At 36.3% G+C, this 133,742-nt stretch overlaps 2 protein-coding genes and 1 long non-coding RNA gene across 4 annotated transcripts; all 3 read left to right on the forward strand.

Moving 5' to 3' along the window:
- The first annotated feature begins 369 nt into the window (after nt 1-369).
- On the forward strand, nt 370-44,829 carry LOC129004175 (dorsal-ventral patterning protein Sog-like). The gene is made up of 15 exons (XM_054432632.1): nt 370-514; nt 22,612-22,715; nt 29,499-29,631; nt 32,471-32,533; nt 33,649-33,848; nt 34,378-34,538; nt 35,031-35,247; nt 36,378-36,696; nt 37,258-37,369; nt 38,566-38,758; nt 39,418-39,663; nt 39,975-40,248; nt 40,625-40,755; nt 41,241-41,540; nt 42,788-44,829. The coding sequence occupies exons 1-15, from the start codon at nt 397-399 to the stop codon at nt 42,824-42,826; spliced, it is 2,610 nt and encodes an 869-aa protein (XP_054288607.1). The 5' UTR covers nt 370-396; the 3' UTR covers nt 42,827-44,829.
- A 6,656-nt stretch (nt 44,830-51,485) lies between these two features.
- Nucleotides 51,486-65,842, forward strand: LOC129003995 (2-oxoglutarate and iron-dependent oxygenase domain-containing protein 3-like). Of its 2 annotated transcripts, none has more exons than XM_054432363.1 (6): nt 51,486-51,793; nt 53,323-53,540; nt 58,766-59,000; nt 59,495-59,648; nt 60,278-60,404; nt 62,468-65,842. In XM_054432363.1, exons 1-6 carry the CDS (start codon nt 51,690-51,692, stop codon nt 62,611-62,613), a joined length of 984 nt encoding a protein of 327 aa, XP_054288338.1. In that variant the 5' UTR covers nt 51,486-51,689; the 3' UTR covers nt 62,614-65,842. The 2 variants fall into 2 exon arrangements, with proteins under 2 accessions (XP_054288338.1, XP_054288337.1); XM_054432362.1 differs by having other exon boundaries at nt 51,488-51,793; nt 53,320-53,540.
- Nucleotides 65,843-69,284: 3,442 nt separating this feature from the next.
- LOC129002140 (uncharacterized) lies at nt 69,285-98,009 on the forward strand. The gene is made up of 3 exons (XR_008491544.1): nt 69,285-69,366; nt 72,192-72,347; nt 97,927-98,009. It is a non-coding gene; the product is annotated as an uncharacterized LOC129002140 (long non-coding RNA).
- The last annotated feature ends 35,733 nt before the right edge of the window (nt 98,010-133,742 follow it).

Genomic DNA, 133,742 nt, shown 5'->3' on the forward strand with positions numbered 1-133,742 from the left:
CATCGAAGGTTCACTTAGTAAACAGGTTTGCTGCAGCGATAAGATGCTTTTTGTTGTGATAAGAGTTAATTACTGTTTACTGGCGTTGAGGACTATTGTTATATTTTGTGAATGGTTCTGACATTGATTACTTTTTGCAGGTGTGCTGCAACGGGGATATCATTGAGTTTAAATGACAATCAAGATGTCCTACATAATTTGTATTGATTACAGCCAATCACTGGATCCGAAAAGAGAATTTCATACAGGAACAACTGTTGCGCCCCGGTCCACCCCCTAGTTTAACCCCCCCCCCTCCCACATGGCGTGTAGCGTGTAGTGGTAGTGGAGTGAAGTAGTGTAGTCAGTGTCAGTCGCGCGATAGACGCGTTAGTGTTATGTGAGTGGAGTGCCACAATGTCAGTGAACAGAATCGTGATTGTAACCCTCGTAGTGGCTTGTATAGCCGGAGTGTCGTGCAGGAAACATTCACCCCTTCTAGGAGACGAGGCGGGTAGGAGGACACAGGCTGCAGGTAAATTAACACTATTTTACTATTTATTTTATTTTAGGTTAATTTTAAAAATTGTTTAGCTAAGTGGTTAATTTGATACAACGTTTTATTTAGGTGGCATTAATTAATTGAAGGTACAAGATTACTAGCTAATTTTTTGTGAGAATGACACAAACAAGTCAAAATAATTTATTACAACAATGTGTTTCGAGTTTAGATTATTAAAAATCTGTAAGAAAAGTGCTGAGGCCGAGTTTTAGTCCGGGTTTGTTCTTTCCTACTTACCATGTTTTTAGTAATTTATTTATGTGCAGAATTATTAGTTACTGTACTAGTTTATATTATATAGAGCTTATTTAAAAATCACGCAGGCTTCAGAAAAGTTACATTTTGTGTGAGAATGACAACCACTGCAAGTCAAAATAATGTATTGCACCAATCCGTGTTTGGATTATTAACAATCTAAGAAAAGTGCTTTGGTCGATTCTTATTCCGAATTTGTTATTTCTGACTTTTTATTATGTTTAACAATTAATCGATTTATGTGCAACATTATTTGTAACTGTACTTAATCATATAGCAAAATTACGCAGGATTCAAAAAATTATTTTGGATTAAAAATAAATGTTCATTGTAAGTAAATGTTAAAAATCGGAGAAGTACTTTCTGCACTAAAATTTATTGTTCCCATTAAAACTACTCAAGCTATTTATACAGGGTGTTCATTTGAAAACTTTCCATATCTGTTGTGTGCAAAGGTAAGGCTTTTAACACTTGTTTGTTCTCATTTCCCCCTAATTTGGACATGCCAAATCCAATAAAATTATTTTCAATTTCGAAAAATGCCCCAAAAGGGCCCAATTTGGGGGGTAGGGGTGCTTTTTGAGAAATTTTCAAATGTAAACATGGGTTGTGTGATACATCAATTTAAAGGTCTAATCACCCCGACTATTTTGGTGCAATAAAAATGTAATTATCTTTAACCGTATTTACAGGGTGGGTCAAAACGTTTTTAAAAAGGACTTTGAAGTTAAGTGCCGTATTACCCAAACTACTGAACGGAACAGCGCCAAATTTCTTTCCAAGCTTATTCTTGATCTACTCTTTAAGATAACTTGTAATAAGGGCATTTTCCATGTTATCTTCTAATTTTTAAAAAATCTCAAATTTTAAGAATAAAAGAAAGGTGAAAACTCAAAATTCTTAAATAGCAAGGTATAACAAATTTCATACCTTGTGAAAGGTCCTTTTTTAACAAAAATTTTACGTATTTAAGTTTTTTTTCTATCTCTTACCGTTTAAAAATTGCAGTAGAAAAACTGAATTTTCTATGGTAAAATTATAACTAGTTTTCTAACAAAACACATTGCACTTTGCTCAACGATGTATTATGATTAATTACAAATTGATCAACTACTTTTACTTGTGTCAGTTCATCTTGGACCCTTCATCCTGTTTTTTTCTCATTGGGAACTGAGCCAGTTTCAGAAATTTCTTAACCAAATCATTTACAGCTTTATGACTTAAGGTCTTACCTGGATATTTATTGTTAAACACTTTGCAATTATCCTGAAACACTTTTGTTCTGACCAATAAGTAAAAATAAAGTCTATTTTTTTAAGTGTACACCATATTCGATTAGATGCTACAGAAAATAGTACTTTTTGAAATTAGTACTACCGTTGACTAGTCAATGGTACTACAGAAAGCCGCCCACATGTAGGTTGTCCTCATCAGCTATAAGACTTGTTTTTCACAAATTAAAACGTAACGACTTGTTTGTCAATCAGGGTATCAATAATTATGAATTGTTTCCTTCAGTTAATGCACCATTAAATGTGTCTAGAGACGAATTTTGGCTGTTTTATTAGAAAACTAGTTACAATATTACTATGAAAAATTCAGTTTTTCTACTGCAATTTTTAAACGGTTAGAGATAGAAAGAAAACTTAAATACGTAAAATGTTTGTTAAAAAAGGACCTTTCACGTGGTATGAAATTTGTCATACCTTGCTATTTAAGAAGTTTGAGTTTTCACCTTTCTTTTATTCTTAAAATTTGAGATTTTTTAAAAATTAGAAGATAACATGGAAAATGCCCTTATTACAAGTTATCTTAAAGAGTAGATCAAGAATAAGCTTGGAAAGAAATTTGGCGCTGTTCCGTTCAGTAGTTTGGGTAATACGGCACTTAACTTCAAAGTCCTTTTTAAAAACGTTTTGACCCACCCTGTAAATACGGTTAAAGATAATTACATTTTTATTGCACCAAAATAGTCGGGGTGATTAGACCTTTAAATTGATGTATCACACAACCCATGTTTACATTTGAAAATTTCTCAAAAAGCACCCCTACCCCCCAAATTGGGCCCTTTTGGGGCATTTTTCGAAATTGAAAATAATTTTATTGGATTTGGCATGTCCAAATTAGGGGGAAATGAGAACAAACAAGTGTTAAAAGCCTTACCTTTGCACACAACAGATATGGAAAGTTTTCAAATGAACACCCTGTATATTACCCGTATTGAAAACTTTTTTAAATGGACAATGTTTACCGATAATTTAGTAGTATGCTTCATGAAATTAATTAATATTCTGTGTTTCAATAGTGGTTTTTTACTAAATTTGGAGGATTGTCACGCACAATTATAATTTGCTGTACTATTTTCACATGTATTGTAAAAACATTACTTTGGGTTTTTTAATATTGACAATAATTGTTAGGTGAGGCAAGTTACTTTACAAATCTGTTAGGTGAGGCTTGGTGAATACAAATCTACTTAAATACCCACTACATAAAATGTTGTAAATTTGTATTACTGTCATGTCGAAATGATTGGTCTTCTGCCCAGATAATTATTTTATTGGTCCATAGTTTTTCATTCTAGGAAATTTATGATTTGACTGAAGTCCTTCAATCAATACATAGGCTATCGCAATGTGTTAGTAAACAGCAAGCCCTGGTACGGAGTTACAACCAATTAAATTAATGACAAAATTTTAGTCACAGGAGGTTATAAAATAAACTTTTTTTAACTTTGTCATGTTTATTTGAGTTTAAATAAAAGTTAAAAATTATCAAAAATGCAAATATAATATATTAAATATAGTTGATATAAATATTGCTCTGTTACGCAAATAATCACAAACCTGATTTTCTAAGTACGGTCTGAATTAAAGGTTGGGATAATTTTGTTTACAAAAATTACTTCAATCAGTGAGAGACTGACAGCGTTTGTAATTAAATGCCAATTGGTTGTCTTATTAGCCTAACTGATTGTTTTGGCATGTGTAGGATTATATGTTGATTTTCTCTTCAATATTTAATGTCCATGGATTCTGATAGTCACACAATATTTTGCCTAAATTCCCGACGCTGGTCCCTGATGAATACTTAGGTATCCAAAATTCAAAATCGTTATGAGTTTAAACACATGATACTGCGACCATTCCTAAAAAAATATGTAAAATGTCACTGGCATTGAATCATAGAATAACAAAGTAAAATTATAAAAAATATATCCCCACAAACAATTATTTTCAACTCCCTAATTAAAAAGTAGGAATTACAAAATAACCCGTTACAAAAGATTTATTCAACAATGTTTGCTTTGAATAAACCCTTGACACTGGTCCATTTAGGTGGGATTTCTTGTAGCACCCAATGTCGTTTAACACGCACAACATGTTATTCAACAACACCTACGATAAATCTTGATTCCATAAATAGTTATAACGTTGTTTTGATTGACAAGTAGGCAGTTAAGAGGCGAGAAACCAAAGCCGAGAAGGCTGTGAATTGTTGCACATTTCTCACTCACGTTATCTGATGGGTCAACTTGTTTGTTAACACTTTGGTTTTCATTAACGTGCCAATGATAACAAGAGTTATCTATAGTAGGCACTTTTGATGTTCAGTTGAATCTGAATTGATTTTTGCATATGCAAAACCCCTTTAAGGGTTACAGTAGTTATTATTTAAGAGTTTTAATAGTTTAGTTGGTATTAGCTTTGTGTGTTTATAGGAGGGGGGGTACACCCGGCATCTAATATTAGTAAATAATATGTAGGTATAGTTCTGTAAATAGGATAATAAAAAATAGGGTAAATTAGGCTTAGTTATACAGAGTTTTAATACAAAAAAATACTGTCTTCGTTTTAATATTGTGTATCTTGTATCATTTTTGCCACTCAATTATTTAGTTTGATACTGGAATTTTTTACTTATTGCATTTGGCCAATAAGTACTTCGCGTACTATGTATTTCCTCTAATACTAGCATTCACATGTTTATTTGCGGATCATTTTGATACCATTTATAAGCACAACATCGTTTTGATATTATATAACGCTTATTTTTCAATGGGTGTGTATTATTATAAATCATCGTTAAAACTTAGTTACTTCATACTAAGCTAGATGTTTCAATAGAAAAAACCCCTATTTTCTTCCCTGAAGCAAACTTAAGTAGGTACTCATTAAAATTAATGATATTTAAAGACGAAATAAATATGTCAGTTTTAAGGGAATAATTTGGTGGAATTCTAACCAGGTATATTAAAATTTGCTTAGTCTGTAGGTTTGCTGCGGCGGAGGTATTTTTTCTTATTATGTATTAAGTCTAGTATTAAATATATATGAAAAAAAATCATTTTTTCTGTCCAGCACGTTTTCTCCGGCGAATTGTCATGAGAATAGGGTAGTCGGCACGCGGTAATCAATTTATTACCAGATCGTTGATATGCCACTGCCAGCTTGATGCACCAGTTGTGTATATTAATGTAGGTCCGATCTGACGTAGCCTACAGTTCCATTGATACCGCAGATATGGCTAGCGCCTTGTATGTAGATAGATAGGCCCTGACCCGTTCATTATCAACACCTTATCAACGCTAACTGCATTTCAACGGGAATAAACAAGTTTTTATTCAATTTTTATTAAAACTACCCACTATCTTTCTAAAAATAAACAGTACTTTCACTAGGAACTGTTGAAAAATCCCCAAGAATTGGTAATTGTTTATTCTTATATTTGGTTCATGGGTACATGGTGGTTATCTACACCAATCCATATATAAATCCCAAAGTAACCATGATTTTTTGAGAAAACTAAAAGTCACACCCCCATAAACCATATAGGCCTACAGTAGCCTACTTAAAATGTTCGTCATGACGAGAAACCTTGCGCAAAACTATCCATTATTTTATAAATTGCCTTGTAAGGTCGCAATTCCTTTCTAAAGATAACTTTCCATATATCTAATGTTAAAAATACGTCAGCTATACTTATTATTTGTATGCTATTCTTTTATTTTATTAAAATCATGTGTGATTATTTGTTTGTATTACTAAATTCTGTTTTGTTTATTTCAGCTTACTTAACCTTATCAATGTAATTTGTAACACGTGAAACTACATAGTTTTAATATGTCCAAATATAATATGTAAAAATTAGAAAAATGGAACGCTTTAAAACTAAAGTGAGTAAAATTAAATCCATTATAAATTCAGGCAGTTACTTGCGTAATTAAATCAACAATTATTTGTGTTTGATGGTAGTCTGTATATTTTTATCTGTATATTTTTATACGCTGAAGGAAATTTTAATGTATTTTTTTGTCTGGAATACAATAAGTGAATTTTTACAACGTAGCCGTTGTGGAACGCAAGGGCGTTACTGATTTCAGTATAGCTGACTTAACTATTGTTAATTAATTTGTCAATAAGCATTAGGCTTACTGGCTTTGGATAGTGCATGTAAATCGGCCATCTCAATAGATATTATACAATTATTGTCTAAAGCCTTTGGTTATGTGTGTTTCATGTTGGTGACATTTGAGTGTCAGAGTCGACTAAATATTTTTATCTCCTATAATATTTATTATACTTAGAGAGCTGAAGGTTTATTTGCGTATGAGTTAAGTTAAGTGTGTTAAGTTGTTTGCCAATAGTTTAACACTATTTAAACATTGCAAATATATATTTTTTTTATAAAATGATATTTTTAATACGATTGCTTACCCTATGTCATCAAAGTTTAAATATAATAGCTACACGTCGTAAAATCTATCCTAAAATAAACTAGAACTATTTATCCAACATCAGCTGACTCAACCTTAAACGTACGACAAACACGTCCAACTGACTTAAATTTGGCAGTATAGATGAGAAGGCAATGGAACACGTTAATACTTTAACTCGGGTACCGCCAGACCTAACCATTTCTGAAATGATTTGCTTAATAACATCAAATTTATTTGGTATATACAATTCCCCTTATCAGAAGGCATGCACTTGTGCCGTGTTGTTCTAAGTGTTATATAAAACTTCACTTGTCTCCTGAAGTTATCAATGCAGCTAGTTTGCGTCAAGAGCTTATAACTGGCGCCTTGTACGCTACAATCGACACTGTTCGAGATATCAGTTGGCTACTGTTTTTGTAGATGTAGTAACTTTCTTTGTAGATGTATGTTATTTTAGCTCATTTCCCTAGCTATTACCGTATGTGGCGCAGTTTTACTTTTTCATTTCGGAATGACGAAAAATCAACACTATTAGTTAATGTTTGTATACATGTATGTGTCCGTGAACTCGGTAATTCGAATAATTTTGGTCTGATTTTGATAACATTTGGCGTTAAGGTGTAGTTTGATGATCAGACACCAACTAGTTGAAGGTGTAGAACTTATAAACTGAATGAGTTCGCGAACCAGCAAGGTTATGGAAACTGAGTTTTAAATCCAACAAATTGGGGGTTTCAACTATTTACCCTTAAATCATAAAAGATTGTATTATGTTTTCATTATGACCATCATGTTTGTACTTTATCTCTGTCCCCCCTTTTTAGGGTCCTAAAAATCAAATAATTTTCCATTTTTTTATGGAGAAAAAGAAGAAGATTCTTTGAAGGTATAGTTTTGAAAGTGGAACTTCTGCCCTGAAGGTTCGGGTTCAGCTCTTAACAATCTCCTATAATTTATTCAATGCCTATAAATTTCAGCTTTGTGGAGTTGTGAACCAATGATCTCCCACTTTATGTGAATATCTGATAATACTCTCAGCTTGAAAAACTTTTTATATCGGTAATGTCTGCTACAATGTAAAGCCAAACTAGGTTATATCCATAGTGGCACGTCTCTACGATTTAACATGTTTACAAACTGGTTTATTCTAAATATTTCAACTAGGGCCATCATAGAAATATTGTCGGTACACGTGAAACTTAAAGAAACAAGTTAAGCAAGTACTATAAATACTAGTTTTCTATACCTAAACTGTATAACTTTATTTGCGGAAATATATTGATTGTAGTGTATTCAATCGACAACGGGTGTTCAAGGTGCGACCACGACAATCAAATCCATTACGTAAACCTTGGAAATTTCTCAAATACCGAACATTCGAGCGCCATATTTCACACGGTATCTGTCAGATAACCTTTACACAGCCGATATCTACATGTATATCAAAGTTCGCGCTGACAATACAGGAACAAGATAACTTTCCGAGGGTTTTCTCAATTATCTCTCTAGGTGGTACAAACGACTCGATGGCAAAAAACTGGGAAGGAATTTTTGTTGAAATGTGTTCAAGAGTTGAAAGGCGCGCGGCCTGAATGCAGGGAATCTTTCTCGGAAGGCAAAACACTGTAGAGATTATTAGTACATGCGCTCTTTTCTGTCATTAAGTAGCCAATTTAAAATATTCGTCTTTTACAAGGCTAGTTTACAAGGCTGTAAGAGAGGATTAGTTAAAAAAAGAATCTGTAAGCATCAGTAAAATCTAACTTATTACTCTACTCATTAACATGAAGAGATCATTCAACGACTTGGATTAAAAATACTATGTAATTTTCAACACCATAATTTTCCAGTTCTTTTGTATTGTTTTTCTTTTCTTCTGAGTCACTGCGAAAAACACGTAAGAAAACACTCGGTTAAGGTTGAAATATTAAGTATAACTATCAATTAAAACAAATTCCCCCACTGCAGCAAACCTGCAGACTAAGCGAATGTTTATTTGCCTGATTGGATTTTCACTAAAATAACTATTTTTTACATACTGTACCACAATTGATTTTTTAATATTGAATTCTGCCAATAGTGAAACATATTACCCTCTTCACGTGGTTGAAATGTGCAGAAGGTGCTAGGAGATTATTTAGCTGTTTTCCGTACTTCATAACATTTGAATAATTTTCTGGACCCGGCTCTACTTTTTCGTACTGAGGTAACCTTTGGCTCTATGATGCCAAGAAACCTGTAACCGAATGAACACCAGACCATTGGCATTGCATCGCGATGTTCGCTGCAATGTTCAGGCACTCCACGCCTCCGCACATCTTGGGTGTGAAGTCGATTCAATGGTAATCGCAGACCGAGGGGCGACGCTTTCTAAACCGTTCTCTGCGAGTGCGATGGTGCGAACCCACCAGACCCCCTCCTCTCATTGTTTTTCTCCTTAGATGAAAAATAAAATTTTGCAGTTGCTAACAGGTGTTTGAATCTTATACACTTATTATAGACGCGATGAGTATTATACACTCCGTTAAAACTCACTGAGATAAAATACAGTACAGAACGTGCAACGATTTAACAAATATCCTGTATAAGGTCCACATTTCTGCCCATTACCCACAATTTCTGAATTGGAATAACGTAACTAGATTACTCATTCTATTATAAAAATTCAAACCTGTCTTAAAACGTCATGCGAGGTCATATGTGACTGCGCAAAATAATGACGTATTTATTTTCGTAGGTTCGTGTTGTACAGTTTACCCTTACATTTTTTGTTTTATAATCGTGGCAAAGCAATAGTCTTCTTCTAAAGTAGTTTTGTTAAAAGTTTTCAAACAGTATTACATAGCCACTGACAAAACGTAAAGATCTAGTGTCAGTCAACATTCACTGGCAATGAAATTGTCTTCAGCCGATCGATAAGAATGGCAAACCTATGAGGGAGTATGTAGATTTGCCGCGACCTGATGTAAATTAGACTTATCTACACGAGATTCATCACGTACACAACACAGTTACGTAAATACCTCCGACACAGGGTATGAATATACACGTTACGTATCACATATACATGTACAGGGTGTTGTGATAGGCGCTGCCGGTGGCGAACAAACAGTGTAATTGGTCTATTAATTACAACGCACGATGGAACAAATAGGTCCAAACTGCGTCAATTACCTTCCCTTCGACGATTAATTGCCGTTTTCCTCTTCCCGCGGAATAAATTTCACTAACAAGCTTCTACGCGGCAATTCGGCTCCGTACTCCAGTCGTCCGGTCGTGTGGCCTTCATGATCACCGGGCGAGACGGCTACATGACCGCCGCGCCGGTACTTGTAAAAGGTTTCATGAATCAAACCAGAGCATTAGCGGGAGTTTCTATCATAACACTTCTGAAAGCTTTATAAGCTGCAACAATTCAATATGTGTTAGTCATGGAGCTGTAACTTAAGCATTTTACCAGACCGGGCACGAACTGGAAAACATTCAGAATAGGGTCAGAAAAAAGGTGTACTCCCACAACCAACATTTTCAAAGGGTTCCAAATTATTGTATCCGATCCACTACAAATATAACGAAAGTAACTTCTTGAAGTATTGACCGCCACCGATAGTCGCTCTAGGGACTGGGCGGCTGCGGATGGCGGATATGGTTGCGTATATGGCGTATGGTTGGCGTATGGCGCGACGGCACCATGTCAAGGGTTATCAGTGAGGCGCCGGCGCCCCGCCCCACCGACGCTGCCAACTGGGAAAGTATAAATTAGAATTAATCTTCTGTTTAATTGTCACGAGTTGTTCGATCGGATTGCCACACTGTAATTAATTATCCTTGTTTATTTTCGTAATCGAGGCGAAGTTCTACTAGACATTGTAGTGTGTTGTGTAACAGTTTGGAATTAATACGCTATGGTAGAACAGTAAAATAGTCCGAATGAAATAAATGCTGCGCAGTTTCTTGCCTTCTCTGCATGCTGAAGATGTCAGGAAGAGTTTTGTTGTTTATACTAAAACACATCATATGACATTAAAATAGGCTAATTGTTATGTAGCACGAATTAGAGTACCGGTGGTAGAATAAAAAAAATACGATTAATTATAAATGTATTGTGTGTACAAAATTACTAAATAGCATATAAAAAGTTAACTGCGTTATTTTTAAACCTTATGGTTATGGCTGAAAATCAGACAACGTCATGCAATATTACTTTTTTTTAGAAGGACAACAACCAGAAATAGTTATAATAGAATATTTCAAGTATAAAGGTTACTGCGTAGGAGATGGTAAATTGTGTGAATAAAGTGTCAATATCCTACGCATAATCACCAAGTTGATAAATCGACTTGTTAATCAAAAACGTTTGCTGAAATACATCTCGAAGCATGACGAAAACTTACAGTGATAGCCTATAATTTAATATTCACGACTGTACAAAGACGTAATTGTACAAAAGATCGTACAACTAGTATATATATATATGCAAACATTCTATCCTGAAATGCAACAAATCTGGCCTGCTGAACAGCTATTAGTAAAATTAAAAGTAAAAAATGAAATAACACCCCTACAAATAAATAATTTGCTAACGGTCATTCTAGTATTAGTGTGTCAATTTGTAAAGCTGCGTAGGTCTACTTCTCAAACTGTATTGTATAAAAATAGTTGTTTACAAGCTCACCACCCAAACAATATTTCACGAATGACACCCGACCGATTGTTTATTGTCAGGCCAATTTCCGCCCCTGCCCATGGAACTGTTTATTTTCAATTTCCTGCACCGCACATTGTGGCATTGTGCCGCTCAAAGCAGGACAGGTGTCGAGGTGTCGGATTTGGCGGGTGAATGCGGCGCCGCGGCGAGATTAGAGAAAGTTCGCTGTAATCCTCAGTCCAAGGGCCATCTGGAGGCTGAGGCCGGCTCCTAGGGGCTTCTTAGGCTCCAGGGTGGACGTGTAATACCTAGGGGGCGGTACCGAGGGGGAGACTTGCCACCCGAGGTCGTCAAGTGAGGAGGTACCGAGGAGGACCGACCATGTTGTAGGGTCATATGTTATAAGGTTGTCGAGGTCACTCACCATACTTAGACAATCTGTCTCGGTGTAGCGTTGTGCTGAACGAGACCTTATGTGCGCTGAGGTTCAACAGTCTGTTTTAAGTAACACATTAGATACTGGAGTGGAAGTCCCGTCTATCAACCAGCTGTGAAATATCTTTCATGAAAAGAGCGTAAATTAGCCACTCACAGGCTGCTGCGCTATCGAAATTATATTTTCTTCCTTAGCTTTTGTTCCTATTATATTGATATGGCATAAAACTTTATGTAGATATAATAAGTTTTCCTTTCAGTTAGGTTTTGTAAAGCAGTTTTTAACCCCGTTCACAAAATTTAGGAGGTTGTGTGTGAAGCAATCCCATCATTTCTACCTTACTCTACCTTAAAATAAAACAGCTAGACAGCTGTTAATAAGCTCAACCTGTCAATCAGCTGTGTAACGTACATTAAGAAAAAAAGTGGCGAGGAAACCTAGAAAAAAACGTCCTAAAAACCACCTAAATTTTGTGAACGGACCGAACGGACTATAGTCAATAGAAACCAGTCTTGTATCGCAGTACACTCTGTCGGTGTGTAACGGAATGTGATATCGAAATTAATAAGGTCTTCAAAGTCGAGGGATGAAAAATCAGTAACGTCTTTGCAACAGTACTCTAATGTCTCCAAAATTCGTATCAGGAGTCAGTGGCGTACTATATGGATTTCCCATGGTTGTAATGCTGTACATTTCGCAGGATTGATTATACTCATACATCTTCTAAACAAGATGGATGCACGCTTCAGACGGCGTCTAGTGATGCACATTGTCGGGGTCGACATCTGTCAGTCATCAGTTGATTGGTTGGTTGACCTCTGGTGCGAGTTGACTGTTGACAGCCAGTACAATAAATACTATAATGAATTAACATTTTCCTCTTGTACAAGCAACGTGGTTATATTGAGCTATAAACTTACAGGGAACAAGTGGAAGACTTTCATGAATGGTGTTTTTACTGTTTCCCCCTATACATCATGTATGCAGAAAGTATTTTTTCGTCAAAATTTTTGAGTTTTGTGTGTAGAAACCCGTTTTTTACCCCTCTGAACCCAAAAAAGTTTTTTTCGAAGTGATGTATTTGTGTGTGTATATGTTACACTCAATCTCCGAATTCGGACAATGTCCGAAATTTCTACCCACTCCGCGATGTGGACAGTGTGAAATACCCACGTCGCGGAGTGAGCATTTTATTCGGACATTGGCCGAAGTAAAATGCCCAGACCGCGTTGTGGGTAAATTGATTTACTCAAATGCCGAAGTCATTACGTTCTTCGGCGATTGAGCAAATCTTAAATACCCACAACGCGATGTGTGCAAGAGGGATTGCCCACGTCGGGTTGTGGGTATTTCTAGTTTGTGCAAACGCCGAATTTACGTTTAGACATGGCACCCCCATCATTTGCACTATCTGCGATTAGGATGGACGGATCTGCACCTGCATTGTGTTTTCGTTACCGTTTATGTTTTTTGTTTAGGTTGTCCTGTAGTGATACGCACGTGATCAAGTTAATATACGTTCAGTGATTACCTCTTTAGATATTGTTTTGGCCTGTCGAACGAGCCAATAAAGACGACAGAGGCCAATGTGGACGGGCAAAAAAGAGGTTAAAAGAGGTCGACAACCTCTTTAAAAAAACAAGGTTTTATTAGATGTGTTTGTAAGAAGAACTTTTTGAGTAAATCATATCAATGTATTACCGTAAGTAAAACGTAAAATGCAATTCTAAATTCCATGGCAGCACCATCTTGTGCCAATAACTAAAAGAAAGATTTAACAAGAACTGTGTGATAATCGGCGTTTTAAGGCTACTCCAAATTTTGTAAAGTGGAAAAACATAATTTCAATGTATGTGTAATGGACCTTTTTATATTTGTTCCTATTCGGTATTTTGCTGTTTTCTGGTATTTTATAAAATGCTATTTATACATTAAATAATTATAAACACAAACATAAATTGTATTTATTTTACCTAGTGATTGTGGATTTCATGTAGATTTATGGGTATACGGTGGTTGATAGAATACTAGTCAGCGTTTGCACAAACTAGAAATATCCACTACCCGACGTGGGCAATCACTTTTGCTCACATTGCGTTGTGGGTATTTTGAATTTGCTCAATCGCCGAAGAAGGTTTTGACTTCGGCGTTTGAGTAAATGAGTTTACCCACAACGCGGTCTTGGCATTTTGTTTCGGCCAATGTCCGAAATAAAATGCTCACTCCGCGACGTGGGTATTTCACACTATCCACATCGCGGAGTGGGTAGAAATTTCGGACATTGTCCGAATTCGGAGATTGAGTGTAACATATATACTGAGCTACAACCACTCCTGTGGTTAGGTTAGATTGAAATGTTGTATGTGGTACTAATCCATGGTATCTCCAGGTGTTCTATTTTTTTAATTTAGATTTTTATGGTTATTTCCCTATAAAAACCTATTAAATAACGGAAACATTTGATTTTTTAAACACGGCTCGATCGATTATGATTAACATCTGTCATACATAGCGCTTTTAAGTTACATCGAAATGATTAACCCATGAATCATTTTTCCATAAAAATCATAGTTCTCTCACTGCTTACCTATGATAAGGTTTGTTAACAAATCAATGGAAGAAAGTATGTGTCAGATTGCTGATACTGTATTTTCTTCTATGAGTAAAACATCAATCCCTCAAAATAATACGAATGTTGTTAAGATTTAAGGATTAAACGTGAGAAAGTACGTTCGATGGCATTAGCAATGAATTACTTATCAATTTTTTGTTGTAATGCTTTTGAAAAGTGGTTAATTCATAGTTAAGACACAAATTTTACAATATGTAGAAAATTAGATGTGATGAGATCAAAGGGTCGTCTTACTGAGTTGACTGAATTTAGGTGACTTTAAATTACTTTAACATCTATCTAGGTGTCTAAGGTAGGCATACTAAATGTAAAATGGCCATACATTCAAAACCCTCCGTTCAATCGGATCCAATAAAATCGACATCACGCCAACAAAATTAAAACTTTCTAGTAATGCTCAGGGTCGAGTTAACTCGTGAAAATCAGTACCTACACATGTTTGTTGTCTAATTATTTTGGGATTGTACCTGTAATTGGTGAAACAATAGACGACTCGAGCCCCGAATCTGGGCCCCAAGTCGTGCACGGTAGGGCTCGCCTTGTAGCCTACAATTATTGTGATCGTATCTTGAGATCACGGCGAGGCCCTGCTTCGTGTGTTGCTACTAACCCGACTGTGAACACGAATGTAACACTCCATGTGTTAGAATTTAATCGTCTTCAAAATGCATAAGTCTTCCAAGAAAGTCCATCAAAATTTGAATTACAAACTCAATGGGTTTTCTTCTCACTGCGATTCATCATAGTCGAAATTCGTCGTTTCCAATTGCAAGAATTCGATATTTATATGTAACATTTATATTTATTCTTTAAAATTAATTTTAGAATAGTTAAACAGAGTGGAACATATTGTGTTAATTTAATCTGTAAACCAAATAAAATGTCGAAAACGTGGTTGTTGGTACTGTATTCATTCACTTTGTCGGTAAACTGGCTTGTCGACATAGTGTCTTGTCGGCCAAGTTACTACGTATATTACCAGCAATGCCGAAATGATCCAAGCAAATCTCCATACTGCATCAATAATCCATCCCAACACTATAGTGATGACGTAGCTGATTATGAAAACATGCGAATTTGACACCGCGTGAACGTGTGAGAGTGTGACCTTATTTGAGTGTAGACACCACGTGTGACAATGCTTGTACGTACACAGTGACATTGTGTGTCATGTACCAATGTTATTATATTAGCTAGTGTATGACAGTGTGAGTTGGACACAGTGATGGGATGAGAGTAGTGGTAGTACTGATTACAGGTACATCTGTGCATTTGTAATACATTTTTAGAGTTTAACAGTGACAATGCTGCTACAGTGTGACAAGTTGTGTGCGTGTGATTGGAGTGGGACCGTGATGTTGCTAGTAAGAAAAAATTACAGTGAGACAATACTTATGTTAAACACATTTTCAGTGCTAGAGTGAGTACACGATTTTTTTGGCTTAGAGGGTCGTGGCATCATCACTTAGATATATCTATTGGTGGTTGGCGAGATTTGAACTCCATCCCTATACCACTAGACCAGCTCGCTCTCCAGAGTGTGACACAGTGGCAGTGTTGACACAGTGTCACAGCTAGAGTGTGATGACACTGCAGTGCGACACTGACCAGGGTCGGGCGGAAATGTCGGGTGTCACACCTTACAAGGCCCCGGGCCCAGAATAGCGCGACGCTGCGTAAATTGTGCGTAGCGGCCTTGCGTGTAGCGTCGCGACGACGGTGACGCGTCTCTCACACACTAACACACTCACGCACACACGCACCTGCCGCGCTTTATAATTGGTCTGGTAGAAAGACGACCCAGCTCCGACAAAACAACAACCTAAGTTTGCGGTTCCATCTTCAAAGTAATAGGTTGTGTTTGGAAAACTACTTTATTAAAAACATATCCATAATGGAGATTGCCTTTGTACCATCACATGTGGATTTATCTTTAAAAATCTGTCGATTTATCATTTATATTAATTTTGCAGTAGTTAAGCGATTGTAAAGGATAAGTTCCGGTGTTTATCTTTTGATACAAAATTAAATATCAATCACATAATTGAACATGAAATGGTCATGACATAGTGATCGTTATTGATTAAATTTAAAATCCTTTTGAAATGTCAAGGTAAAGTGTACCTACAATTTACTACACAAAAATAATGAATTTATAATATTAGTCACCAACTCACCAAATCATCGGTCGATGCATTTTCCTTTAATTGGGCGTTTCAGCTGCGCCTTCAATGTTTCAGCGGCAATTCAGGTACACGATCTTCGCCCACCACTGTGCACTGGGGTATAGCCTACGTACACCGGTAGGCCTATATGGGAGCCTGTACGTTCTCTATGGCATAAAAAATAATATCAAAGGTAATATGACCACTATGTAATCTATATCTATAAAAGAGGAACTATGTATGTATGTATGTGTGTGTGTATATACTTTATGGACTCCGAAACCGCTCGACAGATTGTAATGAAACTCTTAGGCATTATTAAGCATCTTTCGAGGATGGTTTGTGTGAAGTTTGGTGCAGATCCGTCAAAAGGGCTCTGTCCCAGAGGGTTTTAAGTGGGCCAAGTTTACTTTCACCAACTGTTTTGTAGGTTTGAATAATCACAACATTCTGTATTAGCATTAGTCATGATTTGAAATAGTGCCACAGTGTTTCTACAGAGTGCAGCACAGAAAACTATTTTACTTTTGAGTAAGTCCAAATGTATTTAGCCTCAATCGCAGCACACCTGTGCACTCAACAACGTTTAAATTCTCCAATGTTAAATATTAAAAACATAAAACCCTTTATCAAAGTATTATAAACAATAAAAGGGATGACAATTCCTTAATATTTTTCTCTTTCGTTCTATACCCACACAATCTAACATAAATTATTAAGTGAATAATAATCGTGCGTGCTATCTCGGGTATTCAAATGCCTCTCAATTTGTCATCAACCCACCACATTACTGTCATTAAAAGAAGGAAATCCAATAATGCTATTGCGAAACTTAAAGCCACCGAAGCTGTGCAACGTTACCAGTCTAACGATTAGAAAAATGACGTCAAAATTGATTTAAGCAAAAATTATTAGTGGTAGGTTTAAGGGAGAAATAGTCTTAATCCCAAGAATACTTACTGAATTACCCTCTGAATTTAAGCTACTACCATTTTCTTAGTGTCTTGCTTTCGCAATCACCATTATAAGGCACTAGGGCAATCCCTGACTATCCTCGGTTTAAATGTAGAAATGACATGCTTTTCACACAGACAGATATATTTTGTTAGCGCAGCAACGCGCGCCGGGTAACTACTAGTAAGCTTACTAAAAAGTAACAGTCGTAGGTGTCTGCAATAGCCAATGGCTGTTGTAATCCCTTCTAATAAATTGTTATCTTCTTGAAAATGATATCTACTATTCGGGGACTTGTGACACACTTCGTGATTGAAATAGTGGAGTTTCTGGTGGTTTGATTTGGTAACATTAGATTAGCTAAGTTCTTGACATGTGGGGAAATGATAGTGTTTTCTGTTATGTTTTATTGTATTTACTGTATGTACAATCCCGCACAGTTGGCCTCACTAGCCGGTGGTCTGTCTAGGCGGCGTGGTCGGCTCTCGGCTCGCTTCAGTTCTCTTACTAATGCCTCTCATTACTCTAGCTATTCTCGCATTCCTTTTTTCATCACCTTTGTATCATTAGGGGTCTTTAATTTATTGAACTATTCGCGCTGTTCCAACGAGACGGTGGAATTTTTATTGGGGAATTAAAATGTTTCAGATTAGCGTCGCCTTGCTGATTAACTGAAAGAATTTCGCTGAATAAAAGGGGATGTCCAACACGACATATTCCTGAAACCATGCAGGGTACAGTATGCGGTATTCTAGTGTTCGGTGGGGAGCTGGTCTAATGGTAGAGTGTGAGGCTTTGGTCACCAATGTCCTGGGTTCAAATCCCACCAATCACAAATGGATTTTAGCTATGTAATAATGTGACACCTATTATGTCTAGTTCGGAGTAATTTCTAAAACGGTTCCTAGATAGATCCTGGTGTCCTAGGGACTTAAGGGACATTTAGAGAAAAGAAAATATTTAAGTTATTATTTGGGAGTAACAACCACAATGGTTACAACGGTGTATGAAGTGTTTCGGCTTTAAAGGTCAAAAAATCTTAAACGATATTAAACCCGAATAGAGAGTTTGAAGGTAACATCACACGATTCGAGAACAACTAGCCTCACGACAGGCGCCACTATAGGAACTGAGATATGTTAATATCTTGATCCTTCCTTACTGGGAGCATCCTATATGGAAACACGCTCACAGCAACAAATGCTACACGAATACCTACTTTCGTTCCGTCCCTGACCGGCTCAACGTGACTGTGGCAACCAACCACAGTAAAATGTAACTGTAGAAGGTAAAAAGACGGGTAATCTGATTGGGAAAGGTCAGAGGGGCAAATAAAAGTCAATAAACTAGTAGAGATGTTTTTCAAAGGGGCTATTTTTAATGTATATATAATTTAAAAATTAATTTATTATGCTTGTCTGTAATAATGGATGGCAAAATAACTTACTACAATTTCTTTGTCTTCGTATAAAAGTGAGCGAATAAGTAATAATTCACAAAATTGTAATCAGTTTCTATGAAGTACGTTACATCAGATGAAAATCCCTCCAACACCTTGACATTCCCCAGTGCGTCACCATAGAAAAATACACCTTTTCCACTTAAAAACCTTACACGTGATTTAAAATCGCTAGAAAAACTCGAAACTCGACGCGCATACAGAATAAATAGTTAATCTGCAAATCTACTGACCGTTGTAGAAGATCGGCTAATGCTTTTTACGACAACCGCATTCCCTGACACAGTGAACTCTCTGCATGAATAAAACAAACATCGTTGCGGATAATTGCCGGTCTGACGTAAGGTGGCGCCTGGGTGAACGTCGCGCCGGCGTCCCGACCGCGCTGTGATAACCGCCGCCGTATCACGAGGACCCTCCTCCCCGCTCCAACGTTCGCTTCAACAGTCGCGACTCGCGAAACTTTTCACACGAGTTTGGACGTAAAAGATATGGGATGAGGAGGAAAACTTGCCTCATTGAAGATTCGTATTGGCCAATTTCAGAACACTGTGAGTTTTTGTTTGGTAAAAACTCAAAATTGAATCAAATTAAAATGTTGTACCACTTTGAATCTCCAACATGGACCGCCCAATAGTATTTACCTCTCCCAAATCCCCATAATGTACCGCACACTCGCACAGTATGTTTGACCCCTCCAAAACCCCCAATATGTACAGCACAGTATATTTTACCCCTCCAAAACCCCTAACATGTACCGCACAATATGTTTGACCCCTCCCAAACCCCCAACATGTATCGCACATTATGTTTGACCTCTCCAAAACCCCCAACTTGTACCGCACAGTATGATTGACCTCTCCCAAACCCCCCACATGTACCGCACAGTATGTTTTACCCCTCCCAAACCCCAAACATGTACCGCACAGAATGTTTGACCTCTCCCAAATCCCTCGCCTCCACGCCATGTAGGATCAGATCCCATTGACAGCGGGAGTGTAGTCTTTGTCTCTAAATCACATTGTGTGGAAATGTGCAGCGGCGCCTCCCTACATTCAATCGCGACTTGTAATTTCAATAAACACACTCGCTTTGCACGCTACACGCTTCAGACTAAACGTCGCGAGGTTGTCGAGTATGTGTTCCAATAAAAACACGAGCGCGGTACACGATGTGCTGCTTTTGAACGTGTCGCGGTAGAATAAATAGTTTTATGGACTAGTGGTTGTTTATATTGTCTCTATACCGTATGTATACTGTATACTGTATGTCGAACAATGAGATACATAATAATCTTGATTATTTAATTTATTGAAAAATCCAGCGTCTAAACGTTTTCAAAATAAAACGACTAGAAGATTTATCAAACTTTGTTCATAACGGATATCAACCTGTAGTGTTGTCATAAATTTTGGGGTTTCTTAATTGGAAAGTGTCCATTCAACTAACTCTCTCAGTGTGCTCTTCAGCTAACTGTTCTATAATATGGTATTTGGACTGGAGATAGAATTATTTTCAATCTGTAACAACATAAACCACAGATATTAACCTGGGATGGTGTTAAATGCATGTGAAGAGATATTCTCAGTTGTATATTTGCTTTAGCTTTTCCCTGTGTGATATAAAGACTCGTCTAGCTTGTTTATCAATCCTTTGCAATGTATAGACTAATTAATACGTCCAGATCGTTCATCACGATCCCCTCAACAATTAGCAGTTCTGACCTTCATACAAATGTCAATGGAAGGACAATGAGTTAGATGACTCGGTTGGCGTTCACATTGTCCTCCGTGACTCTATAGTCAATGTATATCTGAAAACACTATAAAATATTACAAACTTGCGAGTCAAGTATTGACCATACAACACAGATACGTCATCCTTATTGATCGGTAATTTTCGTATATATTTCCGTCCAATTTGATGAGTGCATTTTGATCATAACGTGTATAATTAATACAATGTAATAAACTATTTGTGAAAACCCGTAACTTGTTTGTTGTGTACCCAACTCTTTAAAACAACAATTTCCCTTTGTTTTTCCTACGCATTTAAAGCTCATTCTAAAATACTGTAATATCCTTGGATGCTTGGATCTGATTAAACTTTATAATGATAGTTGATTACATCAAAACGGTATAATCCATAAAACAGCTTTGTCAGGTACTAATGCATAGTTTATAATCTCTCAATGGCCCACTATTAATTGTCAAACAATATATTACGTATTATTTTGTAACTTGAAACTGATTATACATCAATGTTTACACGCGCCATTGCTCGCAGGATTAACTTAGGTATAGATGTTCTATTTAAGCTAAAATCTGTTATGGATGGGATATCTACCTTGGTGTCTAAAATTCAATGCTAACATTCTGGTATAATTGTAACGAAGATGTTACTCAATATTTAGCACGAATCAAAATAAACCATATCAACGTTTACAGTGGTGCAACCAAGGTCTCGGAATACATTGCTACCTGACCTGACAAGAGTTATTTCTTCCTGGTTGACTATAAGCAGAACCACGGCGGTTTTGCACTCACAAAGTTCCTAGGAAGGAAGCGGAAGGGGTTTGTGACGTCATATCAGCTGATTCTCCGACAATTAAACAGCTGATGCTGTAATTCATTAGTAAGCGGCAATTCGTTTCTGGGGCACGCCGCGCCGTGAAGTCATTCGGCCTTCAGAATTCCTAAGACGAACATAATAAATTCCGCAGACGCTCTGAGGAAAACGTATCATCTAGGCTGAAAGTGAAAATAGCAAGGAGGCTTTTTGAGGTACAGCCATCGAAGTATATAACATAACTTATTAGTTGTGTTTTATACTTCGATGGATACAGATTTCTGAAATCTTTATTTTGTTGTTTGATACTCATCATTGGATTCTATAATTTGAGGTTGAACTCGTAATCACCGCGAGTTTCACAAACTGGTAGCTGGGTTTGCTTGGCAACAGTCAGAATAACTTTGTGCTTTGACGCTACTTTAGAAAACGTGTGATCACCTTATTGCCTTTTACTGCGATTAAGTGGATGATGGTAATGTACGAAAGATAAGACATAGATTTTATTTCATTTATATGCTATGCATTTTATTACATCTGTTTTAGGACAATCGTCTACATTCCATTGGGTGATCGTTGTGCCATACAAGTAAAAAAGGGTGATAGCAAATTTTCAAATAAAAATTCAGAAATTTGGTGATACCAAGATTCTGAATAAAGAGAGTCTCTTCAAGTCTGAGATTAGGTATAATCTACTTGATTAGAATTTCTTTTGCTGTTATGCTAGAGTTGTCAAGAGGAATGTTATGTGCTTCTTTACTGATAACCAATGTAAATAAGTGCTTACGTCACGGTTTTGTATAAGGAGGTGCTGGTTTTGCACTGATAAGCCTCAGTTATGTCAGTCAACAGAATATTATGTTAACAGAAAAAATAATAAGAAATAAAGACATCTACTTAAAGTTGAATGAATAATGGAACTTGGGGAAATAATTGTGATTTGGTGACTAACATTGACATCTGAAGTTCTTGTTTGAATCCCTTTATCAAAATCCAACAAATTGCCGACGTAAGAAGGCCAGGGTTGGACCTTGGACCGTTCCTTTAAAAATACTTGAAAAAGTTCCAGTGGGGTAAAAACCCAAAAAACACAGAAATTTAATTGAATCCTCTTATATTTTATACACTCATGTTTCAATCGTATATTTTCCATTGGCCATAGTTCAACAGTGTCAACCCTCCAATCTTGTTTATCAAACTTCAAGACTTGCTAAGAATGCTAAATTTGTTTCAGAATGTCAGTTTGGAAAGACTCTGAAGGAACTTGGTTCAACATGGTTTGCAGATTTGGGACCTCCATTCGGCGTCATGTACTGCATCCGATGCGAGTGTGTTCCGGTAAGTTTTTGGCCTAGGTTTCAAACAAAAATCTTGTTTTAATTCATGTCATCAGATAAACCTTATCGAGGAGATTAAGATAGTCTTATTATAGTAAAGTGAGGAGTGTTGTAAAGTTGACTTTCCATTCAAGTCTTGTAATTTATGCAAATTAACTTTGACAAATCATTCGCCCAACCCCACTAGATTTTACAGAAATTGTTGTTGTATAATGTCGTATCCATGAGCAAGAATGACAATCCGTTCCATATAAGCTGTTAACCACTTCCAACCTCTGAGCCTAATCCCTCAGTAAACCAGGATACTTCAGATTTCTTTTCGACGGTATTATTATACAGTATGCAAAGGTTGATCACGAAAGCACGACAGCTTTAGTTACAAGACCAATCTCTAGTGCAGCAAATAGGGCTCACCTAGTAATCAGAAGTTTGCCTGTTCAATCACGAGGAGTAGTTTCTTGACGGTTCAAAACTGGACCCAGCTGTCTTGATCATTGCAGGTCTTCTAGTAAATGGTCCTGGCTAAAAGAAACAGATGATCTATAGCTGTCACTTCATTCTTTCAACGCTCGTCCTCCTCTCATCTTAAAGTACGCACCCTTTTCGGATTCACACAAATCTGACAACTTAGAATTTTCCTATAATCTGACTGACTATTAAAGCACATTATGTAGTAACCACAGGCGGTTTTCATCTCCTGGCAATTTGTGAGAATAGCACGACTCCCACTTGAAATATGCTTGATAATGATATCTCGCTACTGGTCGGCCAGTTGACAATGGACGCAGCTCGATGTTGTATAACAGTAGAGATTATTGCGACATCAGAGACTGGGCGATAGTGCCAGACTGTTTGGCTCCCGGTGGCGTGACTTCTAAATCCGGCCAGAGTCAAAACTTGCGAGGTGGTGTCTCGCGTGACGGCCCCGGGGCCCGACGGCCCGATCTTTCCATCGGAGGAAGTGTAAATCCGCCCAATCTGCCGCGCTAAAGCACTTTCCATGCCTGAGTGGTTAACGTTTCCTTAAATTCTCATGAGCAAATGGTTGAGGGATTATCAGACTGTAACCACTAAAAATGTTTATACCCTGTGACCAGAATCTCTTGAACTGTCAAGCCGAATGTTGTAAAATGATCACTTGATACAACTATACAGTGTTTATTGAGCAAGAATGGGAAACAGTGATACTGGAACAGTAAGATGCGTTATTTTGTAGAAGGACAACAACATTTTGAATAGAGCTCATGAAGAAAAATTAAAACTGCTCCGAAAATGTTTTGATATGACCGATTATCCTGGAATCGGGAGTTACGTTGGTTCTGTCAGGGTTTGGAGCTGTGATTGTTTGGGTTTATGTTGCACTTAAAGGAATACATATCACTAGGTATTCTTCGTTGTTATTATTTAAAGTGTGGGTAATAAATAGCGTTGCTTTGTGTGATGATCCAGCTTAAATCAAGAATCAGTCGTATGGAATCAAAATCTTAAGTCTTATGGAGTGTCCTTGAATGTGTACTTTCGGCTCTGGATTTGCAGCAAATTAATATGTAAACTGGTCCAAGTTTTAAAATCTATAAGACTGCATCTTCTCTCGAAAGTCGGTCGGGCGGATCGCCAGCCACGCCTGACATCACTCCTCCCTCAATTTATGTGTTTGTCTGGCGAATGAATGTGTTTATCCCATCGGGACATTTCTATTTCTATTCTGAGCGAAAGGACGTATCGTGAGTGGTCGCAATTGGGTTACGAACAGATAAAGATTAGACGCTGTGGTTCAACTGAATTGTCCCTCAACTTCATGTTAAGATTGAAAAGATTCATATAGATACTTTATTGGTTGTGTTTTAAATTATTTTGACATCCGCCGAAATTATGAGTGGATGTTGGATAGCCCTTGCCAGAGAAAAGGTCAATTTCCAAACTAATTTCAAGCTTGATCCCTGATATTTTGCTTGTTTGGCATAGGGCTCATTTTCTGAAATGAAAATCAGTTTTCCAGCAATATTATCTCTGAACTTTATTGTTCAGAAATGATCGATGGTATAATTATTATCTGATGGGTTTATTTTCAAATGAAAAACCACCAGCACATTGGCATTTACACCAAAAATGTGCAAGTTAATAATCGAAAAGTCATCTACAAAACATGACAAATTATATTGATTCATTAATATTTAATTATTATTATTATTATTAAGTATTATTTTACTTTGTTCCACTTCGTGGTCTAGAAGGCGAGACCTAGTTTCAGTATCGTTGTTCAAGAAAATCTGATTATTTTTATATAGGATAGTATAAAATCCGTTCGTTGCTCTAAATCATGTCCCGCTGAGGATTGTGGTCATTAAATACAAGTCGAAGCAACGCTGCGCCACATTCAAGCGAATTCGAGCTGAACAATGAGGTTCACAAATATGAGAGGGCCATCCGTTGTCAAAATGTTGGCTCGAGTTTAAAAGGGGCTTGTCCAAAATCCCGTGTATCATGTTTCTAGTTGGTTAACTAAGTGACGAGTGATGCTGGGAAAACTGACGATCTTATGTGGTTCAAAGTTATCCTGCTATGTAAGTATTTTTTTGTTTGTTTATATTTTACAAAATCTTATATAACTTACGGATTTAAAATGAGAATGATGTGTCAGTGATTCGCTTAAGATTTCGTTCAAACGTAGCTGACACCTCAGAATAACAGCTTTTTTTATTTCGATCTTATCTCTCTGCTAACTTCAATATCTGAAAAGCTTGGGAATTGTCATAAGGCAGTTTGTCACCCCCTTCTTTCTTCATCATATTGCATATTTTGCGAAGGACGAGTAGGCTCACAGCAAATTACTTCACTGATCAATAAATTCCAAAGCTCCACCACACAAGACAATTAATTTCCAAGAGTACATTTCTATCGAAACACGTGGCAGAGGCGGATCTCCAAAGACCTATGCCTCTTGCGCCCGAGACTGTCGGAAATAAAACGTGTCGTCAGAGCTAAAACTGTGTAGACAAGCATTTTGGCGCCCGGACTATTCCCAACGATGAGCGCATTTCGGAAAAGCGTCCAACAACCATTATCTTGCACTAGGGGGTTGTTTTCTTACCGACCCGCCAAATCAGCGCTCTTCTCTGCCAACTGTCCCATGTTAATGTTGTGCACAAACCATTTAAATGAGGCCTTTAAATAAATAGTGAGTCTGGTTGCTTAAGAGGTAAGAAGTGTTGGACGATCATTTAAAATAATCTGGCCTGGGATTTAAAAATTTCCGTGTCACTTGGACATACCATTTCATCATAAATTACACAAAATTCTTTATATACTGCCAACGGTGATAAACCCCATGTTACCATCAGAAGTTTAATCGCTCATTATGTCCATTGTACGGTACCATAATCTTCTCTGGCTTCTAGAACTAAACCCATTTAATTCCTAAAACGTTACATGCATTGTTCTGGTTATGCTATTTTCATGTTTATCTGCCATATTTTGGCACATAGCTGTTGTGTTGATTGTGAAACTCGTCCAGTTGCTTTTACAAAGGATGTTTGTTTTTACAAGGGACCGTTGCATTTACCAATCTTTTTCAACGGATCTTGCATCACAAAATTTTCCTCCGGACTATCACTATCCAAATGATACTTTAAATTAAAAGTTTTAGAATCCTGTGGACTATCATTACCCGAATGACTCTTTAAAACTAAAGGGTTCAAACCCCCTATATTGAATACACCCACATACCCAAGACTTGAGCCTGGGCTGTGTATCAGGATACGCCAGGATATACTGCCAGCTGCCGCCAAAACACTTGGTTATCGCGGATTGGTGTAACTAGCAGACCAAGGCCGGCAGACAGTTAAATATAGCAATCACGGTGGCTCATTTGATTAATCAGCTTCGTTACCATAGTAACGGCCTCAGATAAATATCTCGGCGATTGTGGTTCATTGTTATCCGCGTGGCGGCGTCTCGCCGACGGCGCATAGGCGCTAACATATCCGCTGTGAGTTGTAGGACACCTTGGTACTAGCATATCTGCTGTGAGTTGTTGGGTATCTTGGTACGGGCATATCCGCTGTGAGTTGTTGGATACCTTGGTACGGGCATATCCGCTGTGAGTTGTTGGGTACCTTGGTACGTGCATATCTGCTATGAGTTGTTGGGTACCTTGTACGGGCATGCATATCCGCTGTGAGTTGTAGGACACATTGGTACTAGGATATCTGCTGTGAGTTGTTGGGTACCTTGGTACGGGCATATCCGCTGTGAGTTGTTTGGTACCTTGGTACGGGAATATCCGCTGTGAGTTGTTTGGTACCTTGGTACGGATATATCCGCTGTAAGTTGTTTCGTACCTTGGTACGGGCATATCCGCTGTGAGTTGTTGGGTACCTTGGTACGGGCATATCCGCTGTGAGTTGTTTGGTACCTTGGTACGTGCATATCTGCTATGAGTTGTTGGGGACCTTGTACGGGCATGCATATCCGCTGTGAGTTGTAGGACACATTGGTACTAGGATATCTGCTGTGAGTTGTTGGGTACCTTGGTACGGGCATATCCGCTGTGAGTTGTTTGGTACCTTGGTACGGGAATATCCGCTTTGAGTTGTTGGGTACCTGTACCTTGGTACGGGCATATCCGCTGTGAGTTGTAGGATATCTTGAAGTTGGAGCTAGCATATCTGGTGTAAGTTGTTGGATACATTGGAGCTATCCCGTGTCAGTTTTTGGATACCTTGGAGCTATCCGCTGTGTGTTTTAGGACATATATCATACCTAGCACATCCGCAATAAGTTTTAGGAAACTTTGAAGCTAGCATACTGGCTGTGAGCTGATTTGGTGACTTATACTAAATGTTATCATTAGGTCCAAGATTGATGTATTTATTTTTTTCTTGTTTCCTTGATAGTTGAAAATCCTCCATGGATGTCGAACTAACAGATACAACACATAGTCTTCACACACATGTGTTTGAGTGACACAATCATCGTAAGTTTGAAAACACGCACATAAGTCAGACGTGTGAATCTGTAAATTTATAAATGGGGTCCCTAACAATCCGAGAGGAACGTAAAATGTCACCCCTTACGCGAATTAAATCTACCCTAATTGATACGCGGAACAAAACGGCAAAGTCAACATCTTTGCAATAAATATGTAATGTTTGTCCCGATTAAAAAGTGGCGACAGTTCGCTTAAAGAAACTCAGTGCCAACCGTTTAATGAAAGCCGCCACGCCACACCAATCTTGGTGAGCAATGCTCAATTGTTGTTGGTGTCTCACTCTGGAAATTAAATACCTTCTCGCCACCCGAGTAGTTGAGTGTTCGAACATAAGCGTAATGTCGAATGTCATCCGTTTACACTACAATTTTGTTGACCAATTTGGGATTGATTGCAAGTACAGTATGGCAATCTTTAGAATTTATTCTCAATTCAGTTATCCTTCCCGCGAAGTTTCGGCGAGAAGCTTGTCATTCAACATGATTTTTCTATATTTTTATTAAAAGACGTTTTAACTTTTTATATAAAATCTAGGGATAGTGTCTACGCTGGAAGCTACGACTTTTACATTATTTTGAGGGGACGGTCCAAAACCTGAGTTATCAACACTATCTATTTACCTCAACACTATAGATTCATCAGTTATTGCTATACCTATGGCGAGATCGTGTGAAATGAACATTTTTTTCAACCCTTATCAACAATGTTTAAACGCAATCAAAATTGTACGTGTTGTATGTTCACGTGTTGGCATTACTTCGAAAATATTTCGAACTATGTAAATTAAACCGTTTATGATTATTTGAGATTACTGTTGAGATCTATACTTAGCAAGTCAACAGAGATTGTATAAAATGAGGTCTAGATACCCACTACTGTATAGGCGCTCCCGCACAGAGCGTGGAAGCATTGATGGAAAAGACAGTTTATCGCTAACCATTAATTTGTCTCAGACGGAGGTTTCGAGACCGGAACCCCAAATATCAAGTTATGATCGAGAGATGGAAATGTCATTCAGTGAGCCCGATATAAGGTGTGTGAAAATAGATGGCGGGCGGGTAGATCTATATAAAGTAGCGGCTAGGAGGGGATCTGGCATCACCTCTGTCTGTACTCCCTCGCCCCCCTTGTGGTCCCCTGCAGAACATCCACTGAGTGATAGCTCTCATCGCTCGGTCTTTGACCTTATTGTGTTTCAAATGTGTCACTTTGTATGCGCACTTAAGTTCGTCAAGTCATGCATAGAGGATATTTTTGAACATTGTGTATTTACGAGTGCCATGCGTAATTGTTGGCAGATTTATCTTTTTAAAGCAACACAAAAGAATATACTATATAAGAAGTAGAATATATTATTAACAACATCCAAATACAAGTTTTAATGCCGTTGTTTTTAAGTCTTAAAGTCTTCACGACGTGATGGTCACGTTTCATTGAGTGAAGATCCCAATGGGGTTGTGCGATGACTTTGTTCTCTTCAGCTTAGTTTTGATTTTGCACTGGTAATAGATAATATTGTATTTCATACTCCATGGGCGTAGTTTATCCATTTAATTGAATTTCAAGCCTGGACGATACCTTTTCACACAGACCAGATATAATATATACGATACCAAACCAGAAGAACGAATGACAAGTCCTGGTCTTCGGAGATAGCAGCGTCCTTGGTCGGCGTAAACTTTTGCAGTTTGCTTTGCCGGTGAAATACTTCCTATACTTCTGAAGCAGCACTGAAACCCTTGACTAACCTTGTTTCTTGTCCAGTTGGACTACATGACGGTTATTTTGTTGCAGTATCATCGCAAGCGGCGGGTCGTGGGCAAGGTCCACTGCCGTAACATCAAGCACGAGTGTCCCAAGCCCTCGTGTGACGAGCCAGTCCTGCTGCCAGGGCGTTGCTGTAAAGTTTGCCCAGGAGACAATGACAGTGAGTACATGGCCTTCTAGATTGTAATATAGTTGCAAGTTCTCTTCAGCAGAATCTAGCATGAAAGTCTAAATAATTTGTACAAAATTAACTAGTCGAGTAGGATCTATACTTAAACCTTTTGGAGACAACGATCTGTTCAAAATTTCGTGAAATACCCTGTAAAAATTTCGTGAAAGAAACTGGGGGTTTCCTTGCGAAGCTTGTGTTTATCACTCTTGGCATAGATTTTTTGGTTTTTGGTTTCTGGGTAAATCATATAACTTTGGTTTAGTCTCCACCTTGTATGTATGCAGCCGTTTCGATTCTGGGCTTTTTGTTAGTAGCCGACTTAGTCGTTTGACGGTTCGTATGGTTGGACCTACTGTACCTTTTCTTTGATCATTAGACTTTTTTAAATAACCTCGGAAAAACTGGCCCAAAATCAACAACAAAGCTACAAACGGCTTCTTACTCCATTCAACAATTATCTTTTACTTGTGTTTTAGTAATACCTTTGTAATACGCAGCACTGTATCCTTGACTCGATGTGATTATAGGATATGTTCAGTGTCTGAAAAACTCATTAATTTATTTTGCTTTTCACGCATCTAGCAATTCCTTTAATTTTTCCTTCCCATGATTCCTTCAAACACTGATTTGCCGCCAAAAGACCAGACGGGCGGTGGCGCGCGACGGCGGGAGAGGAGCCGCGTAAACGTGCCCGGAACCCGGAGTCGCGGATGGTTGCACCCGCGCTTTCCCCGCGTCGTGCCAGTCTGTCCGACCGTCTGCCGCCACCGTCGCTCTCCTTGCATCAGCCTCCCTGACCGTGGTAGTCTACATCGAGAGTTTCCATTGACAACTGACACTTTCACATCGTTCAACACATTCGATGAAATGGATAAATGCTGCAATATAGGGGGTTTTCCAATTCAGTTTGTGTATTTTTCTTCTGAATTTAATTTTAGTTGGTCAATCGTATTCACTTATAACAAAAGTAAATCGTTAAAATCAAATTTCTACTAAGGAGCGGCCAATCTAAAGTAATAGCTTAATCGGGTGTCTTGCTAGTCTAATCATCGTCTCAAATTTCGGTGTGATAGGGACGGATTCGGATTCAATCCTAAGCACATCCAACAAAATCAAGAGTTTGGACAGATTTCCGTTGAAAGCGTTTGTAATTTCCTTCATTCCAAATAGTTCTAGTTTAGGCACCAGCAAATAAAAAAGATTTCAGGACATCTGTCCTGAGGGGTCCAAGTTCAAATCCCACAAATTACTTTTAGCTACGTGATAATGCCGTAACAGGTGGTTCGGATCCCAACTGTGAGCTGATCAAGAAACCAAAAAGGATGAGTCTCTCAAAGGAGGAGAGCTTTGTCTGTTTGTTTTGAAATGTCAAGTGCAAGTTGTTAATTCGGCACTCTTTCGCACCTTTAGGCTACACTATCTGCAATGATGCAGCATACTCTATTCATAGTAAAATCCAAAAAATCAATAAATTCATTTCGAATAATGTTGTAAAATTAATTATTATTTAATATCCTACAGAAATTACGCAGCATCTTTTGTTTTCTAAAACGTATCTTGGATAACGGCTTACGCTCCATGGTTGTTAAACCCTATGTATTCTATTAAATTATATACACCTCTTTTTTCAATTTACCAACTAAGCCCAATGCACTGAGCACGAAGTGATTTTGCATTTTAATACATATCAGAAGTGGCAGCAGGATAATTTATCGCTTCGATGAGGCGTTGGTTGGCAGCATTGCTAATTTTTAAGAGTCACTCGCCAGCTGATAACCACATTGTTGGTGACACGATTGGCAAGTATCCAACGCCCCTCCCCCCACGACGACGCGTCCTGTAGAATAGGAATAGCCTACACCGGAAACATGGAAGAAGTAAACACTGTTAAGACGAAGAAAAACAAACATCGCGCGGGAAAATAATCGCGGCATCCTGCTTATGGTGGATTATCCTGATTAATGTCTTGGCTTGAACAGATAGATAAAAATCTTCTAGAATAAGGTTAAGATTGAATCACCCATCACGAGGATGAGTTTTTGGTTGTATTTTCCAAATGACTTGTGGTATATTGTATATAATTTTGATTGGCCTCAGTAAACGATATTAAAAATGCATACCGTATACAATCTTATTTAAATTATTTTTACCAAACGATATTGTATTTTTTTTTTCTTTGACATATTGTTCATTACATATGCACTATAGTTACTTGTGGCTTGTGGCACTTGAAGTGGCAATTAAAATGGCACTTTGTTGCAAGTTAGAGAAATGTTTACGCATGAGCCACAAATATGAGTGTGGAAAGTTATGTGAGTGCAGCAAAGGAACTTTGCACCCGCGTTACACATTATATTTTTCCTACAGTTAGTATAAAAGCATATAAATAATTAGTCTTTCAAACACTATATTGTACAACACATTTTTAGGTGATGTTGAATCCAAGCATTGAAAAGAATTTAAAAAAGGCTGTACCAGCTGATTGTAGTCATAAAATCTTAAGGATGTTGGTAAAATTATGGGTGTTGTCAACTTATTTTCAAGCGAACATACCTGCCTAACAAAAGTACACTGTTTTGTGTTGTTTGGTTGGAGTAATTGGAGTGCGACAAAAGTAAAATGAGTGAGGCAAAAGTAAGTAAATGCGTCAATTAGTCACTTGGCATACTGTAAACAGTGCAAGGAAGCCCACTTTGTCAGGTAACTGTTGGAAAAGACTTACAATGTAAAATTAAAATATATTGCTTGTTGTTGTATTGTAAAAAAATATTAGATCAACAATTCGTTCGGTTTTATCAAAATACATTAATGAGAATTATTTTTTCAGGTCCAGATATTGTAGAGGAACAACCCCCTACAGCAGGCGTTGAAGAAGAGAAAAGTTTAAAACGTAAGTATATTTTGACATTATTTGAAAGCTTTATCATTTGAAATTAAAATACTATTATCAATAAACATTTGCTCTATACAAATTACAAAATATTATAAGACTCATTAACCCCCCCTTTTTGTTGAATTTCTCAATTTACATTTCTAAGTATCCCTAGTGTCTATCCTTTGCGTTTGTTTTGATAAAATTTAGTAGCTTAGTAATTAAATACAAAATTTTGTCTTGTATTTGTTTCATAGTGACTTAACCTCACCATTTGGCTATTAAGAACTAACATAATACAGGATACGAACAGCTCCTGATATTCTTATTGCATTTATGAAACAATCCATCATTATTACTTAATCCGTCATGTGATCAAAGTCACTTTTGGGTGGCAACCTGGTTCAACCCGACAAAGGCATAGTCGTATATCTTCAGGCGTAGCCTAGAAGGGACATGGAATCACTCTGAAGAGGTCGTCGAAAGTCTTGAAACAAAGAATAATTAACACATAGACACATTTTTATGACACATACACACTTGTGACCACAAATTGATTGTGCGGCGGATGGTATGCATACTTTGAATTATAAATCCAGACCTATATAATTATGGTCTCATTATTATAGATGGACTTATTATTATTGTCTGGACTTATAATTCAAAGTACGTGTACTGTCCCCCGTGCAATCGATTTGTGGCCACAAGTGTTATGTGTTGCTAAATCACATACACATTTGTTGTCTATGTGTTAATTATTCTTCGTTACCTGTTTTAAGACTTTCAAAGACCTCTTCGGAGTGATTCCATGTTCCTTCTAGCTTACGCCTGAAGATAACTCCTTTGTCGGTTTGAAACCGGTCGCCGCCCAACGGTGACTTTGATCACATGACGGATTACGGTATTTTAACCTCTAGTAATAATTTAAATTGTGATCAGGAGGCAAAACAACAAAGATAAGCCATCATAGTGCACAAGTTAAGAACTTAAAACTGTCATTATCATAGATAAAAAACATGTTCTTATCCTTATATTATAATCACATCCTATCGCACTCAATACTTTAACAACCTTAAAAAATATAAGTGAAACTTCACATAGTAATGTGGTAACATACTGTTTTGTTTTGTCAGACTTTGCCGCAGTGCTGACGTCCAAGATGACACCGACACTGGAAGGAGCTCCAACGATTGCTGCAGACAGAACTGTCGACTACAAAGCCACTGGAAGATTCACCTTCCACAAACGCAACTTGTACTACTCCTTCTACACTTCCGTGAGACCTCGAGGAGTGCAGTTTGTGGATATGAGAGGGAACATCCTTGAGGAACAGGTACACCATGATATTAAAAAACGATGGGAGACAGTTTAGTAACTTTTGAGAAAGAAACTCAATAATAGGCTTCTTGTAGAATTAGAGTAACCAATCTTGATCTTTGGGCTCAATAATAGTATTGTTGAACTAATGTAAATACTGGTATAGACAAATAATTAAATAAATATATAGACTGTCAATGAAGGTTCAGCGATGTGCTTCTAGGTGTGTAACTACATAGCACTCCTAGAGATGGACGCCGGAACATATGCTAACCGCAGCACTGCTGTCAGTCTATATTTATTCTATTTAGGTTGAATTGTTCCAGGTTGATGGTTTGATGTGACTTATCGTAACATAATGTTAGCCAGTATTTTTGTCAGATCAGCAATGTGGCTAGTAGGTGAGAAATAGTTTTGCGAAAACTTGGCTATTGGTTAGTTAAGGCCCTACCTAATAAATAATAAGGATTTTATCAAATACGCAACTATCTAGACCCTATTCTGCTTCGCTTTGCTAGAACTATATCCGGCTCTTGTGTCTGTAGGTTCTCACGCCTCACAGTGCCTACCAGAATGACACAGACAAGGTATGTGGCGTTTGGCGGAGGATACCTCGAGAATACCGACGTCTCGTCCGGGAAGAGAGGCTGCAAGTCACATTGCTGTGGGAGAGAGCTGAACTAGCCATCACTGGACAGCTGTATAGGTAAATCTCTGAACATGCACTCGTCCTATAGCATTGCTCCTGTTCCTGTCAAGTGAAACACCAATTGGAAGAAATAGGGCGTAATAATGAAGCGGTAATGGCATTAACTTAACAGTAATGACGGATATGATATTTTGTTACCTGAGGCACTTAGTTTTTACCTTTCTGAACAGTTTTAGGGCACTATAACGTTGCTTCTATCTTTAATAAATTAAAAATGTAAATTTTTCCTTTTTAAAACACAATTGAGTAAAAAAGGCTTGGGTATATAATACAGGTATTGATGGTCTTCAATATTTCTACATCTTAAGACTATAGTCACAAATAGCTTGGTACATAAACCAGCCCACTAGTTCTAATTTTCTATATCATCTGTGGGCTAACTAATCCACAGGAGTTGTAAAATCGATTGAGTAAGAAAGGCATCACGATCAACATCACATTTTAAAAGGAGTAATTTTGAAACAATAATACTATATTTTGTCCTAAAAGGTATCGTACCCTGGCCACTGAGCTGTACAGTGCTCTACTGGAAGGTTCAAGCCCCAATGCAGCAGGAACAGCCATTGTCTCCGTGTCTACACAAGCTCCGTCCATCCACCTGACTCTTGTGTTCACGGGCGTGTTCGGGGCTGACGACACAGCAAACTCTCCCGTGACTGTGCGGCTGTACACCAACGGTGGCAAGGAGCGAGTGGTTCTTGAAGAGGTAACATAGCTTATTTGAATTTGAATATATCTGTGATAGTTATCTAATTAAATTAGTCAGTGTGTTTGTTTTCCAAAACACAATGTAAACATGGTAATTATTTCAACTTAAACAATAAACATATGTCTTTTATAATTGATTGCACAGTGATATTGTATATCTTTGTGGAACATGGAAAGAAAAAAAAATAAGTTGGACCAAATTTAAAATTTCATAATGGCAGTAATTTCAAAGTTTCAAATTGGACCAACTTTTTTTCTAACTTAGATCTTTCTTCCTTAAAATACATACGGTATCTAGTTTCATAAAAATCAGTAAACAAATTTAAAGATGTTTATGTAAAAATCTAAATGGTAGATTTCTGGTTAACAAAGTTTTTTAGTGAAACATTTCTATTTCAATAATGATTTTCCATTTTTTTTTCACATTAAACCATTTCCTGGAGTTTGATGTTTACTTACAGGACTTTACTTAACTTTTAATACTTTTCAATGAAATGGTGCCCATAAAAAGTAGGTATTTTAAGCTTAGTATGAATGGAGATGAGTGGCGCGATCTTGTAGTCTTGTTAGTGACTAAGGCCGACATATTCCTTAAACACAGCTGTTAATTAATAGCCCATACAGCTAATGGCAACTAAGGGAACTACAGTTTATAGTGGAATCCAAACCACATTTTTGCCTTTGGTATATGCAAATTGGTCTAATTATCAGGATAGTACTGCGGATAGTCATAGTACTCACTATTGTCGGGACCACGTTTGCAGTTGGTGGCAGCCGATTGGCAAGACAAGACAAGGCTAGTGCAACATTGCCACATCGCTCGTTGACAACACTAATTAAAATATACTATGCAATATTTCAAATCAGCTGGTATTATTAGATTTGGCAACACCGCACGGTTCTCATTGGTTTTTTCAAAATCATATGGTAAATAGGCTCCTCCCTCAACTGCAAACTTACGTCGGCCCGACAATAGTGCGGATGTTAATCCACACCAGGGAGTATCGTATCCACAGTGCATGCCTATAAATATCCACAATTCGTGACCTCCTCTAGTAGCTGGATTACAGGACAACAATGATGTATGGTATTCAATTATAAATCAAATCTGGTATTCCTTTGTCACAGGTGGTTAGAGTTGAAAAACCATCGCCTGACATCAACGTCGTGGAAGTACGTTCTGCTGTAAGTAACCTCGATCTGAACCAGATGTCCAGACAACGGTTGAGTGTAACCATCTCTTCACGCTCAGGAGAATCAATATCTGGTGTCGTCCGAACTCGGGCCACTTGCGAACTGTTCCACGCACCACTGGCAGCGCCTCCTGAGAACGAAGACAAGTCCACCCAGACGACAGGCATGGCTTGGATGTACATCGACAAACTAGGAGCCTTGAGATACCACGTACGTCTGGACGGAGTGACACAGCCCGATGTCCTTGGATTAGGTATGTTTTATGCAGAATAGTTTACAATTACTTTGATAAATACTTCAAACTTAACTCAGTTCTCTTTTGAAAATTTGGTCAGTTGCGTACCCTACACAGGATGAATTTTCAGCAGGGAAAAGGAGTTAAGGTCACAGTACTTAATTCTTTTTTAATTTAGCTAAAACTGTCTTAACTAATAAACGGGCTTTCTGGTAACCATTTCTGCTTATCTTCTCTGTTGATGGTATTCGATACAGAGTGTTAAAGAGGTTAAAAATGTTTTTTAAGTAGGGTTAGGTGATTCTGCATATCACGCTAGGCGATCACTGGTTAACGTTTGGTTTTTCTACTAAAGGTCCATTCTTAAGCCTGTTTTTAGTTGTATTTTTTAAACCCTCTTATAAGTAGTTATGACTCGTCCTCAACTGGTAACCCTATGCATTCGCTATCAATATACTTGGCTTGCAAATTTATTTATCATAATACCTATATCCTCTTGCAAGATATGTTTTCCCTTGGATATAGCTTCCAGAAATGTTGTCTTATTTATTTGAACTAAATTCAGTTTTTGTACAACAGTGGTTGATCGCCGACTGGTTGAACTCGAAGATCTGACGCCTTCATTCCACAACGGATGGGCAAATGGAACGATCGACCAAATCAATACTCGCCATTTGGAACAGTTGTATAAGTATGTGTTTTTTGTAAAAGTATGTTGTATAACTAAAGCTAGTTTAAGATTAGTTAGCTTTAGTACTTTATGGCCTTTACCAGATATAGTAACTCAATGGTGATAAAGCTTTGGCTTTACGAGATATAGGTAAAATAAACTTTGCCTCTATACTTGTCATAAATGCTATTAACCCATTAGGGAAGGAATTAATGAGCTACATGCAGCACCCTCTGGCGGCAATTAATTTTACCGAATTTGTAGACTTTTACTCTAACTGCTATAGAAAGAAAACCTTAGGTAATAAATTAATAATTCTTTCACCATTTTGTTCACAGTAAAATTATCTACAGAAAAGTGGTAATTGGATAGTCAAAGTTCTAAACTAAATATATATATATATATAAAGATTATAAAAATAAAAATTTTAAAAACAATATTTTGAAAGTAAACTTGATATACAAATTCCAAGATTAATCCAGACACCAAATAACACTACTATTATAAAGGTCAATCGATTCCCTACGTAGAAAAATCAAAAGTTGTGTACTTTTATAAGTAATAACATTAAAAAAAAATTGTTTGTTTACCTTACCGCAGCTGATTTTTTGTGATATGTGGTTTCCATGGCAACACAAAATTGTTTGTTATTCGCTAAAATAAATGAGTAAATACACAAATCAAGAAGCAAGATATTTTATAAACATTATAATAGTAAGAAGAAACAAAAAGGGCGAAAAATAATAATAACTAAATAAAAAATGGCGCTGCCTAGCGGTGACACGAGCGGCTCTCGTAAGTCGGCCGCCGGGCCTGCAGCGGCCGTACGAGTAACGCTTGTAAGTCGGCGCCAATGGGTTAATACACATTACATGTTAAACTTACATGCTGTATTGCCTAAGGGTTTTATTTATAATTCATCTTTCAATGGCTGACATTTTGTTGCACTGCTTAATTCGAAGTTCTGAAAGATACCGGTTGAAAAACATTGTCTTTTTATAGCATAAGTGTTGCACAAAGATTTTTGAGATAAATAAGTACAATACCTAGTTGTTTAACCCTTGCCTTGAATTGTTGAATAACCATTCACCCAATTCATCGGACACAGCTGTGGCACAGTATTTAATCAACCTCTTATGATATTCCAACTTCACTTAATATAACCTTACAATAAATACCATAAGGACCATTATTAAATTAGTGGGTTTGTCCCTCAGTGGTGAGCTGGCCATCAATGTTGCTACAACGACAACCCGAAGTCTGGCCAGAGGGCGACTCGCTCCTCGCCCCGTGGCCGATGCCCGAGACGCCCCTTCCCCCTCCCTGCTGGTGGCCACTGACAGTCTCCCCACGCCATCTAGTGGTCTTATCTGGGCTGCGGTGGACAATGAGTGTAACTTACACTATGAGGTAACTACGAAGTGAAACATATACCTATATGAAAAAACAAACAAATTATACTTATAGTAACACTAGTAATAATATATTTACACTTACCTATACTGTTGAATCACAAGATGGTAAATACATATGAAAGATGGTAAGTGGTGATCGATTTCTCCAATCATCATCAGACCCAATAGGCAATTGAAAAGTATTATAGGTGTTATTTCAAAACGAATAACAGTCACTTGTGTGTATCACGTGTTTACTATGGAGCAGCTGTTTTTAGTATGCAATTAATACAAATTATTTGTTTGTTTAAGTAAACAAAATTGTTTTTTCATAAGAAATACATTGTGATTTTCATGACCTGTGGGGCAAAGCTCAAAGACTTTTATTACAGGAATTGGTGAAAAGGGGCCTCTACACAACAAATACTTAATTTTGACACATCGAATGTAAAAATCTGTCCATTATTATTATTAACGGAGGAGTAGTGTTTTGTAGAAATCGCCTCCACGTATTATATATAAGGATTGGATTTTACAGTGTAATGTGTCCTAAGCCAATCTTATACATTTCTTTTCATACTGCCTGTAGAAATCTGTGTTTGGTAGCAATCCTACTTATTTTACCATAATTTCTTCCTTAGACAATCAGTAGATTCATAACTGTTTTTCTCTTAGGTTGTACTGTCCGGTACTTGGTCAGAGGATCGCACCATGGGCCTCTACCTAGAAGACATCCCGTTAGTTGCTCCCGGAGCTCCTGTCACCCGGAGACTTCTGGAGGAGTTTGCAGGAAACACAGTGGAGGGGTTTGTCCTGGGACTGACACCCACTGAGCTGACTCGTCTCGATACCGGAGTCGTCCACTTTGACATCAAGGACCTTCACACCACCAAGTCCCTACTGAAGGCACACTGGAGACAGGTTGGTGGTTTAATGAAGAATTTTTGCTGTTTATTAAAAGCTGTAAATTTTAGGAATAAGATGCCCAACATGAATGGTAGACTGCTTGGGGGAAAATTGATGCGATATTTTAATATGTAAGTGATATTGATCTATTTTTAAAGCTCCTGTAATGTATTTTGGCATATCTCTTGTGATATTTATTTATTTTCAAAAATATTGACAATGCCAATTATTTTCCTAGCTATGCTAAAACATTATTGTGACAGTAATGTACTATTTTACTACGTCGTGAGTGTTCAGAGAATCTATAATGTACAAATTGCCATTAGGTCTCCATTCCTCCGGCTTGTCTACCACATTACTCTGACAACAATGTTCCGCCCGTCAGCAACATAAACAGTGATGCCAACCTACCAGAGCAAACTAGCTGCTTTCACAGCGACAGTTTCCACGACGAGGGCGCCCAGTGGGTCAGCCGCTCCGAGCCTTGTACCATGTGTAACTGCCACCACGGTAGAGTGAAATGTGACCCTGTGGTCTGCCCGACGCTGCCGTGTACCAACCCCACACTACGGAATGGCCAGTGTTGTCCTACATGTGACAGTGAGTAGACATTCCCCAGATGTAATTGTTTTGTGACATTTTTTTAGCTGAGGTAAATTATTTTGCTCTAGTCATTCCATCTTTAATTACCCTCTTCCCTCTGGCCGACAATGACTTGTTGAATGAATTGACCACCTCATTACTTAAATTTACAAAAAATGTACATTGATAAATAGATTGTTAAGTTTTCTCAAAGCAAAGAGTTATAGATGGTCTTGGCAAAAGAATAGTGAAACTTAATCAGTAAGAAAAAGATCATCAACTTCATTCTACAGCTTAAAATATGCTGCTAAGTGGCTTTGCTGTCTCAATTAATAATAATGATAGCAAATGAAATGGTAATACAGATAACTGACACGGCTATGTTTGTTTCTAGACTCAACGTTTGACTCAAGTAACATCTCGCAAGGGTGTTATCTTGCAGGACAGCTGCACGCCCCAGGTAGTTCCTGGCATCCCTACCTTCCACCCGCGGGCTTCGACACCTGCGCAGTGTGCCATTGCAATGTGAGTAGCACCTTAACAATGTTAGTGAGAAATGGCTCAAAACATCAACATGAATTTAAATTAAAATCTTAATATCAATCACAAAGGCTGTGCCTAGGAAGTTCTCAATTCATCTGAATGATCTGCATTGTATAATAGAGATATATATGGATTGCTTAGTGGATATAGTGCTCATCTTTAGGAAGAAAGTTGACTGTATGATCCTAAAGATTTGTTTCAGTATTAATGTAACTTGTGCAACTCATTTATAAGCCGACAGAAAAACATTTGTTAAAAATCAGTAGTTTTCATTCATTTAGGTTTTCAAAAAATCTGTGTTATAAATCCATTAGTAATAAAATTATTTAGTTTGCTAACATAATATTCTACATCCCAAACAAATTAAGGTTAAAATTAAAAGCTTGTTTTATTGGCAACCAACAAAAAAGGCCCTTCCTGAGCAAACTCCAGAGGATTTTCCATTCATACTAACTTTTTGTCCCCAGAGCTCATCACTGACAGTCAGATGCATGAGAACAGTCTGTCCACCCCTAGACTGCGACGAGACAGTCGCGCTACGTCGCGTCGGCTGCTGTAAAACATGTCCTACGCCCTCCCCTGTCACAGTCCCACGTGACCCTGCGTACCTGGGAGACCAGCAGAGCTCCATCACCAGGTCCAAGGCAGATGTACTAGCAGCGGGTGGCTGCACCTACCCCGTGGGCCGACTGTTTGAGAACGGAGAAGAATGGCATCCAAGAGTTTTCTCCCACGGGGAAGTCAAATCTGTCAAGTGCCGTTGTAAAGTAAGTTTCAAAGTGATTGTATTCCTGCATATCTGACAGCTATCTTCTTTCTGCCTTTGCACATTTGGCTCGTGGGCAGTCCCTATTCTTGTTTGTTGTTACTAATGTGTTTTTACTAGCAACTAGAATCACGCACAGGTAAAAGCCTACGTAATAATTTTTATTTTTATATTCTAATTCGGCTACGGTACTGTATCACTATGCAATAAAGATTGTTTTGATTTGATTTGAAGATATATTGTGAGAATACTATAACATCATTATTTATAAATTAAAATTAATACTATTCTTTGAAGGTTTTGTGGTTAAACCACTGACTTTTGATACTAAAGTAGACGTTCCATACTTTGTGATCAATATAGACCATCTGTATCTAATTGCTGCTCAGATAGAACATGTTAGCATTTGTAGATTGTGCTACTGTCTTGAATCTATTTGCTACATTAGTTTTTTTTTTTTTTTTTTTTAAATTGACTTTGACAGTTATACAATACAAAACCTACTCCAAGACAACACACCAAAAGTTCATGACACAATTACTATAATATACTTACACCCTTTTTTCAGAGACTCAATCTTACCCAGACAACACTCGGCAAAAGTATCTCTTTAACCAGACAATTTCCACATCAGTTTAACCGGACTGGATCGGTAGGAAGTAGGCAGTAATGAAACTAACTTCTTTCGTAGAAAAGATTTGGGAGCAGTGATCACGTATCTAAATACAACAATCTCCTAATTTTAAGTAAATATTTCCAAGGGTTGGTTATCGAGTGATTCAGGAGACGTTGATTTAGCCAGAAAACCTGGTAACCGGACTGGCCTCCAGAGCAGAATAAGTCCGGAAAGAGGGAGTCCATTGTAGAAGAATATGAATATAGGTAGAATTGTTAGGAGATATAATGCTATGGCAGTATTTGTACCACGGCACTTCATAAGAAGTGATAAAAGCATTTATACATCATTCTGAAGAATCCCTCTCGAAGGAGCAAAACATAAATCATTGTGTTTTGAACTTTATGTGTGCTATCAATGGCCTGGAACTATTTTCTTGGGTAATTTAGTTTTGTAAAAGTACCTTATTCCTTAATTTATTTTATTCCTAAGACATTAATTATTGTCATTCTTTATGACAATAACATTCATTACGTTCAACATTGGTTGAACATATTTTCGTACATTTCTCAAGTGCACAATTTCTGTTTCCATACATATCCAGTGGTATTTAATAATTTTTGTACTCGCAGGACGGTGTGGTAAAATGTGAGCGACGGAGACATCATTGAACCTACGATCTGATCGTCACTGTTTCTCGCTTGCCATCGCTCCGTGTGATGTTACCTACGCTCGGCTCCGACCCGACGGTCCCTTTGAACTTATGTATTCGAACAATGGCTGCTACAGCTTATCTATAGATATGTAATAACACCTAGCAATAAATTATTGTAATTATAGAAATAGGACGTATAAGACTGATGTTATTAACTATGTAAGTTATTCGTACTCTATGTCTACTTAGTGCTAATTGTGTCAATTTGCCATGGTCTGTCATTATTTTTGTCTAAATGTTCTAATAGATTAAGATTATCGATAAGAAAACAATAATTAAAATTTCTTTAGTATTTGTGTACAGTAAATCCGCCCTTGAAATTTTAAATTAATTTTTTAGCTAGTTTTAACTACCATTATTCAGAATTGGAATAATTATGAATTTTTACAAACTAGCTTTTTGCTTAGCCTACTGCTTTTACAAATAATTTACCGATTATTATGTTTTCAGAAATAAAGCTATTTATTTTACTTCCGCCCCAGGTATGTACACAGATACAGCAAAGAAAAGTTCCTAGCGCACATGAATTTTATGAAAGTGGAGTCCAAAATTTACCGTAATCATTCCCCTCCACTGCGACTTTTATGAGTATTTTTTCACCTTAAGCAACCAATAAATTTATTTTTCTGAACCCTTACTGTACATAAACGGTATACTTTCGCATTAACAAGTCCTGTATTTATTAAGATTGTATGTATGTCTTGTGCTATAATGTAAATAATTATGTTGAGTATTCGTCGTCTTGTGAGTAGAGCTAACTCGAGGAATATATTATGTTTAGTTACCAGATTTTGTTAAGGAAAAGGACTTATCAAATAAATTATGAAGTGCCTTTCAATGGAGATTGCCAAATTAATAAAGTTTCATATCATAGACATATCAAAGTACTTTCTATAATAGTAGTTTGCATCACTAGAACCGAAAGTGGCTCTTTTTAGTACGCAATCGTGTTTTACAAGTGAGGCGCAGCCAAGCTTGGAAATACGATTAAGCACGAAAAAGACACTTTCGCTCTGTATGATGAACAACTATTTTCATCATACTCTGGAAATAACCTTCTAATCGTTAAAATGGTCTAATCGTCTAAACCACATAATTTGAGGATAGACAAAGCCGTCATCAATGTTTACATTTCTGTTGTTTGTAAACATAACTTAAAGTATCTTTTGATTAGCAGCGTTTCCAAAATGTACTAATACAATTTTAAGGTTAGAAAACCGAACAATTTACCATAGATATTTTTGATTTGTTTCCTAATTTAAGTTACCTGTAAACGATGATTTTGCGGACAATTTAGAGAACTAAAAACAGCTGTTTTCCTTTGAATATATGACAAGTAAATTATTATTATCTGGTAGTATGTAACGTCATAGATAAAACATACCTACTCCCGTTTACGTTGTTAAATTATTACAATGTTCCAGTGAAATCAACTTTGAAAATTTAACAAGACAAAATTTTGAAAATAACTTATGTCATATTTTGACTTTTCTGTTAAAATGATGCCATGTGTATGATTATAGTTGTAAAGAATTAAAAAAAAAAAACTCCAATCACAATTAACAGTAAGTTTCTTTTCGTGGTTTTTCTTGATATGCTGAGTTTTGAGCATTTTAAAACACCCAAATTATCCTCATTTACCCTCATTGTTGTTGAGTTAATCCTCATTATACTCTAACTGAATACTTTTTTTTTAATTTATTGCACAAACTTTTAAGCAAAAGAAGAAAATCGTTTGGTAAACTATCAATATTTTAGACAATACCGGTAGTAGATTTTTTTATGAATACCTACCTAGGTATTTCAGCACTCTACTGAACAAATGGCATGATTCAATTAGGTTTTAAAGGTTTTGAGATTTTAATGAAAGGTGTGTATTCATACAAATACAAATTGTAAACCATGTGTGAATACTACTTGATGGGTAATTCCTTGTCCAGTATTAATGACTGTAAGATTTGTGAGATGTGTTCTTTTTGTAATGAACTTTGTTAAAAATAAACAGTAACAAAAATAATTTGGTAATTTGTTTTATACTCTTTTGTAGTTTTTAGCGAATTTCCCTATAGGGAAGTAGCTATTACCGTAGGTCTCATGGTAACACTTAGGCCCGGGACCGATTTACTTTTTCATTTTGATGTCCCCAGAGGCCAAAAACACCATTCGTTCAAATTTTTATATATGTATATATATATATATATATATATATATATATATGTGTCCGTGAACACGATAACTTGAGTAATTTTTATCCGATTTTGATGAAATTTGGTTTAAAGGTGTAAGGCAGGATAAACTTGAATGAGTTCGCGATCCAGCATGATCGGACCATGGGAACAGGGTTTTATGGGGGGTTTTATGGGGTAAAAATTGGTTTTTCTCACTTTTGACCCTCAAAACACAAAATTTCCCAATTTTCCTCTAAACCTTCTTAAAGAGCTTAAAAAAACAAACAATTCAGTATATCAAAAAGTTTTTTTACGGTTATTGGTTACGGAGAAAACTAAAAAATTGGTCAATTTAAAATTCCCATGTTATTCTTATGGAGAATATTATAAAATGTTGTAGTTTGCTTGTTTATGGATATCTTTTGATCAAACTTGGCAAATATATTCATTTTATACTAAGCAATAATTATTTTACTTAAAACACACACTTTATTAGTTTCCTTGTAGCAGCAAACCTAGGTACTCGTTAAACCTAATGTTATTTAAATAGATCAATTGAAAATTAATTCAGCCAAATGGAAATTCGCTAAGACAGCAGGTTTGCTGCGGCGGGGGTATTCCATTTTAGCAAACCATGATGGTCCTCTTCTATGTTTTTATTTGTCTAAAACATAAAAGTTTAATGGCAGTTTTTATAACTTTTACCATTAAACATTTAAGATAACTTTTTAGCGAATTTCCCTATAGCTAATTTCAAATGTAGCTATTACTGTAGGTAACACGGTAAGACCTTAGCCCCGGGACCGATTTACTTTTTCATTTTGATGTCCCCAGAGGCCAAAAACACCATTCGTTCAAATGTTTATATATATATATACGTCCGTGAACGCGATAACTTGAGTAATTTTGGTCCGATTTTCTCTTTAGACCTTTTTAAAGAGCTTAAAAAAACAAATAATTTAGTATATAAAAGTATTTTAGTTTGTTTATTAGTAACAGAGAAAATTTAAAAAAAATTAAATTTAAAATTCCCATGTTATTCTTATTGAGAATATTGTCAAATGTTGTAGTTTGCTTGTTTATGGATATATTTTGATCAAACTTGGCAAATTTATTTATTTTGTACTAAGCTATCAATATTTTACTCAAAAACACACTTTATTAGTTTCCTTGTAGCATCAAACCTAGGTACTCGTTAAACCTAATGTTATTAAAATATAGTTAACTGAAAATCAATTCAGACAAATGGAAATTCGCTTAGTCGGCAGGTTTGCTGCGGCGGGGTTATTTTTAAATTTAATTAGACTAACTAAACTACTGTATTTTGTACTTGTATAGAAAAGATTGTTATTTCCTTAAGGACATTTCCCCCCTGCATTTTAATTATTTCTATGGATCCCTTTTAAAGATCCAGTGTTGCCAAAAAAACTTTCTTAATAAAGGTTTAAATATGAATTGTAATCTAATAGCAGATCCTTCAGTTGAATGTTTAACCACAGTCATAGGCTGTAAACAAGAGACTGACAAAACAGTTTATGAAAATGGATTTAAATAGTCTACTTTTATGATGATTGCACCCTGATTGAGGTAGGTAAATCACTCTTCAGTTTTTATGGTATAGATCAAGATATGAAAAGTAATAAAGGATAGTGGATTATTATTTTTGACTTGGAATTTAGTTTTGAACACTATTAAAATGTGTAAACCAAATAGGTCCCCTTATTTCAATTTATTCCTTTTAACTACAATGTTTTTATTAGATTCCCACCAGTGGAGTATACAGGGAGTATACCCCCTCCTCCCCCCCCCCCCCCCAAATCATTTTTATATCAGGGATGTGTTGTTTATTGAGACCAATTCTCCAAACCAACGATACTTGGACATTGGTAAATTATCGGTGTTGAGAATCGGTTGTCAAAAGTAGATTTCGATACCGATACCAAATACTTTTGCGACAATCGTAAAATTACTGCGCGCAAGATTACGATGTTGTCTGCACTGCCGCAGGAGATGATCAGAATACTGCCGCGAGCGAGGAAGACTATGATGATGTTTCCGTTCCGGGGGGGATATTATTTTGCCATTACCGTGGAAGACAATGACAATGTCTTCATGGACGCGGGAAAATGCCTATCAACATTTTTTCGTGATGGGGGAGACGATTATGATGTCTACATGATCGCGAGAAATTATCAGAATTTTGCTGCAATCGTGAAAGACTAGGATAATTTCCACATGACCGTGGGGGGCTGTAGATATTCTTCATTTTTCCATGTTCGCGGGAGGCTTCGATAACATTTTCGAGACCTCCGGAGATGATGATGGTTAATGTCTGCACGGCTGCAGTAAATGATAGGAATTTTGCGGTGATCACGAAAGACGTAACGATAATGTCCACGTGACCGCGGGAGTTGATCAGAATTTTGCCGTGATCGCGGAAGACTATGATGATGTTTCCGTTCTGAGAGGGATATTCATTCATTATTATGCCCTGACCGTGGGAGACATTGACGATGTCTTCATGGACGTGTAAAATGATCAAATGTTTTTGTGATTGGGGGAGATGATTATGATGTCCACACTACCGCCAAGACGACCAGTGATAGTGATGTCCACATGGCTGTAGGAGATGAACAGACAAATTTTGCCACAATTGCGGATGATTACGATAATTTCCACATGACCATAGGGGTTAGAGATTTCGTGATTTTCCACGATCTTGGGAGACATCGATAACGTTTTCGTGACCCACTGGAAATGATGATGGTAATTCCATTACTGAGGAAGATATTCAGGATTTTGCAGTGATCCCAGAATACGACAAAGCACCACTGCGGAAGATGATATTGCTCATATTATTTCTGAACAGTTAAAGGTAACTTAGTACATTTATTCTCTGCATTAGAGCCTTTAGAGGTGTTTTAAACCTCATTTTAGAACCTTTGCCAAAATTTCCTGGAGTTTTGACCCCTCCCCCTCCCCGAAACGATATCCTGGCTATGCCACTGATTTCCACAAAAACTAGAAGAGCTAAACCTATTCCACCTCCGACTGGATTAAATTATGATATAAAAATTAGCCTAATACCTGAACAGAATAAGGCTTCACTAAAGAATTACCAACATGTTAAGACAAGAGTTAAGCATTTACAAACCGTCAATAAATAAACAAAATAAATAACATGTGATTAAAAATGTATAACGAAGATTGATAAAAAATTATGATTAAACCACGATCACGGGAGATATCGACAAAGTCTATCTACGACCTTAAAGATGTTCACGATTTCTCCCAACAACGTAGTAAGGTAACAGTAACGTTCACGATTTCGCCGCAGAAGACGATCCGTGATGATCTCCGAATTAATGCCAGATGTTCACTTTTCGCCGCGAACTGAACTACAGTATACAATACAAAAACTTAGGCCTACTACCGTACTTCGCTGTGAACAATCGCGAAAGATTACCTCGATTTCGTTGCTACCGCGCGAACCGCGGCAGACGAAGCAGACGATGACAGTTAATCCAAACGCAAGACGTACCGGTATACACAATATTTCGTCGTGATTGCAGGAGAGTAGTTGTCCGCGATCGCGAGCCGCGAGTGTCGATGATTATTTCAACGCAATCCCAAAAGACGCTCACGATTTCATCGCGACCGGAGGACATTTCGTTCATTTTCAATTTCTTTTCTTATTCAAGAGTTTCTAGATTATTGGACCGTCGTAAACAAAGGATCAAGTTAGTTTGATTTGGAACAAAACCACGCACACGTAGTATTAAATCCCCTAAAGGGCTCTAGCCGTATCAAACAGAAGTGGACTTCTTACCCCATTGTAAATTTTGAAGCTCGTTTTTCGTGTCTAGTCCATGTACGTCGACGCACTGATTGCTAGTGTGAACGAAATTTTGTTTATATTATTTTAGCGTTATTTACATGATTTGTGCTTTACTGTTTGGTTATATGGCTCGGAGACTAGTTATTTATAGTGGAATAGATAATCAGTGGCAACGTCGCATCCTCTACCTCTTCAAAGGCCAGTCCTATTCTGTAATCTATTATAGATTACAGAATAGGACTGGCCTTTGAAGAGGTAGAGGATGCGACGTTGCCACTTCGTTCTTGGTCTGTGAGCTGACTTTCACCAATCTTTCACCTAGAGCCCGGCACCCCCCTCTATCGTTCCAGTTGTAGGGTAGTTCAGTTTAACACTACAAATTAATAATGTATTTGTTCTTGGTGGTATTGGTTAGTATTTTTATATTTTTATCATAAGGAACACAAAATTCATCCCATACATTATATATTATGGTTTGATTATTTGCTACACGATTGTCTTTAAAATGGCTCAAACAGCCACCAGATGCAGTTGTTGAAAAATAAACATAAGATTAATAAATTTAACAGTAAATTTATATGACCAAACAATTTGTATAGCAGTTCTAAAAATCTTTTAAAATACTGCTCAGCTTATTGTTTGATACATGAAACAAAATTAACATGAAAATGAAGAGGATCCAATCTACCATATTAATTATTCATTTGATATGGGAACGCCACCTATGAGAGTATTTTAACCTAAATATGAGTGTAGAATGGATTGAGATGCCTTTTGTAGCTTTGTTTCTGGCCTGTTTCGAATTATAAACACACTTTAAAGGGGTCTGACTTAGGGGAGGTACGAATGAGGCATTAGTTCAAAATTCCTCCGTGAACAGCGCTGTAGTAGAGAGTACTTTGGCAAAGAAGGTTTACTAATCGCAAAAATAGTTCTGTTCATAAAATAAAATTATAAATGCCTCAAATTCAATTTTATTATTTTTTAATTATAAAATTTAACTATCATAACCTAACCGAACTAACCAAACTTGCTGATAATGAAATAATATAACAAAAGTTTATTAATAGAAAAAATAATTCTGTTTATTAAATAAAACTAGAAATTGCTCTACTAAAATTTTATAATGACTTAATAATAAAATTAAACCGTCATAACCGAACCAAACCAACCAAACTTGCTGATAATAAAAAATCTTGGACAAAAAGTTAATGCCACGAGCGGGATTTGAACCCAGGACCTTCAGCATATCAGCACGGCAAGCTACCCATTAGACCACCAAGGCCGATGACTACTGACCGTTTTGTTACGGTGATGGCGTTCCCTCAGCTAATAAGAAGCCCACAGCTGTCATCGTAGCCTCTTCTATACCTCCCCTGAGTAAATACCCACTTTAAGGCAATTTCTTGACCAAACAAGAGGATATGCTCGACACGCACAGGTCGGCTGTCGGGCAAAGACTGAGTGCGTGGCACAACTTGGCAACAGTGGACAGTTTTCTGAAACCTTATTGGATACCGCTTGCCCTCACCCCACCCGACTCAAACTGGTTCCGGTACTATTCTGTAATCTATTCCACTATAATTGTTTTTGAGTAGATAGTTTTATCATAGATAAAACCATAGATAAAACATACTAAAACATACTCCCTTAGTAGATTTCTCATCCTTATGGAACAGCTGAAGACAATTTTATTGTTAGTTCTGTACGGTTTATGTAGAGGTCGTGTTTTGTTTACAATTTGTTTCCCTTTATTACAGCCATTTAAAACCTCGTTTAACCAAATAATACGATCTAATCATAAACAATAACTTGTCCCCTAGTTATATAACCAAACAGTAAAGCACAAATCAAGAAATTAACACTAAAATAATAGAAACAAAGTTTCGTCGACACTAACGCCTTTGTGTCACGTACATGAACTAGGCACGAAAAACGTGCTTCAAAATTTACAATGGGATGAGAAGTCTACTTGTGTTGGTTAGTCTATGGTTTTGTTTGGTTAAACGAGGTTTTAAATTACTCAAATAACGAGAAACAAATTGTAAACAAAACACAATAACCTCTACAGTGCAACGTACAGAACTAACAATAAAATTGGCATCAGCTGTTCCAAAAGTAGGTATTTTAAGCCGAGTATGAATTGAATGGAGATGAGTGTAGGATGAGTGGCACGATCTTTTAGTCTTGTTAGTGACTAAGGCCAACTTATTCCTTAGACACAGCTGTTAATTAATAACCCATACATCGTAATCAGAATTCAGAATTGGTACGTTAATGTAAACAAACATAAACTAATTTTAATAATTAATTAATTGCCGACTTTAATGTTAGCTGAAACAGTTTCAATTACATCGAGCTGTAGTTTTGTATTAATGACTTATATGTGCTGAAGACTCACTTTTAAAATATAAAAATAAAATAGACGAATTACATAAGTCACCATATGTCCAATCAATATAATTAATTGGTTACATGATCATAGTATGTGATCATTATTATGATAGATTTTGTTTAACTTTTTTGTTTTCCAGCCTGGAAATTGTTCTTGTCAAATTTTGTTGTTGTTCAGCTGACTGTTAGTTAGTTGATGTTTCATTTTCGTTGTTTACGTTTCGTCAGATTATTGGTTAGTTTGATCGTCTGCAGTGCTGTCAATATTGTGTGTGTAAACAATTGCTGAACTGGAGCAAAAAAAGCTTAACTAATCTTCCTATTTGACAGAAGCACTTATAAAATTAGTACCGGTTCTCGTGAATACTCAGTGAGCTATTAAATAACTATATTTTAACATAAAAACCCATACGACTATAATGGGGAAATCTGAACTAAAAGAAAAACCTGTCAGACGAAGAGGAAACCTAAACCAAAAAGCTCAACAAATTGAGAAAAAAGAGGAAAAGAATGAAGAGGATACGTAAGTTAAGACATTTTTTTACTGGCCTAGGTTTAAGTTACTAAGTGATAATTGTATATTAAGTTAAGCCTAGATTTATTAACATTGATGAACACTGACATATTCTTGTACGTTTGAACATTTGATTTCACCTAATAATTTTAATTTTCGTAAAAAATAATGGTAGCCTATAAGTTAACTTTAATTGGAAATCTGCCTTCTACAGGAACAGTGAACAGGTTGGATTACCCGAGGAGCTTATTAAATTCCCAAATTAAATGCCTAATTGACATTTATTCATAACACGTGGTCGCAGAAGATGTGGACAACGTCCCCGCTGCAGAAGACGTTTCATATTTTGCCATGATTGTGGGGAATGGTGATTATGTTTCCGTTATGGCAGGAGACGCTCAATATTTTCCCAAAATCACAGAAGATGACTATGATGTTTCCTTTAGGTACCGCAGAAGATATCCAGGAGTTTGCCATGTTTGCAGATGCAAATGTAGTCTCTGTGAACGGGACACAATGATGATCTTTCCTGCAGGATATATTTTACTTCATATATATCTTACTGCAGGATATATTTTAAAGTGTTTGCCACAATCGCATATAGACCCCTAACTATGAGAAAGTTTCCGTAAGTTAGTTGCTGGAGACAATGGTGATGTCCCTGCCGGTTCGAGAGATGTTTGATATTTGCCACCATCCCCGAAGACGATGATGATGTCCATAGTGAGGATGTTATTTATGGTTTTTGCCACGATCAGATCAAAGAAGAAGATGATGATTTTTTCTGTGACTGGGGGATACGTCTAGGATTTTCCCACAATAGCGGAAGACTATGGTAATGTTCATATCACCATGGGTAATATTTAATATTTGGCCTCAATCGTGGAGGACGACGATAAATGATTCTGTGATTTTAGAAAACGATGATGATATTTTATAGATTGTGATAGATAAACATAATTTTTGCCGCGATTGCAAAAGGCGGTGATGATCTCCACGAGACCATCGAAAATAGTCACAATATTACCGCAATTAGCATTGTCACAGATAGGCGATGGCACAGTCGTATTAAGCGAGGAGTCATACCTACCTATTTCTAATTAGGCCATAGAAGATAAAGCTAAAACTTGCACAAGTGTGTACAAATAATTCTGGCAATAAATAGATGGCTCTATAGAACAATAGGCCTATACCTATGCCTACACTGAATCTTTCTAGCAAAATTGTGTTTTTCTACTGTGGGTATTGTCAAATGAAATGTAGTTAGCTGTAGCTATTTGGCAAATGTCAATTGTTTATGTTAAACTCATAGTTTGAAGTGAATGTGTGTGGATGCGTATGTTTAGGGATGAAGATTATCACTTTAGTTTTTAGTTATTATTTTGTTAATAATTTTATAAAGTGTTATAAAACCGTATTGTTTAGTTTAAATTTAGTATAAGAGGTTGACTGAAAAAAAGGACCATGTGGACCTAATATTTGCCTCAATAAAAAAGTATTTTCATTTCATTTCATAGTGTTGTTATATGTTTCAGAAGTAAGCCCCCTGGGCTAAAGTTTGGACCTATGCCAACTTTTCAAAACCAAAGAGTGTTCACTAGAGGAGTAATGATATTGGCAACGCTGGCAATTGTATATTTCACTTCTAAAAGTCATAAAGAAACAATTTTAGCATCACAGAAAGAATTAATTCAGGGCAGAGGTCAAAATTTCCCCTGTTCTGCTGATTACTCCGAAGAGTTGACCGAATTTCCAGGTGAGAGTCTGTATATGTATATAAACAAAAAGATGTTCATTGGCTTGCTAAAAAATTATGACTAAGCTTAGCTGTAGGAAAAAACACAATGTTTTACCTTGAACAGGGCCGGATTTAGCATTTTTGCGCCCCTAGGCCCAAATAATTTTCCGCCCCCTAGTCTGGTCACAGTTACTTTCCTTCAAACCTTTATTAAAAACTATATCATGCCCATAGGCCGAAGTTAATTGCTTGAATACCACTCCTCGTTGGAATCATTGCAAGTTTTTTTTTTTTAGAATTGACTTGTTTAGCCTTAACAAAATACCGTCTTAAACACTTTTAGCAATTTTATGCTTTTTTAAATAATTGCTCATGTTTGTGGCCGTGGGGGTGGGACTGAAACAAAACAACTGAACCCAACCGAGCATTCCTGCAAAAAAACATGGCCATTGGTTCCAATTATTCCAGGCCCAAAAACATGAACTCTATAAAGTACGTGACACCATAGATTAAACATGCGTACTCCTTTAGTAGATTTGTCATCATTTTGGATTAGCTGAAAACAATTCTTGTTATTTAAGAAGTATGTTTATCTATGTTTAAATCAAGTTTATCCTAAATAAAACAATCTAATCATCAACAATAGGTCGTCTCCTGTTTACCCTACAAGAAATTAAAACACACATCATAGAACTAACCCTAAAATAATAGAAACAAAATTTACGTTAAACTAACATTCAGTGTCACCAACATGAACTACACATGGAAAAATTTTGAATTAACAATGTTATGAGAAGTCGACTTGAGTTATATTTAATCCATGGTCGTACTGCATCTAGGTTATATTTCCAAAGCAAAACAGAGCAATATTCCGGCCAACCGTACCGATCCTTAGGCCTGAGGAGAAAATGACAGCATTAATGGTGCTTTGGTGGGTATTGAATTTTTCTAAAATTGAATGCAAACTGAGATTAATATTTTTTCGTTAATTTTAAAGGTAAATAATTCATTGTTGTTTTAATATTCAACAAAACTTATGATATAGGCCTATTTTAACTCGATCCTGCAGATAGTTGTAAACTAATCAAAAGATTAGTTAATAAATAACTTTTGTTTTGTGATTTGAGGTTTGTAACAATGTCATGTCTTGCACGCATGCACCCCTTATCACTCTGATCAGTAGTGCCGAGCCCGACCCAGCATAGTGGCAGTGCAGTGGCAATACGATGCGTACCCCTTGGGCGCTCGTCAACGTCAACATCCCTACAGCCTACTCCCGTATAACCAATGTTCGTTACCAATTTTGTAACGAAATTGATGCGTAATTCTGAAAATATAGTTTAAATTTCATAACAATTATTTCTTCTTATGAACTTCAGAATCACAATGCTTTAGAGGTTTTTTTATCAACTATGACTATTTATTTTTATTTTTAGATAGCCTAGGTATAAAAAAATTACTCTTGGCCGTGCACCCTCTGGGACCTTGCGCCCATAGGCCCGGGCCTATTGGGAAATCCGGCCCTGACCTTGAAAACGATTTAACATCTACAATATAATTCTTAGGTTAAAGCTATTCAAACTGAGGCAAAAATTTTTAATTGTCTCTGACAAGTCAGAATTGAATCAATCTTGTAAAAAGCAGTAAAAGAACTTCTAGGCTGTAAGATATTTTCCTTGTTAGCCTATTATAGTTATTTCTTAAATTTGAAAATATTTTTGTAAGACTTATTATGTTACTAGCAGAGTGTCCTTCGTACGGGGTTGGAATATAAATATAAAAATGCTTATTGCAGTTATACTCAAGCTTTGCGTTTGCAATAAGGGAGGACACAGTTTGATAAAATTTGCTTTTTTAAATTTACAGTATTCTATAGTATTACACATCTACCATAGCCATAATGTTCTACCACTTCACCTAAACAATAGAGAAAAATAAATTATCAACAATTCGCAAAATATCACAAATTATTCATGAAATGAAAAACTTAAACATAACTGTAAACAATTCTACTTTGACAGTTCTCATTGTGAATAACAGTTTTTTGTTGCTGCTTAGTTCAAATTAGCTGTTTTCATAAACGCAAAAAAATATAGTGCTGCACCCTGTTGGTAAATCTTATTGAGCGGAGCGAGCAAAGCTCTTATACGTCGACTTTTATGCATTTCGTAATACGCAAACTCCTCCTAAACGGCTGAATCAATCGTTTTCAAATTTAGCATGGTGATAAAGACCATATCGGTGAGTGCCAACATCTATATGGCGTTAAAAAAGTCTCTTAGGAATCCGCCCCACTGGGTCTCAAAGTTTCAATGTAATTCTTATGGAAGCAGTATTTGACACATAAACAAAGACATATGATCAGCTGTTGACTTTTGAATGCAGTAGATAAATAAATAGCTGATAGCATTCTTCCACTGATATTAGAACATAAACGGTGATATGGATCATAAATATAATCAAATGACGACACTAGCTTGAGGTCCGTGACGTAGGAAGTGGTGAAGGAAGTAATAAAGGTGAATAGTCTGGAGTGTGGAAACTGTTTAAGACGATTAGATTTAGGTAGGTATCTGAATTCCTAAAATTCTATGGGAAGGGAGGAAAACGGGTCCGTGACGTAGGAAGTGGTGAAGGAAGTAGTCAAGGCCGAGCTGCCCGGAGTGTGGGAGCTGTTTATGACGATTAGATTAAGGTATCTGCATTCCTAAAATTCTATGGGAAGGGAGGAAAACGGGTCCGCGACGTAGGAAGTGGTGAAGGAAGTAGTCAAGGCGAGCTGTCCGGAGTGTGGGAACTGTTTATGACAATTAGATTAAGGTATCTGCAATCCTAAAATGCTATTGGAAGGGAAGGAAACAGGTCCGTGACGTAGGAAGTGGTGAAGGAAGTAGTAAAGGCGAGCTGTTCGGGGTATGGGATCTGTTTATGACCATTAGATTAAGGTATTTGCAATCCTAAAATGCTATGGGAAGGGAGGAAAACAGGCCCGCAACGTAGGAAGTGGTGAAGGAAATAGTCAAGGCGAGCTGTCCGGAGTGTGGAAACTGTTTATGACTATTAGATTAAGGTATCTACAATCCTAAAATGCTATAGGACGGGAGGAAAACAGGTCCGCGATGTACGAAGTGGTGAAGGAAGTAGTCAAGGCGAGCTGTCCGGAGTGTGGGATCTGTTTATGACCAATAGATTAAGGTATTTGCATTCCAATAATGCTAAGAGAAGGGAGGTAAACAGGTCCGTGACGTGGGAAGTGATGAAGGAATCAGTAAAGAAGAGTTTTTGGGTGTGTGGGAACTGTTTAAGACGATTCGATTAAGGTATCTGCAATCCAATAATGCTAAGGTAAGGGAGGTAAACAGGTCCGTGACGTAGGAAGAGATGAAGGAAGTAGTAAAGGCGAGTTTTTCGGAGTGTGGGAACTGTTTATGACAATTAGATTAAGGTATCTTGGTATCTACAATCTTAAAATTCTATGGGAAGAGAGGGAAACAGGTCTGCGACGTAAGAAGAGGTGAAGGAAGTAGTAAGGTGATCAGTGTGGAGTTTGGGAACTGGAAACCGTTTGTAGCAGTTAGAATAATGTATCTGCAATGCTGAAATGCTATGAGAAGGGATGGAAGCATGCCCACGACATAGAAAATGGTGAAAGGAGTAGTAAAGGCTAGCAGTGCGGAGTGTGGGCAATGTTTGTGGCAATTAGATTAACGTATCTAAAATACTAAAATGCTATGGAAAGTGATGAAAACAGGTCCACGATGTAGGAAGTGGCTTAGGAAGTAGTAAAGTATGAACATATTGTGAGAACCGTCTGTGGCAGTTAGATTAATGTATCTTCAATCCTAAAATGCTATGAGAAGGGAAGGAAACAGGCCCCACGACGTAGGAAGTGGTGAAGGAAGTAGTAAAGGCTGGCAGTGCAGAGTGAGGGAACCGTTTGGGCAGTTAGATACATGTATCTAATACTTCAATGCTATGTGAAGGGAAGGAAAAAAGTCTATGACGTAGGAAATGGTGAAGGAAGTAGTAAGGCTTGCAGTGCAGAGTGTGGGAACTGTCTTTGGCAATTACATTAATGTATCTGCAATCCTAAAATGCTATGGGAAGAGAGGGAAACAGGTCCACGACGTAGGGGGTGGTGAAGGAAGTAGTAAAGGTGGGCAGTGTTGAGTGTGGGAATGGATAATGTATCTGCAATTCTAAAATGCTATGGGAAGAGACTGTAGACTGCAGGTTAAAATGATTATGAAGCACGAATCGTGACATATTTCGATACGTATTCAATAGTGTACAATAGAAATTTACATCTGAGTTGACAACAGCTAAGTTTTACTCCATAGAGGCTAAAAACGAATTTATTCCCTAAAGAGTAAAAAGGCTTCTTTAGACCCGCAACGCATGCATCAATGACGACTGTTTTTACTGCAGTATGACAAAAACAATATAATATGAACCCTTGATGACTCCGCTAAATTTTGTGGATGCATCTGCGAACGCCACCTAGTAACTTTTTAATGCTTTTCCATATCATAGAACCAACTTTTTTAGTTGAAACAGCTGACTAAATTCTTTAATTCCCTTTAAATATGAATACTCATAAGGTTAACATGGGGAATTACAGAGCCACTGGGGCGGAGCCCGAAAGGATTTTTGAGATAAGAATATGCCTATATGTTAATCGGGAATGTAAGCTATCATCGTGCCAAATTTCAGCCCAATCCGTCCAGTGGTTTATGCGTGATTGAACTTCAAACACACAAACAAACAAACAAACAAACAAACACACAAACTTTCACATTTATAATATTAGTAAGATAAGATAAGATAACTGACTCATATTTCTAGACGTAGGCCTACCCTCAAAAAGTTTTGGGCGATGATTATTTTGAAGTGAGGCTTTAATCCGGTTTTTTTGTGTATGTCCTATGTTGTTTAGAAGTCTAGAAGGTCAGTTGCGGAAATATCATCGTTGTCTCCCCTGAAACTTATCGTTGTCTAAGTGAATGTGTGAAGTTTTCAATTACACAATCTTCGCAGACGAGTCCTGTAATTTAGATTAAATCATGATAGTAAAAGCATGGCTCGATTTTAAATTTCTGACTGCATTCGAGCTTGTAGAGAGGCGGGGTTTGTAAATTTAGCCGCTCACACACCTCTATGTTTAGCTTTAAGCTATCACAAGAAGTCTGTTATGTCGATGCCAGATATAAGGGGTTCTACTGTAGACTAACTCTATGTCCTAGGTTGTGTACCTGAGAGATGTGGAAGGCATGTGTCCGATCGTCTGGTGACAGCCGCAGAAGCTGAACAGCTGTTAGATATTGGACGTCGGGGCCTAGCGCGAGGTAGTCCAGCAGGCGGCGCAACAATACTGGACTTGCACTCTGGTGCATTGTCATACGGAAGAAACTTCATCAATGTGTACACTCTTAACGACACTGAGCAACTTTTTTCAGTCAAGGACTTTGCTATTTATAGGTACAGTTTCATTCCGGATCAAGTTTATTATTATCCCTTATTTAACTAATCAGGAAGATAAAAATGGAACTACAGAACTATATGCACAAATGGCTTTTACTTAAACAACTCCAACCTTGTATTTATTAATCAAAATATTTACAGTATATATGCCGTTAGTTTGTTTTGAAATTGAATATCCTAATCCCCCTGATGGCACTACCAATGTAAGCTTGTTTGTTGGACTCAAACTCCATTCTGCAACTTCTTCCAAATTTAACTACTGTATAGCCTATTGAAACCAAAGAAAGAGTTTATTAGTTCTTCCACGATAATGAAGCTCCTTTCCCGAGGGAAAATATAGGCTATGGTTTAAATGTGTTGTGTTATCTTTAGCATTTGACCTGAACTGTTTTCTAATGTATACACAGTTTGTGAGAGATTATAGTACACAAATCTAGAAGTAGTAATGTAATTTGTTTGGTAGTAGTAATGAAGAAGTGGGTGTTTGACAGGGTGGTGAGGACTAAGATTCAACATGCTGTGGCTCATCAGTTTGGGATATCAGCTGATTCATTGTATCTGACTCATCCAACCTTCTTCTCACAGCTGACTGACTTGCCTCCTGTCACCATCCATGACGAGTACTGGCATCCCCACGTTGACAAGGTGATGTAAAATTTGTGTGCTCTGTTTTTTTTTTCATAACAAAGTTAGTGAAATTGATTCACAAGTTGATAGAGTTAACTTAAATCATATAAGAATTACAGTTCGGCCAAAACTTCTGTGCGCGTGGACGGTTCGCTACTAGCCAAATTAAAACATACAGGCACTGGCTATTGGCAGTGCTGGGGGTAGGGGCGAGTGAGTAGCAAACACAAATGTTTTCACAAAAGTATCCCGCCAACCCCCTCACCAAGACCTAACCAGATCTGGTCGCGCACACAGAAACTTTGGCCGAACTGTACTAGTTGATCTGCCCATGTTTTCCTAAAGTGTGAGAATACAGAAGAGAATGATGCGGCTTTTTAAAACCACATAAGAAACACTTGCACACACTTACAGGGATCATAGAGGCAAAGCTCGATCAAAATATAATTCATGATTAACACAGTCAAATGCTTTTGACAAGTCACAGAAAATACCTTTTGTTACTGTGTGACTTATCCCTTGTCACTAAATATGTCCAGTTTTACATTGGGAAGAAGGAGCAGTATGCCATACAAAAACATGAATTAACATATTCTTTTCTTAAAGTGACTATTGTAATATTAATAGAAAACCATTTGGTTTTGCAGGACACTTATGATGCTTTCCATTACACGTCTCTTCTGTACCTCAACAACTACCAACAGGACTTCAAAGGTGGTCGGTTCATATTCTTAGAAGCTGACAATTCCACTGTGGTTGTAGAACCAAGGAAAGGTAAGGTCAAACAAAATGTGATCAGGGTTTGGATCGTTATCTTACATAGTATACAAGAGGTTAAGTTACCTTGATTCTGTCCAAGTAATCCTTAAGTCGTCATTAGTGCGACCGGTTTCGATGCCTATGGCATCATTGTCAAGCTGAACTTAAAAATCGCTCCTAGGAGGTTGTCAGAAAAACACGTAACACTTAACACGTACACAAACAAAAACCGATAAAATTCATGGCCACACAACTAATTTACAACACCATTGGTGTGGCCATGCATTTTATCGTTTTTTGTTTGTGTACGTGTTATGCGTTACGTGTTTTTCAAGACTCATGACAACCTCCTAGGAGCGATTTTTACGTTCAGCTTGACAATGATGCCATAGACATCGAAACCGGTCGCACTAATGACGACTTAAGGATTACTTGGACAGAATCAAGGTAACTTAACCTCTTGTATACACTCATGAAGTAATCCGGAAGGCAATACACAAGATGAAGGATCTTACATAGATGCAAAATATGCCACAGAATCCCAAAAGAAAGCAATTAAATTAATTAGCCTATTAAATTATTTGAGACAGTGACACACTCTTAGGACTAGAGGCTAGAGTGTATCGAAGAGCGTAGCTAAGCGGCCTTTAGATCATACATGTACGTAAGTGCATCAAAAAATAGTAGAGCGTAGCGGGTACCCGAACAAAAACCTTAGCCGCTCAGCTCCGATATTCTACCCCGATTTCTTTACCTTGAGGGTTTGGTTGAGGGTTGAGCAGCTGTGGCCAAACTGACTTTAAAATGAAGTTTTATTTTCTCAGTTTGTGAACGCTGCCCTGTTTGGGACAAGGAATAATTTTACTACAATATTTGAAATTATATTGTGTAATTCTTGTTTTTTTTTTTGAGTGACATATTTAATATACAATTTATCCTGTAGGTTATAGAGTGTTTTTTTTTACTTTTTTGTACAATTATTAGAAGTTCATATAAATATATCATGCAATTTTTATTATTTGAAATATGTAGGTAGTTTTTCAATGAATGGACACTTTGCTGTGTACAGTTAAAAGTAGTGTGTGGTTAAAAGTAGAAACTATGTTCAGAACTCAGTGAAAATATTGCCAACTCACTAATAACATGCTATTAATCAGTCAAACCAGGTGTACAAACAGTTTTTCCTATCTAATGGCATGGTGTTTGGGAATAAGTTCAAAAGTTTTAAAACACCATTAGATATATTCGTGTTTTTATAAAAATGTATAACAAGCAGTTATCTTATGAATTTTTGAGTATTTATTTAAACTACACCTTCTATTACCTTGAGACTTTTATTTTATTTTTAAGCATTTATTTACATGCAATTGGCATAGTCAAGAACAATAAATAGCCTACATGTGATTGAAAACTTAAACATAACAAGTAAAAACATTAGTAAAAAGCTAGGGTCTTCAGGACCAGACCCTTTTACAGGTTGGATGGGAAATGTTGACCTTGGGTTGCTTTAGAACATAATGATTTAAAAAAATACCAATTGTCATATTACAACGAGTTCATAAAATATCTTCCGCGATCGTGGTAAAACCACGAAGGTCTCCTACGATCGCGGCAAAGTCAATAACATCTCCTGCGGTCTGGGCAAGATCTAGACCATTTACTGAGGTCTCGATAGAATTCAAAAAATTATTTCTATCCTCGACCAATCCATGGGGCCCTTAAAAGCAAAAACATGTGGCTAAATATGTGCATGCAGAACAAAGATCAGAAAGCAATCAATCCTCGAAACAGACTAAGAAGAAATGTTGGAAAAAACAAATATTTCACAGAGCAGAGTTAAAAAACATAAAAATAAGTTCCTTTTTGGAATTTTATAAACATCATCCATTAAAAACTTGGCTGAATGTGGTTAATGCGCCTTCTGCTAACCTGCCCATTGTCCATCCCGATTTGATAATGCAAGCCTTATTTCCTTCTTACATTTCCAAATGTCCACTTAACAACTCCATATTAATTTACTACTATCCTCGGTTTCCAATAGGTTGACTCACAATTAATTCTCCTATTCTGATTGACAGGCCGAGTGTCCATGTTCACCTCCGGGAAGGAGAACCTTCACCACATTGAGCCGGTGACCTCGGGTGAACGGTTCGCCCTCACTGTCTCATTCACCTGTGATAAGGATTTCGCCATCAGTGATCCCTCTCTCCCCACCACCAGTTGATAACTGTGATAACCTGTGCACTTTCAACTGTTAGTGTAGTATTTAGTGTTTACTTTGTTGTTAATCATAAGACTGAAGTTTGATGAGTCGAGATAATCTCCTAAAACACCCTCACCACTTTTATTCAGCACAGTATTATTAGTTTAATTGGTCAGGAATATGTTGGATGTAGAACATAAGGCAAATCTATGTGACTGATTTAGGAGCCAAAATTAAAATATGCAGTATAACAAATTTGCAGTGTTAAATGGTTCAGAAACATAATCTTTCGACTTTTAAATTAATTGAAACATAATGTTATGCTGCCCTAATTATATAATAATACCATTGACTTTATATCTACACAGAGATGTAGATATATAGGTGTAGATATAAAGTTAATGATAATACCTATAATACTTGTTCAAACCAATAATATTAAAAATAATTTGTTTACCAAAAATATATTTACTATGTTTAATTTTTTTTTTAGAGGTTGGCTGTGTCTTTTAACCTTACAATTGCCTGTCCAAATGGACCTCAAAGGTCTGTAGAGTTTGTGTGTTTCTTCGTGAAGCCTGGGTGTGAGGGGCTGTAGTGGCAAGTGGGGAGCCGAGCGCGAGAGGGGAAGTTGACGTCTTCGTCCTATTCGGCTACTAGTCTGACAAAAGACATTTTTCGGAGTTCGGACCATGGTGCAGATGCGGTTCAGGTTGCTTCCACGAGTTGTGTGATCATATTAATGTAGGCTAATTAAGGTTTCCATAACAAAAATGAGTATTTTCAATAAATATCTAATTTTTTACCTCATTAAGAGGAATATGAAAATGTTTATGAACAGAGGATAGACTATTTTATTAAATCTTTATATTAAAACTTAGAGTAGGCTATTTTTAATACTTCAAAAATTACTCTTTATTCTTTATTGAGCCAAAGATTTTTCGTGAGCAAAAACAAGTAGGCCTACAAATAATGCAATACTATTAAACAAAACTATGGCTTAAACATACAAGAAAAAATTGTATTTTCACACCACTGTAAACTTAAAAATAAAAAAATTAAGTGTTAAGATAATCAAACTGGCATCCCAAATGTTTTTGAAAAAGATTGTATCCGCGATGGTGCTAGGACAGGGTGAGAGCGCAGACTGATTTTCGGCGTACCCCCACCCCTACAAAACCGGTCCAGAGCCACTCTAACCACCTACCCCCAGGCTTCACCAGGAAACGTATAAGCTCTAAACAAAGAGCATAACAAAAAGTTTTATTTTTTATTTTAGGCCTACAAAATTGCAGTAATATCCAAAGAAAATAATATACTTTTTGTGTTTTTTAAACGTTTTATGCACTTGCTTGTTTTGTTTTATAAAATAAAATGTTCTTGTTAGTGGGTTGTTAGTAGCAAACATGAAAAAAGTACTTATACATTCCTCTACTTCTGTTTGCCTCAAAGATTCATATGTTTTTACTATTTATTGCTTAGTAGACCATCATAAATGCAAGTTCCATTTCCAACTTGATGTTAAGTATGTAGACGTAATAGTCAATGACTGTACTTAATTAGTTAGTACCGATAGGTAAGCGAAAATGTACAGTAAACCCTTATTAATTGGTATTACTTTGGTTCCTTGTGTCCTATGATAGAATAAAATAAAATAATTTTTTGTAATGTAATTTTTCTGAAGACGAAACGTGGGAAATTACACCACCTAACGATAAACGAAGATAAAAACCCCCCTACACATTTAGCTGGTTACATTTATATGAAAAAGGATGTTCTCAAGACCAATCTCACTCATACTTTTGCCAATTAACTTGTCAGCATGTATCTTAGATAAGCAGTGGGATGGGAACAACCTATGATACCTCATGGGGGAATGACAAAAGTTGCAACAACCTTTGGGGGTTGTACCATTTTGTTTGGAGTTAAAAGACCATAATATTTTTAATTTTTATCAGAGGCGCATGACTGACAAAGATTAATGACTTTTTTTTAAATCTGGTGTCAAATGGCTATAGAGATTAAGCCAAGATTGTATTGATGAAGGTTTTACTGTACTTTTTTTCTTGTTACCAAGTCAAATCGGGTAAGTGTAGTACCTATATAAATAATTGGTTGGTCCAGCATTCTGATGGTTTATGTTATTTTACATTAACTAGTCCATAAACTTTCATAATATATCAGTAAAGGCTTTAGTAATTTAAAAACCGTATTTAAAAAATGTTTTACCAATCAACTTTTGATAAATGTATAAGTTTTTTTCAAAAATATTTTACCAATACTCAGAGGGGTTTTATTTTACGATAAAACCCATAAAAATATAAACATAAAGAAAAATTATTTTACACAGTTTTATCTTTAATGATTATTGCTATGTACAAAAAAATTAAGTCTCACAGACTGAAGACACTAAATGTGTGATAATTTTCAAGACACCACTCTAGGGTTAAAGTTTCTACATTAGCTATTTAAAACTGATGTCATTCAACTGTTTAATTTGGTATTCATAATTAAAATATTGTACAGTACTCATGTATTACATTTAGTGTTTGAGTATCTATATTTCAAAATTTTAACTTGGATATAAAATAATGGAAATAAACTCTCAAAGAAACTAATTTGCGTTTTAAAATTATCAATCAATATTAAATAATGGCAATATTAATATATTATATATATATTAATTAATTTATGGTCTTCATTTAGCTCATAAATCAAATATTTGTCAACTTCAGTTAATAGGAAATCAGAAATTGTGCTGCCGTATTTTACAACTTGTGTTTTAAACAAGAGCCAGAAAAAATACAGAGAATTAATTATATAGACTAAAACCTAGGCTCTTGTTACATCCTTTAGAAATTGTTTTAATGTTATCAACACAAAACAATGATTTTTTAAATCTTGTAAACATAACTTAATGCTCAAATTTCAGTTGTAAAAATTTTTACTCTATTATTTAATGCATGAACAGATTTAAACAAAGTAAAAATGGTTTTAGACTTTCATCAGCTCTTTTCATAATGATAACATATAATGATTTGTACAAAATTTTCAAGCCAAACTAAAAAAAGATTTCTTACTTTTACGAAACCCCTGAGTACAGATGGACGATTTTGCTTTCATCATTTGATCTAATTGACAAATTTTATAAAATCTGTAAGTATCCTAAATGTTAAACTAATATATTCATTAAAAACTATACACTGTCTTTTAAATACTTACCAATGGTATGTAAACAATAGATAAAATAAAAAGGTCTTTTGTTGTGTTTAAAATTTGTTTTCTTTGTTAACCTTAATCCCTAGACATGTCAAGAGTTTAAGTAACAAAAAACTGTTCTATATTTGGGGTTTATTTTCCATTAATACGCCTTTTTACATACAGTAGTTTTACTGTAGGCCTATAAGAAATGTTGTTACCAAAAATAAATACCCCCACCGCCATTATCCAGACTAAGTTAATTTCAATTGGCGTGATTGGATTTTAACTAAAATATTTAAAGTTAATTATTAATAAAGAAGTCATATTTATTCCCTGTGTAAAAATGTAGGAGAAGACTGCAAATGTTAGAAGCATCAGACAAACCGTCTTTAAGTACAGTACAAAAACCTAAAATTTGATTCAATTATGAATTGCCATAGAGGGTTTTAATTTTCATTTTGAGTTGTGTACTGGTTAAAAATCCCAAATAAACGCATTAACTTTTGTTAGATACTGGGCTTGGAACTACTGTATGAGCAAACTCAGCAAAAATAGAAACAAATACATTCTATTTGCAAAAAACTTTACATCAATAAAAAAATCTAAAAATAAAAATTGCCACTAAAAGATTAACTTTTGTATATTCATATTAAAACATCTTTATTCGTAAATCATGTACATTGGTGGTACAGTGAATAGACCAGAATACTTAAAAATACTATGGTGGAAAATTCATCAAAAGAATATAATGCTAGATTTATTATATGCTCTTTTAGAATTTTCTTTAATTTGTTTATTTTTTTATGAATTCAGTGACACATTTTAGAAAATCCTTACCAGCATATGTGGGGTTTTTTTTTAAATTTTAATTTGTGAAGCTGGACAAACTCCCTGAAATTATATGAGTGCACTGAATTCATTACTTTTAGCGAATTTCCCATATAGGGAATAAGCTATTACCGTAGTACTCATGGTAAGACCTGGACGTGGGACCGATTTTTTTTAGTTTTGAGGTCCCTAGAGGCCAAAAACACCATCCGTTCAAATTCATATATATATATATATATATATATATATATTTATATATTTATATATTTAAGAAAACTGTAGTGATTAGGGCTACTATTTTGATATATAAAATCATTATTAAAAACTAAGTACCCTTTTTTTAATTCATTTTATTTAACAACGACTAGTTTCGACGATTATGCCATAGTCATGTTGTTTTTATATCTAACAAATACAATAAACATTTTATCTAAATAATAAATACAATCATATGATTTCATAGGTTTTGATGACTTTAGATTTCTTCTGTTTTAAATGGTCTTTATACTATATATAATAATTTTCTCTCTTAATTTAACTGCAGGATTTTTTCAAATATTGGATTGCATTTGTTGATGTTCATTGTGTTAAGTAAATTTTCTGGGTGTTGTTTATAGTTTTTTATAGCCCTAAGAAAAACTTTCAACCGTTCAAATATAATAATCAGTTATAAAACAAAAAATAGTGCTTTTCAAATGATCAATAACAAAATTTCAAAAGAAAATATAGCTAACCAAAATCAAGACAATATGAGAAAATCAGGTATTTATGACATCAAATGTTCTAATTGTGATAAATCCTACATTGGGCAAACAAGTCGAACTTTTGAAAAACGGTTCAAAGAACATATTCAAGCATTAAGATCAGGAAACCGCACAACAATGAAATCTAATTTTGCAGAACATTTAATACAAACAGACCATGATTACAAAAGCATCCACGAAAATTTAAAAATCCTTGAATATGAAAAAGACAAATCAAAATTACATGTTAAAGAAGATTTTTACATTTACAAAAACTATAAACAACACCCAGAAAATTTACTAAACACAATGAACATCAACAAATGCAATCCAATTATTTGAAAAAATCCTGCAGTTAAATTAAGAGAGAAAATTATTATATATAGTATAAAGACCATTTAAAACAGAAGAAATCTAAAGTCATCAAAACCTATGAAATCATATGATTGTATTTATTATTTAGATAAAATGTTTATTGTATTTGTTAGATATAAAAACAACATGACTATGGCATAATCGTCGAAACTAGTCGTTGTTAAATAAAATGAATTAAAAAAATGGTACTTAGTTTTTAATAATGATTTTATATATTTATATATTTATATATATATATATGTGTCCGTTAGCACGATAACTCGAGCAAAAATGAATCTTTTAAAGTGTTTGACATTAAAATTGATTTTTTAAATGAAGTCTTCCCCCTGACTCCTAGAGATAAGCCAGCAGATACTAGTTTGGCCCCCTGAAAGATATTTCTATAGGCATCAATGCAAATTGTGGTTATATCTACTCTTAAGTACTGTAAGAGAAAAATGTAAGCTCTACAAATGTCAACAACATGAAAACAGGATTCAGATTTTACAATGGGGTAAGAAGTCTACAGGCTACTTGCTCTATTCATTCAAAGTCGATGATGAATGTAATAATTAGCTCCTACTACAACTGAAGGTCCTGTTTACAGGCATGGTTTACAGGCTAATTTGGCCATCATCAGCTGTTTTCAACTGACATATCTACAAGACAATAAATAACCAGAACTAACTGTTGTCATCACCGCCATGTTGTTATTAATTATTTCCGTTGTCTTGGGAACTACTTTATAATTCGTTTGCCTTTTATCATTCAGTAGCGCCAAAAGTGACGGTATGAAGGTAGCTTTGTAGTTTAAAGGTCCATGGCCCTCTAAGAAAAAAAATAGCGCAAGTAAAATGCAACTACAATATAATTATTGTGTTTTTTCCAATTTATTCAAAACCAATAATTTGTGAATAAATTATACGAACAACTAATAGAATTTCTAATTTTACAATTCTCGTCTCACACTTTCATAGTGGCCTTTAATAAAGAGTAACTTAATTGTAAATCAATAGTTTTTAGTATTCAAAATACCATATGGATCTCTGTACCTATTGATCAACTCCAAGTCAAATCTATCTTCTTATAGTGTTAGCAAAACGGGAGTGCCGATGGATACCTGTGGGGGTGCGTGCGTTTGAAGGGACTTGACCTGGTCTCCATCGGCACTCCCGTTTTGCTAACACTGTACTTAAATATCACTAACTGACTCACTGATCACTGTATCTCAAAAACTACTAACCATAAAAAAAAACTCAGGAATTGGCAAGGAGATTCTATTTAGGATCTAGGTTTTCAATAAGAGAACTGTTTTCAAGAAATTCCATCAGGGCTGTGCCCCAGTGGCCTCTAAAGTTCCCATGTTATCCTTATGGAGAAATTATTTGTATACATTTGAACATGTGAATATTTTTTTAATTTTAAACTATGAACATCTGGTTGTATTTACTCGATTGAAATGAAAATATTTGTATTATTATTTTGTGGCTTGAAAATGTGTGTTTTACTGCATTTTGTAATTGTCAAATGAATTTAAAAATCAAGATATGTTAACTATTTTGTTGAAGTATTTAAAATCTGTTTTTCAGCAACTAAATAACAGTAGGTATATTATTTAATGTTTCAAGAATATCCGCCAATGTCAAAGGTACGATTATTTGCAATCGAGTTTCACCTAATATAAGGGATGGCATCTGCCGTCTTCTCTCACTAGGCTACTTTGTGATAATTTATAATGGGTGCTCAAGGGAGAAGATCAGACATGCTTCATAAGTTTAATCACTTCCATGTTCCATCCCTAGGCTGTCAAATCTCTGAGTCCCAAGAAATTCCCCAAAAATAGCACTATCATGCTGCTTTACAATCCCAGTTCACGTTTTTTGGCGGATTGTGTAAAAACTAGCTTGTTATGTTTATTTTTCGTTAGGAAATGCATACTATGAAGCCACATATTAATAAAGACACATTTATGTGACTACATTCTGCTTGGTTAAAAAACATTATAGACTCTGTAGACCTGCAACTGTTTAGGCTCTTATTGGGTTATAGAAACCACAATAAAACATCGTGCAAGGTTTTTATGTCACTTTAATTTGACATAAAATTTCCCAATCAAGTTATGGGAGATCTGACAGTATTATTGGAAAATAAGGTTTTTAAGCATGTAAACCTATGTAAAGCATATACAGCGGGAATAGTTTTCTGGCCAAAATATTATGTAGGTGGTAAGAGTGAGCTGAGCAGTCCAAAGCTCCTGGTAGAATGACAGTTAATGTTGTAAATGAAGAAGTTCTCTCTTAGTCTTAGTTTAATTAACTTGAGTGGTCACATATTTTTACCAATTTTCGTGAGCGAAGCCACGACGGGGTGAGCTAGTCAAAATATAATGTTTAAATTTAGTTTATAGGCTTAATGCTGTCTTAGATTTTAATTATCTATTATCAGGTTGTCAAAATGTTACGATTGACAAAATAACTATTCAAAAACGATCTGATCACAAATTCGTTAAGAATTAAAACCCCAAGTAGGGCTAGTTGTTTCTTATTCCACCATTACATAATGAGTAATATTAACCTTACATTCATAAACTTCTCTCGAAACCTTTGAAGCGACCAACAAACTACAATACCAATAAATAGTGGTTTTGCTGATTTCAGTGGTATACTTGCAATTTAGACAACATTATATTTTGGACCTAGGTAGATTTTAAGTACCATCTGAGAGAATATATTAATTTTACTCGATTTTGAGCAATGATCTTATCATGCTTCCAAGAATATTAACTGGTTGAACAATCAGAACGTTACAGAAACCAATGAAATCTACTGTTTATTCCACTAAAAACCCAGAGCCTTAACAAAACCATTTGATACAATTACATTATTTCTGTGAAATTGTTAATTTTCATTGCGCACGCGGAAGCTGTTGTTCTCGCTGCGCAGTGCATCAAACCATCAGTCTTGCGCGGTCTGCGGCGGCGGCAGCGACGTTGTTGTGGTGCGGAGTTTGAGGTTATGTTTCACGTGAATAGCTTGCCGGGTGAACACTACTTTACGGAAAATACTGAGAAGATGCTTGACAAAACTTAGTAAATGGTAAGATACCCTTATGTTTACTCTCTAATTGTTATATGTCTTGTTGATCTGGGGGATTTCAGGGTTTACAAACTAATTAGGCCTAAACCTCAAATTATTATTTGGGGTTTTATTGTTTGAAAATAAAACCTCTCTAATTTTTATTTTAGATACCAGGGTTTAAAATCAAAATACTCCCTAATCGGTGTCCTTTCTTTTAAATAATGATCGATGTATGGTTATTTGTTTTTTTAATTTAGGTGTGAACAGAAAAGTTCGTTTTCTTGTGGATTTCAGGGTTCAAAATACTTAAACCCCCTCTCCAAGTGTTTTGTATCTGATTCTTTACATGTGTAAAACCAACATTAATAATTGTACTGACATAACTAAACATTTACCGTAGGTGAAATAAAGCAGTTTACATTTGGTTACATAATTTAGGTAGGAACATAAATTTGTAAAAGCCTACGTTTTTCTTTGCGATTTTTGGGTTTGAAATACTTGATCTTCTGTTTCCTTTCAAATTGTTAAGTGGGGTAAAAAAAACTAAAATTATTCTTTGATTACGAAACCAAACTTTTCTCACACTTAAAACTGATCAAGTCCCTTAGTGGACTTTTTATTTCATAATTGTATGTGTGTAGGAGAAGCAATTGTTTATTTGGGGATTCAGGATTCAAACCATGAAATACAAAAAATAATATCATACAAATATATCGTCATTGAAACGGTGTTAAATTTGGCCAAAGGACAAGAAATACTCAGACAAAAAAAAAATTATAGAAGGTGAAACGGTCTAGATAATTATTTTACCTTTCTTTGTCTTGAGCCAGTCCATAAAACATTCATAGATATTAATAATAAAATCACTACGGATAGATTTATTTGTATATTTAATACCGTACTTATAATTCACCGAGAATATTAGTTCAACAATCCTTTTGTATTTGGCTCTACTCTTTTTCTATTTCCCATGTCCCATTTCGGGGTTTCATACTTTATTATGATGAACGCATAAACAATGGCTTACAATAATTTAATTTTTGTGATTTCCAGATTTTAAAAAGTTGTTGACAAACCCCACTTTACATCATCACACTTTCCTTACCCACATGATCTAAGCTTATTTCCATTATAAAACCGGCCACAACTTAAAAAAAAAGTTTAATGCATTCATGAAAAAATTATCCTTGTAAACAAGAACTATTTTTATTTTATTTCCAAGAATTAAAAGAACGCCCTCCCCCCAGGAAAGAAATTGGCAAAGTTCTACTTCTTCCAGGACCAATTAATTCTCTCAACATATTATTTACACAATTACTTCCCTCACACCATTGCTGATTCAGTGTTTTCGGTCAGGTAAAACCACAGTAATTCAGCCGGCATTGTGATGTTGCAGTGTTGTGGTGGATGTCCGCGCCGACGCCGTGACCGACTATGATGTACTACGCACGCGCAGAGAAGATACGCTAAAAGCCGCGTCTGCCATCAGTGGAGTGTTGTGTGTTTAGTGGATTGTGGTTCCAGAAAGGGATTTGGATTACCTTTTTATCAGGTGAGGCTTTTCCCCTTTCAGTGGTTTTTTGTATTAAAGATAAGCATCATTGGGATACGATGGCGTAAGTTTGTAATAAGTTAAGTGATAGAGCGACGCACTTGGTTTATTTACATTGACTTTTTGTTACTTGGGTTAATATTACATTAATATGTACCAATTCTATGTAGTGTTCATGAAAATAGGTCATAGTTCTATGAACCACTCATTGGTCAACATTAGCACTAAAACGTAACCAACACGAAATACATTGAAAGAGGCTTTGGGGGTTTACAATAAAATGAGCAGTCTATTTGCAGCATTCAAAGTTCATAATTTATAGTCAAGGGTGTCATCCAAACTAAACATGATTCGAACAGTAGTAACGAAAGATGAGTGTAGAATGAAGAGAGGCTTAGATTTGTTCCTATCTAAAAAATATCGGGTAAACAGGTCGCTAAAACATTTACAAAGTTGTATCTAATGTTCTGCTCCATGTTTATAAAATTGTGTGTCGTGCTACCCACCTTTGTACCTACCCGTACCAACGAAGTAAAATGTAAAAATCCAAACGTTACATCAATCCAAGCAAAGGAAAGATTACACTCTAATTTGATTTATGTAAACTTAACATAAACAAGGCCATTTACTCTTTAGTGAACAACTATGTACACTAATGAATGCATTTAGCAAATTTCCCACAGTTTAGCAAACATTGTGGAATAAACCGGCAAACATCAAGCCTACTTTGCTCTCATTAGGCTCAACCATAACTTCTCAAAGGGGGCGGAGACATAGTACTATGTTGCAAATTCTCACATTTTTATTTTTTATGGCATCTTTACAACGCATTTGGCCGTGAGAGTGGAACAATACAATCATAATTTTATGCTGTGTTAAGGTCATACGGTGTTTTGCACCGTGGATTTTGAGATTAAAACTTTGGTTGTCTAATTTTTTAACAACACAACTATTGTTAGTAGTATTTGCTAACTGCATTATTTCATATAGTAAACAATAAGCATAATACACGGCTAAGCACTAAAACTACGAAAAAATTATTCTTTCCATTGGTTAATTGGTTTAATAGCCTTATGTGATCGTTGTTTAATAGTTTATAACCTCAGAGAAAGAATCTATGGATTCCATATTATACATTAAACTACATACATAAAAGATTATTTCTATAATCGAGGAGGAACACTGGTAACGCGATAGTACAACACGTCAATGCATCAATGGAGGTTCAGTAGCACGAAACTCGATAAGAAGTCAATTTGTATTAAAAGGTAAATCGATTTTATCATTCACGATTTTGCCTTTGAAGATATACAAGACAATGTTGTAGATCGGTAGACAAATTATATCATAGGCATTATTCAATTAGGCTACGCGAGTTTGCTGCTAGGGAGGTCAAGGTTTATTTTTAAAAATTGATTAGTAATTCGTTTGACTTAAATCCAATCAATATGCAACCAATTTTACCAATCTGTATGTACTGTACAGTACTTGTCACCACAATACTCTAGGACTCAAGAGTTGTGTCGTTGCGAAAGCCTTCGCCCCCCACGGAGGATCTTCGGATATAAAGTTCGGGATTTTGAGTGTCCCGCTGCGCCAGAAATCCTCCGAAAATTACGAGACACGTTACCCAGACAAGTTAGACAACATTTAGATAAACTATCGCCCATTCAGTGAAATCATCGCCATACGTTACCTACTACTTTTACTGCATCATTAGGTGACTTTAGCCATCCTTAAATCAAAACTGTCATTAGTTGAAAACTTTGGAAGGTAAAAAATGGATGTGGTTTTAATGTTTTGGTGATTTCCAATCCATTTAAAATCTAATTTTATCTCATACTAGTGGCCTGTAGGGGCCATAGCCCCTAATTTAGACACAATTGTCCATATGAAGGCAACTCCCCAATTCGTGGTAGTAAGTCAGAAACATATCTATGAATTTGTCCCTGAATTTTAAAACATTAAGGCCCATTACCCGGGATCTCTGTTTGTGTAGTGGAAAGCGACGCTACACAAAATTTTTATGAAGTTAGAATTTATGTAAAAACATTAATTTACTTTTAGTTCATCATATAATTGTGGTTGTGACATGTTAATGATTCCATTGTGGCAACATGCGTCGAAATGTCCATTTGTGGCCTCCTCTGCGAAGTGAAATGCGTCACAATGCATGCAAATGCTGTTAAGAGGATCTAGATTGTGAGAAACAACACTCAACTCATTTTCCAGCGTTCTTCTGAAGGCAGGTTGTAAACCAGCTTGTGGATTTCTTTCATATTTAGGCGTTCTCTTTCAGCATTTCTTGTGTTAGTTGAAATCCTGGATACTCTTCCACGTCTTGCAGGTCTTCCCCTACCCTGTCTAGTTACTTCACTCATTATAAAAACGGAAAAAAAAGATTCCTGGATACTCTTCCACGTCTTGCTGGTCTTCCCCTACCCTGTCTAGTTACTTCACTCTTATAAAAACGAAAAACAAAAAAATTAAACAAATAAAATTCATTTTGAAACATTATTTACCAATATTGACTTTCGGAATAAATGTAAACATTGCAAATAAATAAGTAACAGCTGATAGAATGCAGACGTTTTTCAGTCCCCATGCATTTCTTATGGTGGATATTTTACGTTATATCTCGTTTTCTGGTAATTTTATGGGAATTCTGCTATTTTTCCCGAGTCCCTGGGGTCAAGACCTTTAATTTAAGACCCCTCCCACTTTTCTGCGACTTACCAGACGTCCACAATTTTCTGGTAAAAATTTTGTCTTACAGAATTATATATACGAGAGGTCGTCCAGTGGTCGAAACTCGACCAAAAATATGTAATGTACTCACTTATCTATTTTCACCCCACACTGTAAATAAAACATGTGATTGGAGTTTCCTCCATTTGTTTTGATTTTCTGTTTATATTTCGTTGTTATTTCGTAACCAGCATAGCAACGCATAAGATCCATTTTAATTTTTTCAAATTTTTAAACTCATTTTTTGTGCTTATCTTTGAGCCTATTTAAATTTATAAAGGGATTCTGCACACCTACAGGAAAATAGCTTTCCAACGGTATGCGTAGATTTTCCCTACGATTCACACGAGCTGAGAAAAAAGGTTTTAAAGAAACATGCTTGCCTATTAATATATAGATAGATATAGATAGATAGACTAGTGGCCTGTAGGGGCCATAGCCCCTAATTTAGACACAACTGTCCATACGAAGGCAACTACTCATTTCGCGGTACTAAGTCAGAAATATATCTATGAATTTGTCCCTGAATTTTAAAACAATAAGGCCCATTTCTCGGAATCTTTTTTTGTGTAGCGGAAAGTGACGCAAAAACCAATGCACTGTTGTATTACCTTATGTTTTTTATGAAGTTAGAACCGTGTAAAAACATGACTTTAAGTTCGTAATTTAATTATGGTTGTGGCATGTTAGTGAGTCCATAGTGGCAACATGCGTCGAAATGTCCATTTGTGGCCTTTGAAATGCGCCACAACGCATGCAAGTGCTGTTAAGAGGACCTAGATTGTGAGAAACAACACTCAACTAATTTTCCAGCGTTCTTCTGAAGGCAGGTTGTAAACCAGCTTGTGGATTTTCATATTTAGACCTTACGTTCTCTTTCAGCATTTCTTGTGTTAGTTGAATTCCTGGATACTCTTCCACGTCTTGCAGGTCTTCCCTTACCCTGTCTAGTTGCTTCACTCATTATAAAAACGGAAAACAAAAAAAATTAAACGAATACATTTAATTTTGAAACATTATTTAACAACATTGACTTTCGGAATAAATGTAAACATTGCAAATAAATAAGCAACAGCTGATTAGAATGCAGACGTTTTTCAGTCCCCATGCTTTCTTATGGCGGATATTTTACGTTATATCTCGTTTTCTGGCAACTTTATGGGGATTCTGCTATTTTTCCCGAGTCCCTGGGGTTAAGATCCTTAATTTAAGACCCCTCCCACCTTTCTGCGTCTTACCAGACGTCCACAATTTTCTGGTAAAAATTTTGTCTTACAGAATTATATATAAGGATTTGTGCGTTTCAATGTTATTGGTATTTTTTTAGTTTTTTGTAAAGGGTGGTCCAAGACCTGATGTTGTTACTATCTAACGTCAACTTTCAGTTTGACGTCGTCATTAATTGAATGGCGAATGTCACCTGCGCTTATAATCGACCCCGTTATGGTACCGAACCAGCAACCTTCAGACTCGGAGGTTAGCATTACAACCACTCTGCTAACCAGGCAGTTTACAGCATAGGCTTCAAAATTACTGCCAAATTTCAAATACATAATAAGTCTATCAATATATTATACATCGTCTTCTAGGGCTGCTTAATATCTTCTAGGTGTTATGATAGAACTCCAAAACCAAACTTGATTTAAATTAAAAGAGAATAAAATTAATCATTTAATAGCAGCTTTGTCGTCGCTTTTAAGTGGGGTATTTTGGGCGGATGCCATAAATCTCAGTTGACACTGGATTCTTTTGGAGTTTTAGGACTCTCACGTGATACTGGCTCAAATCTGTCTTCAGCGTTAACAGCCTTCGTATTGGTAATCTTTACCTTCATAAAACGGTAACCAGTTTGCAGTAAAACATGTTGTCTTAAATGTTCTTAGTTACAGTTTGAAACATGTGTTTTAAACTTATAAATTGGTCAGTAAAATTATATAAAACCGTATTGAATATGGTTTTATAAAGGGATAGAAATACCATAAACTTGAGGAAACCGTCTTAACCCAGTTTTAAATTACAGTCTTCTCAAATGTGATACAATTGTGACTAAATAGCTACAATGAAGATTTGAAATAGCAAAGAATTGTGTTTTGTTGGGTTAAATACCTTACATTTTAGCTGTCCTTTTCCTTTAGAAGATACCACCATTAGCCTATGTTGATGAGTTCTTTAATGGGATTTATTACAATAATAAAGCTGCCCCAAAGTACCAGATTTTGGTGGGAACTGGAAAACTGTTAACAGACAGAACCGAAGATTTCATATTTTTCAAGTTGTACCATAGTTGGAATCCTAGAATACTCAGCTAAATTTATATAAGGTGTAACCTTATATATATTTATCATCAGTGATTCAGAAAAACAACATACAACATGAAGAAAATACTCAGCTACCCGGAACATAGTAACAGAGCGTGTTACACCACAGGTTTAAGAGGAGACAACTGACTACTCTTTAATCTTAAGTTATACGCAAGACAAAATATTAATCCACAACGCGTTACCTCGTAGTTTTCACCAGCCATCTTGTGATCACGTTATGTCATGTAGTCAATAGGTCAGCGTTCAATGGTTCATCACTATTCACCAGGTTCAAGTAGGGTCACAATAATAGCCAAGTATTGTCTGATGACCGAGTAGGTGCGCCCATCTACTCGGGGGGCGTCACTCATGTCTGCTCATCCTCGTAATGGACTCATTCATAGTCAGGATATGACTGTCGATGGGTCCATTAACATCAATCTGCAACTGACGACTTGATAAATCGTTAAAATACCCCCGCCGCAGCAAACCTGCAGACTAAGCGATAATTGTTATAATAGTTTTGTTTCGTCCTTGTAAGTTAAATCGTTTTTCCGTAATCAATTTGAGACACCTTACGTGGGAAATCCTGTATATATATATATATATATATATGACACCCTGTAATATTCGTCTACATGCTGCACCATTCCCTAAACTAACTAGGAGAAAGTGTGTGTTTTCCTTATGTTTACAATTTATATCTCAAGATTGCTTTCATCTTGTTTAGCTATACGCACACATACTCGTGCTACTGATGTAGTCATTTATGTAGCCTATTTGGGTATTGAAAATCAATAGCTCTTTTAAATATTACTCCTCAAACGAAAAAGATTTTCAAGATCAATTAATAACTCAATCAATTTTAACGTTTCAATTTGGCTGATCTGAATATAAATTTCTTTGTAAATATGTGTTTTGTAACACGATGCAACTCGGATGGGTTCGAATATATATGTTATAACATGTATTTTTAATCACAACTATTTTATTAGTTAAAATCAACGAAAAAAAACAAAATTAAACAACCGAAAATATTTAAAACTCGTGCCTTTTGAGGAATTGAAATAACTTTTATCCCGCAACAAATGTATTGAAAACCGCTATATTTGCTCTTGTATGACAACAAGTTATTTTGAAATAGATAGAATTGCATTATGTTTCAAACGTGTTTAGGTTTTTACACCCCTGATAAACGTGTAACCTTTCTTGGTAGTGAAAGTGTTAACTAATGGCCTTTCATGGAGTTCTGACTCAAACGTTTAATGGTTCACCTAATTACCACTCTTACTTACCTCTGAACATAATTGCAATGCAAATCTCTCTGTGAGCTGCCAGCCCGTGTTAGGTTGTTTTGTGCAACTAGTCTGAAATTGGAATGATCTACTGTACTTGGTTTCACATATTTTCAAGGAGGAATAACTCTTCTGGCATCGCTATTTATTATATGAAAATAGATATTTAAAGATTATTTCGGTGTTTCAATGATCGGTTGTATTATGGATAGTACATTTGAGAGTACAATAGATTTACTATAGTGAAGAGGATACTTGGCATGATAGATTACATAGATCACTCAACAATGAAATACCAACACAACAGATTGCATGAAGCTAATAAAATTATTTTTAAAAGATTCGTACACGAAAACCCCTCTTATTTAAATTGAAATAGTGGTAATTTACATGTTCACCAAAGTTTGAATGGTGATACAGTCACTTTCAGCTTTGACATTTAAAAGTAATTCTTGCTAAACACTACATCATGTATTTTCTTGTTACTGCTCATTGACAGATATTCGGTTACCAAAAAACACCTCATGTCAATTTAAGTTGCGTTGTCTATGTGCTGTGTTGAAAACAATACCATGAACAAACTTTTCTGTGAATACAATTTCACTGAAAAACTAATTAGTAAGCTAAATATTCGGCCTTCAGTTTTGGTAGTAGGTATGGGTAACCCAGCGTCAAGAGGAGAGAGAAGTCGGAACTTCCAGCTCAACTTATTATTGCTTTTATACAAACTGCATTGGAGGATTCAACAACATTGTCAATGGAGGGCCTCCGAACCTTGGTCACTTGGGGGATTGGTACCGTGCAACACTTGATGGAACATGACGTGTGTTAATCAACGTAAAATAAAATATTAGAACCCTTTGCGTTCAAGATCGTCTTCATAAGACATCATTGGATGTCCCCAAGTCGTTCCATCAACTCAACCTGAGCGTTCCATAATGGTTTTGATAGGACCCAGTTTAGGATATGGTTTGGCAGGCGGTAAAAACCCGGCCAGAGAATGTCGTCGCGGTTCCTCGTTTTTGTCTCAGCTTCTCAATCGTCTTTGTCCTCCCTTGTTATATGTAGCCATGTAGGCCTACTTTCATCGTAACCGATACTGGTCTTATGGTTGAAGATGATTTTCGTGAAGTGCGTTGATTACTATTGAGACGCCATCAAAGTGTTGCTATGAACATGTTGGAGACGAACTGGGCAGTTCCCATTGCTTCAGCAAATAGTTTACTGGTCCAAAATTATGAATTGGGCTACCTCTTCAGGCAGGTACATAGGGTGCCGTGCTGGGAGGATTTTAATGTCTAGCAGCCAATAGCCTCACTCATACATGTTGGCACTAGGACTTTCACGGGAGCATACAAGGTACAAGTTGTCCGGCAAGTCCTTTTGACCTGTTCCAACGGTGCTGTACATGACGTGCTCGAGTTGTTGTGCTCGGTTGTTTCCACCAAAGAATTGAGAGGATTCGCGATAGTGATTATTAAAACCAAAGATTTTACGTATGTGATTAATGATATCAATCGAATCACTGGTTAAACCTATTTTATACCCCGTTTACCGAGTTTAGTGGAAATAATCTTGAAAATCTCTAACAATACCTTTAAAAACCATGTCTGCACTGAAATGAACTTCTACTAGCTGAGGGATCTTTTAGAAACACACGGTATAAATATTGAATATAATTGAAATTCATCTTTTGTCCTGACAGCAAGTGATGGAAATTACTCAATAACATTAATTATCATCAACACCACTTAAAGACAGCTCTTCACTCTTGTGTAATTTTATGCAGTAGGAAAATAGGATGGACTGAGTCAGTCAGCAGACCTTTCCTATTGACTTTAGCATCAGTGGGTTTTTTATTTAAAGCCCGACGATTGAGGACAGCTGGGTCTTGTTTCGAAGTATAAAAACACGCCTTCTCTCAGGATCAGTCCGATAACCGATTCTTAAAACAACACAATAAATATCATAATTATCTTGTGAATACTCTAACATGCACTAAATCTAAACAATCATCGTGAGTGGTTCATCCCTTTACCCTACCACTACCCTCCCCTCGAAAAAGTGCTTGGAGCACTGTATTCTATTACAAACTGAATACCCACTAAGGAGCCAATTAAAATGTACTTCGTTGTTTGACTAGCTGTAGAGTTTGAGGTTACGGTGTTGTTGCTAGTTGGGATTCTGTTCACGATCGCTCTCTAGTGACAGCTACATTCGTCACAGAAACTATGTTTTTGTCGGCGGTGGCTGTCGGCACGAGAATGCGGATACTAAAAACTGTAATGTCTTTAACAAACCGAACTAAAAACTTGTTTCAAGTAGTACAGTGTAAAAATTCTGGAACTGGAATCAAATTATCGTTTAATTGATTTGGAAGAAATATCTATACTGTTACTTGAGAACCGAAATCATTGTTGACAATCGATTCATCAGGTTTTTGTTCTGACTTATTTATAGTTCACTATTATAGTTAAATACAAACTGGTTTTAGATAGAACTGTAAAGAAAATGATGGATTCAAACTGTTGTTTAGCTTTGAGGAAGATTGCTATTTTAGACTTTATGAGTGGCGACATTAGGTGTCAAATTGTTTCAATATCGATTCATCTGTGAGGTGATACCTTTTGTGTTATAGCTTCTTGTTTATCAATACTTTGAAATTTGATAGTTTGAAAAGAGCTGTCCATGTTGATTAAAATTTCAAATGACCCTGGCACAAGAAACAGCTAGCATTAGAATTACCATGTTACCTTATAGAATTAACTTATCATCCTTTAGGTTAGCTCTGTCTGGTATAAAACTTAAAAAATATATTTTAAATAGACGCAACAACCCATATATAAGTTCATAGAACGTGTAGTTTACCAATAAAAATAGAGAAACATTTAGTAGACTTTACACCTTGAAATGTACATCAAAACAGGCTCCAGATTTAACAATAGTACGAGAAGTCTACTTGCACTATTCAAAGTCAGCGGTACAACCTTCATCGGCAAATCTCAAGAAAAGTTTGATCAGGATGTTTGAAGGTTCGTGACTTGACCTGGCCGTCCTTGATCATTTAGTTGTTAACTAATGTTCTTGGCAGAAGAGTAAGCGGGTTTACTTGAGTAACAAAGCAAGAGACGCACGACCTATGTTTTCATCCTGTTCTAATGTTAATACCTTACACAAAAGATATAGCCATTGAGAGTAAGCGTTGGCCCATGGCTTTACTTTGAATCCACCATTTCTGCCAACGATTGCTATCTTGTAGAACATTTTATGGAGGGTAAAACAAGCCGTAGTACGTCTCTAAACTAGGAACGGACCAGAAGCAGAATGGAAATCAGCTGATTTAAATAGAATCGACTGTGACATGTTGATCGGATTGGTGCTCTGGGTGAATTGTCACTCAATCTGAAGGAAACCCTGGGAGAACGGATGGCTGTAGAATTAAACATGTAGCCTAGACCTTGGTGGATGAATGCTCAGTAGCTTTATGTTTATACTTTTCACTTGGGTTGTTAATACACATTTTGTTAGCGTTGGTTGTCATTTTAGTTGTAGAAATCTTTAAGGGTGTCTTTTTGCCGTGGCTTTAGATTTTATAGGTTCAGTATAGGTTCAGAAGTCTTTTCTCAGTAATTAAAGTCGGTGCCAACACCAACACCCCAGTAAAACATGGTTAATACACTTCCAAACTGAATCCTAGCCATACATAGTAGACGAGTGGTTGAGGTAGGCATTGTTGACCGTCACACAAAGCGTAACGAATGTCGTTGTCACCTTGTACAAGCGTGACGTGTGAGGAGAATTTACCTTCACACCTTACACGGTGTTCTATTATACTCTTACTGACAACCGGCTGCTGGTGAAGCTGTACTCTTCTCGTGTTGGTCCATTGTTATGTAAAGATCAGTAACAAGGATGTTCTTATCTTTTACTTTGTATACTGCTTCACTGATTCTACTCCTAAGCATCTCATCTAGTAGAGTGATCATCCTATGATAAGATTGGATATTAACGACGCCATCCCATCATTGCGCACATAAGTAGACAATGTGTGAAGAGCGAGTAAGAGGACTAAAACCAGCTGTTTTTTTATCCAGGGCTATTTATTAAAACCTATGTGATTAAGAACAACTAAAACTGTCCAGCTGAATTGAGTAAGAAACATAGAATAGCTTCTGAACTATCCCAGGCCTTGTTCAGGTAAATGTCCTGATTACTAGAATGAGACGAATAGTTCAATATAATTGCACAACTATATTACTACAAGAGGCGGAATAACCAGATGTGTACTTATTGAACTACTTTAACATTTGTAATTCTTCATCCTTAAAAGTTTAAAGTCTCCTTTTACCAATTCCCATTTTTCCATCCTAGAACTTCTCTCTCGACTTCCAACGTTTCCAACTTGCCAAAACTACCTCAGAGAATAAAATGCTGTTCCAACGGGAGCGAACTCTGGTCGTCATCAATTGTGTATGGTTAATCCATTCCAGTTTCCAGTTTTTGTGTCGTGTCTCTCTATTTGGAATGACACACTTCCACCGTGTCACCATACCCTGACCGCCTCCGCACACTCCTACCACTCCACACTTTATACTACGTGGCTTCCGGCCTTGTGGGTATAACGAAAAAATCAATGCGATGGTTACATTTTTTGGCACCTTAGAAATTAACCATACTCCAATTTTAGAATTTGTACGGTAGGTAGTGGGACTGGCAAAGAAATTGTCATGCCTTTAAATAGTGCAGTAAGATTTCACGTTATTGTTACATCCTATGTGTGTTTCTTGTTGGGAAAGTTCAGAGTAAGCTGCTATCAAATAGATGTTGATGTGGGGTGGATTTTGCAACATGTGCTTTACTGAATTGTTGTTTTTTTTCAGTGGACATTGTTTGTGATTAGATAGTTTTATTAGTACTTAACTCAAAGGATTGTGTCGTCGTATGACGAAAAATATAAATCGTTACACGGATCCAAAATGTCGGCTCGACCCTCGCTCATTTTCCAACCTGGGTTTTGCTTCGGTCCCAGTCGTTGAACATGATATCGTGTTGAAAATTCACTTAGGTGTGAAATAAACTATTATCGATAACTAAATATTACAAACGTTTTAGAAAATTTTTATTTTATGGAATTTTTAAACATTCGTCTTACATTTATTTGGCTTTTCGATTAATTTGATTTTAAATTAGCTTATAACACGTGTCTTCCATTCATACCAAACGTGTAGTTTAACATACTCCACTACCGTATAATGTTTCCGAGTCTGTTACACATTGCAAAGTAAGGAAGCCTCCCGCAGCTACCTGGAGGCGGATGACGCGATCTTACTCTATGTCAACATCTTAACTGCCAGTGATGACCATACTTGCCACCGCCGCGGGTATCTCGTCTGTCTAGAGATAATCGCAAGATAACACTGACCATTCACCGGCTGACTGCCAAAATAACACTCGTTACACATTAGAGATTAGATTACAGCGTCCGCCAGTGTCCCGCAATTTAAAAATGACGTTCCTCAGCTTTTAACGATATTCTAACTGAATCTCGAACTCAGTGAGTTGCAGGAACTAGCACTTCATAAATCCATTGCCTTAAATACTGATGTAGATTTTCCAACGATATGGTATCTATATCTATATAGAAAAGAACATTGTTGAATACAGCAGAGTTCATGCCTCTTTCTGGCGCTATGGTAAAGCCATTTTTAGAAAGCCAGTTTTTTTTTACCCCAGATCTTGTACTTTGGTTTTAATACTCTTATAATCCGAATTCCGGCATTAACTGCACCCCTGAACCTATATTCACATGAGCTTTTGTGTTGGAAAGTACATCCCCTTTGGTGCTTGTTAACAAATTCAGCAATGCAGTTTTCATACCATCTGTGGCACTTGTTTTAGACAGATATTCCGATGTAAGTACTCTTGCACTTATATACTGCCATTGACTAATGTCCTCCTTGTACTTACATGTATTCGTATTCTGCGTTGGCGAGTTCTTGCCTTTCTCTGGTGCTATCAACGATGCCCATGTAGCCATAAAGAGCGGGTAAGTGCCATTGTTGTTCCCTCCAGGTTAGATCAGATCATCCTGTTTGGCCGCTTTACCGGTCTTGGTCTTGTTCAACAGACCGAGGTAAAACTACAGGGTATATTTTAATTGAGAATGTTGTTGTAAATAATAGAAAATGTATGGAAGTTGTTTATATGTAACGAAGAATACGGTAGAAGACAATGTGAAACGAGTTCCTTTGGTTAGTTAGTTTCGTGTTGTTTCAGTCTAGGAATCGATAGTTCGGCCATAGATTTATTTAACAAGTACTTCACTTGTCAAAACGTAACTAATTACCCTGCTTAAATTCTTCAGAAGATATTATTATCATTATGTTTGAGACAACACCTCGTAGGTACGTTTTTACGCTGAATGGGAATGCAAGGTAGTTTTAGAATTGAATACGATTATATATCCAGTTGTGCTCCTGACTCTGCTCATCAGTTCCTTTGTATACTTGTTTGACCCTTAAATTAAGGTTCGTGCCATTAGAAAAGGGGGTTTCAAAATACTATTATTTTTCTGGGAAATTTTACGTTAAGGCCTTTCATTAGAAGTATGCTCTTGATGGGTGTTAGGCGTACGCCACGTTTTTCTTATAAGTTCGTGTTCCTTATTGACTTGAGTTCAAGGGGTTTCCAAACAAGCACTTAACTTCAATACTCAATTTCAAACAAATCTACTGATAGAAAGCTTTTAACACTCAATCAATAGCCTAATAAGTTTCCCTGATGAGAGAATGTCTCTCAGTCTTTCACCCCTTTCTTTAATCAAGAAGACAATCAATCAACTCTTCTTTTCTTCTTGATGTCTTCCGCCTCCAATCTGTGCCACGACCTTGTCCTCGAGATGAGATTATTCTTTTCAACCTCAAGTTATTGTCGACGGTGAAAAGAGTTGATGAGTTCAAGACGCGGCAGGTGGACTACGAGATCTCATTGTCCTCAGAAAACAAATCATGGTAAATGAGACAGAAGTAGGTGAAAAGAACCCCTGAAACAAGTGATATGTGGAATGGATACATTATCTCTTCTGTGTAAAAGTTTGTTTCACTTCATATTTCGATCAATTATAAAACTAAACTATAAATAAAAGGTATGGTTCTAGCCTCCAAAGATAAATGGAGTTGAGAAAATGTTCAGCTCTCCCTTTACTTGTATTTACAGTATATGTATCCAAATAAAAACTAATAAGAAACGATATAGTTTGCTTCGAAAGGATATGTCGCCTTCGCAATGCTAGAAGGCACCTAAGCCATTGACTACAGTTTCGCTTAAAAATTACAAGTCTCTTATGAACGGCTCTGTTTTTGAATTGGGGAAAATTAGAATCGTTGAAGTTGTGTCTATCAGTTTTAGCGTATTAAAATCTTGATTAAAATGAAGATCTTAGTAACCGAACAATCAAAACAAAATCTTTATAAATTAAAATAAAATTAGCTTGGATAGAATAATGAGGATTTAGTGGACACTTGCGTAACCACTTTCATAAACCCGTGCTTCAAAAGAAAAAAAATGACTATATAATTTCTACATAGATCAACAAGTGTGATCCAATAGCAGGAGGCTTCTCTAGGTAGCTGAGAGGTTGTAGTGCTCGTTTACGAATCAAGAGGTCGCCAGTTTGATCCTGTGATAAGCTAGTAGCTTTTTGATCGTTTGAATCTGAACACAGTCCAACTATACGAGATAAGATCGTGGTGTTTTTAATAAATTGGTAATGGCAAAGAAACAACTTGGTCAGAAACAAAGCTACACAGATCATTTCACCTCATTCTACACACTTGCAAGTGTGTGCGTCACTGTCAAGAACTTATCGAGCTGATTAACCTTTATACGCATTAAAATAACTCTTTTGTGCCAACCACTGAGTAAAGTACCCACAACTAAACAATGTACGGTTTTAAAATTATCGTACCACAGACTAAGTTTCAACTTCCCACAAACTCGCACACATTGTAACAAAAAAAGAATCCCCAGACAAATGAAGTGTATCTTTCTAATCTGTGATAAAACATAAGATTGGTCGTAAATTACAATAGCGTGGGCGGCGAGGGAGCCAAGGTCCCCTACGGCGGGGGGCGTGACACGCTTACGTCATTTTGAAACGTGACCGTCTGATGTTGAACGATATTTTTACAAACAAGTAGAAAAGAAGAGTCTGCCGCTAATGGTCTGCTAATAATGCATTCTCCACGATCGCGATGGTGCGATACCGCCTTCACCGATGGAGCATTGAGAAGCGCAGGCGTTCCACAGGGCGGCATCTTGGCAACAGGACTTTCCCTGATAGGGTTCTGAGAGTTATGTAGCTGCTGTGTTGTCCATATTTTTTTAAGCTTCGGTTACAGCTAAGTTTATAAATGTAAGGAGCTTTCTCATCCTAATGTAACAACTGAAAAATGATTTGAAGTGGTGAAGTTGATGAAATTGGACTTTAGTTTCGACTTTTAACGGTTTTATCGCGTTTTAGGATGAATTTTACGAGTTGTACTTTACTCTTTGGCTAATTTACCAAGGGCTATAAATAGTCTGGTGATATCCCCACACCTAATACGTTCGTCACTGACATAAAAACAGTGTTTAGCTGATGTAAAAACATGAAATTAATGTTAGCAAGACATAGGGCAGTGTTTTTTTTTACTTTTACGAAGAAGTCTTCGAAAATGCTAAGATAGGGAAGTTGTCAGTATTCTATTCTGTCTTCTCAAAATGAGCTCTTTTGTCAACATGTTTATAGTTGTTCATAATGTCCTTGGAGATCAAATATTCGAACAAATCTCAAGATGATTGTTGAGTGAAATCTCCATATACAAGTAGTGCTATTTTATCACAGGTTGAGGAACACTCTTACTTTCTGCAAGTTTTTGCTCTGAAGAACGGTCGGTGAAGTGAAGCGGTTCTCTTAGCTGATCAATCAGTTATCACGACCATCGCAGCTTTCACTCTACAACAGCTGAGGTCGTGCTCTCTCACCGACCGATCACCGATCAATGATCACTCACTTGACTGGCTTACAACTTCTTTGAACAATCCACCAATGTTTAAGCTTGATTTTGTAAAAAGCATGATGAAAGGTTGTTAAATAGTATTCAGGAATCTAATAGAAAATTTTACTTTATTGTTAGCAACCAGCATTTCGCCATGACCAATATATATATAAAAATAATTGGAAAAAAGTAACAGAGGAATAAATCAATAAATCAATTTTATCAAACATATAAATGAATCAAGTAAATAAATCATGTTTTTTTTTTTTTTTAAAGACGTTAAATTGTTCTAAGATGTTATGAGCAATCTGTGGCAACCTGGTGGATATGCCATGCTGACCGAGCCTGGCGGTGACCCATTCATTAGTTGATCATGTTCACTCAGAAGAATATAATTAAAGGAAGGAATATCTGTTCAGATGAACCCATGCATGCCATCACAGCTTCCGTTGATCTTCCTTCTGCAGATGTGAGGGAAGTAATTTTGTCATTTACCCTTCCTTTCAAATCACCTGCGTGATCTTGCTTTTGTGTAGTACCAGTTGCAACTACATTATCAAGATTTTGAACACTTGGGGTTTATGTCTTTCTAATAATTTGAAAAAGGCACCAACATTTTCTTTGTCGATGCTGAAGACCCGCAGAGAATCCACAAGGTTTACGCAAAGTCTACAAATCTGTGACATTATATAAATAGACAAACCCAAACAAGACCTACTTAACCTATCTCAAAATCTAATTCAACTTACGTACGCACATCACATACATCTTACTGTGATGGAATTCCTAAATAATGAATAAGATTTTGTGTTGTAAGCTCAAATCTCACAGGGGTGATATTCCCCTAAAATGAGCACTTTAAACTTTATTCGCTATGAGTTAGGTAATACTACTTGGCTTTCTAGTCAATTTACTATTATTTCTTTCCCATTAAACTACAGGGTGGCTCTGAAGTATTTTCTGAAAACTAACCATGAGGCCCAAAGAAATCTTTGAAACTTTAAGGTTCCCATTTTCTTTTCTGTATTAACTTTTCCAAACTTTCATCCTCCCAGTTATGTCTTTATGGGCATATATTTGACAATTATGCTATTAATAGATGTTTGATACTTTGATCTAAATTTTGACCTGTAATTGAACTCTTCTCCTTAAGAAGTTGGTGAATTGTTGGCCAATGCCAACGGGTTTGAGGGTTCGACTGACATTCGGACTGATGTCTTTCAGTGTTCTGTATTGCTCCAAGCCCGGAATATAAATCCATGTAAATAAAAGCTAAATTCCTTTTGAGTTTTAATACAAACCCTACACCCATATAGGAAGGATTCTCTGGTGTGGACCAACATTTTAATAGCACGTTCCCGACGGAGCACGTAGCACGTAGCGCACCTGAGGGGGGAGGGGTTCCCAGGCCCCTAATTATCAGTGACCCTGGGGTCAAACCGGCGAACGTGCTTCCCCTCCCCCGCCAAATTATCAATACGGATTTATAGGAATCACGCGCAGATTGTGGGTCAATTCGTCGTGCGATGACGGGGCGGGCGCGTTTGTTTAGCGAGGTATTTCATTATCCGTGGGAACTTGGCGTGCGTGACGTATGTGACCTTGGCAGAAAATTGAAAAATTGAGGAGTTATATTTAAATATATGTTTGCTTTTTGAAGCTAGATCCCTACAGTGGTACAATGTTCACTAGGTATCCGGCTGTGCTGGCTCTGGTCTCAGGTAATGGGGACATTGGACATTGAATCTCGGAGGTGTGGTGGATTCAGAAAACTACAGACCTTTTTCAAATTTACGCCCTCTTTTGAGTTTTTTTTAGAAAGGAGAACCATAAGCAGTATAGATGTTTTTCGGCAGTTAGTTTGCGTAATTATCTAAGCCATGTTTAGAATAGTGGCTAAATATGACGGAAATAATTACGCAAGGGATGAAATTATCCTAAGTACGTCATTTAGTACAGTTGACTATAATGAGTTTTATTTTTAGATATACAAAAATACTTTTGCGATTCTTAAAAACAAAGGATTACAATTTCACCAAAGACTGCAATAAGCTTTCGGTTAAACATGTTCACGCTGTTCTATTTATCAACGTGACATTTCGAATGGACTATTTGGTATTAGTAAGCTATATTAAACTGTTTTAGTCTCATTAGGCTACGCTACAGCTTAATTAAAACTCAGTACAATGCATCAGAAATCCGTCCCAAGCCAGGCTAGATAAGATTTCAATTACCGCATCTGCAGCCAAGTAAATAACACGGCGGGGTTATCAAATCAACTGCATTTGTAGCTGAAGCCACCAACAATCTAGCGTCCGTGAGTACTGTGCATCTTCAGCATTCTCATCATGTGTAATTTTCAATTCCACAACATTGCTGAGTGAGAGAGGTCGTGGAGATTGAATGGCGCGACGAAAGATTCAGAGAGCGGTGCTAACTGACTCACGATCAGACACAAACGGCGATCATCGTGCTCAACTGGGCACTCTGCGGCCAACAGGAGCTGGGATCATGAAGTGACAATCTCACAACAGCTAAACCTTAGCTGGATCAGTCAATCATCGTGCTGTATAAAAAGTGACAATTTCACAACAACTATACCTGTTGTGGTACAATTAGCTGGATCAGACAATCATCGTGCTGTATAAAAAGTGACAATTTCACAACAACTATACCTGTTGTGGTACAATTAGCTGGATCAGACAATCATCGTGCTGTATAAAAAGTGACAATTTCACAACAACTATACCTGTTGTGGTACAATTAGCTGGATCAGACAATCATCGTGCTGTATAAAAAGTGACAATTTCACAACAACTATACCTGTTGTGGTACAATTAGCTGTATCAGACAATCATCGTGCTGTATAAAAAGTGACAATTTCACGACAACTATACCTGTTGTGGTACAATTAGCTGGATCAGCCAATCATCGTACTGTACAGTTTTACATCTATACCTGTTTTGATAGAATTAATTGATATAGACAAAAAACTACCTTTTTGACTGGATATCCTATGTTTATGTTCTGAAATATAAATCCATATACGTACCTAATTGATTTCTAAATATGTTTTAAGTTATATTTTTTATGCTTCAATGTTGAACTCAAGGTCTTGAAATTTTGTACAGAATCATTAAAGTTTCGGTCTTGATATAGTCCAGCTTCAGAAAGCCTTTTACGTACCAAGGATGGCCGTTTTACCAAATAGTTCTCTACGAATTAAGACTTTTCAACCATGATTCTTTAAATCAAATTTAATTTAATTTATTTGCATTTTATGTTTTTTAAGATTTGCTAAGACAGAGTTTGTAAATTGTTCTTGTCAAGTTCTGTTTCTGTTACTTTCTGCTCAGAATCTACAACCTAGTCAATGTTTCAACTCTTTAAGACAGAACTTTTACAGTATTGACGTATCTACATTAATTCTGAGCAGTTTTTATGTCAATTCATTTTTGTGTCCAGCTAATTTAAACAATATTTACCAATCCTTAGTGTTATAAAATTGGGATATCGACTGTTATTTCTCATGATTTATAGATATTAAACACCAAAGGGGCGCTTGAACTTCTAAAACGAATATGTGGCCCAAACATTTGGAAGACTTGTATTCTCATCTTAATTACAAATTTGTGTGGTTTATTAAACCTGATTCCCTCCACATGCAAACACAGACTCCAAACACCTGCCAAGGTATTAATTAGCCTGTCTCGAGTAGTAATTAATTGTACTTTTCACACCCGACCGAACCTAACCCCGAGTTTCGTGCTCAATTTCCCATGGTGTTGCTTTGTTTGTTTATAGCAGTCTCGCGTACCGCTGGCGAGCACAGGTTTTTGTCATTATTTGCGAGTTATAGTTTAAATAAACAATCCAGAATTGCGTGTTCTAGGACAGTAACTTGCAAACGAGTTTATCTGCGCGTTATGAAATGCACTGCAATAGTGCTAGTAGTATTGATGGTTAATGCGTTTTGTGAATATATTTAATTTTCATAGGGTTGTATGCCAAGGTTGTTCTGTTCCTTGGTTCACGACGGGCTTATGACGCAGACATATAGCTACGGAAACAAACCTCAATTAATTGTACTGACTGAATTTTAAAATAAGATTTGGTTCAATTCAATCAATTATGTGGAAGAAGAAAATTACCATCCTCATTTCACACAGCAAATATAAACATTGAGGATATTTCTTTGTTGTAATTGATATCAATTAACCCTTACTTACAAAAAACAAAAGCTCCACTACGAAATCTTAGGCAAACATCGGACCCGAGGGAATACAATTACATGGGTAGCCATGTGTTTAACCAGGCTTGTGATCTAACTCAATACTAAAAGTGTAGAATTTTAGTCCTGTAGGTTGTCGATACGGTTGGTTTGAGCTCACAAGGAATAAACAGATACGCAAAATCGCCTCTATTTATTGTATTATACCATCTATTTATACCTCTATTTATGGTATATTTACCATCACTTATAACTTATAATTATATTTTTTCTTATATTTGTTTTTGATTTTGTTTATTTCTTCTTTCAAATCGATCTGATCATTGCGTTTAGTGAGTTTGTTGTATCAATGACCTTTTAAAGAATTTACCCTTGGAGAAGTTATAAAATCTATCATCATATTGTAGCAGTAGGAAAACCCTCGGTTCTGTACTTCTTGTACTTTTTTAGTTTTAGGAGTATCAAAGCCAAACATACATATCGAGGCTATCTACTGGATAGTATTGAAGAAGTCTTGTGTGATCCATTGACTTTTTTTATTAATTACTTTGTTTTAAAGCAATGAAAAGAACAACTTTCAGTAGAAGTTTGTACAACGTTAATTAGCTGTAGAGAATATTGTCGTCCAGTTTCATCGATGAAAAGCGAACTTCTGTATAACATAAACTGTTATAATAAAACAAGATAATGAAGAAATATAATCTTATACAGTGGTATACTCTGGGATTTCTTCTTTCAACTAAAAAAAAAAATGGTTACAGCTGGCCTATATAGATAGAATGCCTACTTCAGTTTACAGAAGTCAATGGTGTAAAGGACCGAACGTAAACATTATTTACTATGGCTTAAATGAAACTGTCTACATCTGATGATACTTTAAACAAATGTCCTGATCTGTTACAATAAATCTGACAATAGTTAATGCTATTAGTATAGGATTCGGGCCAGCAGCGTAATTTGTTTATGTTTATTATGTGGTACCGGTTCTGTTCAAGCATTCGTGGTGTAACGTACACTTACAACGGTACTGCATAACCTTTCAGAAATACAAATTTTCGTTTCTAAACATTTTATAACTGCTGGTGTTTCGACAATCTTTAGAGTAACTAGTAACTGAAGCAAATCTTTCTAATTTTACCATTTCAGGTTGGTTGTGAACTATCAGCAGTAATTGAAATATTAGTATGGAAATCATATAAGTTTATTTCTCTCAGTCGTCCAAACCCACAAGAATCTCAGGACCCACGTTGTAACTAGAGCACGACCACGACCAGTATAGTGTACAAGACACGGTCCTCCACCATGATACCATCTCGTCTCCGTCTCCTACGCTACAACACGCTGTCTTTGTTACCCGATATTCTCTACAGCTGGGTGACCGAGTGGTTTTAGTGCTACTAGTCGTAAAGCTGCGGGTTCCATCCTGAGAAAAGTCAGTAGCTCCTTGATGGTTCGACACTACATCCATCTGACCATCAAGGTCAGCAAGGGCAACATTGGGTTTTTATTCGGTTCATTGCTGAAGAATCCGCTGGTTTGTGTAAGGAACACCGCTTTCATTTTATCCATTCAGGACTTGACATTTAATCATCTTCGCCTAAAAATAAGCACCCTGGTGTTTTGGCGCAGTACAATCTAATATAATCTCCTATTAGTGAATCGCCTAAAGTAGCCTATCGTATGTACACATTCATTTTCTCATTCTCAGTCCCTTTTCAAAGCTAATTGTCAACTTGTTAGTCTTCTAGGACAATTTCATTTTCACCTGTCAGTTACATTGCAGCACAAATGTACAAGTTCCCCTGAGAGATGGTTGTAGCTTGCAATGTCAGTAACTCACCCAATATCTGGTGCGCTGGCGGATGCTGAGTGGTACATCTCGAGTGTACTGATAGTTATTTGTGATACCGTAAACGCGTGTCATCCACACCTACCGCTACCGATGCAGCTTCAGGATACATCTGTCAGGGAGATTATCTCCTGTAGACACCCACTTGTTCGTATGAAGACTGAAGTGCAATATGTACCGGGTGTCTAGACTCCAGAATGTCAACACCTTATCACTTGCAAATATGTCATTTTACCACTAAATGTAAATAATAATCATTTAAAATTCCCAAGATGGTACAGTATTAAAATAGTGACTGAACATATCTTGTAAAATCCTACAACACTACGTTACAACTTGTTAAAGATTGTGTTGTATTTTTATTCTAACTGGTATTTCATAAAACATTCTAATTTTTTAATAAGAATATCGAAGGAATCAGAAATCAATTTAACTTTTTTTTAGCTTAACTTTTTCATTTTTTTTATTTAATTAATTTTTTGGGCAGGATTTTTATTGTTATTATAATTAACTTGGAAAACCTTGCAAATCACGGAACCTTTAAAAAGGCACTAATTAACACAATTATTGTTGAAACATTGATTAACCTTTAATGGAAATAATGTCATCAATGAGATGAAACTTTAGAAAATCTACCTAATAACAATTCTAGATGTTATTCAATGGCCCTTTTTAATTTAGGACCTTAAAGCAAAATAAAATAAATTCGTCAGTTGAGTTAACGAATAAACTTTGTCGCGTTACCTTTGATTCTTATCGTTAGTTTGAACATTACTTATTTGAGTTGTCCTACAAATTAGAATGTAACTTTGGTAGTGGTGCGCTTGTAAATAAAGACACGTGTTGACAAATCTGTCATAACTGTATATTTTGTATTTTGGTATGTAGTTGTTGTGTTATTGAGTTGTGGTGGTATGGCGTTTTGTGGTATGCCGTTGTGGTGGTATGGCAAGCGCGCGGTCTCCCTATGTATGTTAATTGGTTTGGAGACATCAACGCACTGCTCTGATACGATTATCACTACCAAGAACTCCATTTACCACTTTCAATCCAAAAAGCGTTCGCATTTCAAACCTTTTTTAACCCGTAGAGAACGATTTTACTTGTTTTGTATTCAAAACCAAAAGTTGGCTTCGTATTTTGTATGATTGTGGAATAAAAATATAAATCCGATATATGTAGTATGGTTACCGACTGAGAAAAGCTTAGGTTTAAGCAAGAACCATTGTTCAAAAAATTAAAAGTTTTTGCTTACATATAAAAGTATATCGTCAAATTTTATTTGTTTTATTTCAATTATGCAATCATTAGGAAGGACTATACTATAAAAAAAACTATACATCTTGGAGTAGAGTTACACTGTTTTTTTATCAAAACCGTAGCTAGACAACGTAGTTTAGATAAGTTTCAGTTTGGATTGCAAAATTATTCTTCAAATAGGGAGCGAAACAACAGATTCGTTGCACCTATGTCCTTTAAAAGTATTTTAGTTTGTCGCAATCTTCCTGTCACTAACAAACACTTTATCAGAAAACCATATCTGGTTTCCACTATACAGCATATGATATATTGAAGTTAAACTACATATTCAGGAATTTTGTAGCTGGTTAAGGCTACGTTAGTTTAGGGTTAAATTGCAAAATAATTAATAACTATTTAGCTTTTCTAACAACAGTGCCAGTAGGCTCATCACCTATTTAAGGATTTTGCAATTTAACGTTGATGTCACGTTGTGATTTGTTGAAGGCGAAAGTCTTCAGAGTTGGGAGGTTTGCCTTTAGTGTGTTGTCCTCAGTGGAGTTGATCATTGCCCCCACAGAGCCATCTCTAGTTTCCACTATCCCGGGTATGTATGTAGCTCGTGGACCCAGCTCGTGACTATCTCGTAGCCCACGCGGCCATGACTCATCGTTGGTCGTTACTGCTCGTTAATGCTGTTAATTGACATACCCTCCCACACTGTAAATCTCCCAATTGCCTCCTCGTTAGCTTGTCGTTGTAACTCGTTGGAGCTTCTGTGTCACCTGGATTTGAAGGTTAGCGCAACATTGCATCCTGGGGTACATTGTTAGCGAGAAATATCGGCGACGTTATTCTTGAGGTTTCATTGCCCTTCTTGTTTACAATCTTATTTAAAATATCAATTTTAGCGAATTTCCCATATAGGGAATAAGCTATTACCGTAGTACTCATGGTAAGACCTGGACGCGAAACCGATTTTTTTTCGTTTTGAGGTTCCTAGAGGCCAAAAACACCATCCGTTCAAATTCATATATATATATGTGTCCGTCAGCACGATAACTCGAGCAAAAATGATCCGATTTTGATGAAATTTGGTACAAACGTGTAAACCTACGTTTATTCGAACGTGTTCGCGATCCAGCATGATCGGACCATGGGAACGGGTGTTTACGGGGGGTTTTATGGGGTAAAAATAGGTTTTTCCCATTTTTGACCCAAAAAACATAAAATTTAGCAATTTATTTCCAAACCATTTTGTAGAGCTTCAAAAAACAAATAATTTAGTATATTGAAGCGTTATTATGCGCCTAATGGTTACGGAGAAAATTCCAAAAAATTGTAAATTTAAAATTCCCCTGTTATTCTTATGGAGAATGAGTAAACTGTTGTAGTTTGCTTGTTTATGAACATATTTTGATCAAATTTGGAAAATGTTTTTATTTCTTACTAACTATTAACATTTTACAAAAAAAAAAACAGTTTTACCCTCCCTGATGCAGCAAACCTAAGTACTTGTTAAAACAAATTCTATTTAAATCGGGAATCTAAATATATAAAAGGCAAAGCCCTCACTGACTGACTGACTCACTCACTCATCACTAATTCTTCCACTTCCCATCTAGAAGGCTGAAATTCGGTACACCGATTCTTTGGGCATTAAATAGGAAAACTAAGTAGTTTTTATTCTGATCGGGCTTTCGGGTTCCGCCCCGGTGGCTCTGGAGTTTCCCATGTTAACCTTATGATTTTTCATATTTAAAAGGAATTTCTTAACAGCTGTTTCAATTAAACAAGTTGGTTCTGTTCTATGATGTTCAATAGCATTAAAGTTACAAGGATTACCAACAGGGTGCAGCACTATTATTTTTACTTTCTCCCCCTATACCATAGTATATGGAGAAAGTATTGTTTTATGACTACAGCCATTACAGCCAATTTGCAACCAAAAGGTGAGTGAGCGTAGCGAACGAACTTCAACCTGGAAGCGAGTTGGCGTAGCGAACGAGCTAACCTGAAGGCAAGTGAGCGGAGCGAACGAGCTCCAACCTAAAGGTGAGTGAGCTTAGCGAACGAACTTCAACCAGGACGTGATTGAACCATGCGAACGAGCTCACTTATGAAGTTAAACGGGGCAAAGCCCGCGGGTACAGCTAGTAAATGTTATATTTTTAAGTACACATTTCAGTGTAAATCCAATTAGTCAAATGGAAATTCGCTTAGTCTGCAGGTTTGCTGCGGCGGGGGTATTGTAGGTATTGTCTTGTGAAGGCGTTTTATATTATTGAAATGTTTTACGTGTTTATAAGGGAACGGTCCAAGTCCTCGTCTGGTTACTGTCTCAAATTCAATTATTGCTCTATGGACTATACTTGAGCAAGCGACCCCGCTTGGATTGATCCAGCAAACTTCAGATCCAAACGCAAACTCTATGTCCTCTCTACTGCCCAGAATATTTAATGTAATACAAATTTACAATTAAAATCATCAGTGTTTAATGTTTTCTTGATTCAATTTGAGCTAAGTAACTCCCATTGCTCTTTTATTAATACATCGTAACAACCCATCAGCGTAATTATTGTTTTATTATGTTCAAATGATGGAAATATGTATTTAAATAACTGAAACAACCACAGCAACAGGTAATTAGCAATTTTCCTAGTTAATTTTGAATTTTTACCTCAAAAACGAAAGTTTTTCTGTTTGTGTATACTTTCGAGAGACTTTAGCGCACGGTTTTACTGATCCCTAACCTAAAATAACTAATTGGGTATCAACCAACTGGGACCCACATAGGTTGTTGAATACATGTAACATAACTATATACTTATTGTGAAGGTTTTATTTCTTCTCGACTAAAACTATTTTTAATGTTCCAGGACCTCAAGCGTCACCAACATGTGATCCTAGCCATCACCAATACACCACGCCCCACAATGGGCCTAAGACTGTTGTTAATGACACTCTAGTGATAGTGAACTGTGAACATCGTGAAAGGAAGCAGTGATGATGTAATTGCAACTTATGCCAGATGAGGACATCCCAAATAGTGATGTAGGTAGTAACACTTTCCATAGACGATCGAAGCTAGTGACAATGTGGGGTGCTCAGTAATAAAGGCGACCACACCAGAAGACACGTTTGGATGGGAAAAGTATTCATCTAGTGTTGTAGACTGTTACCATATGAAATATTAGTGATATGAAGAGTCACAGTGAACTAGTTCTAGATTTGCTGGCATCGTTTGACAAGTTAGTGATGTAAAGAGCTAGTGATCACTAGAGATGTTGCTGCTGCCTGACCAGACGTACGAGGAGGCCTCCTTGGAGCTGTTGACGGTGCTGAGACTTTGTGATGACTTCTTATCTCAGTACCGCATTAGACCTGACTTCTTCTGCCGCTACCGGGAGAGACTGGCAGCCCTCAAGTGTCAAACGTTGATGCCTTCCACCAGAGCTGCCTCTCAATCAGCGTCACGCTCAGGTCAGTTCTAGATTGAGCTAGAATTTAAACACCCCTTTAGCTTAAAGTGGCAGGGTTAATACAGACGTAAAACGTTTGAAAATCTGAAGCGTAGAAAAAAATTATTTTCTAAACTTCTAAGGTACATATTAACTTGGTATAGAATAAGTATACCATCATGAACATATGTATCACATGGATTTCATTAGATAAGAATTTACAACCCTGGCACACCAGGGTATTTATTTTAAGGTAATTAATTACATGAGTATTGTGTTGATTGAATGTGATGTCCACTTTGTTACCGAGTAATATCATTTGTTTCTTTTACAAGGACCGTTTGGCCAAGGCCCGATGAACAAATACAGCTACTAGTAGGCATACTTACGACTAAAGAGCAGTGCGACTAAAAGCATCTGACTTTTCTCAGGATCGCGCCGGTAACCTCTTGAATACCGGGCGAACACTATATCGACTCAGTTACCCAGCTTTATTCTCGCTGACTATAGTAACTTACTTGAATTTTGAACACTTATTCTCAAATATGGTGGATAAGCTAAAAATAAATGAATTCTGTATCAGTTAACTTAATCTCTCGGATTAACCTTAAGTCATTATCAAATAACTCGTCGTCGTCTTAGTTTATTGCAACTACTTTAATCTTAGTTGATTTATCTCAGCCCACCTCATCGTGATCGTGATCCAAAACTACTACTAAAATCAAACATAAAACCTATTAAATCCCAATAAAACTATAAAATGCATCATTTTCGGTTTCAACCCCGATTCAAACAATTCTGGATACTCAGTTCAAGATGCAAGATAAATCGCATCGGCTCTCAATAAACTATTACCCCCTCTATCACGTGCGGAATGCCACGGATTCTGAAGGACATTGCGGATTCCTAGGAGACTTAGAGGTATTTAGTGTCGCGGATGCAAATAGTGCAGGGAATGCATCTCGGCAAGTCGCATGTCACCATAATTGTATGCCTCGCTAATCTGACGCCGACAAAGGCAGATTGATGGTCGCGGGCGCTGAGTCGTCTGTCCCATTGTCCAGCCCAGTTTTTATCTGCTAATATATTCCGGGAGCGTCTCTCCGTTGATCCAAGGCTACTGGAGGACGCCCCCGGTACCCGCTCTACGACACACCCCACACCTCCACGTATCTGGAAACAGAAAACATACTCAAATGTTGTTGCAAGGAATACAATATTCTTCTGTCACCCATATACTACTGTCTACGTTGCCGAGTGGTGCTAGTGCTTACTTTCAAATCTGAGGGCAGCTGGTTTGATCATCAGCTAGTTTCGATTCTTCCAGATTCTATTTTTGTCATCGAGCTACCACTATATTGGGCCCTCCGTCGATCTGGAAACATAGGTCATACTGAAATTCGCTGCAAAGAGTATACCTCTTTTAGTTCTTCAAGTTTATGCTATCTGGATTGCCTGGGGTTGAAGTTCTTCGATTCAAATGTAAAGATTGCTAGCTTGATTTCACGTGGAGTAAAATCTTAACCTACTGAGTTAGGTGCAACTAAATTTTCAGTGGGTGCAATTAGTTTGCTATCGACACACTCCATATACCTCCGTCCGAGTTATTTTCTTCAAATATTAGGGTTGCTGGATTGGTCCCAAGTGGAGTAAGGTGCAGTTAATTATATGCAGAAACTAACGTTTACAAAATGTTATATTATTTCTGTAGGTAGAATAAGGTAAGTTACATTATTTGACACACGAGTTGATAACACGTGAGTTTAGTTTTGCATAATTTACTGAGTTTACAAAGTGTTGCGAGTCGTCGCAAAGATGATCTATTTGTAAACTAATTACATGTCCACCAGTAGCCCAAGAGCAAAGTGCTCACTGTAAAATGTGTCATAAAATAAGCGAGAAACGATTGTATCTAAGTATGGATCTAAAGTAGTAAGTGGTACCTAAGCACATACTACTGATGCTAGTTGTTTTTTTTAGGTTGAAGTAATACTTGATGGAAATGTTACTACATCACGAACATATAACATTCATGCTACACTTGACGAGTTTGATTCAATATGAGTCGACCTTTATTCAGTTTATCGCAGATTTTCCGGTATTTAATCACAATAATTTCTATCCTAGCTAAGAAACGTGTTTTAGAAACAATCAAGCAACACAAACAACAAAAGACAGGCGGTCGTAGAAGCTCAACAATTACTGGTCGGATAAGGAATGTAGTCTGGTTGAACACAAGACACTAGACCGCCTCAGACACAGCATCGCTGTCGCAAACTAAGGGAAGCTGATGTACGTCTTTAGCTATGCGTACAGTAAAAATTTCATCTTATAAACTACAGTATTTTTTAGTTATATTGTTATTAGTTTTGATGTTCATATCCTTATCCTCATAATCCTAGAACAGCATATTCCATTATTACTAGTACCGAAAGTGGCGTATTCCGGCACGCTCTCAAGTTTGATGTGAGAGGCAAAGCCGAAAACAGGAAAACTAAATTTCACGTGTGACTAAATAACTAAACTTTAAGAGTAACTAAATAACGCGGAAAAACGACCAAAAATGTTTTTTTACCAAAACACGTCATGTAATAATCAAAAAATCTTTTGATCCGACGTCCTTTGTAGTACTAAAAATACAAGTAACATTAGCCATGACTTTACGCTTGAAAATGTAAACTAGCATAAATATTGAATATTAATTTAGGTAAAATATAGCTCCTGAATTCAGCGTCCATGATTTGAGTTATACACATAACAATTTGCGACTACCATATACATTTGATTTCTTATATACAAGTTGTATGAATATGAGTAAATGTCAACGTATAGAGAATGCTTCTTCCTCGGTGGATATACAAAATAAACATGTTAATTACAAAGTAACTGTTCAACATGGGTAAGACATTTCGGCTTTTCTCACGTAACATCAAAAGCAGCTCCGATTTTAACTTCATTAAAAATTTTAGGAAAATTAAGTAATTAGAAAAACAAAGTAATCAAGTATATTTAGAACCGGTTATGATAATACACTGTGTAGGTGTGACGGTAAGCGGCGAGGGTGATGGATTGTGTTTTGTTAGGGACAATAGGCTTAAGGTAATTTACTGTAATTAGTTTTAACGCATCAAAATTGGCAAAAACTGTGTTCCTTAAACCCACCTGCTTATCCACGTTTGTAGTGCTTACTACCATCTATATATAATCACAATTGTGTTTATACATCGATGCTTTCTACGAGTTACCACATGTAGGGTAACCGTTTGGAAACTGATTGAAATATTAGCGCGCAGCATTTACAGATGTAGATTTTTCAGTTTAATGGGTGGGTTGGTTTTAAATCATATTTCTCTCGTGTTGTTCAAATTATATGTTTGTGATATAATATGTCTCATAACAAGGCTTATAAGGAATAAGTAAAACTATATTTATTTAGTGTTTATGGCTACATTTTCTAGTGCTCTGCTGTACAAATGCAATTCTCTCCTCGTAAATTTTATATAAAATCAAATGCTAGGCTTTTGGTTGTCATTGCGGTTAAGTTTGGTTAACAAGTAGCTGTTTGTGACACAACACAGGATTATAACGGCCATATGTCAGTGCCTCAATCCAATTACGTTCATTTTGTTCTAAAATTTACGACAAATATAACCTGGATGTAGTGTCACAACTTATTTTAATATTTAATGTTATAAATAAAATCCAAATGATTTGTCGCCCACATTCGATTCCCTGTGAATACCTTTACTGTGTAAGGGTTATGACATTACCCATGCACAGCCCGAACGCTAAACCCGTGCAATTCACCATAGTTTAAATAACCTACAAACGCCGTAGCATTATGTTTCCCATCTCTCTCTCTCTACTCGCACCTGCGCCATCGGCTTGCGCAATGCGTGTTCGATACGGTTATTACGCATGCGCCGTTGTCGATTTATTAACCAACCAATCAACTTATTCTTGAACGGTTTACTCGAAGCATATCTATGCATTCTGCTAGGAATGTGAAATGATTCTATGCTATCAGTTATTTGATAAGCAATGCTCATCAGTTGAATTGAATAGGTTTGGGTGTGTATAATGTACAGATATTTATTTAGTTGGCTATGTGTGTAAACTGTTCAATATAGTCTCTGTAGTGCTAGGTCCAAAGTTAAACCGTTTTGAGCGTCGGATTTGGAATGGGGGAGGGGGAGTAGAGGCAAAAGTTGTTAAATTTGTAGTATTTTTTTTATATTTTGAAAAACACAAAAAAATCATTTACAAGAATAATTGGCATCAAATTCTAAAAAAAAATCAAACTATTAAATATTTTGCCAGAGTTAACTGTAACAAAGATGCAAAATGAAAAAGTGTCAATTTTTTTAATACAACTTTATTACTATGGAAACTATTTTTTTTGTATTCAGGATAATTTTTTTGCAAAAACGAAAAATGTAATCCAATTGGCCGGCGAATGTTGGTGATAAGTCCTCGAAGAAATGACAGCATCGCCAGCGCCTTCTCAATGTGTTCTTTTAAATGGAAAAGAAGCTTCACTGGGTACCAGGGGACATAAAGCGGCCTACACACTACACGTGCATTGCACGCCGTGCCATTTTTTATATTGGCACGACGTGCTTTGCACGGCACATTTTGCCCACACACTTGATCTTCAGTGTAGCCTGCAACGTGCTAAATTACATCGACTGTTCGTACAAATGAAATGCAGAACACACACATGTTTTAAGAATATTGGACATGATTAATTGATTAATCATTAAAAATAGACACAAGGCAGCAGCACTAAGCCACCTTAGTGCCTAGGTTAGTCCAGACCTTGCACCTCGCTGCCGTACAGATATACGCCGATAGGGCACTTGGTTCACAATACTGTGGTGGATGTATGCTCTATGATATATTATATAGAGATCTTTGACTGCGTCTCGGGTCACGCATCACATACAGCGCGCGATCCATTGTAATCTCGATGGTCGTGCCAATTATCAATGATCAATTATCAATTATTTAAGGGGGGGACGCCACTATATGCGTATTTAATCTGTGTTGCAAATGGCCAATACAAAATACCGTTGATTCACTAATAAGAAAGTACTATTATAGGGTCAAAATCTGTCAAAGTGGTTGAACTACCAGCACGTGGCACGGGGACCGCCTACACACTAGCACGTCAGAACGGCGTGCTTTGGCACGGCACGCCAAAAATCAAACTCGTCTTGATTTCCACCGTGCCATGCCAATGCACGCCGTGCTTGCACGGTGTTCACCACACACTTGCACGTTTCGTCAGTTTTTGGCACGACGTGCTTGCACGGCGTGCAATGCACGTGTAGTGTGTAGGCCGCTTAAGACTTCTTTAATAGAGAGGAGTGTGGCGGCTGGTAGGCAACGTATTGAGCTACCTCAGACACTTCGTATTTACAAGTATACTTACATAAACCAACCAATCTATAGACATTGGGCACGGGGACTTACCCAGTAGGACTTACTTACACAACACTACTTGAATATATAGCTTTTCATTCGATGCTCTTCGAAGTTTTTTTTAGTTTTATGTTTTTTGAACTGAGTTAGGCTACGTTATTTCTAACAAAGAAAAAGTCAAACACAATGTTTTACGACATTTAGTGTTCCATAGCAGTGGGGCAGTGTAATAATTGTTGCCTTCGTGAAACCTGAACAATTTCAATTTCAATTTGTATTTTCTGTTTGTTGTCATGGAAATTAATCAGTATTTTTTACTTCTCTAACCTTAACGCCGAATTTATTTCTATGAAGGCCGTTTGAAGTTTGGATCCTACGTAGACATCGAAACGGAAATACGCACTTCATACGTTGATTATTTTGATTTTGATTCATATTTTAAGCTAATTTAGTACTGTGATGTTGCCCAGTATAACGACAGGTACTATGTATTGTTTTTAATTGAAAAGCGTTACTATGGTTTTTAAGCAGTCTGTCGTTTCCATGAGATTAAATTTAGTTTTATTATTGCTTAAAAATTATAAATATTTATTTTACAACTTGTATCCACATTTCAATGAAAATCGTGGATTTAAAAACGGAGGAAGACAGTACTTAGTTATGTTAAAGTTGTAATAGTCAAAGGTTGTGGTAGCCAGTTTTAGAACAAGAATGGACGTTGTAATGTTGAACCACCGATTACTGAATTATGTATCATACTAGTCAACCTGTTGCTCGAATTCGAGCAATTTTGAAGTATTACAGGCGTTATTTTAAAACAAATAACAGTCATAATTTCCAATAACTTTAAAAAGTTGACTCAAAAATTTTGGGAATACTCACGATGCACATAACATTTCGATATTGTAATCAACATTTCCTGTAAATATCTTATCATATTGCAATAACTGATCTTATTTTTTAGTATTTTCCACAAATGTTTCCCACTTGTAGCCGCATTAGGTTGTCCTAATTTCCAGTCGGCGCATTTGGCGCACACAGCGACACTGTCCCCTCCATCTGTGATAAATTTAACAAATACTTTGCTTCCGTCGGATCCCAGCTAGCCGGGGCTTTGCAGCCTGTTGGTCGTGTCGAAATAGAGGATGCTGATTTTGCTGTGAACTCCCAGTTCTCACTGCAACCAATTAATTACCCATCAAGATTTACTAGACGTGGTCACCAAAATCAGAGGAAACTCGGCACCTGGGTATGATGACATTTCCTCTAAACTGATAAAGCATAATCTAGACGTCTTACACCAACCCTTATTTCACATTGTAAATTTAAGTATATCAACTAATACTTTTCCAAATCCTTACAAAATCGCCAAAGTAATCCCGATCTATAAATCAGGCCCAAAGAATGTGATATCAAATTTCAGACCTATTTCTTTACTTAGTGCGGTATCCAAGATAATCGAAAAATGTGTCAAGCAACAGTTGTATAGATACCTCGAGGAAAATAATATCATTGACAACGCACAGTTTGGGTTCAGAGCTAACGTAAGCACTACCCATGCCTTATTTAATATCTCAAAACATATTTATGAAAAAATTGATGATAAAAAACGTGTGCTTGTAACCTTTTTAGACTTGGCAAAAGCATTCGATTCTATTGATAGGCATAAATTAATCACAAAACTGCAGTTGATAGGCGTTGACAACCCATCACTTGACTGGTTCCGCAGCTATTTGACTGGTCGATCACAGTTCGTTACTATCAATGGCGAAAATAGTGATATCACTAACATTGACTATGGTGTCGTCCAAGGAAGTAACCTAGGCCCTCTTCTCTTTTTAATATATATCAATAACATTACTAAATTAAGAGTCAATGGTAAATTGTTTCTTTTTGCTGACGACACAGCGGTAGTGTCCTCGGGTAATACGTGGGATGATGTCTACCATCAAGCTGCATCTGACTTACTTAAAATAAAAAATTGGCTGGATCATAACACATTGACATTGAATGTATCAAAAACCAAGTGCATGCCAGTTTTCTTATCTCGAACTCGTGACCCTGGCCCTAGAAAACTCTATCTTCATTCATGTGGCGATCTGTGGTCTAATACCTGCGGATGTGACACAGTCGATCGTGTGGACCAATACAAGTACCTTGGGGTGATCATTGATCAAAGGATGACATGGTCTCCTCATATTATCTATGTAAAGCAAAGATTGAGGAAACTGGTCTACGCCTTTTATCAACTAAGCCGTGTGTTAACGGTTGATCACTGCAGATACGTTTACTATGCATACGTGCAGTCTGTGCTGCAGTATGGCATACTGGCGTGGGGCGGTGTATCTGCTGCCACATTGGCTCCTCTTCACGTAACCCAGAAAACCTTAATCAAAATTATTCTTAAAAGGCCAAAACATTATTCAACAAGTTTACTTTTTTCCGAATTCCCAGTTTTAAATATTAGACAATTGTTTATCAAAACACTATTACTTTTCATTAAGAACAACAAGGAAATTATTTTTTCTAACTTACAACACAGTTATCACACTAGACACAGGCATAACTTTGGATACCGCACTCCACAACTAGCATATAGTTCCTTGAAAAATAACGTGTTTTACATAGCTCACATCCTTTATCGCAACTTGCCGCCCAACATAACTGATGCTGAATCAGGCAGTGTCGCTGTGTATAAAAGCAAGGTCTGTGAGTGGCTGATGACTGTGGGAAGAGAGGCTGCAGAGGCTTTAATTCGCTCGCCTTACATTTAAATTAATCTCTGACATCAAACGCCGCCATAATAGCTATCAAAATAAATTTTTCTTCATAGATTAATATTTTTATTGTTGCTTAAGGCTGTTTATTGTTAATTAATTCTAGTATACAATATATTTATATAGCATATATATACATTTATTGAAAGCTCCTGATACGTATTAAGTACAGATGTACACATTATTTATAAACAGTGTGCACATTTTTTTTGACCTATGGACAATAACCAAAACTTATTTCCTGCTGGTAAGAGCTCTTCCCTCGAGCACGGACTTGCAGTCCATTCGGGGGAATACTATTCTTACCCTGATAATGTATTCCTGTATTTATATATGTGAATAAAGTGATTTTTGATTTGATTTGATTTGATTCCTTAACAACGATTATAAATTCAAAAAAAAAAAAACATAATTTCTATTTCTTCTACTTAGGGGTGTTCTATGACTTTCATATGTTTCCATTGTTTGCAAATCGGTTCTTTGAATGATTGCTCAATGTAGCACCAGCACGGTGTTAATTTAGTTTTCCTTTTAGTATATCAAATTGTCAAGGCATTCTCGGTTTTCCATTGGGTTGGCGTAATATTTAGTCAAACCCAAATTCAAATAGTAAATATTTCATTTTAACTAAGTCAGTAAATTTTTGTAACACACGTTTCCTTAAATTGCAACTAAAATATTAACAGAGATTAAATTATCCAGCTGATCATAATGTAAACAAATGTTCTTCATAATGATAACATGGGAACTTTAAAAGCCACTGGGACAGAGCGACAGAGGCGAAGGGACTTAAATATAAGGTCAGTTTGCAGATCTAGACACTTAGACGAATATTTTGGTGTTTAATATGTGGGGTTAAATCTTAAAACAAATACTCTTATTGTTTATAAAGTTTCATGAGAGTGTATTAATAATATTGATTGGTTTTTAATGTAAACAAACTACAATAAATAAAAACAAAATGTAACATTTTTTCTATATTCTACCTACCAGTTCATTCGGGGTAAAATATAATTTTGAGATAAAACATTACGATTGAAGGTATTCAAAGCCTGCAACGCATTCTAGTAGAGTGAGAAAGAAGCAGTTGGGTTGTTTATGAGTTAGTTGGTAGTTCAACAGTTGTCCGCTAGAATGCGTGCGCATCTACACCGAGCTCTGTTGCTGGGTTTTATGGTTTTATTCCATTTATTCCATTGATACAATTCTATTTCTATTTCAGGCAGTTGATAAGGTTTAATAATCTCTCATCTGTGTAAGGGTTTTAGTTATGAATTTGGTCAAAAATTGACTGTAGCAATTACAAGTATACAAATGGTTTCTTTGGACTTATTGTGCCGGTTAAAAATATTATATTCTCTATTTCTATGCGATGTACATCTAAATGTTAATATATCATAAATATATTAAATTGATTTAAAAAAAAATACTTTATGGAAATCGAATCAAGGAATTTCAAGTTGATCATATGCATTGAGCATCGCTCTTGATCTACCTTTAGATACATTTTATAAAATTTTATAATTTTATAATTTTTATAAAATTTTATAAAACAAACTATTTCCACAAACAGGCAAACTACGTCAATTTAGTTACTCTCCAAAAGAGTTAAAGAACAAAGAGTTAAAAGAGTTAAAGACTTACAACAACACTTCCATGTATTTTTTTAAGCTCTACAAAATGGTTCGGAAAGAAATATCCAAGTGTTATGTTTTTAGGGTCAAAAATGGGGAAACCCAATTTCTACTCCATAAATCCCCATTCCCGTAGTCTGATCATGCTAATTTTGCGAACTAGTTAAGAGTAAATGTAGAAATTTCATCAGAATCGGAAAATCGGTCCCGTACCTAGTTCTTACCATAAGACCCACGGTAATAGCTTATTCCCTTTATGGGAAATTTGCTAAAACATAATTTGTTTACATTTTATTATAAATACAGACAATTTTAAAATCACTGCTAGTGAGTCGTAATCAAAATTTAAAAGACAATTTTGCATTCTACTCTCTATCTATATGTACAATTTCGAGGTACATGACTGCTTTCTTGGAGGTAAAAATCTAATCCATTAACATTTTCTTTTGTATAATTTGTTATAACACAATCAAACATTTTTTTTTTTTAATTTCATTTCAAAGCTATACTTGCAAATCCATATGATATAAAGCCCAAAGTACCCATGAACTTTTGAGAAAACTACAAATCACACCCCCATAAACCACATACTTAAAATGTTCGTCATGACGAGAAACCTCGCGCAAAACTATCCATTATTTCATAAATTTCCCTTTAAGGTTGTAATTCCTTTCTAAAGGGAACTGTCCATATACCAATGTTAAAAATACCTCAGCTGTACTTATTTGTTTGTTAATCTTTCAATTTATTACCTTATTAAAATCAGGTGTGATTATTTGTTTGTATTACTGTATTCTGTTTTGTAGGCCCTAATACTTTGCAATTGCCCGAATTCGAGCAACGTGTAGGTACACTAGTTTCAGCTTAACTTACCACTTACCCAATCAATAGTTTTATTAATACTTATGAAGTCAAACGTGGTGAAGCCCGTGGGTAACAGCTAGTTTTACTAAAGTAAGAGTTGAAACATAAATTTAATTTTATTAATAAGTCTTTACCAGAAAATATATTCAAATTGTAACGCTTGACATCGTCAACACTTTACTTGAGTTCAAATTTTAAAGTGGTTTTAAATGCAACGTATTTGCATGTTTTTCTATTATTAATGTTTCCATAGAGACGATAATTAATTTTATTGAGAACTCTCAAACAATCAACAGCACAAACAATTCTCTCAGTAAGTCCCTCTTTTTAGAGTAAACTAGTAAGCCATGAGTCGCATTCGTCCGGTGTTGGTAGGTGTGGGTGTAGGGATTGCTGTTGACTGGGTATTGGGTCAAGTATTCAAGTGGCCACCTCCACCACCTCTTGGAGGTGTCGGGGTGTTGTTTCAACGAGTACTTGAGCCAATACCTGCAAACAGTTTCCCTACTCCTGCACCACCGGCATCCTGGCGGTGGGGCTTGTGGTAGGGAGAAAAGCCGGGTCTGAACAGCGAGAAAGGGTATTGAAAATCGTAGTCGTGCATCACCGGAGCAATGAAAAGCCCTGAAAGTGAAGCTTGGACCCTCGAGAGTGGAAAACAAGTCAGCCTTGGACCCCCAAGCTGCAAAGCCACTAGGAGTTGGAAGATTGGGAATAGAAGTGTGAGGACGCAGAGCATATACCTTTACTAAGGACTGGTCAAGACCAACTCGATGAGGGATATCAAGTGCAGTATGTTGCATACAGGAAGCCTAATTATTACGAGAATGGAATTGAAAGACTCATAGGAATGTCTGGCGGAGGTTCTTAACTTTGCTATGGAGTAACAAATAAATACTCCTTTCAATAAACTACCTTATTCTAATTTTATTTTTTAAGTAGACATAAGTTATCTGTAATTGTTTCCAGAAAACATTTATAGAAATGTTTGTGGATTATCTGAGCATCGTCAACACTTTATAAATGTGCTTTACAGGTTCTGAATAGTTGTAAATATTGAATCGTGATCATAATGTACTGTTATTAAAATAAATAGCACGGGTCACTCTAGACTGGTATCAGAAGCTAATTAAAAAACAGCAAACCTGCAGACTAAACGAATTGCCATTTGTCTGATAGTATTTACACTAAAATGTCTCCTCAGAAATATCACATTTATTCCCTAGTTAAAAAGAATTAGTTTAACGAGTACTTAGATTTGATGCAACAGGAAGGGCAAAAAAGTGTTATTTTTGTAAATAAATAAAAAAATGTCGTATGAAATTGTTTCACAACCACCATTTAATTAAGAAACAAAATTAAAACTGTGCCGCTTAGTTTTTCTATCTGTACGTTTCTGTTAATCCTAGGCTACATGGTAAGACATTAGAGTGGTGCTGATTTACCTATGAAAATACTGTATGTATATGATTTAATGTTTAAAATGTAGCTAGTAGCTACGCTTATTTATAAAACGAGTAACAAATTTTGGAACTTATTATTTGAAGTCAATTACAGTAATAGGTAAAACGAATCTTATAGGGTACTGTAGATAAATAACAGATAATCGATTAATAATCGTGTCTCTTTGCAATAAAGAGTGAGCACGTATTTAATCCTTTTTGGATTATCAGTTAAATGCAACTTTAATAATGTAAGATGACATTCCATCCTCTATAAGCATTACCTAGACACCAAAGAATACGGTATTATTGAATGCGGACTCTTAACAGTCAATGCTAAATGCTTTCTAGATCAAACATAAATAATATAACCGTCACCAAAACACAAAATCAAGTGTTATGCCTATGAAGAATTGTGTATAACTATTACAGTACATACAAGTCAGGGAGTAAGTTAACCTTTACATTGAACTTCCACCCTTATAGATTTACCTTTCTTATAAAATAGATGAAAATAGTTTTCATGATTTAATTTTTCTCGATTGAAGTATTGGGCGTTTTGAGGTTTAGTATTTGTTTCTTGTTATATTAACACTCACAAACCAATGGCTGTTAAATCCATTAAACGTAACTACAATATCCTTCAAATTGTGTAAACAGTTGTGTTTATTTTTGTAAACAGTTGTAAAGCTGGTATACTAAAAGCAAGAAAAACTATCGAAAATTGTACAATAAAATAAGAGAGACATATTTAGTCGACAATAGTGCACTCAAATTTCACCAACATTGGACAGACATCAGAGGTTTCGTATTTTACAATAATATAAGCCTCAACAATGTTTTGCCAACCTCTACTTTTTCTTCGCAACCACTTTTTTTACATTGACACCAGATTCAATTATTTCAGGATCACAAGTAGAGATATGGTGCCTACTAGTACATAACATTTGCATACATTTCTCCGTCTGTGGTCGACGACAGAGTCTGCTGGGTTTTTGTCGGTTCCGTCTTACGAGTTTGTCCGAAGTACAACTAGACTTGGTATTACTTCCCGGCGTTATTTGTGTTTGTGTGTGTTGTTGAGACGTGCCTCTAGCGAATGCAGGTTTGTGTGTGTGCGTATGCGCCGCGTCGGGACGGTCCCTAGCGAATGTGTGTGTAAGTTTCAAGTTTGTATGTGTGTGTTCGAATGCAGGTTTGTGTGTTTGTATGTGTGAGGACGTGCCACACATACCAACACATTCGCCTCTAGCTGCTCCGCCTTGCTTAATTGCTTCGATACAATTCTCGGCTCAACTAATCACCGAGCATTTCTAACCGCGCATCGCCATGGCTTTATTTATGAGATTCATAACATGTTGTTTTTCATTATGTATAATGAACCCAAATCAATAGGGGAAAATATTTTCTTATTTCTCCATTATGGTTCTTAAAGGGGGTTGACAAAAAAGCTTACAAACTAAACACCTAAAACGACTCTTTTCGACAAAGGTTCAGGCCTGGATATGAGCAGTTTAAAATAAGCTAATGTCCTCAATTCCAACTGTTTTTCCTCCTCTAAGAATAAAAATATCTTCTTTTCGTCCGCAACACATGTATTGAGCGGATGGAGCGTAGCAACCATTCACTATAGTATCTATATGCCTTTCATATAGACCTTATATTGTATACCTAATGTGGATTCTGAGTGCTACTAGACATATATTACAGTGATAACAGTTGTTGTTTTTATTTGTTGTTGTAATCAAATTTTATTTCAACAAGATATCCTTGAGGAAATTGGGCTCTAATGAATAACCCTAGCACAAGAGTTAGCTGATCTTAGTCAATAACAATGTTCCACAAGTCATCTCAATTAATTCTACTCTCTCCTGACACATCCTGTATACATATACCAGCTTAGAAACTTGCAAAAGTGAGCTTCGCGCACAGTAAAGTCATTTCACACCAATCCTCTTCTCAACTGCCAGTTACGATTGGCTGTACAAAGGTTATAAAGCACGACGGAATTACTCCGAAACAGTTAGAGCAACTGTTCAGAACCAATTTGTACCGATTTTTTACTATTTCCTATCCTCACAAACACGTAACGACTGGTCGCTCGTCGGTCAGTTCCATTTCGCGACGTGAGAACATTGGATCAACTCGAAAATGTTGTCTAGTTAACACGTTTGTGGGGTTTTATTGTTCGTATTGTGCGTATTTCATTGTTCTGTTATATATTCGTGCAAAATATGTGTTCTTTTTTGTTACGGGCTGAGAAAATACGTTTACTTGATTTTTATCGATAATACTACAAATCTAATCTTAACTTTGTTATGGTGAAGATATGAAAAGCAACCTCTTGTTGAAGGGGAATCCCAGATATGGCTGCAGATAGTAAGTATTAAAGTAATAGGCTACGTTTTTTCGTAGGCTAACACAAAGTTTGGTTTAGTTATCAAGTGTTACGATTTAAATATAACCGATGGTTGTTATGATAAGACAGAGATTTAAAACACTGCCTTATAGATTTATCATCCATATGGATAATATCTCAATGGCTGTGGATAGTTTTACATTATACAGGGTGTCCCGTAACTCTCTGGACACTTGTATATAGCGTTATTCCTTAGGTCAAGACAAACACATTTCACCATAGGAACATGGGTTTGTGGTGTCTAGTTTACCAACTGTCGGCATTTATGTGTTTTTTACATAAAAATTAATAAATCCTAAACGGTTTGAGATACAGCTTTGATATTTTGCAAAAATGTTAATATTTTTAAGACCTATTATTGTTAGAAATTATACTAAAAAATCATTAACCGTTTCAAAATGGCGGCCATTTAAAATATTTGATGCCAAATTTCACGAAAACCGTTAACTTTACAAAAAAATTGCAAGAGACAAAAAAGTTTGTAAATTTTATGTTGTTTTCAATGATACCTTATTTGTTAAGATTGGATAAAAAATACAAGAGAAACGTGTTGTTTTCGTAATGTATGACCACTTTTCTCCATTTAAACAATGCTAAACAACGTAAAAGGATTAGTAAAAGTAATACAGTGTTCGATACAAATATGTTTTTCCTTGAACTGAGCTAATTAACATTAGTTTATCCTAAAACTAAGATAGTTCCAACAATAAGGAGGAAGTTGATGGAACCGTTTCTTAGTGCAAGCCTTAGTGCAAGTCCTGAGTCACGTTGACACAGGATTTACGACAAAATGTTAAGACTTTGGTTGTTATTGGCAACATAGTTCTTTTCACACATTTTGTCATTACTCCGGTGTAAAAGTGATGTAAGCATCTTGCGAAAGACAAATTTCTCTCGTAAACACTTAAAATGTTGGAAAACATTTGGATAAAACTAGCGTTTTTGAGTGGTTGTAACTTTTTTTAACACACGCGGTGAAATCCTGTGTAAATGGTTACTCGTATAACAGCGTCGGATTGTCACCACTCAAATGTATTCCTAACGGGCCAATCGGATTGTTTGGCGGTCGTAGCGTTTCAATGGCCGAGGAATTCCTAGTATCAGATCGCATGGTAATGTAATGTCTGTCTGTTGGGCGCTCATTACAGTCTATAACTGTCAATGGCGTTCGTGGTGTCTATAATTGACTGTCTATCGTGCAGAGAGCGGGTAGAATGCGTGACGAGGTCCGGGACCCGGGTACACTGCACTTGTTAGTGGAGAAGCTGGAACCGCTGACTATAGATACACTAGGTCAAGTGTACATCGTAGATCGAGTCATTGACTACAAAAGACTGTGGCAATTTTAATTGGAGTTGCCGTTACATTGAGTATATCAAGTAGACTTCTCAGCCAATACGCCAGTAGAGACGCTTATACCGGTGACTATATCCCCTTGGTACCAAGACCCTCTGCAGACAAGTTTTTGGATTTGTGGCATGAATTTTTAAAGTAGACTAGTCATTTTATTTCAAACTACGGCCACGTCGAAATTTCAATTTTATTTGAGTTGTTAAATAGACTTTGAACAGTGCAAATATACCATTTATCATCCTATTAAGCTGCAAAACTTGAACCACTGACTCTAGATACACTAGGGTCAAGTAGGTACAGTATTCCCTTTAAGTTGAGATTTTAACATTGATTTCACACATTGCAAGTAGACTTCTGATTCTGTTTAAAGAACACTCAAACACTCAAACCATTGACAATGGATATGCTATTTTTTATGAGTTTCATTACAATACCATTGGACAAGCTATAAATTACAATTAGATTGTTTTATTTTGTGAGAACGTCTTGTTAAAGACGTTTTTCAGGTAAATTTGGTCCTGTTGATATACAAGACGTTACGTTGTTTACTATTTGTTTTTTGCTATTCGATAATTTTAAAACCGTTTTAACTGATCACAACTTGATAGTACAGTAATACTTGTAGATCAATGGCTAACAAGATGAAATATTAGTGAGAATAAGATTGGCTAACAAATATAAAATATAAAACATGATTAATTAGTACGTAAAGTGATAAATTATTATTATACTATATAAATTGTAGGTTAAAGTCAAGTAATTTATTTATTTATTTATTTATTTGTTTACGGTATAACACCATTTTTACAGGGTTGACATAACAGGGTTGACATGCTGATCAGATACAATATTGAAAGATCCTAATTAAATTTTCTTCCCTTCTGCCTTTTCTCATGCTCTTTTACTTTTTTTGTTTTTTGCAGGATTTATTAAAAGGCAGATAGGGACTAACATCACATGCTAATGGAAAAAAACTGGTTGAATAGCAAGCATAACAATGGATAGAATTAGGTAACAATAACAATCGATAAATACTACAAGAAAACATGCGACTAGATAACAGAAAGATAATACATACATCAATTCAATACTAACATCACATGCTAATAGAAAAAGAAAAACTGGTTGAATAGCAAGCATAACAAAGGATAGAATTAGGCAACAATAACAATCGATAAATACTACAAGAAAACATGCGACTAGATAACAGAAAGATAATACATACATCAATTCAGTACTAACATCACATGCTAATAGAAAAGAAAAACTAGTTGAATAGCAAGCATAACAATAAATAGAAATTTGGAAACAATAACAGTCGATAAAATACCACAAGAAAACATGCAACTAGATAACAAGAGAGATAAAACTACATCAATAGTACAAGCAATATCAATAAACTAGTGACAGACGGCAATAATGACTAGGGAGCATTGATAAGGAAGCATTGACAGAGAATTAAATTATTACACAAGACCTGTACAATTAAATCACAGCAGAACGAGATTACTGTTCCTCAAGAACCGAAGACGCAATCCTCTTGACAACCCGTGGACAGCAGTCAAAGAAGTCCACATAATGACAGAGCCGATTGCCGAGTCGATGCAGTCTAGGCAGAGGGCTATAAAGTTCATAGTTCGTGGAGCAGTGTTGGCGAGCAAACAGCACATTGGAACGAGTGGATCTAGGTGTGGAAACATGCAGGTCAATCAGCGCAAGCAGATCAGGACAGTTGATTCGTCCATTTAGTATCTTGAACAGGAACATGGCATCACTGATTTCCCTCCTCTTGGCCAGGGTATCAAGTCCAAGAAACCTTCTGATGTCCTGGGTAGGTACATCCCGGTACATGTAACCCATCCTACATCCAATAAGACGTAGAAATCGGCACTGGACACTCTCCAGACGATCAATGTAGCACTGTTGGTGGGGTGACCATATAGAGCTACAATATTCAAGTCTTGACCTCACCAAAGAAATGTACAGTGTGCGAAGCGCCTCTATACTCAGACCACATCTAGAGGATCTCATGATGAGTCCCAATATCCTGGTGGCCTTAGAATAAATTTCCTCAATATGGCGTGAGAAACTCAGATCCGCAGACAGTACAACACCCAGATCTCGAATGTTGTCACTTCTAGCGAGGGGCAGGTTGCTTAGGCAGTAATTATAATCCACAGGCCTTCTAGCTCTACTATATGTAACCACCACACACTTTTTAACGTTGAGCCTCATGCAGTTATCGGTGCACCAATTTTCAACACGCCGAAGACATTGCTGAAGTCGAAGGCAGTCCTCACTAGAGCGAACAGTTCTAAAAATCTTCAAGTCGTCTGCGAACAGGAGACAGTTGCAGTCAAGTACATCCACAACATCATTGACGAACAGGGAGAATAGAAGCGGTCCAAGATGAGAGCCCTGTGGCACTCCAGAGAGAGCAACAAAAGGATCGGACAATGCATACTTGAATTTAACTTTGAGGGATCTGCCACTCAAATAGGAGCTGAACCAACTGAGTAGACTGCCGCAGATCCCATACCCCTCCAACTTTGCAATAAGATGTTCATGACTGACAGTATCAAATGCCTTTGAGAAGTCTAAGTATATACAATCAACCTGGCTACCTGAGGCTAAGGCAGAGGTGACTAAATGTTGGAGAAGAGCTAGATTGGTGAGAGACGATCTTCCCGCTATAAATCCATGCTGTTCAGGGATAATCAGAGCTTGTAAGTGGAACATAAGTTTGTCGATGAGAAGGCACTCAAATACTTTGCCCAGAGCAGGTTGAATAACAATTGGCCGATAATTTGTGACTTCTCCCTTGGATGAAGATTTATGAATTGGCACGACGTAGCCTTCTTTGAGTGCATCAGGAAAGATCCCGGCTTGAAGACTCTTGTTGAAAAGTACAGTAAGTTGAGGGGCAAGTAAGTTTGAGCAGTGTTTCAAGACAGATGCAGGTATGTCGTCAGGGCCAGTTCCCTTGAATTGGTTGAGTTCAGAAAGCTTCTTCTCAACATCTGATGATTCAAGCACGATTGAGGACAGGTTCATTTGATTTCCGAAGTTATAACTAGAAGTCGAAGAGGAAGGAAGCTTGTAGACTGATGAGAAGAATTCAGCAAACAAGTTACATATTTCGGAAGGTGACTGTGATGAATAACCATTGTATGTAAGTGATGGTTCATTGGCGGAGGATGACGTCATGCTCTTAATAAAACCCCAGAAAGATTTTGGGTTTGAGGTGATGGCTGAGTTCACATGATTGATATAGTTATCATAACATTGTTTTGTAAGAATCTTACACTGGGAACGAGCCATAGAGAACTTGACATAATCCGAGGTGCGAAGAGTGGACTTGTATTGGGAATGGAGTATTTTCTTCTTGATGACCAGTCGCCTCAACTCAGGGGTAAACCAGGGTGGAAAGTGAGTTGAATTGATTTTCTTGAGGGGAGTATTCTCCAGAACAACGTGACGCACCAAATGCAGGAACTGGTCGAAGTGTTCATTGCCGTCCTCGGGTATATAGTACACCGTACCAAGTAATTGACTGAGATGCGTAAAAACCCTCGAGCAGTCGATTCTATTAAAGTCTCTAACAAAGAGTGGTTCTTCATGAGTGGTGTTATGGGGCGCACAAACCTCTAGGGCAAGAGCGGGATGATGATCCTCAGCAGGCAGAAGGAGATCCAGGGCATTCCTCACGGAATAATATGAAGAAGAAATTATTAAATCAAGTGTAACACCTCGGACATTGGTAACAGTGTTAATTTGTTGAAGTTGATACAAGTTCATCATATCAATGACCAGACCAGATGACTTGCACTTGGGAGTAGGCTGGTCACAGGACCAATTCGTACTCGGCAGATTAAAGTCACCCAGAAGCAGTATGGAAGAGGACCCCGAGTCTTGGGAGAGAAGCTCATCAACACCGCTGCACAAGTCAGCATATACATGAAACGGCTGCTGAGGGGGTATATAACAGGCACCAAGTATTAAAGGTTTATGTGCACCATATTGAAGAGAGAGAACAATATTTTCAGAGTTGGGTGACAGAGTAGGTAAAACTTTTCTAGGGATCAGTGAGCCAAGCGCAACAAGAACACCACCTCCACAGGATTTGCTACTGGTAGCGGGACAACGGTCGAATCTGTGGACATTATAATTGGACAGACCAAGCTCAGAGTCTGTGATGTCCGGTGTAAGATTTGTTTCTACCAGAACGATAACGTCATAGACGCATGTTGAGACAGCTTTTTTCAAGTCATCCAGTTTGGTTCGTAGGCCATTGACATTCTGGTAGTAAACGTGTAACTTGCTGCGACTAGGCCTATCTAGTTTTTTGCTGATACAATTTTAGGGATTCCGTTCCGGTATTTGATTGTCAGCCCAGCCTCTCCAGCCTTAGTCCGAGCCTCCAGATTCTCCCGCAAGTGGCTGAGCTGTTTCCTTTCACGCTTGGTTCGGTCTCTTGTGATAGACACATTGGCGAGGGATTGGTCAAGATTCTTTAAAATTTCGACGTCTAGATTCTTCATGAAGTCCATGACGATAGCTTGATCTTTGAAGATAACTTTTAAAGGTCTAGGACCTTTCTTAGAGGCTTTCCCAATCCTATAAGTCTTGAAGCCCAAGTCTTGATTTGGCTGACAGAATTTATTTACCAGTAGGGTTACGGTGGTGTTATCATGATTGACTCTCGACTCAACAACGGAGCTATCAGATTCAACGATCCCATATACTAATGTATTATTAATGTAGTAATGTATTAGGGATGAGCATTCCGGTACTAGCTTAAAATGTTAAATTTCAAACATAAAAAAAATGTAATCATTATCATTGTAATCATTGAGTATTTTGAGATTCCGAAAGACATTACGAGACAAAATGCAACCAGAGCCAGTAAACTTATGCAGGCGCTGATAGGCAATTTCTATCCTGCAATCATATTGCGTTCACCCCTTCCGTATACTGTAGTAAGCGCTCATTTTCAGTTGAGGTTAGTAAACAAATCTAAAAGTAACGCTTCATCCAATCACGATTAATTATTAGGTACAGTATTTCAAAAATTAATACAGGTATTAAATCAAGCACTATTATAATTTTTTACCAATTAGGATTATAGAATATTTTCTTGAACAAACTATAACTTTTTAGATCAAATACGAACAAAATCAATGCGTGGGTATTGGTCATAGACAAATTATGGGATGGTTAAATGTAGTTTCGAAAACTAGTTTCTGCATCCAGACCATGTATTCAATGCTGATTTCAGATACGAACCCTGAAAAAAACTTTTGACTATTCTCAGGATTGAGCCGGCAACCTATTGATTACTAGGCGAGAACTTTACCTATTCAGCTAATCATTATGATACCACTACCCTTAACTGAGAAAACTTATTTTGCTTTACGTTTTCCAAATCTTAAACGAAATTCATAATATTCAGTACGTATTATGTACTAGGTAATTTCCTCCTACCTGTAATTAATAAATCAAATGATTTTCTATTACAACTTAAGAGTATTTTATTTGACAAGACCTTAGTTAATAATATTTTTTTATTCTTATTATATTTATTTATTCCCAAAGATAATAGTTAATAGAGTCTTTTTAACTAGAAAGTATATTCTATGTCTTAGAAATCTTTTTCGAAGTTGTGCATTCTTCTTTATACTCCATCTAATCGAATGTAGAGCATGCGATTGTAATTATTGTTATTGTGCAATGGATTCTTTTTAAACTGAAGAAAAAATCTTTTTAAATTTTTATATTTATAATTCTAAAAAATAAAATTACTGTGGTCCTTACACGGACCCTTTTCTAACTCAGACGAGTGTTTGGCTGAGAATGTTTTCCAATAAATAATTATAATTTGGTAACCTAATGTCGTCTCCTTTATCTCGTCTCTTGGATTAATTGACTGACATGTCCAAAAAAGACTAGTGACAACATTTTAAAACGGACGTGCAAATCGTAATCTTCTGAAGTTTGATCAATTCAGCAAGTGTTAACAGGCCATCTGGAATTTGTGTCTCTGCGCGAATGCCAACTAACGGAACTGCTTATCCCGATCATCCCACCACGCAACTGTGCGCACCACCTGTGTATGCCTACTGTGGAAATGTAAACAATGTGATGTATATCTGCTTGTATGTTTCCAATATTTATCTCGAAAAACATTTAAAGAGTTTTATTGAAAGTCCAAATTATAAGGGGCTTTTGGGGCAAACAAATCAATTGGTTGGAAGAAAACAAACGTTTTGTTAAGCATTTACTAATTTGAAAAACAACAATTTTTACATTGGCTTTTTAAGATCCCATGTGGGGTAATGGATAACGACAAAAATGCAAACAAAATAATCATAACAAACATAAAAAAACCAACTATAATAACTTATAAATTGTCATATTAAGAATTAAGTTCAAAATAAAAGTGTAGTGAATACCATTTTTAGCAAAGACTATACCGATGGAATGTATCCACGAGGGAGTATGTTTAATCCAAGTCACCGATGGTTCTGATCAGTTGCACTAAATAACGTACAAAATTTTGATAATCTAGAAGTTTTCCATTGTTTATTAAGAATTGTATACATTAGGTATATATCTCACAACAATATCAATACTTCTAAACAACCAATTTATGGTAATTCTCTGTTACTAAAGGAAAAAGAATTGAGAAATTTATGGCCGGGAGACAAAAACACGCTAAAAAACCACTGCTATCGATTGTGGTGCGTCGTATAAACTATGAAACGAGCGTCTCCACCACCGTTACGGCCGGATAAGAATGCAAATCAGGTAAAGACAAAACATGATGAGGGCTATTTAAATAATCGATTCAATTTGAAAGGTATAAATATTCAGTGGAGGTTTGGGCAGTTGCTCGCCCAGTGTTATCTCGCTCTTCTCAAGTCGGTTATTCAAAACTTCAAGGATTGGTCTAAGCTGCTGATTTGGGGAATCATTTTGTTACCTTTCTACAAGTTCTTTTTGAAGACGGTTAACACAACTCATGATGTATTAATACTGATCTGCTAGTTTGGATATCCGTTGTTTAATGTCTTCTCCGTACCCTCTAAAAGTCCTCAATTGTACTTTTGGAGGGCCACTTCTAATCTCTTTTCCACAGGTTCTTATGAAGTCAAAATAATTAAAACTTAAAGTAATTAAGTAATAAGTTTCAGATTCGAAGTATCATTTCCTCTCTCTTTTCGACAGTTTCTTATGAATTGGATTATTCATAAATGTAGCATTCATAATTGATATTGCTTATATCTATCTACAAAATTGTCATTGAATCGATTGACACATGCCCCACGTCCTCAAACATTGGCATAGGCTACAAACCTTCATTTACTATCCAAATCCATGGCCTTTTAGATTAAGAATTTTTTACACAACTATTCCCAGAATTTGGGACATAATAGAACTTTGCATACCGGAATGGGACCAAGTCCATCTGTGTGAAACATAAACGCCCACCTGACCGCAGACATGAACTACTGCGGTATACATAACCGAACTGTGCGGTCATGCGGCCACAGACCAACACAAATCGCAGTGACCGCACGTGCTAGCTACCCGTGCAACCATACCCCTGCAACAGAGTACAGTTTCTTAACATGAGCCATTAAAACAGTCCTGAAGTGATTGTATAATTCCATTAGTCCAGTTAATATTGATGTGGTTGCGTTTTACAAAGTACGAGCTATTACAGTACAATTATCATACAGCGTGTTATCTTACGCAAAAGTATTTGGTCGACGACAAATTCACGCTCCATATTTTAAAACGATGAAATGAGTTGTTCTTGTATTGGTTTTCGACACAAAATTATCTACTTCAGGGCGACGCGACGTCAGTAGTAGCGCATAATGAAGACCTATCCAAGTTCGGTTTTTATTCAATGGCAGTAGGTATTATTTGACGAGGCAATGTACACCAAAATGGTCAAATGATTTATTCCTCTTTTTTTCCATGTAGTTTATTTCAAGTCAACTACACAGTTGTTCTGTTGACGAGGCACTTTATATTGAAATGATCAAATTATTTGTTCCCTTGTTTGTTTTCGACCCACAGTAGTCTACGCCAGGTCGACGTCACGGGTATTTGTTGACGAGGGAGATAGCCTCGGGTGTCGCATTCCAAAAGTTAATGTTGTGCCTCCGGTCATTTTAATTTATAACGTTCTAGGCCCGCCATTGATGCGCCTGGGTGCTTTTAACTACCGGTGTACGGGTCAACTGCGTACAACAAACATTCTTTAATGCTTTAGGTACCCTCTGATCCATCTAGCTACTATGGTTTGATTGCAATAAGACAGGCGCTCTCATTGTAATAAATCATCTACGTTATGAGCACCCACACGAGGACATACTAATAATACAAAATCAGTTATCCCTGAAAAAATTAAACTCAATGAATTAAACTAATTTAAAACACGCTACGGTTTATAAGGTTCTAGACAGCCTTAAAAACACAGAACCACTCAAAGGCAGTTTCACATTGAAATTATTAGTCAAACAACTATATAACTTTAGTTTGCCACATGATTTTAAGGTTTGGACAGTATTCTGGTGAATTAGGTATTAGCAGGTTACTGTATTATTGTAACTGGTTGGTTTTATATTTGTAGTTCGTTTTAAATATACTAGTGGTCATCCAGTGGTCGGAAACTCGAACAAAACCATGTAATGTACAGGCTGCTCTATTTTCACCCCACGCTGTAAATAAACATGTGATTGTAATTTCGTCCAATTGTTTTGATTTTCTGTTTATATTTTGTTGCTATTTCGTCACCAGCATGGCAACCCATAAGGCCCATGTTAATTTTTGTTTGGTTTCAAATTAATTTTTTGTGCTACATTTTTGCCTATTTGAATTTATAAAAGGATTCTGCACATCTACAAGAAAATATCTTTCTAACAGTATGCTTATACTTTCCCTGCGATGTACACGACCTGAGAAAAAAGGCTTTAAAGAAACATGCTTGCCTATTAATATAGTTGTGCTTATTTTTTTAGCCTATTTGAATTTATAAAGGGATTCTGCACATCTACAGGAAAATATCTTTCTAACAGTATGCGTATACTTTCCCTGCGATGTACACGAGCTGAGGAAAAGGGTTTTAAAGAAACATACTAGCCTATTAATAGTATAGATGTATAAATGTATAGATCTGAGTAATTTATATGTAACAACGATTGACTAAAGTATATATCGTAATACATAAACAAAAAACAGAGAGCTACTATCAGAACCGTCAAAAAAATTCAACCTTTAAAATTCAACCTTTATGGCCTTTATACTGTAGAAACGTTTATGGCTTTTAAATGTGGTAAGTAGTGGAAATCGCAATTTGGTTTTGATTAATTTTTTATCTTGTGTATGCTGATATGAGAAAAACTAAAAAAATATCGAATAACATTTTCACATAGTGATATAACTCCATCTTCCTTATTTACATATCTTTTTTTTATTTTTGACATTTTTAATTTCAATCATGAAGTTTCTAAAATACTAATTATTAAATTTAAATGAACAATTTTTTAAGGTCAATCTTCTCAAATTAAATCACAAATCATCCTTACATCTTTACTCACAATAAATCATTGGCATCACTAACATCTGTTATTAACTTAAGAAATATTGTTGTGCCTTATCAATGGTCTTTTGAAATGTTAAAGAAACGATCCCTAAACTATGAAAAGCTGGAATAAGTAGTAATGCCAATAAGGATTAATTTTTAATGAAATAATGAAGACAACTTTTTTATTTATATCTTTAGTACATATTATTTAATTTACAAATGAAATTGAGAAATTTTACCATTTAATAATTAAATTACATTTTACTTTATATTTTTAATGACATATTGTGTTAAAGAATTTAACGATTCTATCTAATAAATGTAAAAATGTCCATGTTAAATAAGCTACCTTATAACCCGGAGTCAATCCGGCCTTTCGAGTATAATACATTAGAAACTGAAATCAGTCTGTACCTAGACACCAGCTCAGCTGACGGCGAAAGAACGCTGTCAAGTCTAAACTACAAGCGCAAATTGCAGTTTTGACAAGCGTAGTCGCTGTAACTTACAATAAACTCAATATCCTGTGGGAGGTGAGGTAGTCATTCATTGCTTTGTTAACTTCTAAATGTATTTATTTTAATTAGAAATTAGTTTTAATAAATGTATTGATCCTTTAAAACACAGTTCTTTAACTTCTTTAAACATCTATTTTACTTATTTAATACGCAAGCAGGAATTTTGTGACAATTACTCCTCCGAAACTACTGAACCGATTGACATGTTTTTGGTGTCATTGGTAAGAGCGTAACGTGAAGTTGTGCAGGAAACTTTCTTTCTAGGGAAATAATTAGAGAGTGAGGCCCTGGGGCCCTTTGAAGTTTCGTATTTCTCCATAAGATTAACATGGGAAACAAAAATTGTTTTGAAACTCCAGCTGTTGCCAGAAATTAAATATTAATAATTGGTCTCCATGGAAGCATGAGAAAATTCACAATGTTTACATTTGCTTTGACATTTAATTGTAAACAACCAGAACTGTCAAATGCCTATTTCACAATTTTAGACAGCTGATAAAAAAAATAAAACAACTATGTGGTAGGTTTATTTAATCTTAAACTTTATGATAGATTATTATAAATCTACTAGCTGACCCGGCGAACTTCGTATCGCCTAAGTTATAGGTTTCCCCTAAGACAGACCGATGGAAAGAAAGTACCGTTACGTTTAATTTTCAAGATGATCTCGTTCGCATCGCTCAATCACGTCCTGGTTGAAGTTCGTTCGCTACGCTCACTCACCTTTTGGTTGCAAATTAGCTGTTGTCATAAATGTAAAAGAAATAATAGTGCTGCACCCTGTTGGTAATCCTTGTAACTTTAATGCTATTAAACATCATAGAACAGAACCAACTTGTTTAATTGAAACAGCTGTTAAGATTCATTAATTCCATTTCTCATAAGGTTAACATGGGAAACTCCAGAGCCACTGGGGCGGAGCCCTTTTAAGAATTTCGAAACGGGAAATAGTTTACGTCCGACTCGCATACCTACAGAATTTACACACCAAATTTCATAACGGTCGGTGAAGTCGTTCCGGAGGAGTTTGCAGACAAACACTGTGACACGAGAATTTTATATATTAGATTTCAATAATTATGAAGCAAATTTTTCCCGTTGCGAAGCAAAAATTAATAGTGAGAAGAAAAAAAATATGTTGTAAACATAAAATGTGTAAATTATCGAAGTTGTATTAAAAATGTGTATAGTTTTGGATGTTGGTTTGTGTTTAATGATATAAGTTAGTTATTAAATTTTTATTTTAAGGATTTGGCATATGACTAAGCCTATGATAAATAACACCATTTCAGATTTCTGCCAGTTTTTGCCTACACCTTATTGTCTACAAATTGGCTAAATAACTTAGGTACGGTACTTAATAAAAGCTGACAGCCTTTTTACGTTGACCATAAATTGTAAGCTTACCTTTTCCTGTCCATGGGCAGTTTGATTGTTAAAAATTCACCCTTTAAAATGGAAAAGGACTGTTATGTAAATTGTAAGTATTTCCATTGGTTGATAATCTTTTGGTTGGCTGTTTTGCTCTTTTAAAACCATTGGAAATTATGACTGTTATAAGTTTTCAACCAAGTAATTTGTTTGTAAATAACTCCTGTACTTCTTTGCAATTGCTCGATTTCGAGCAACATGTACACTAGTAATACATAAAACAGGCAATCTGATAGTAAGTAGTAGATATAAACAAAGTTTTGTCACACGTGGAAGGACGCTGTGACGTGGGATTTGAGTTACCTGCGACTGAACTTGCTCATGAAAAACTCTGAACAAGTTATTGAACGCTGTTCATTAGACAAAACAAATGAAGCATAATAATATATATAACTCAAAATTTACTTTGAGTTAAGATTTAAATGCATAAACAAATTAAATAATGTAATTTAAAAATTGAACAACTTATATTATGTAAAGTTATTACTACTTTTAGCTTGACTCCCTGGCATAATCCTTTGCGGAGACTTCGGCTTCCTAGTACCAGCTACATAAAACACAACACTTTGACAAATATTGCGTCAATTCATCAACAAAAATAGCAATCTCATAACGACAGAGCCTACTTAACCACGAATACCTCCCTAGAGGCTTATACATTCAGGAGTCTCCATATTTATGGGTATAGGCCAACGTAAAAATTCTTTTTTGAGGGAAATTCGGGCTATATCCATAATATTTAGTGCCAACAGTATTCCGCTATCAATTTGGAACCCGGGCCCTCAATCAATTTGGGCCCATTCGATTGTATGGTAACTATAACCACGGAAGACCACACTATGAAGGGCGATTACTCGGGACCGTATAGCCCGGCCTTCCGGCTTTAATGGGATACTTATTTATGAGGCCGTAGTTTTTGAATTAATTCGTGATATAAAATTATTTAAATGCCTTCATCTTTTTTAATGACTCAAAGCTGAATAGTTTCAGTTACAATTAATGGTGACTAAAAATATATCAGCAAAGAAGATGGTATAAAGAGGGAAGTGCATAATTAGAAAAAAACTAATCACATCAGTTGAATATTTTTTAATTTATTGACTTTCTAGTATATACTATTTTGTTTCGGGGGAGATCGCTGAAGAGATTAATATAGTTACTAAACGCTTCTGTAAAATCCATAAAGCGTTATGCATATTGAGATGTCATACACGAGATGGGATGATAGAATTGGCTAACTCTGAAAATCGTTTTCCCAGCCCATTATAGGCTTTTAATTAATAGTCTTGGCTAAGGAAACGGCTGGCCTTAGTAACAAAGCCCCAAAATGTATCGCACTCTTTAAAAACACACACCCCTCGTATGTTTGTGTTAAAATATTCAGTTGGGCTTCCGTCTCAATTGCCTATACTGTACTAGTTTCATACAATTCTCTTTGATAACCATCATGCAATTGTGGGACGGAATGAAAATAATAATTTCATCAAAATGTAACTAGGCAACTAGTAACGTTATGTGGACTTTTGTCATCACTCCTCACTCATCAATTCTCTTTGATCCCTATCATACAATTGTGAGACAGAATGAAAATAATAATTTCATCAAAATGTAACTAGGCAACTAGTAACGTTATGTGGACTTTTGTCATCACTCCTCACTCATCAATTCTCTTTGATCCCTATCATACAATTGTGAGACAGAATGAAAATAATAATTTCATCAAAATGTAACTAGGCAACTATGTAACGTTATGGGGACTTTTGTCATTACTCCTCACTCATCAATTCTCTTTGATCCCTATCATACAATTGTGAGACAGAATGAAAATAATAATTTCATCAAAATGTAACTAGGCAACTAGTAACGTTATGTGGACTTTTGTCATCACTCCTCACTCATCAATTCTCTTTGATCCCCATCATACAATTGTGGGACGGAATGAAAATAATAATTTCATCAAAATGTAACTAGGCAACTAGTAACGTTATGTGGACTTTTGTCATCACTCCTCACTCATCAATTCTCTTTGATCCCCATCATACAATTGTGGGACGGAATGAAAATAATAATTTCATCAAAATGTAACTAGGCAACTAGTAACGTTATGTGGACTTTTGTCATCACTCCTCACTCATCAATTCTCTTTGATCCCCATCATACAATTGTGGGACGGAATGAAAATAATAATTTCATCAAAATGTAACTAGGCAACTATGTAACGTTATGGGGACTTTTGTCATTACTCCTCACTCATCAATTCTCTTTGATCCCTATCATACAATTGTGGGACATAATGAAAATAATAATTTCATCAAAATGTAACTATAAAATAGGCAACTATGTAACGTTATGGGGACTTTTTCCATTATGCCACGGATGCGCTACATATAGAATCCTCCTAGTCACGGGTCAACCTCCTAGTAAAAATGTGAACAAAAAAAGCAAAATACTATGCCTATGTTAAATCTTTGGTACAGTGGCTATGTGTTTGAGCAAAGTTGTATGAATTGGTCCAGTGTTTTTCGAGTTATGGATAAACATGAATAATAAATTTCAAAAATATGTAATTTAAAAAAATTGGTTTCCAGGACGACTTAAGTCAAAACTGGAACTAAAAACATAAAAGTGAAAACAAATTTCATAAATTTTTGCTTTGCTTATAAATATACATAACATGTGACAAAAACACAGTAACACTAACAATTAATTAATTTTGCCTTTAGCCGAAGGGTTATCTTGCTAGCCTTCAAATATGAACCCTCATATTTATTCAATCCCATGCGGGATAAGCTTTGGGCTGGAGTTTTGTCAAATATTTTGTCGGAAAACTAGTTTTTCGTATATATATATATTTCATTTTAAATTACATTCAAGTGCCTTGACGATCAAATAACTTGCACCACAAATGATGCCCTCACGGGCAGACACTATTTGCTTATGATTTGCTTAGTTGGGATATTCTTTTTTTTAGTAGTTATTAAATATACTCTTTCGTATGAAAGCAATTTATAAAAGAGTGTGAGGCCGTTTTACCTTAGCCTTGAGCGGTGCGGGTCCGAGCCACCTACATCAACAATAGACGTCCACAATACCCATTGTCCACCTATTGTCCCGTCACATTGTGTGGGACTTGTTTTATTCCCCTTCTGGAGACAGATTTTAGATCTTTGATATGCGTCTAGCGCCACCGTATTTTCTGATTGCCAACACGTTGTTGTTTAAACTGTTATCAGATGTAAGTTGTAAGTTGTAAGTTCCCTAGGAGACAGGCCCTACAAGAGTTTTTTCTCTCATTGCTCATTACACATACATTAGTTAACTGTATGTGATTTAAATTTGCACAATCTTGAATTAGGTTTTATTGTCTAAGTACATTTACATACTTTCAATCAATACATTTATTATCAACTACTCACTTATTAGCTATGAAATTGAAAACAGTTGTAAGCTTTGACTGTTTTATAGGCAATAGGCCCTATCACATTTGTTCTCTATGATACTTTAAAGTTTATATCTGTGTTAGATTTATAAAAATAACTTGCTTAACTGTGAAATTGTGAACAGTAGTAATCGTTAATAACAATATTAATAACAATTCCAGAAAAAAAAAACATTTCAGGGGAAAGGTCCTACTTTATTCACTACGTATGATTCCTTAAAGTTTAGATTTGTCAATTATATTAATATATCTTTGAATTAGTTAGATTTTTCTAAGGATATGTCTGAATGCAAAAATTTACTCAGCTCAGTGGTAAGGTTAATCACACTTATATTTTACAGGTGAGCTAACTTACCTTTCTAAAATGATTAACGTTCCCAAATGTTCATGGAAACGTTGTTTCTACACAAATTAAAATCCATCAATTTTGAATACATTCCACAACATTGCGTAATCATGATATATTGTCCAGGACACGGTTTGGGTGATAAATCAAAAGCTAGAATTAATTTGGAAAACCCGGGAAGGAGCGAGATGGGTCTACAGTTGGACAGATCGTCACCGTTACCTCCGCCGGGTCGACGCTAATGAAGGTTATCTGGCCTCTCAGGACTCCATGCGTCATGTTTGTGATACGAGGCACCGTTGTAAAACCACGCGAAAATCCACGCGAATGTACGTCGTTTCGAATGATAGTCAGCAGTGGCAAGCAGCAGGGTGGACAATGGCATGTGAAATCTAAACGTATAAAAGTTTGATGGTCAAATGAAGTCAGGAGTTTGGGCTTGGAGAGAATCAAAATAAAGGAAAGAGTTAAATTCTAAGGGTTTTTGTAAGGAGAAAAGTGGATGAGTATCCCTATTAGACCACGAGCCACCAATATGAAACCCTCCCCCTCGTGGAAATTTATGACTAATACTTTTTTGTTTGTATTACCTACCAGATTAGGATTGGTTCTTTTAAATTACAGCATATTCCGGAAAATAATGAAAAACTGTTTCATTTAAATTACAATAGGGTAGCTTCTTACTATCATGATATTTTCGTGTTTTTTTCCGGAACATGCTGTGATTCACAAGTGTCAAACACCTAAAACCTTAAAGTACATGTCAATACTATAATATCTTTGCGATCTATCTTTGAATTCAAACAGCTGAATTAGGCTAAGAGATCTGCTTGGGAAAATATTGGCAAATCTGGCATTGAGAAAATTATTTACTGTAACGGGGTATCTGGTAAGCTCTCGCAATTTATGAATAAGGTCATTCTATCGTCAGATCTATAACATGCTGAACTGGCAACTACTGTATATAATCTGTACAAGGAAACTATAGGTGCGGTATCTTGGTTATACGATTGACAAAATTAATTAGGCCTATTTCGTATCATTATTATGAAATAGTATATTACGTTAATAGTCCTGAAAAAAGTGTTTACCGGACGAGTGTGGTCGTTCCCGTGCCAGACGAAGTCGAGTACGGGATTACCATACGAGTCCGGTACACACATTTTGGACAAGTTACGTACGATAGTTTACGCCATACTAATAAATCTGTACAAATCCTTATATATTTCCACCAACTAAGGACTAAAAATCACTAGTCATAACCTCTAAGAGAGGTTATGTTTTTGTGTATAACCATTCGTTGGCACCTAAATACAGTATAATCAGCTGATTGGTGTCCGGTAAAACTCATTACAGCACAGTAGTACGCAATGAAACCCCATTTGAATAAGCTGGCGGCAAACAGCTGTTTTCTGGACTAAATCCTTGCGTGGGAAGTTCGTCAAAATAATGTAGTGTGGCGTAAAAATAATTGTGTTTCGTGTCATTTTCCACACTCCACTACATTTTAATTGATTTAGTTCATGTTTGCTTGGATTGCTAGTTATTTATTTCAATAGCTTCCTCGCACTTTTCTACTTTGAAAGCTTTTTCTGTATTCCAAAAAATGTTCATGACTAAGAACAGCATCATAGAGCATCTAGGGAAACCCTCACATTTCAATTTAAAATCATTTAAGTTACAATTACGTGTACCAAGATTTGTGTCTTTTAACAATTCTGGAAACTGTTACCTTTTTTTACCAAACAATTTTTAAAACTACACAAGGTTTAAAGCCATTAGTTTTTTATGACAAATGTGTCAAAAGTAAAAATAACATTAGAGGGTTCAAGGGGTGGACTTTGAGGGCTCCACACATATTTGTTAGCATGTTTTTCAGAACTCGTTGTAACTTTACTGTACATCGTATTGTATAGTAACGTATTGTAACTTTTAGTTACAAACACATAGAACACAGTTGTCCTGGAAAACAAACTTTGACTCTTCGAGGGACTGAAAAACGCCCCCCTTCCCCAGGGCTGCAAAAACATATTTTTGTTCCTTAAGTTCATTGAATACGCAATTAAAACACAAACTCCTAATCTACTTATAGGATTGTTGGGTAATCAATTATAATTCGAGTTTTAATTTGATACGTCATCTAGATTTGTTCTCCTTTTTTGTATAAGAATAACTACCAAACCAATCGGCAGCACGAAAACATATTAATTTGCTGGACACTGCTTGGCTCACTCATTTTCGTTTGGTTCCGCTCATAAAGTGCGTTTTCTTTGTGTCGTAAAGCATTCAGCATTTAATTAAATGTGGCCTGACCTCGGGCCTTACTGTTATTGTGCTGTTGACAGCGAGGCAGACTGGGCAGACCTCCTCCCAAGACAGCAAGCAAGCCACTGTTAGTTGCACTGGAACCCCTTGTTAATTCCTGTTTGCATTTTATAATACATCCAATAGTAACATACTCTTTCTACATGAAACAAAATACCACAGTATAATAATGGATTAAATGTTAACCAGTTTACAACATTCAACGGACTCAATCTGTAGTCATGTCATATTGAGTAATTTACCATTGTACTGGCTGAATAGATTGCTTTAGTATTCAAATGTGCACTTAACTATAAAAGATAGATAGTTTATTTAATATTTCTCTATTTCCAAACGTTTCTGTTGAAAATATCTTAAATCAGCAGTTTCAAGTTGCAATTCAAATCTTGGACCAAATTAAATCAAATTAAAGCTACTTGTCGTTAAATGTAACTGATCAAAGACAAATTTGGCTCTAGTTTGTAATGGCAATGCTCATTATGAGTTGACAAACAAAACATTTTATTCCAAGCAAAGTGATGATGGTAACGTTTTTTATCAGAGGACTGTCCAAGCCATTGTGTCTCTTTTTACTCTCTGACCTCAATCTATTGTTAGATAGCATTATTAATTGATAACCTTTTAATTGGCGAAGGCTTGAGTATGACACTTATCTACTAATGTTTTAGGTATATTCTTCCCTTAAAAGAGGTCTAACATTAGGAATCATGAACCTAAACCAATTGATTACTATCGCTACACGGATTTAGTTAACCCGTGCGTTAAAGTCACCGCTTGATTACTAATTTTTATGCACTCAATATTTTATGCTCCCATCACTTAGAACTTAGAGTATTTGAAAATTAACTGTTTAGCTGTTTCCTTAGCGATAGTGTGCATAGTACCATTGACTTTTGGATACTGAAGTTGAAGTATAATAAATTCTTTGTTCAAATCGAACATAGTTACAGAGAGTTGAGATTGTATTTTCTCGCTTGAGTTATTAAAATAACGGATGGACATCAGAAGACGCTATGGTTTACTATAAGTTGTCCTATCAGATGGTATCTTTGACTGTGGAGAGTCATATAATATGTTTAGTGACATAACTTAAATTTCATCATAAAGATTCGACTATTACAATAATTCTCTATTCAAACCAATACAAACAAAAAGGATCTATAAAACATAAGACAGAATAAGCCAGGAGCTCAGGACTCCCGGGGAAGTCGTCGGAGTTGTTTTTTAAACTCACTTCTCATTTCGGGGTGGCAAGAGCCAAATGTAGAGAGAGATGGAGAGAGAGAAAGAGTCGAGTGGGACAGGGGGGAGAAATTGAAAACGACCTGATGAAGCTTTGAGCGAGAACCTGTTTCTGCCGCGCCAGCCGACCAATGAGAAGCGAGGAATGTGGTCACGTGGGCGTCTGTCTCTGGAACGATCCTCTGGTCAAAGAACAACTCAGTTCAGTGATTCGGTCGTTCAGTTTTTGTTTGAACACTAATATTAACGTACCAATTGTCCTTCAAAACCTTCTAAGCTCAACCATGGATTAAACAATATAAACTAACTCGATGGATTTATTATCCTTGTAGAACAAATAAATACAATTTTCGGGCTGGTTCGGTTTAGTAGAAATCGGTTTCTTGATTTAATGTTTATTTTATGTTAAATTATTTATCCTA

Source organism: Macrosteles quadrilineatus, unplaced genomic scaffold (assembly GCF_028750875.1).
Source record: "Macrosteles quadrilineatus isolate MER2022 unplaced genomic scaffold, UCM_ALF_1.0 Scaffold_9__3_contigs__length_116548681, whole genome shotgun sequence".
Lineage (NCBI taxonomy): Eukaryota > Metazoa > Arthropoda > Insecta > Hemiptera > Cicadellidae > Macrosteles > Macrosteles quadrilineatus.

What these genes read in the sequence shown, in the direction of transcription:
- LOC129004175 (XM_054432632.1), top strand. Translation starts at nt 397, where the DNA reads ATGTCAGTGAACAGAATCGTGATTGTAACCCTCGTAGTGGCTTGTATA. An exon ending in GGAACATCCTTGAGGAACAG is followed by an intron (nt 33,849 to 34,377) that starts GTACACCATGAT and finishes TTGTGTCTGTAG; the next exon opens with GTTCTCACGCCTCACAGTGC. An exon ending in GTGTTGTCCTACATGTGACA is followed by an intron (nt 40,249 to 40,624) that starts GTGAGTAGACAT and finishes GTTTGTTTCTAG; the next exon opens with ACTCAACGTTTGACTCAAGT.
- LOC129003995 (XM_054432362.1), top strand. Translation starts at nt 51,690, where the DNA reads ATGGGGAAATCTGAACTAAAAGAAAAACCTGTCAGACGAAGAGGAAAC. An exon ending in GAAAAGAATGAAGAGGATAC is followed by an intron (nt 51,794 to 53,319) that starts GTAAGTTAAGAC and finishes TATATGTTTCAG; the next exon opens with AAGTAAGCCCCCTGGGCTAA. An exon ending in GGTTGTAGAACCAAGGAAAG is followed by an intron (nt 60,405 to 62,467) that starts GTAAGGTCAAAC and finishes TCTGATTGACAG; the next exon opens with GCCGAGTGTCCATGTTCACC.